This window comes from Poecilia reticulata, linkage group LG7 (genome assembly GCF_000633615.1).
Source record: "Poecilia reticulata strain Guanapo linkage group LG7, Guppy_female_1.0+MT, whole genome shotgun sequence".
Taxonomy (NCBI): domain Eukaryota; kingdom Metazoa; phylum Chordata; class Actinopteri; order Cyprinodontiformes; family Poeciliidae; genus Poecilia; species Poecilia reticulata.
Window position 1 is genome coordinate 21,479,967 of NC_024337.1, and position 105,636 is coordinate 21,585,602.

Here is a 105,636-nt window from a genome sequence, read left to right on the forward strand (position 1 = left end):
GTCACTCTTGAAAACCTACATGCCACTACCTATTGATGGGGAAAACAGTCATTTTCACTTTTGCATTTTGTCCCATTTTAAACTGAAGGCGGCAGTTCATTAAAACTGGTTTGCAACAAATGTCTCCGATAACCATCTGCCGAATTAGTCGGGCAGCCAGTGAGCTGGTTTGTTTGCTTCTTTGCACAATTCACTTGTTTACATGTTTTCTTTCTTCTTGCTCAGCAGAAGACCAACAGTCGGGGCTCCTCAGATGCCCTATAGAGCTTTATAAACATCTTTCAGGCATGCATGTGGGAGAAAATGCGAACACCACAATCGAGATTGTTTGGATGAGTCGTCTGCGGTTCAGCCGATATCAAAAGACACAGTTAAAGCTCAACAGATTTCAATTAAAGAATCTTTTAAGCATGAAGTGAGGAGAGGGTGAAACAGCTTTTGTATTATTTAGTGTTTCTTTTATGTGTTAAAGAGTTTCATTGATATGCAAGAAAAAAAAAATTACATACAACTCACTGGAGTCGGTATTTACAGCGCTGGCCCACATGCTTCATATCAGCTTCTGGGACAAATCCTAATGGATATTGATTCATTCTCATCCTATTAAAGCCTTCAGTGGACCACAGTTTTCTTCTCTTCTATTTATGCTACTAAATTTTCTTAAATAGGTTAAAGATCCGTGGAGTTTTCTGACCGTGAGTTTAAAATGTAATACTGGGATCTGTGACTCGCATTTCCAATCACTTTAGCCTTGTGACACATTGATCCATCATGGTGGGAAATACACTGATCATCCTCAGTTTGTTTGCTAAATGTAAGAAGTTGCTGACATTTTCAGTCCCCTCTTTTTATGAAGGTATTTGGAGGCAGAACTGAATAGATACTCACTCTGCTTGGTGACAACTAACTGTAATAATGGGCACAAAGGATTTGGCTCATCACGTTTCCCTTCAAGTTATTTTCTAGTCGTCTCATGAAATCAGGAGGAGTGATCAAATAGTCCCTTCTTTCAGTTACTGCAGAATTTTAGTTTGTCCTTTATGTTGTCTTTGGGCAAGCTCTGCACTGGTGGGAGAACTTTTTAGGAGGAAACTCCTCAATAACCCGAAGCATTTCTGCACAGTAAAGGAACCTCCAACCTCGATGATCATACAAGGAGCTTTGGACGCATATCAAATATAACTGTATATTTATAAACTCTATTTCGAACTTTACTATAATAGATTAGGTGGAATTTTATTGTCAAAGCAAAAGTACTGAGTTAAACAGGTTTTTCACAGTTTTGCCAATACAATTATTCCTTTAATCGTTGTGCATCTGATCACTTTGCCCAACAATCTCAAAACGGTGTAAATAACCTCAAACCTAAAGCTGTATAATTAGAGTGCAGAGTTAGGTAAATCAGAAAAAAAAGTAAACTGGGACTTTCAGCCAGAAGCTATTTCACCAAATCAATATCTATACATTTCTTTGAGAGCATCAACCATTCAGCCCCCCAAACACCTAAAAAGTGTAAATATGCATGAAAAAAACCCACATCCAAAATAAGCCACTTTGACAGCTGCACAGCTTAAGTGAACCCCATTTGATGTTGTGCTGCCTTCCATATCATATCGTAGTGTACAGTGTAGGGAGTGTGCTCACCTACATGAGATTGTGAAGCAGTTTTTGACACAGGCTGCTGCTGCGGGCATACAAATGAGCCTGGTGACTAACACCACAGCAGTTCAGGGGAAAGTCGCAGAAAAATGGGAGACAGACAGGATCAGTGGCCGAAGGGCATTACAGAACCTGGGTGATAAAAAGCATTCCTTCTCTTGATGTGTTTGTATATATATATATATATATATATATATATAGAGAGAGAGAGATTTATAGATAACAGTTCAATTTATCCAAACAGCGGCAATCCGCCGCAAACATCTCAAGGCACTTTAAGAAAAACAAACAGATCCAGTTTATATACAGAAATAAACAGTCAGCATAATCCAGATTAAAGATGACTTGTAATCATTACTGTGCAACCACTGACATAAGTATAAATGTAGGTTTACCTAAAACACTGCTAAACAGAATAGCCTATTTTTGGTATCATGTAGTAATAGGAACCTGAATTTTTCAGCTAACTCTGACGTCTGGATTATCACAGTTCTGTTATTAAGAAGAAACAAAGATTTGGCTGGAAAAAAAATTGTGAAGAAAAGTTAAACTGGACAAATTTGATGACAAACTCCTGACATAAAAAGTAAAATCTTTAATTAGCAAAAACAAGCACATTCTCACACAAGTACACAAGCTAATTTCAACCATGTGCCAAAAAGCTGCTCAGAGTTAAATGTATGGCATGACATCAATCAGATATAAGAAAACATAAATAGAATTTTTTGCCAATAAAAATCATAATACCAAAATATGTCACATAAAACCAAGTCACACTTTAATGAATCAGCATTTCAACAGTGCCAAAAGTTGTCGTTCTTGAAATGCTGTGGGGGAAAAAACCCCCAAAACATTTATTTTTTCCAACATGAGGCCACATCACATTTGAGTGTTTTTGTAAAGACACATTTACTGCAGATAAATTGAATGATGCTTCACATTTGCAACTGTTTCACATTAAACAAAACAAAAAAAAGAAATTAAGAAGAGCTGCATTCACTGTGGCTCAATCGTCAGTACAGCTAAATAGTAATTAAAAATGCCCAAGACAGAAATTAGACCAACTTCGTTGGTGTTCAACACATTTGGAGGGTTCTGCATCTTTCAGGACGGATTCAGTGGACGACGGTTATTAAAGCTACAACCAACAGAGGTCATTTTGTTCTCAAACAATAGCAAGTTAGCTTGTTACTCGAAAATGGATAGGGTTGTTTTCCTGAGTTATTGACCTTCACACGTGTGTCAAATATAAGCGGCACACAAGTAAACGCCAAACACAATATGCATCTTTTCAAGCTCAAACAGATGATTTGGTGTTCGAGCATTTTGCAAATACTTCAGTCATTAATGAAGAGGCGAAACACAACAAAACAGCACGGTGTGTATTACTTCTACACCATTCAATCTTCAAATACCAACACCACATCATACTTAACAGAAAACACACCAAGAAAAAGACAGAGCCTTGCAATCATTCTGCATTCATTTTAAATGATATATTCTTTTTTTTTTTTTTAAGTTTCTGTACCAACATTTGAAGGCAGATCTTCTGCAGCATCCCACAGCTTTCCTGCTGAGGGTAAGAGGCACATTCTTCATATATTAATGACCCGAGGTGTCGTGTCGCAGAGCAGAGGACGGGAGCACGGCGCCCAAATCAGGACTTGTAATCTGGAGAATAGAGCTGCGATCTGTATGTGCTGTTTGGACTAACTCTCGGCGTCATGCGGTTAAAGGAATTTGCTACGGGCGAGTCGAGACCTGAAAGAGCCAGAGAAACAAACTTAATGAAGTACACAAAACACATAGGAGAAGGCTCTGCTCGACAAAAAAATGATCAGCTGCAGATGGGTGACAGAGTCAGAGATTAGACGGCAAAGTTGGACAATTAAAATACAGACGGGTGGCATATATAACACATCAAAACATTCATTATACAGGATGATTTTTTTCTGAAGCATTTTAATGAGTATGGACTTAGAAAAACAAAACAAAACATAAAAGACCAATTCAAATGTCATGGCTTATTGGAGACTGCTGACTTGATTGTTACCCAGCAGTCACTGACACTATGCACATGAAAGGGAAGCCACTTAAGACAACTGTTGAAGAATGTGACTGATCCTAGAATGCTGCATCAAAGCATATTAATGAAAGTTTAGTGGAAGGAAAAAAGTTTGGTACAAAAATGGTGCACTAGTGTTAAGGATAACCACATCCTTGAGGGGCTCCAATAAACTGAGACCCGTTTTTCAAGAGACATCACACACTGACCTGCAACCGCAGTCACAACTACAACCTCAGAAGCCGTTCAAGGAATAAAAGAATGGGACTGTTGCTCAGTGGAACAAAGTCCTGCTTTCAGGTGGAAGAAAACATTGCTTTTCTTTCAGGAGTCTAAGTCACACAGTGTGAAGGAACATGTAGAGGAACACAATCCAATGTGACTGAGGTCCAGTGTGAAGTTTCCACAGTCAGTGATAATTTGAGGAGTAAATACAAACATGTCGATTCAGGCAAAGTAGAAAAAGAGAAGTCCCAAACAAATGTCAAGCACACATATGTGGACTTCAGTAGGCCAATGATGTTTTCTAAAAAAATCTTTTATTTGGTTTTATGCAATTTTCTATTTTTTGACAAACTTATTTTTTGCTGTTTTCATTTGCTGTAAGCCACAATCATTAATATTAATATTAAATGAGATAAACACTTCAAGTATATCAAACTGTATGCAACACATTTTTATGATATGTTTCTCCTTTTGAATCAAATAACTGAAAAAAAAAAGTCAGTCATATTATAATTTATTGAGATGATCCGGTTTGGCCATGATTAAGAAATGCTTCTTTTCCAGCAATTTAATTTCTTCTTGATCCATTCACATAAGGTTGTACTGCAAAGCTGCAGCCACTGGAAAACACTTGGACTCCATTTATTTTATAAAAACATCAACAAATATAGGTTGAGAAGGAACTACACTGCCAAAAAGATAAACAGAAAACCTGTTCTTCCACCTGACGGACAGTCAACCATAGCAACCCATCAGCCAGCAAATCAAAGTCTGTCTGAAAAATAAAGCCTCCAATTGCTAAAACACACATATGTAGAGGTGGAACATATTACATACAGGCCTGTTGAATTGTTGTGAAGTAACTATTTTATGCGTACAAGCTTTACAACTGATATAAATACATACACTGCACCTTTATCCTATTCCACAGGATGAAACGTAGCTGCATGTTTCATGTCACCTGTCAGTTTCAACTCAAGCGCCTCCAGCTCGGCTGAAACTCCTTTTGTTTGCCTTGTTGGTTCAAAGCGTTTGAACGAACAACTCAGGAGTCAATCAATTAGTAAGTGATCAGAATTAGCCAATATTTTTTCGATCGGCTCTGCCTAGTGAGAAGCAGGTCGTATAAAAAAAAGGAAAAAGAATTAGATTTGTTTTGTTTCTGTTCGTTAAATTAACCAAATGGAAAACTTCCCACTTTGCTTTCAAGCTGTAAACACATTGTGGCAGTTTTCTTTGTTAAAATTTAAAATAATGTGAGAGAAGTACTTTGAAACACAAACGAGGACATAATCCTGATATAAAAAGGAGAACCTTTGTTAGTTTGTTGACTTAAACTAATGTAAGCAGTTTAGATCGGCTGGGGCAGAGTGGTGGCACCACTAGAAAATCAGCTGCTTGACAAATTATTTCTAATCCGATAGTTAATAATTGTTTCCTGTTCTGTAGTGTAGCTGAACTTCACCACTTTACTTCTCAGAGTAAAAGAATATTTCCTTTTCACAAATCCATTAACTACCAACGTCCCTGAAAATCTCTAATATTGCCAATGAGGATGTGGAAAATCTTTAGAGTGAGTTCACATTTCTCACCAATGAATCGAGACAAATTAACTGCTGTTTCATGGTGGATTCACCTGGATCGATTTGTTTTTAGGTAACTTTGTGGGCGTTTGCTTCATATTGTGTGTGTGTGTCATACCAGTGAGGGCTGGCGGTGTTCTCTGGATGAAAGCCGGGTGATACGACTGCTCCTTTGGAGACAACAAAGAGTGCAGGACTGCCGGGGGAAAGACATCAAAATTATTTCAGTTTTTCAAACAGGGCGAGTTTACATGAAAGGTGATGTTGCAGCTTTTGTAGAGTTCTATGCTTCCAGGGCAAAATACACATTCAAGATGTGCAACATACTAGTTTGAGAATGAAAAAGAAATCATTGAATGTAAGCAGCTAAAAGGGAAAAATATTGGGTGGTTTTCATTCCCCCAGTTTTGTATTTATATATATATATTTATATAAAAACAAAAAAACAAACAAAATTAAAGGGAAAATGCTGAGAAATTTCTGCTGATGAACTCAAGTCAAGGACTGTATTGCAGAAAGTCCTTAGTTTGTTATTTTTAGTTGGATTTAATCTAAACCACACACAATGGCTTTATGATGAAAATAATGCATAATAAAACATAGCTTAAAAAATACATTAGATAAAAAAATTAATAAAACCCATCCAAATTATTTAAACAATAAACGTAGCAAAAAAAAAAACTGGTTATGTGGTGGTACATTATTAAAAAAAACATTTTCATGCTAAATGGAAAACAAAGTGAACTACAAAGTAAAATAGGTTTTAATGAAAGGTTTATATTTCAAATCGTTAGAACACTTTTCAAACAAATAAACATTTATACACCATTTGATTATTTCTACTTTTAAAAGAAAAATATAGGTTTATTTTTCCAATGAGAATGAGATTGAAATGGCTCTTTTAACAGAACTGTTAAATCAAACATATCCTCATGTTTTAATCTGCAGGTGCCAACAGGAAACTCGTATCAGTGTGTTCAACATTGAAATAACTAAAACCGCTTGAATGTAATATTTAGTGCAGGGACCTTTCTTTAAAGCTCTACTTGCCACAAACATCTGAATAGTTGGCCAGACTATGATCAACTTTCTTGGCCACACCTGACCCAGATCTTAATGACTCCTGTGCTAAAGCTCAATGAGAATATTGGGGTCATTGCGATGAAGGAAAAGAGGGATTGGCGTGAGTTATTTCCATTTTATAGAATTGCAAAGGTCACAAATAACATTACAATTTTCTGTTTTCCAAACAAAGTGCAGCTCTACAGGAAGCCATACACAAATATTCCTCGTAAAAAAAACAAACAACCTGAACTATAGATCTCTGGAGAACTTGAGTAAGTTTCTAACAAAATAATAGGATAAAAAGAGAAGGTGACCCTGAGCAGAACCTCGTGTGTATCGCTGATGTACTTCTGTTAATGCATGTGCTGCTGCCAATAAAACTGGCACATTTTGATTTTATCTTTGCCAACAGAGTATGAAAAAACCCAGCCTGATGAAGGAGCATCTTGTACTCACATTGAGACACATACGTCAACATTTACAGGCATTTCATCATTTAGAGGCAAAACAACCTGAAACATTGTGCCAAGCAGCCACATTGCCTTTCAAGATGAAGAGGAGGGATGTCTGAGTGAATCAACAGCCTGATATAGATCCAATCCTTCAGCCAACCACCTAATGAAGATCTGATTGATGGATATCCCACAGAAGGCAGGCAGCGTAGGAGGATTGTGAACACCTTTAACTTGATTTTCCCTAAAATCAACCCTTTGAAGCAGCCATTTTCTCTGACTTGCCTTTTCCCAATTAAATTTTGATTATTTTCCTCTAATATTTGATGTAGCTAAAGCTAGCATTGTAGATTAGACACTGAACACATCATCAAGTCTTATTCTGTAGAAGTCTTCGACTATAGACTAAAATACCACAAACTTTTAACCATTTGACTCCTTCAAAAGTTCCTCCACCTACAAAATCAATTATTATGGAAACAAAAACAAGTGAGGTGACCCACCAATGATGATGATAGCTGTGCCCGCCAGCAGAGCAAACAAGGTGCAGAACATCATCTGGTAGCAGTTTATGAAGCTGTGGAAGGAGTTATCCTCTATGAAGCTAGGAGGAGCCGCTGCAGAAAAGGAAGCAAAGGGAGTCAAAGCTTTGATGAAGAGTTGAGAACATCACAGTTTGTTAAAATGCTGTAGATGTGTGAAATTTCCACTTCTGCATTTATTATCACTGACAAATTGCATCAATATGTCCTTGTTTACCATAGGTCTAGTCAAAACAACTTCTTACTTAGAATAACTTATGCTTAACTTACTTAATGGGTTAAGTAAATATCTATCTATACATCCATCTTTTTTTAATGGTTGCGGAATTGTAAAAAAAACAAATAGTGAGTGAGGCTGCACCTTTTTCCGAAACCTCAACTTGGAAAAAGGGGCAGTCACACCCACACAGTAATAGCCTGCAGCACATTAAGTCAAAATTTAAGAGCCCATCAAATTTTGTATACAGCTCTGTAAGATTTAATGTCTGCTATATTTCCTGAGAGCTCACAAAAGAAAGAAAAAGGCTTGGCTTGTTACTCAGCAGATTAACATTTGTACAGAAACAATGACTGACCTTGCTTGGCAACGTTGGGATCATTAACATGAATAAAACTGACAGGGATGACCAAACTCTGGCCAGAAGAAGCGCTGCTTATGTCGACAGAAGCTGAAACTGCCGAATGCAGGTCCACGGCGTTAACAATGTACTTCGTATAACTGGGGAATCCTTGCTGGACCTCCTTCTCGTAGATGACAAGACTGGGAGAAGTGGACGTCACCTAAAGGCAACAAAATGCGTTTACTCACCTCTACCCGTTGACATAATATTGTGGTGCATATTTCCCGAACCACTCCTGACCTCAATGGTGGACAGAACGGCGGGGGGGCCGTAAACTGTGAACTCAGCGGACGGGTGCAGGTTGGAGAGCAGCAGCTCGGTCTGGTCTGAGTAAAGCCCCGGCTCGATGGGCAGCTGGGTGCTGACCTGCTGTCCGGTGAAAACATTGCCAACCAGGCCGGCCTTCACCAGCAGGTTGGTCATGGACACGCTAAGCAAACGGGTCTGTTGATTGGTCGTGGGCTGCAGGGTCATGGTGCATGAGTAGAATCCTGGAGCAAAAACAGGAACAAAGGCTCAACTAGTATTCGTACCACAAACATTTTTTTTCCCACATTTTGACATTTTACACCTTTTATTTTATTGTTATTTTATGATAGACTGATACAAAGTAGCACGTTTCTAAAGTAGAGGGAAATGAACATAGTTTTCTTTTCTTTTTTTTTAGCACGTCAACACATTTATATTCAGTCACCTTTCATTCAGCTACTGCACCCCTGCTTCGACACAGCTGGATAAAAATCACTGAATTATTTTTCAATGCCATCAAGTTTGGCGTAGGCCTGGTAACGGGCCAGCCGTCTGACTCAGCTGTGTTGGAACAACAATGGAGCTAAATGCAAGAATGAAAAGTGTTCGAGTCTGCGAAAGACTTCAGACTAAAACATATTCATGTGTCAAAAAGGCCTAGTTAAAGTCTATACCAAAATCTAATTGAGAATATTTGGCAAAACTAAGTTCACAGTTCCTCTCAATCCAGTTGGACTGTGCTGGAGCTGACTACAAAGAATAATGGTCTCTATGCAACAAAAGGTGTATAGAAACGATACCGACTCAGGGGAGAAGGGATAACGATGCTTAGCACAGTTTGCTTTATGTTTGTCTAATCGTCCATCATTTTCATTTACCTTCACAATTTTACCAAGCTTGCACATTTCAATGTTATAAAAGTCCAAGAAACGGCATACAAGTTTAAGCTTGTGACATGAAAAGATTCACTGACAAACTAAACACTGTAGTTTGTTCTAGAGTTTCTGGAGTTTTAACCTTTAACCTCAGGTTCTCAATCAAATGGTACATTTAGAAAGTCAGTAGAAAGCCATTGTATTGTACAGTGATACACACCCAATGGACCCAACAGTGATAAACAAGCAACAAGGGTGAGTCCCAAACCCCAAACACAATTACATCAGTGCTTTCAAGCAACATGGACTCTCCTCAGTTCGATACATCACTCGGACACCTTTTATGGCCTCTGTTAAATTCATTCCTTGGGCAATGCAGGTATTGATTAGGCCCTTGTAAACAGTATTTTCCCGTTCTCATAAAGTGCACAGACATTAACACTGTTAAAGTTAGATTTAAATGTACTATTTCTAGATTTTAGAACAGAACACCAGAAAAAACACAAGAAATGAATGTGAACGGAGCAGAACAGACAATTATGAGAGGTTAAAGTGACATTATGGTCTTGTGAATAGATTTTCTAATCTGCTGCAAAACTGAGTGATGAGGCTAGGTCCAAAAGTTTCTGCTGTAAAATGTTGTAAAAACCAAATGATGGGCTAAGTGGCCAAAGAAAAACAAAAGCATCACCAAAATTAGAATCAGATATTTGAACCTTCTGTAATTGTATCCAACAAAGGCTATTAACCTCAAATAAAAAAAACAAACAATGACTTCAAATGTAAAGTGTTCAAATGAGTCAGAAAATTGTATATTTGTGCAATAACTCAAAAGAGAAAAATGTGCTTAGAAGCTTCTTTAGTCATGAACCTACTTTGTGACCTGAATTCAGATGAGTCTTACCAATACTGGAGTCAAAGCTTGTGTACGTTTTGAACACATCGTTGGTAGAAAAGTCGATAGTGTCGCTGGTGAAGCTGAGAAGGCAGCTGACAGATTTCTCTGGCTCAAGCTTTGCAATAGCTGCTATCTGGGTAGGTGAACAGGTTCCTGGAGGGTAAAGCAGAATGGAAAGCTGAAACTTAACGTTTATCCAAATACATAAAAATAAAAATAAAAGATTAAACTGTTTTTTGTTTATTACTTTAGAGAAGGTGACTGTTTCTAGATTCTAGTTTGGCTGAAACATTTGAGCTTATTTGCTCTTCGCACCGTTTATTTTTATGTCGCCAAAGCTAAAACATAACTGAACACTTAGATTTACTATAAACCAAAATAGCTAAATCCAGAAACATTTTAGTAGCAAATTCATCTTGCTCGCCATTTTCTTTTACTCATTCTAAAACGGATGTCTGTTTTAAACATCTTTACCGATGAGGTTGGTTCCTCTCTCTCTGGTAGTAAGCAGAACTTTTGTCTCCTTTCCAGACCTGACAGGTGAAGGTTGAGCCATAGCGGCCGTTGTAGTAGGCGCTTCCACAATTACCTACAGAGTAACAAACACAGAAAATAAAGTCAAGCTGAAAGATTTTCAATGTTTGTGTTTGTAAGGGAGAAGCTAATTTCCCTGCTTTCCCTTTTCATACTTTTGTAGCTTTGATCACATTTCCACTTTACGCTTACACTTTTAGGTCAGGAGAGAAAAATGCAGTGCACCATGGAAAATTTTGTACTGGGCAGCTCATACTGTTTTTGAATAGCATATAATTTGTTTTTATGAAATAACTGCAATAATGATGGGAAAATAAAGGAAAAACGGGCAAATAAAGACACCAACATGACCGTGCATTGACAGTTTACTTATTTACTATAACATTGTCCTCACCCAATGTTTCAACCAGCTTTGTGTTTGATCAAGCAAAGCATGTTAAAAGACACCCACAAAGCCAAATTCATCTTTAAGTAAACAGTTTTTCCATTGTGTACACTCTGTTCAGTCTTACTCTCCACGGCTCAAAAGTGGGTTCAACCATGACAGAGACGTTGTTTTTCTGGATACTAGGAAAAAAAAAATTTACCACTTAAGCATTTTCCCCCAAAATTTCCCCCTGGAGTTGAACCAATAATATTGTGTTCTGGGTCGTGTCGTAGTTTGAGATATAAAATTTAATTTCTGTTTGGATCTCCTACCAGAACGGTTCCAGTTTCAGTCACAAAAACCTGTGTGTGAGGTTTCCAAATTTTTTATAAACCCTCAAGCACAATTTTTCTGTTTTCGATATTAATAAAGATTCAAAAATTAGGAGGGTTTTGTTTTCTCTATGGTAATTATTTTCTATTAATAACTCATTCTAATACTTTGCTATTAAGAGAAATACACTGATGCACAATGATTAAGTAGGGTATGAAATAGTTAATTCAGGGGTACAAAAACATAAATAGGTTGAAACACTATGGCAAAAAATGTGGGTACACACTGACAAACAGGCATACCATTTCCCTCTTCTTTTTTTCATGGACGTAAAACCTAGGTGTGGGTGATGTGAAAATAAAATTCTATCACACGAATTTGGGCTGTTTATTGTGGTAATAAAAATGACAATAAAAAAGTATGTATAACTTTATTTTGGTAACTGTACAGCTGTCACTGCAGTCTCAGCTCCACAAACAAAAATGCTGCTCCTGAAAAAAAGTCATTTTGAAAGAGGCTTCTTCAGGACACCAGTGACATAAAAGTGTGATTCTTATCAATAAGCAACTACCGTATTTTCCGCACTATAAGGTGCACCTAAAAACCTTCAATTTCCTCAAAAGCAGACAGTGCGCCTTATAATCCGGTGTGCCTTATATATAGACCAATATTGAGCCACAACAGGTCTAGTAACTACAGTAAGCAGCTGCCGACTTAATTTACAACCGTAGGAGAAGAAGCAGCGCGCGGTGCATGCTGGGATAGTTGTCAGAACGCTGGTTTGTTAATAAAGTTTGACTGACCTATCTACCTACCGACCTGATAATCATGTCGTCTGCAGGTGATTTAGCACCACTTTCTCCATGAACATGCTGTGCGTAAATGGAGAAGGGTGACCATCGTCCGACCACACCCCAGCCCAGTCGCGGAAGGCTCTCCTTGCCGACCGGAGTCGGACTGTTTTGTTGACATTCTTTATGTCAACAAAGTGGCTTTAGATATTCATCCGGGGTGCTTAGACTAGGGTTACCAAGGGACCAGCCCCTATATATTTAAACCCAGGGGGGCGGGGGAAGAGAGACAGAGACTGTGGCGGCAGCGTGTCGGTTGGTCTGTGTTACCCAGAAAGCAGTTATGCACAATATCGCAACACCAACACCGTGAGTGAAACAATGACTGGGGCAGCCTACTATATAAAGTACTCGGGGACACTTCTTTATTATTACACATCCACATTTGTAGAGTACGGAACAAATCGTGTCCCATATAGGTTCAATACGGGACGGGTGGCAACCCTAACTGTAGCGTCTATTCTATATGCCTTATAATGCGGTGCGTCTTATATATGAAAAAAGTTTTAAAATAGGCCATTCATTGAAGGTGCGCCTTATAATCCGGTGCGCCTTACAGTGCGGAAAATACGGTAATATAACTGCATTTGATCATATTTTTGAATACACTGATGTCGAGGTATGCTGCCAGAAAATACTGACAGCATTTTTAACTCTCATATATCATTCTTTTCAATTTGTAAATATGACAAATCATCATTCTTATGACATTTTTTTACAACGACCAATACCAGCTCAACCACCTCTTTGACAGAAATGCTATCTGCAACTGTTCAGTTGAGTTTCATGAGCTTTTTAAGAAAATCTCAACATAACATATCATCATGTCTCATTCTACTAATGTATTTGTTTGTATCTATTCGCATTTGTTTTGAATTCCTGGTTGAGTTGAATTCACAAGAAAATGAAATGAAAAGGTTGAAAACTGAGACAGCAAATTATTCTTGTCTTCACAATTACTCTTCTCCAGTATGAGTTAAGAACTAATTTTTTATGCACTGAACTTTGCTTTGGATGGATGAAGAATGAACTTTATAGGTCTTAAAACATGTGCATAAATTTTTTTTTACTATTACTGTGTGATGAAGAATGATTTATGGATCTCCAAAGGAAACTTGTAGTTGTGCAATTTGCTCAAATCTTCCTTAATGAGAGATAAACAACACACAATTTACCTCTCTGTAGGTTTTCAAAACGCCAGATATCTCGTAGAACACAGTCACTACGCCAGAGTCTCTGGCTACAGCTGCCCCGCTTTTAGCGTCCACCTGGAGAACACCATCTGCAGAGGAACTCCATGTGCCAGGAGCTCCTGAAAAGATGGCAAGAAAATAATCTGTTGCAAATATCAGGTAGTAAATGATGATTCTATACAGCATGAATTGACAAAGTATTAAGTTATGTAGCTGAAAAAAAAAAACTGGTGTAGAAAAAAGATGTGGGTAAAACTGCAAATATAACAGAAAAACAAAAGAGTATAGATATAAACTGACAGTTACTAAATGTTGTGTTGGTATATTTTGTACAAATGTTTTGGAGCAATTTATGGTACACTTACCATCTGGGTTTGTTAACTTGGCTTGGAAGCAGACCACATCACCCACAACCAGTTTATTGGCTTCATCCATATGGATAGCATGATCAACAGGAAGTGGAACGTAGTCCGCCACACCCATGTTTTCTTCATCCCACAGTGCCAGAAGTGTGAGACCTACATTGACCGTTCTCACCGTCACTGAGTGGTTAGTGGGGCCCACTCCCAGCTGGACCAGATCATCCCTGAGAGAAAGCACAGAGCCACAGTAGGTGACGGGCACAAAGTAACAAGAACACGAGTTTGTCCAGCTACTTGTTAATATTCTGTTCTAGCTATTTTTAATGTGCAAGAATGCTCTGAAAATACAAATTAAATAAAATTTCCACATCGGGATGAATCTGTAATGTGTGTGTTATAAAAATAGTTTAAGGACTATTAAACTATATATTTAATAGTCCTTAAACTATATATAACTATATATTTAAGTCAATATATATATATACACACACTGTAAAAGAAAACCTCTAACTTGACCAATAAAGCTGCTTGCTATTCTAAATTTATAGGCATGTTTATTGGCTTATTTTCTTTTTTTAACTTTAGGATGTTGATTCATTGCTCTCCACTTAAAAATACATCTTATATTTTGTCACAAAGTCTCATTTCTCAAAAAGGCAAAACTATTTAAACCTCAGATATTGAAACCTATTGGTTCATCCGAGACTCTGCAGGATTTAATCGCAGGCCAGTGTTCACAGATCCCACACCATTAGGACTTTAAAACACAGTTTCCAACTCTTGCTCTAAATTTATCTCATGGACTGGAAAACAATGTAGCACTGTAACAACGTATCAATTTATTGAGCAGGATGGTGAGGGAGTCGCCTCCCCTGAAAGAGCAGCAACTCTACTCCGTGTTCAGTGCCTCTATTAATTTAGGTTCCTTCCTCAGGAGAAAATCTGAGGTGAGGTTACTGGTCGAGTTTGGAAAATTAATGTCAACTCCTCATGGAGGCAGTTGAAACACTCTGAGGTGACAACTATTATCAGACTGAACATACAAAAGACTAAAGTGTAAGAGTATCACTAACTATTCAGAAGAAAAATAATTGAAGTGTAAATGACCAGCTGCTGTGTTAATCTGCTTTTTTCTTCAGTGTGCGGTCTAATTTAGCTCTGAAACAGTTTGAAAGATTATTTTCCCTCACTTGAATAATCAATTAGTAGATATGTAGTGCAGGGCCAGAATCGGCCAATTTTTAGCTTGATTGGAGACAGAGCAGTCAGAACTAAAAAAAAAGAAATAGAAATGTTTTTCTGATCAGTGACTGCATCATTATACTCTCTCCCAGTTCTACAACACCCTTTGGTGTGGATGCTGTGACAGAGTGAAGAAGACTTTAATTAGCCAGTTTCAGTGTTTAAAATCCAGTCAGCAGAAGCACACAAAGCGTTGAAAGCAAATTAACAGGAAACATTTTCCACAACATATGGAGACATGTCTGCAGTTCAGTGTGTAAAACAGCAAGATTACAGCAGAGAGAAAAGATTAACAGAGTTACTCTGTTTTTTTTTTCTATTTATTGTTTTTAGGGTCATCGTCACTGCATGATGCTTCCACCACCACATTTCAACATGAAGATTGTGTGTTGAGGGTAATATGCAATCTTAGTTTTCCACGGCAAATAGCACTGTACATGTAGACAGAAACATGGAGACCAGACACACTCAATGAACTTCCTTCTAAAACTCTTTCATAAAGGCCAGATTTGTAAATAAGCAGCTAATAGTTGTGCTGTCAATGGATCATCAACCTCTGCTCTCTGCAACTCCTCCTGAGCTTCCATGGACCTTCTGGATGCTTCTGTAATTAATGCTCTACTCATCTGTCATGTTAAGAATGTTCTGGAACGAACCTCTGAGGTCTTTGCACCACAGTTATACATGAAATTAAAATATACACACACACAAGTGGATAATTTATTAATTAGGGAATTTTTGAAGGCAATTCACTGCACTTAATTTCATGCAAAAGTATTTAGATATTTGTGTGAAAACTATTAAACATATTTCTCCTCACAATTCTGTCCTATTTCGCGTTAAAAAATAATAATACTTATTATTATATGAAGTTTGTGATTGCAACATGATAATATATGACAGAGACCAAGAGGTATAAGTACTCCAGCAGGCAAGCACTGCCAACTCCTCATTAAAACATTGTAGTTGGCATATAGTCAGTGTAAAAAGCTGAACTTCTTAAGGTCACAGGGCATTTAACAGTATTTTGTCCCATCCTACTTTGCAAGTGTGCAGGATTAAAGAATGGAAATCCTGTAGTATGCGTTCCCCTACACACTAAAAGTAATACTGCTCCCTCCTGTGTTCTGTACTGGTCATAGACTACTTTCATGATGCACATGAAAGTTGTGCATGTGCTTTATGGTATTAAAGGCAGGATAATGTTCATCTCAGAAAGCAGAAGAAGGAAAAGTTAACTTTGCCAACCTTTTAACTGTCAATTGGATCATTTTTCTCTGGCTTCAAGACTAATGGGATCATTTTTCAAACTCTGTCAGAATGTTTTAATTTGGGATGTCAAGATAAGAGATGACTGACCTGTTTGTAGAAAATGTAAGCTGGGAGTTTGAGCTGTGCATGGCCTCTCCAGTACTGGCATGAAAGTGGACAGTGAAGGTGAGCAGGACTCCCAGAGGAAAGGCGCTCAGGCCCTCTCTAGTGAGCGTGTTCAGCACCGGACTGGCACTGAAGCGGACGTAGGACACAGGAACCACCTGAGGAATCAAATAAAAGAGGTTGGTGTTGCAGTCAGTCGGAGCCGACAGCTGTCACTTCAAAAGCTTGGGAACAAAAAGGGAAGCCACTTAGATAAGAGGCTCATATTTCTCAGTAGCGTGAATGTTTCATTCTTGCTCAGTAGTTTTTAGCACTATTCAATAAAAGATTATCTGAAACCTTTCTGCACAGATTTAGTGTTAAAACATTTCTGCAAGTTAAAAAAAAGAAAATACAAAGCAAATATGTTTTGACCTACTTATTTAAAGAACACAATAGAGCTACCCTTACATTTTAACTGCTACAAGGTCCTTTAAAAAGTCATTGATTTAGCCAAAACAACCTTTATCCCACGCAGTTACCATCCTGAATCTCTGACACAGACGAATGCCATCACCATGAAAGGCTACTCTCAAAAGAAATATCTGAACGCCTGTAAATATCTGTCTCAGAACCTCTTGAATTAATATTTATTTTTTGCTAACTTATAAGTTGAAATATTTTACTTGATGATTAATTACCTTCATACAGTGGATAACATGTTTAACTCTGAAGGTGAGCTTGACTTTTTATGAACAGAATGACTCCATGTTGGGAGTCATTCTGTTGCAGCAACTGCAGCAACTGTTGGCATGAGATTATATTTAATCTAAAATGATAATTTTTTTTTGCATTCCTGGCCGCTTATTTACAGAATGTGGAGTGGGGAAAAAATAAAATAAAATAAGATTTTGATTATTGGCTAACGAGCACCAAGTGAACACATGATTCAACCAAGTGTGCCTCTGATTGGTTGCTCCTTCCCAGGAAGTTGTAGGCAGCTGGAGGAGCTCTTTGCATGCAAGTGGGAAAGTTTTGCCCAACCGACTCAAAGCCAAATGGGATCAAGATTCCAGATTCTACCATTTTTAGTTGGGCTGTTTGCTTTGCTAAATTCATCAAATTTTTGTGTTTATCCTGCAGGTTTGCTTTGTTTTTCTTGCAAGTCTCACTGACGACCAGCATCAGTGATGACAATAATGAATCAAAAAGTGCTTCAACAAATAACAATTTAAAGGTGAGCATCATAATGCAAGCAGATATTGTAGATTTTAATATGATTAATTTTTAATTTTTATGTCATAGTTTTTAATTGATGTATTAATGTTCTATTTTATCAAAATACCCATAACATTGATGGCTCCATGATGCAGAAAAGCTGCATCATGGAGCTTATGGTTCTCCCACAGTATAACCGTTAAGCCTCTGGCAATAAGCAATTAATCAATTAATTACAATTACAAAAGCAAAAATCCTAAAATAATTTCGTGCAACTAACTGAGCTGACCTTCACAGTGAGGATGAGTGTTTGATTGACACCAAAACTCTCCTGCGAGGTGACCAGTAGAGAGCACATCCCAGTGAGAGAACCAGATGAGAGGAGACCCTTATTGTCAACTTGAGCAACAACAAGCTGGTCAGGGCAATCCAGCATCCGGTAGGAGAGCACACCCATCCCATCCCTGTTAGACACAGGGGGGGAAAAAAACAAAAAAACAACCACATCATGTTTCTATGACGTTATGCGTTTATAAATAATGCACTAAACACACTGTGCAACAAGAACAGATAACTCACCTGTTAGTTTGGAGCTTGAGGGCAGAGTTTGGAGCCATCAGGATCTCCTCGGCTTCTATTTGAGGATGAAGCATGTGCAGCTTGTCATAGACCTTGATTAAAGAAGAGCGTTAAAACTCAAATTATTAGAGAACCTTTGATGTTTCTGCACTAGTGACATGTCATAGTTTATTACAGCCGGAAGCCAGATGCATTCAGCTTCAACTAATCTGCAGTGTTATCTCTTCAAAGATCCTTCAAACCTCTGCATTTTCAATATTCTGCTGTCATAAAGAAAGCTTTCAACATTATAAAGCAGCAGGGAGCATAGTGGCGACGAGCAGAGAGGTGCATAAAACAGGTTTAAATTATTTATAATGCTGGTGCTGAGATGAAAGATGAACAGTTCTTACATAAGATTACCCCCCGTATGTGTTGTCACCGTACCTGGATCTGGATCTCATCTCTGAGCTCCAGAACATTTCCCTCCAGCTGCTGAGCATTTGGGTCAGAAACTCTGAGAACCACCTTCAGCCCGGTCCGGCCTCTTGTTCTCCCCATCACCGTCATGCCAAAATTATGCTCTGGCTGAAGTTCAACATTAGCCTGAAGAAGACAGAGATCATCAGAAGAATGGCAAAAATAGCAGCAAATCTAATAAAAAAGACAACAGCGATGAGAATAGAGGAGCAAGACGGAGGCTATTAATGAGGAAGAGGCTGAGCTGAGCGGGACGGGGTTCTAGAAACTCCACCATAACAGAGAGTCAACATTATCTTAATTTAATCAGAAAAAAGGATCAAAGAGAAGACTGAGCCTAAAATAGATATGGTTCAACAACAGAAACAGCATGTGACAAGAACAGAACAAAGTTAACTGGCGCATTTCCTCAGCTTATAATAGGACAAAAGCTACATAATATATTTAGCAATTGGAATTTAACATTTAAATAGAATTAAACAGTTAAAGATTTAGTCATGTTGGCTAAAAGTCAATTTGCTGATTAACAGTAAAAGGTATCAAATTGGGGTCAGAAGTGGCTACAAATGTTACTAATATGGGTTTTTATTAATGGATTTTAATCTCTCTCAGGGTGCAACAATTAAACATACATTTCTGAACATGAGAATTTTCTCCAATTTAGTTCAAATTTAGACATACAGGCTCAACACAAGTCACCATTAGTATTTGGAAAATGTCCCTTAGCGAGTTGCAGAGAACCTGCAAACTGTTTGCCCCCAAACAGCTGCTGTGTACTGAACCAAACTAAAATGGCTGTACTGGATGTTTTTGGTATAAATACATGTACAATTAAGAGTCCGACTCTCAGTCCAACTCATTCCTGCATCTTCTAGTTTATCGCAGGTTTTCTTGTTTTTTAGAATCACTTATGTTGTATGTTGTTTAATCATTCAACCCTGGCAAGAAAACAGTTCAAACTAAATAATTAATGAATGTCAATGAGTGCATATTTCATATTCAGCACTAGGAACTGTTGTGTGAATAAAACAACTCAATAAATTAAGCAATATAAGAAAGAATAGAAATGTGAAGATTCAGTATGTGAACACATAGGAAGCCTCCATAATCACTGACTCTTCACCGGTCTGCATGCCAACAACTTCAGCAAATGAAAAGTCATAAATAAACAATCAAAAAATGTTGAACACTTTGAAACAACTGAAGTGCAAATAATTTATTATTTCAACTGTTTTATATTTGCCTTTTTTTAAAGACTTTATAGTTGGTGTTTCGGTATTGTTAATGTCTTCCGATAATACATAATTACCTAGTCATATTTTTAAGTTTCCTGTCAACTTTAAGCATTTTTTAACTCAAAAACACAGTACGGTGCAGAATGACTACCCTAGTGCCCTCTAATACTGAGCTTTGCAAGTTTTCTGGGGGAAATCCTGAACAATTATTTTCTTTAAACAAGATCTGAACCAGCATTTTTAGATAAAAAAAAAAATGAAATACCTCAGTGTGCCTGGAGTGGACATCCAGAATGTCTCTCTTAGTGGTAGACCAAGAAAAAGTGAGACTAGGTACAACACTGCCAAAGGAGAAGGGCGTCTGGCTATTGGTCAGCCCCATCACATATACTGGCATCTACACACACACACACACACACACACACACACACACACACACACACACACACACACACACACNACACACACACACACACACACACACACACACACACACACACACACACACACACGCACACACACACACACACACGCACACGCAAGTATATACGATATTTGAATTTTACAACAAAGAACCTCAGAAAGTTGTAAAGAGCACTTATAGAAAGAACCAAATATCAAACAAAAAAAAAATCATACCTGTGCTCCAGTCTTTATTCTTGTAACTGGTGCTCTGATTCGAATGGCCGACAGAATAACAACTTCAACCTCTACTTGATCCTACAGTCAAAGGAAAATTTGATTTAAAGCTAAAGGTAAGAAATGCATACACAGCTCAATTCACTACCATTTACCTGAGATATGACTACAAGCTTCCCAGTCTCAGCATCAACAGCTTGGACCAATCCTGTCACTGTGACATTCCCAACAGAGACTCCCCTAACGTGGCCCACAGCATTAACAGAAGCGATTTCCTCATCAGAAATGGAAAACAGGATGTTGGATTGAGGCTGAGGACCACCCTCAGATGTGATCTATCAATGGCAACGAGAGTGAAAAAAGAATGAATAGCTCATTTGGAGTAATCAGGGCCAGGCCTGTTGAAACATAAATGTTTAAAATTCCAGCTTTAGAGATGCAAAACATCCTGCAATGCAGAAGTAAGATTTTCAGCACCTAGGACGCCACATAGTAAACATTTTTTTTTAATTGGTGATGAAGTGAAAAAAAAAAAAACGCAATTAGTGACGTCAAGGTAAAGATGAGTAATTCTGAAAGATAAATGACGAGACAAACTCGCTTTACAAGATGAACCGGTGCCATATTTCCATTTTACCACACCTACCTGCATCATTGCTCCAATTAACAGAGTCATTTTCCTGGGAATAAGCTTGAAAGGCGGAAACACCTATAAAAAGAAGTGAAATGTTACTTCTTTTAACACCATTCACTGGGACAAAAATATGAACCTGCTTTCTGAAAATTATACCTCAATTTGCTGTGGTGCTGAGGCTATTTTTCTCCCGTTTTTATCCACAACAACAGCTGACAGGGTGGTCTGACCGATGGAGACTCCTTTCACCCGGAACACTGCAGTGTCACTTTCTGTCAGCTCTGCTAAAGGACTGCAGGGAGAGTTATAGAAATGTAGCCATTGCTAATTGTTTCATATAAATAACGTTTCTAATTACTTACGTCAGAGAAACTATTACAGAGGCTGCCTTGAGTTTCAATTTCATGGATTGGAAATAGCTGGCTGAGAAGGGCTTCCTGTTATCGTCCAACACTCTGACATAAGCTTTAACAAATTTTCCAATCTGCACCTGTAATCAAGATGAATTACAACCATGAGGAGGGACAAAATACTGGTGCAAAGAATCTGCATGAAGTTTAGGACAAGGTGACATGGAGACCATTAAACCATATTTAATCTCCACACATCAGTGGTTTGCTTCATGGTACTCGTGGTAATGATAATAAAGATAATGTGGTGCAGCAGGGCTTTGATGCTAAAATGGTAAAAGAGTTCAACTGACCTTGTCAACTACTCTGACATTAACCTCCAGGATGTCAGAAACATGAACTATTGTTTTGGCAGGCGCTGGAAAAGCCAGACAAAGATCGTGAACCATCACAGAAACTGTCCCTGTACGGACTGGAGAAACCTGGACAGAGACAAGAAAATAGTTTATGTAGAAGAACAATCATTCTGCAGGCAAAGGTGCAGTTACATTTCAGATTTATATGCAGGGAAGTAATAGTTAATGGCACCAGTTTTGCATTGTCCAGCTGCAGAAAACGTGCCATGAACGCAGTGCAGATGTTTCTTACCCGAGCTTCGCCTTGCGCCTCATGGAGCACCACATCCACAATCCCCTTCACGCTGGTGTTCATAAAAAAGTGCCCTGAACCTTCTTGCATAGTCAGATCCAACTACAGGACAAAACACAGTAAAACATTAAAAACATAGTTCTATAATATCGAAAGTTTTTATGCTTTTCAGTCACACAGATTAACCTGTAAGTGACACAAGAGAGGATTCCTGCACACACTCACATTTTACAGAACCTTTTACTGACCATGAGATGTCCCACACACCTGTATAAGAATACTAATTTTCTATGTCTTAATATTTTGGACTTAGTTTTTACTTAAAAACTACATTTACTTTGTTGTAATTAGAATATAATGACACAAGACTGTGAGACAAAACTTTAATTGCAATGACATTTTGGGCTCTGCTGGAGGGTCATTCCTGTTAAAAAGCAAAATGTTCCCCTCTACTATCGTCACATGCTTGCTATGATCTAATTAGCAGGGGTTTGCTGCAGACATAAAATGTAATCTGTCCTGTGTTATACATAGAATCTTGCTGTACTGAGTGTAATTGAATCTAATCCATCTATGATTGAATTGAACAGATATGAATTTGATTCTGTGCATTTCTGTACAGCTGGAATTAAAATGAACCAGTTTTTCTAATAATGTGCCTCGAGATGACATTTATTTACTACTGCTAAGTAAAATATCTGTATTCAATTGAGCATGCCACACTGTTAACCTTAATGTATTTGATATTAGCAGCACTTTGTGGGTATAGTGGATGCAAAGAAAACAATGTTTGAATCACTGAAACATAATTATACCTACAGTGACTAAGATTTTCTGATGAATCCAGATTGATTTCCTAAATAGCTATAGGCTAATGACTTCATTCTGAACACAGCAGTCACTGTTGAAATGAGAACAACCTAAAGTTTTAAATCAATGTAATGAGTGGCCCAGATACATCCCTAACTTACAAGTGAACATGTCATTCAATCCAGTGCGACTGTCTGTGTTCGGCGCAGAAAAAGCACAGATAGCAGAAGAATGCAATGCAAATAAACAGCAGTGATAATTTTGCTCTTACCCGCACATCTGGGTGGTTATAAATAGTCACTCTCTCAGGAAAAACCTTCACATCTTCAACCAACAGAAGCTCCAGTGTGGCAGAGACAGGTGTCAAAGGCTCATACTGTCCAGGAAAGCAAAGCGTATTCAACCTGTTAGAATCTGACTTTCATTCAAAAAAGCAAGTTGTTTGCATATTGTTAATGCATTTACAGTGATGGAAAGAATAAACACACTGATTTCGTAGTAGACTTTAGAATATTGCTGCTCTGTTACTGAATGACTAACCAAACCTTCAGCAGTCTGAAGGTCAAGTCCTGTCACGCCTTTGAAGTAAGTGGGCTTCTCCCAATTAACTCCCATTCAGAATAATGCATGTACTGTTATATTAGGATTAAGTGTGATGAATTCAGTTTTCCGCAGAGAGAGGATGGTGTATGTTACATTTGCAGTGACATCACTTTTATTTTGCTTCTTTTAGCCATCACATTTAAGGATCAACCGACTATTTTGAAATGAAATATCAATGCTGAGTGCCGTCATCCAGCCAGGTAATTGCTACAATTAATCAAAGTAGGTCATGCCATCAGTTCCAATTTCAGTTTCAAGCAACCAGACTATGTCTGGACATAATGGTGTGGGTTTATGTGATATTATTTGGGTCATTCCTATAAAAGATTAGTTACAATTCTGCTAATTCTGTAGCAGTGGTCCATATGTGCTGTATTCCTGGTGTGCAAGTGCTGTAGCACTCTACCAAAAAATCAGATTTATCTGGTGATTTAATTGGGCATTGCCTGTTCATTGTCTTCCTACGCAATTGCACTTGATTTTCATCTTCCTTCAGTGCTCTGTCTGGGCTTTCTTCCATTGAACACAATTTCTCTGGCTGAATCTCAACTGGGGCAATCGGCAAAGAGAAGTTGTGAACAATGTCATCAATTTTCTGAGCACTTATAGAATTGATGGTTGCTTACAGCACAGGCAATTTCCAGTAAGCTTCATAGAGAGTCAAAAACAGAAGTTGATTATGGTTCTGAATGGTTCAAAGAGCAAAGCAGCAACTGTAAGTGAGATTAAGTTACCGTATTTTCCGCACTCTAAGGCGCACCTAAAGACCTTTAATTTCCTCAAAAGCAGACAGCGCGCCTTATAATCCGGTGCACCTTATATATGGACCAATATTGAGCCACAACAGGTCTAGCAACTACGGTAAGCAGCCGCCGACTTCATTTTCCCCTGCAGAAGAAGAAGTGCGCGGTGCATGCTGGGATAGCAGTCAGAACGCTGATTTGTTAATAAAGTTTGATAATACATTTAAAGCCGGGTGGAGGGGCAGGGGAAGAGAGACAGAAACTGTGGCGGCAGCGTGTCGGTTGGTCACTGTTACCCAGAAAGCAGTTGGGCACAATATCGCAACACCAACACCGTGAGTAAAACAATGACTGGGGCAGACTACTATATAAAGTACTCGGGGACCACATCTTTACAAATGAGGATGTGTAATAAAAGAGTACGGAACAAATTGGCAACCCAAACTGAAGCGTCTATTCTATGTGCCTTATAATCCGGTGCACTTTATAGTGCGGAAAATACGGTATGTTTCATTCAAAATTACACTCATAGCAACTTGTTACTCAAATTTTTTATTGTTGTAATCTCATGAAGAGGTTGTTGTATAGAACATGGAAGTAGGTTTTTCTTACAGGACTGGGAACCTTGGCAACTTGTAGATGTGGAACCTGGTATCCAACAGCTGTCACAGTAATGGCAGCAATTCCTGTCTGTTGATGGACAAGAACTGTCTGACGTCCTAACCAGAAAAAAATGAACCAGATTAAAAGCCATCACTCAAATTTCCTTTACAAATGGACTTGACGCATAGAAGGTATTTTTAGACCTGGACAATAATACACCACTTAATAAAAAAGAAAATGTTACCATGTAGTTTCATTTGTTTTTTGCTGTCTTCAAAAAGTTGAAGGTCCATGGGCATAGTGGGCTCAATACTAGCCAGAGACCCCTTTGATGACTCCCACAAAATGTCTAAAGAGCTAAAGTTGTCAAATTTCCTTCCTTGTTGATCAAAAGCTGCCAAGTCCAACACCGGGTTCCGATAATTTGAAACAGGCACCTGACAAATGAGCGCAAAAAAAAAAAAAAAACACCCAAAAAAATTAGAACAAATTTTACTAATTTAGTTTTGAAAATACAACATAAATCATTAGCAGTTTAACTGTGTGTTCCAATAATCTACTGTTCCATCTAAATAACCTGTAAAAAAAAAAAAAAAACTACTGATAAAAAGTTAGCATGCTAAACCAATTTTAAACCTCACGCACCACTTGTTTATTCTGCTGCATCAGAGGGCAGGCTAAGTCCAGCTGTGGACTGGTATAAACTGGAACCAGTGTGAGCCGTGATGGAGGTGCACAAACAAACTTGACCACTGCCGGCTCCACAGCTGGAAATGGATTGGTCACAGTGGCCTTGTTCCCCACCGTGATCTCCAAAACCTAAAGAATGAGAGGGTGACAGCTGAAGTGACAAAGATAATACAGCTAAAGAACAAAAAAGAATTGTCTGATTTTGTTTAAAAAGAAATTTAGGCTGTTTTAGTGCCAGAAAGTAGAGAATCTGGGACTACAATGATTTCCATCACCCTTACCTGTTCTCCCAGCACCCTGCAGGTTGCTCTAAGCCAGTGACGATTGCAGTTCTGACAGGAAGGACTCATCAGATCGAGGCTCACGCTGCTCTCATCCTCAGCTCGTGAAGAACAGAAGAACTTTGAGGGCTCTAAAACCCAAGGACGTGGTCCTCCCTCAAACAACATGTCTTTGGAGGATCCAAGCGTGACTACAGCCACAGACACAGGGTCAACCGCCTGAAAGATCACAAGATTTAATCAGTAAGTTCTGAAATTAAAAGAAGAAGAAAAAAAAAAAAAGGCCTTAAAATGAAGTTAGATTATCTGGGTGAGCGGATGAACAAACTTTCAAGATAACAGTGAAAATTCAAGAAATAGATCTTTAACTTTACAAAAACACAACCTAAAGAAAGTGTTTAATGTATGGCAGATCATTTTATTGTAACAAGGAACTTTGATGTAAAACTGAAAACTTGAAAAACATGGCCCTGCTCATCACAAGAAGAAAATGAGTCAATCTTTAGCTGCCAGGGCAAAAATAAATGAAGCAACACAACACTGCAAAGAAATCTGAAATATTTGAATAATAACACACCATTAACAAAAAGCAACACTGAGAGATTCAAACATGTTGATGGTTAAAACTTTAGTGATTTACACCTGTAAACCAAAGATAATTATACAGATATTGTGAAACAATTTATTCCCACTTCCTCAAGCAATACTTAGCTCTTTAAAATGTTAAATTATACCGCAACAATTCATTATTTTTGCTTTAATGGAGTCTACATTTCACTAGATAATTTTACAAATTTGGAAAGAATAAAATCTGAAAGGATTCAGGAACTTGTTTATTTTTAGACATGAAAGAACATTTTTAATTTGTTTATGAAGACAATATGTGGAACTAAAATAAATCGAGAGAAAACAGCTCAGCCCATTTCTAGACTTTTGCTTTTTCTACTGAGAAATTCTAAATAAATAAAATAAAGACAAAAAAGCAAAACAAAACAAAACTGTTAAGATAATTTTCCAGCCTGAGGAAATATCAGACTGGCATATTACAGATTTTAATCAATCTGTAACATGCACAGATTGATTAAAATGCCATGGTCAAAGTTCATAATTAGCAAATTCCTGAAAGGATAAGATTGAAAGACTCACTCTGAGAGGGAGGTAGGCAGCAACAGTGATCTTGGCACTGAGATGCACATTGCCATGAGTGTAGCTGACAGTAAGCACCGTGTAGCCAGGAGTCAGGGCCTTGGCTTGCACTCCACTGCAGTGCTTCTGGCCAGGAGCCAGCCTCCCTGAGGAAGAACCAAACGCAGAGGGACAAGCCAAAGGATGAGATAATTTAAAATGACAACTTTAAATAGGAAAAAGACAATTGCTCTTCTGTAGTTGTCTCTCATCTTAAACGCGACAGAAATATCTGCAGCTCACTTTGCTGCTGGCAGCTTCAAGGAATGTTGTTATACAACTTTAAAAAACTAGATGGCTCCCACTTAAAATATGACACACTTGGGGTGGATTATTTATAGAATTAAAATAGTAGCGAGAAAGCTCTAGTATATTGTCATTTTGTGGAAAATCCAAGAGTTTGCATTGCAAACATTTTACTATGAACATTTAATGACTTCATTCAGTTCAGGCAGAAATAAAATAAGGCAGCATAAATCACAATTGACTGGTTACAGAGGGAAAGAAAAAAAAAAGAAAATCAGACAATGCAATCAGTGCATCTTAACTTGGCACATTGCCTAGATTTACAAAATGTGCAAAAGAATGAAGAATCAAAAGTAAAGACACCCAATCATGCAAGATAAAATAGTATCTTTGCCTCAACACTGATTCTATTTGCCCTAACAGGCTCTTTACAATGTGCTTCTCTTACTTTTTGGACTTCACATGAAGATCTGGCACAAACTCCTCAGTTATTGTCCGACCTAGTCAAATCACCAAGACTCACCGTCTAACAGTTCAAACACTCCCTGGTTCTCCTCCTCGACCAGCAGATCAAAGTGGGAGCAGTCGCTCAACATGACTCGCTCCATCTCCAACTCCTCCAGCAACCCAAAGATCCGGAGGGGCAGTTCCAGATCTTGGCCCAGGCGGGCTTCTACTGGACACGGAGCAAAGTCCATGGCAACAGGCTCAACAACATATACCTGAGCAGGGAGAATGATAGAGGAAGATTAATAACAGTACATGTTTAATTGTAACTTCTACGTTTCACTTTTCCATTTTGTCAAGTTACGATGGCAACATCTGAGTATTTGTGTGATGGAGCAAAGTAAAGAGCAATAGTGAAGTGGAGCGGCTTTTTGGCTGGATCGTTTTCAAAAATGTTTTACAAGTTTGATATGAATTTGTAGTCAGCCCTCCTGAGTCGACACATTCACCAGCTTTGTTTCTGCAAGCTTTGCAACAAAGTTACTACATGACCAACAGATAAAAAAGTTATAAAAATCAAAATATTAGCCAACCTTTGTGCCACAATAATTTTGACGTGAGTGTAATTTTCAACCAACCTTCATCTGTCCGAAGTGAAGTGGGTTACGTAGATCATGAGCATAAATTACAGTGACACCAATGTCACTGACTGTGGTCATCACTCCTTTCACAGTCACTGTGGCCACATCTGTGTTTGATGAAGTCCAGCTGAAATTTCCACTTCCACCAGTTGCCTGGAGTGAGCATCAGAGAATACCTCATCAGATGCAAACACACCACATTTCCTAATTTGATCTCACTCTCAGTCATGGTGCTAGTATGCCAAGAACAAAATAACTTAGAGTTCCCTTTTAAGTTTGAATAACTGGGCTTAATATTGTACCCTTTATTAGATTCAAAGCCCTCTGAGCAGCATGGCTGAAAGAGAATAATTACCTTTATTGTGTACTGATATGCTCCAACTTTTGGTTGCCATGGAAACGTCAGGATACTGGGAGTGAGGACTATAGGGTTATAAATTTCCACATCCTGTTCATTGTGCACCGGGTTGACGAGTGCATGGACTTTTCCATTCTGAAGCAGAACAGGGGACACAGGAAATGATCAGATTCAATAACACGAGGAGGAAGAACGGTGAGGAAGGTTAAAAACAAGGATGCGACGGTTCAAAAGAACTCACTTCATCTTCAACAGCTGTTAGGGTAGCATCAATAAGAGTAAGACCGTCTTTGAGAGGTCTGATATGATGATATGATCCGTTCACAGAAGACTCCAGGACCTCAAAATACTCTTTAGGGAAAACGGTGCTTATACGAACATTCTGCAACATCAAAACAAATTGTTCGACTTGTAAAACTGCTATAGTTCTTTGTTTTGTTTTTTGGTCAGACATGGAATCTCACCGATCCGCACTTACGTCAGAGAGGTAAATTTTGTTCCCAGACTTATCAAACACTTCAATAAGAATGTTGTACACTCTGCCTGTTTCAAGAACCCAGCTTTCTCCTGGATTAATTTTAAAACCTAAATACAGAGGTAAAAAAAAAAGGTCAGCTAAAACTTTAAACAAGGAAATTAAAATATGTGTTAAAGCAGAAAGACGAACCGAGGTAGGCTGGCTCAACAACGTAGAGCGTGCTGTTGGGGAGGCGAGACACTCCTTGCATTCGAAGGCCTTTATGGAAGCCATTAAAGAAAACATCCTCAGGTAGACATGAATGAGAGCTTCGGCTATGAAATGTATAATTATAATTGAATGATAGAAAATTAGAGATGCATCGATCACACTATTCCTGGCCAATATCAATCATATTCGCTTTAAGATCCAATCTCTTGCAATTGATTGGTGCATCTTGATAAAAAATTGCCCATTAAACCACTGCTACAACTTCAGCTGCTGGTGCATTTCATCAAAAGGATACTCTTGTGATCCAACACCACATTGATGTGTCCCATTTGAACTCCTGTAACTTTGGAGGTACTCTGATCAAGGGAGGCCACGCTGACAGCTGGGTCTCCATTGGGATCAACCACACTGTTCCTAAGGTGTAGTTCATACTGATCACAAGGCATTGTGAGCTCTGGAGAAACACACACAAACAGACCAAAATAGTGGATTTCAAGCAGCATGACATCAGTCTTCACTTCAAAGTCTTTCAGCTTCAATTTCACTTGAACAACAAATCCATTTGTAGGTGGATATAACACCAGAAACTGTACGGCGTCATGAGTTTAAAGATAAAACCATGAGGTGAATATTCACACCTGTGATAGTGCCTTGTCTGATCTTGAGGACTCTGTATCTGATGGAAGTTCCTGCCATTAAGTAGACATCGTGTGCAGGGCTCAGCAGGATGTTCTCTAAAATCAGCAGTCTCACTTCAGCAGCACCCACATCCTGTGGCATGGATACCATGGTGACAGAACAACAAAGCTTTAGCTTCCCGCGTCAATAAACTAAATGAAACGGTTACAAGTTTCAAAAGTGTTCGAAAGAAGAAGAAAAAAATCTAATGCAAATCAAATCACATGTGACAAAATTGTTCGCTATAAAATGGAGAAATAACCCAATTTCACATTTAAAAGCTTTGTCAGCTTAACTAAAACGACAGCTACAAATGGTCTGAAAAGGCTGAAGAGCTTCTTTGGTCTTCACTATAGCATTGCACAAGACTCTGCAATTGCATTGCATTTTGCTATTTTTAAGAGTACATTTTAGTCCATCACAGAGGGACGAAGTAACAGAACTAAGAAACAGAATAAATCGATCAGGTTTCTCCTGGCTGACAGCCATCTCCAGTTTTATTTGAGGTCTGACCTGCCAATTTTTATCTACTCAAATCTCTTATTTTTTCTACAGATAACACAACAAAAGTTCTCCAGCTTCTCTTACATGTACAAAGCATATATTTTAAGCATGTTTCAAAGCATATGTCAGTTTACATATATATTAACTAAACACTAAAAAGAGAATCGTAGAACAAGCTGTTAGTTGAGTCGGTTAAAGACGACATGTTGGGAGTTCATGATTTTGATGCATGAATGCACCAATCAAAGAAAACCTGGCAAATTACAATCTTTGATTGGTGCATGTCTAGTGAGAAACCCCATATGTTATTAGCAAGAGAGACAATTTCTCTGCAAAGTTATGAATAAAGCTTTTACCTTATACAGAGACTCTTGTATTTTGGCCTTTAACTTAGCATGTCCTGTTTTCAGTCCCGACACCAGAATGATGTCGCCTTGTTTGCCCACTCGCTCCATTTCAGATATGTATCCAGGAGGAGTGTATGTGGACTCTGAGAATTTAAGCACCCTGAAGGTAGCAAAGACAAAAAGCAATAAGCAACAAAGCCTCAACAGAGTAATTGCAATGCAACAGGTAATAACAGAAACAGCATAATCATTCTAAAAATTGCTTTTGGGAACATTTGGTGGTCTGTATAGCAGATTTTTAGAGGAGATGAGAAAAGAATTAACAAAAGAGAGATTACCGTAATGAATTGTAGGAGTCTGTGAATCCATTCACATCTACGTCTTTCACTAAGGTCCAGTCAAACACCAAACCGGCAAGGGTAGAGAAGGTATTTCCTACAAAAAGGAAAGGAAAAAAAAAAACTTTATACTGCAACCTAATAAAAAAATAAGAGGCATGCAAAAGCTGATCAGGAACTGAGAATATTTACAAATAAAAGTTTTCAACCGCACTGCCAGGCCAGAGGTGCCTTCACCTTAGTTGATAATAAATTAAAAACCGTTTTGTCCGAAACAAAACCGGAGGGATTTAATTAAACAACGCATTGCAATCATTTGCAATCTGCTCTGTTTGAAGAGTCTGAAATGGACTCTTACACCAAAGCAAACAGAGCACCACATCCTGCAGCCACCATCAGCAAGTATCAGGCTGCAGCCACAGTTCATTAAACGAAGTGTGGCTGTCCTAAATGGAACAAGTCATACAGAACAAACAGCTACTTCACTGTGGCAGCCTTTATGAGAAGAAAGAGCTGCCTGCAGCCAGCCCCCTCTGAAGAGATCTCAAAGCAACGAATGAACAGCGTGATGACAGGTCCTTATTATTGGAGAGCTGAGTTATTACAACATCTATTTTTTTGGGTCACACCTGCTCCAGGCAGGGTATTTACTTATTTAGAACCCCATTAGTCTTTAATTAGACAGCTGATCTACTGCAATAAGTCAGTGTGCCACCTTCTGAATCCAGTGCATGAATTTTGAGCGCCAGTGGAGAGTCTTCAAGATGCAGCTCTCTGGTGGTGGAGACAATCTGGATCTCACTGATGATGTCAACAATGGCGTCGCAGCGGAGCACCTGTCCAGAGACTGCCAATGGATGAGTAAGAAAAAGGGTTATAATAAAGGAATGACAAATATTTGCAAATGACTAACAAGAAGTTATCGCTCTGGGGCTTCCTTTAGGTGTTGGCAGGACTCTGGGTGCTTATCACTGTATTCAAATGTTGTGGCCATTTGAAACAGCTATAGGGGTTTCATGGGAGATAAAATATAGGGGTTTCATGGGAGATAAAATGTGTAAATATGATACAGATGGGTAATTGTATCCCACATTCAGACTTAGTTACTTTGATTTGTTTTATAGACTTGCTCACAGGGTGTGTGGCAGCAGATGGTATTACAGCAGCACAAGAGGAACAATAAAAAACAGGGGGAAAAAAATCTAATTCCTATTTAGTTGACTGAGTTCAACCTCTTTAATGCAAAAGACCGGGTACCATGGACAATTAGATGCTGAATAAACATTTCAATTACAACTACATGTGACTTTCTGATAAACTACAACGAGAGAAAAATTTGCTTGAACTACAAAACAGCTGCAGAGTTACTGGAAAAAATGTCCTTTAGGGTGAGGATATTTTCTCAAAATGCAGCTATTGTCAATTATTTTCGTAATTGTAATTGTCAACACAATTTTCAACATTTATTTTAACAACTTGGCAGTGTTAATGCCACCCAAAAGGGATCTAAACCTTGCTTTCTTTCATACATTGTGATTTAAAATGGCATTGTTGTACTTACCAACATCTTCAGCAAAAATGATGCTGGTCAGTCTGGTGGGCTGGGTGGACAGAGCCTGCAGGACAGCCTTCCGAGAGCAGCCTCTGTCAGCATCCTCTTCCACAGGCTGGATGCTTGCAACCTCAGGTCTAGTGGAAGACCTGGACAACAAACGCCACAAAAATACTGACTATACAGGTATCTGGATGTCACACTATTTCAATTTATAGCAACCATATGATGATCTGTATCCCTGGTGTCTGTTTAGAATGAGTAGTCTAAAACTAATCAACTAACAGCATGCACTTCATCAAATTTAGGAAAATTCAAACAAAAGTTAGGGACATGCTTTGATGCATGAATGAGGATAATATTGTAATCCCTTTGAATCTTTCAAAACTACTGATTTTCTTAAATACACAGTAGCTCATTTTCTAATGAGCTACTCCATAAGTTACTTACTTGATTAACAGGAAATTAAAAATTAGCGCATCTGCACATTTTAGGGACTGAATTTAAAGAAGTTTTGACCTTTAAAGAACTTCATGGTTAAAATCTAAGGCATGCATGAATTACATGACATGGGGAGTTATTTAATAGTCATTAATCATTAATAATTTAATAATTATGTCTGATTTTGCAAGACATAATTGCAAGACCCTTTGATTTTAATTCCCATTTCCTACATGGTTTTGATGTAAACATCTCAACGTGTTAACATATTTTAAATGACTTACTATTCCTATGAATTTATCTCGTCTGTCAGCCTTTACAACCAAGCTCCAAAGTTGAAGGGTATCACAGTTAAATACAAGGTGTTTGGTTTGCAGTTAAACTACTCTATAGTTAAACAAATAGTAACAGAAATGTCTGACATAAAGAACTGTAGTATAAAAAAAAAAATTATTAAATACATAATGAAATACCTGCTTATGATTTTAACATGTCGAATGAATTCAAAGTTTCTGCTCATTTCTACATTTAATTGTTCAATTATATACATATTTAGAAATATGTGTATAATTTTACTTACTAAAAGTACACATTACAATTGTGTTTTGAACTATCACACACATTTATTTGACAAATTATTTACGTGCTGAATTATGGCACTTCTGGTCCTCAGTACAAGGAATGAATGAATGAATTTTATATGAATAACAAAATTTAAGACATAAATAAATACAATTTTTTGACCTACACCTATGATAAAAAATCTAGATTTTAAAAAAAAAATATTTTATGACTTTTATAGTTCCTCCTAAAAACTTCTGAAGTAACCAAGAAAACGTCATCTGTCCATTTTTAGTTTAAATGCCATCAACAACCATTACTATTATAACATTTTATTTAGACAAGAGAAAATAGCTACGTAAAAAAAAAACAAAAACACAAGTCACATTTGACCCCCAGTGAAAACTGACAGAAGGGGACTTAATTCTGGGAAAAAAGATGCAATATTACCATGTTAAAACAATTTTTTTGATATTCAGTACAGCTGGACTCTTACAGCAAACCACTGTACTGTATATGTGGGTCCGTGTGACTTCTCTTGCTAGGTAATACAACACCTCCATGCCCCACAAAGCGGGCCCCCGTCAAGCCCTCAGTTTCACTCACCATTTGTAGCAGCCTTCAGTCGTTTCCAGTGTGAAGTTAATTTTTGTACTTCTCGCAAGTGGTAGCAAAACTTTGGGAATATTTAATTTCGACGAACCGTAGACCCGCGTGACGGTTATAAAAAATAACACAAAAAATTTTGCCAGACTCATTTCCGACTCCGGCGATTTATTATGAGCCAAGGGACGGGTCGAATGAATGGGATATTTACGAGCTTAACTTTCTTTGTCTCATCAAGTTTAGTATTTTAAACGTTAGGGTTGATATCGGAGCAGTATAACAGACGTTTCTGTGAGTTAGCATAGCCAGCAGTTTAGCTAATGCTAAACTGAACTAAACTCAAACGCACGCCGTCTTCCTGTCCTGTTTCACTTTGACACTTTAGTTACCACACATGATGATTATACAGATAACAGTGGCAAACTCCTCTGGCGCTGTTATTTGGCTCCGTCGTTGTCTTTATACTCGAAAATAAGTCAGAAATCAAGCGACTACAATTTGAAAATCGCTACAGCAGAATTACACAACCGGATAACAAACAACGGCGTAAAATCTGCGTGTTTTGTACAATACCCGCCATTAGCAATAATTGGACTTCCAGTGAGCATGCCGGGAGAGATGTGACGTCACTACATGAGCGGGTGGGTACGATATTTCTTAAAGGTACAGTCAGAAAAAGATTCGTTTTAGAAACAGAGAAAAAGGCACATTTGTGTATTGTGGTATGTATACACTTACACACACTCTCTCACACACACAAACACCTACAATTGTTTTGGTGCTGTTGTTGTGGGTAACCAAAAGCTAAACTGACGTGAAAATGAGCATTTCACGGTTATCTTCATAGTAGGGCTCCAGTGGTATAACAGGTGGTCGTGGCCCTGGGAGCTTCTGATTCAAATACCTTTCTTTCGCAGTAATAAATGGGGTTTGCGTCAGGAGGGCATCTGGCATTAAACATCTACCAAGTGTGTGTGCACGCAGCTGTGGGGATGGGGAGACAGCTGCTATGGCAACTCCGTGGAGGGAGGAGACCAATAACAACAACATAGTAATAAAATTGCTTTGGCTGAGAATTGACAATTATCATCTGATGGTTTTAATGTTCTTCAAGTTAAGAAGCCATATTTTTTGTTGAAATCCGAAGCATCTGCAGAAAAAGGGCTTCTACTACGTGCATTATTTATCCACAGTTATGGTGTGCGTAATGTTTACCAAGCTCAGACATAATAAACAGCAGAGCTAATTATTTTAACTTTAAATGGTTATCCTTCAGCAGCCATAATATTTTAGGATTCATTTTAAAATTCTTATGTTTGTTTTTAAATCACTGCATAATCTTGGTCCGGCTTACCTCTCTGAGCTTCTTCACCCCTACGTACCCCATCGGTCTGCCAGGTCCGCAGATCAGCTGCTCTTGGAGGTACCAAGATCCAGAAGGAAGCTCAGAGGGGACAGGGCTTTCTCAGTCATGGGTCCTAAGTTATGGAACGACTTGTCTTTGCAGGTCAGAGAGGCCCCTTCGCTGACCACTTTTAAAGCTCTTCTTAAAACCCATCTATTTTACTTGGTTTTCAACTCCAACGGGATCTAGTTTTAAATTGTATGTTTGTTTGTTTTTAAACTGTAAGTTTTTATTTTTTTATTGTTATGTTGTGTTTTAATGTACAGCACTTTGTATCAGCCGTGGTTGTTTTAAAGTGCTTTATAAATAAAGTTGGTATGGTGTGGTATAAAGTTGAGCATCTAGAAATAACAGATAATTTTAATTGTTTGAGCTGCATAAGAGACAGTGAGGCAAAAATGTTTGGGAACCATGTGTATCCAATATGACAGCAATAAAAGGAGGCCTTTTTAATGGATACATACTTTTCATGACCCCGGATATTTGAACTTTCCATTCTTGTTATTCTGCTTCATGCAGCAAGACAAACTAGTTTACACAAAAATCAATCTTAAGCTTAATAAGCTTTTTTGTTCAAGTTGAAACTGTAAAGGCACCATCCATCCCCCCAATATCCTGCAGGGATAAGCAAATGTAGACAGTGAACGGACAGAAGCTGAATTAAACTGAAATAATTTAGAGCAAATTGAACTGATTAGAATAGGACTGGATTCTTTTAACATCAATTAAATCAAATTTATCTAAATTTGATTCTGCTTTTAAATAGTAAATGCAACTCCAAGTGAATCATTATTTTCTAACAACAAAGTCTGAACCGATTATCGTTGTGTAGAACATCTTGTGTACTTATGTAAATAAGAAAACCCATACTCTTGTCTTAATTGTGCTGTTAGTTAAAATGTATTTATTTTTGTCCTGCCATCAGTTCACCAAAGATACTAAAAAAGTAAGGTGTATTCTTGTATTGCTACATTTATGGTGTTCATATATCTACATTTGCATTAAATAAACAATATATATTAATAACAAATATGGCAATAAACCCACATTTGTTCAATAATTATAAAAATATCCAGTACTTTTATTTTTTTTCAGGTGCTATTCCCATACTACTTCATCTCGTTTTCATTATTTTTGTTTTTAATAGCAGTATTAACGGGGCTCTATTATGTATTTTCATAGTGTATAGTTTCAAGTAACTATGTTACCTTCAGTTATAAAAATGCTATATCAAACATAGCTCAAATAAATTTGACCTGTTGTTTCAGTACAATAGAAGATGTTAAATATTCAGTCATTCAATTCATTTTCTGCAGCTAATATATCCTCACCTTGGGTCACATTTCAGCAGCCTCACTGAGGTAGAATACACCATGGGCAGGTTGCCAGTTCATTACATAACCCGCAAAAATAAATGTACCTCTAAATCAGGCTTAAGAACTGAGCAGGATAGATGTCAAGATCATCTGGGAGCCACTTGTTTCTCCATTTATCTTCTTGATTCATTCTCACCTGACAGTTCTGATCTCTGGCCGTCAGTGAAGCACATGTAACAAGCAGCTTTTCACCCATAGGTGTCACTCACAGCCACCTATATCACATACAATCTGCAGCAGGAGGAAGGTCACGTTCACGTCACCAGTTCCATTCAAATAAAATAGGATTTGAAAAAAGAACATTGGCTTCCAACAAGAAAGACTGCATAAAACAAGTTTAATGTAGAGCAGAATAAAGAGAAAGATGTGGAACAATCCAAAATCATTTTCCCCCTCAGTCTGCCCTGAGAGCCTCCTCTGGCATTACAATTGGTTCTAACAGAAAACATGAATTTTTGACACAGTTCTAATTAAATTGGCAGCATTATTTCTTATCTATCCTCTTATCTGCTTTGAAGTTTCACAGCAGTGCTCCTCTTGGACTCAGCCTCCTTTACACACAAAGACAGTTGATTAGCAACTTGTTCTGAAGTGCTTTTCCATAATGCTGTTTTATGCCAAAGGTGACATATTGTTTGAGTCAGAGCATGTTAACAATAAAAGCCCATCACCGATTGGTGTTCCGTTCCAATTGGCTGACTTAAATACCAGTCATGTAGACACACCTACAGCAATCTAAGTGTGATGTAGTTGATGCTCTCTTCACACATCGGAAATATCTTTTCAAGCAGTTTTAGGAATTGGATGTGTCACAACAATGATTGTAGGTACTGAAACCAGAGAAGAAAATCCTGCTTTCATTTATTTTCACTGCAAGCTTCAGCTCTGCATTAATTTTCACCTTTGTACCCTTTCCACAAGCAGCTAACATGCAATTTAAGCAAGAAGTGGATGATGTAATGTCTGTTAACATGAAAAACAATGTCTCAATGTTTGACTCTAAAGCTGGGACATTAAGGTTCAGTTCTAGAAAATGCAAGACGAAACATGTTCCAAGAAAAATGAGTGTGAAGATCTTGAGATTTTGGATAGATTTCTGTGGAATTCCTGCCAGGAGTGACCAATTTAAAAGAGGAAGTTCTCAAATGATTGAGTAATATTTTCTTAGAATTATCAGTTCTTTCAGATTTAGGGGAGGAAAGTGACTCATTGTTGAATATTTCTAAAGTATTATTTGTCAGTGGTTGACCTTTTAGTTTCACTTTGCTCTTTAGTGTTATAGTTTCAACCAACCTGAAGCTGTTAGACATTTTTGGGGGCTTTCTCTAATGCTCCAGGCAACCATATGTGGCACAAATATTTTTTCCGCATCCTGAGTCACTGCATCTGCTTTGGTATCCTGTCTTGTGTCTCTTCATCTGGCATACATCAGCATTCACATTCTTCCTGCAGGACAGTTTTTCTGGCCACCATATTCTCCCCGTCCCAGACAAGTGCAGACGGCCACTGCTCTTACTTCACCATTTACACAATGGCAATGTGTTCAGCTGCGACTCTGCTTTCAGCAGTAATGTAATAATCTTAAGAAGGGTCACTAATTCAAATAGTTTGGAAAGTACCCAGCTTAAACATTCTCTGGGTGTGAGGCACAGGAAAGAACTGCTGTAAGTAGGCATAATAAGAGGTGCTACTATCCCGTGAAATCAGCATTTGCCTGTGGGAGCTATTATGTGTGTTCTAAGAAATATGAAAGAGGGCATGAAAGTGAGACTAGCTCAAATTATTACGTTTGTGCAATTCTTTGATAAGATATCCAAAGGGCCCCAACCTCTCCATTTCCTCTACTGGGTGAGATTTTTATGAAAAAGACTGAAAGGAGAGGATCTCCTTATGAAAGTTTCTCCCAACAAGCAAAACCATTTTTTCCCCCTTATGAATGAAAATGGTGCACAAAAGGCAGAGTGAAAAAGGTCAAGTTGTGCAAGGCTTGCTTATCAAACTGCGGTGAAAAAGTATGCCCTCCTTATAGATTGTTTTTTGACAATGTGTCAGATCATTAAACTAATTTAGCTAAGGAATGAGTACATGCATTCTGCAGGTTTCTTTCTTTTGCCAAACCTAACTTCAGTTTCACTTTCCACAAATCAAGAGATAACTGCGATTAAGTAGGTAAAGTCATTTTACCATCAACAGAATGACAGAGCCATTTTTCACACTTGGAGACGATATCGTAAAAATAGTGAATGGCCTGCATTTATAACGCGCTTTATCAAGTCAGAAAACTCCCATCAACCTGAACACACCATCTTCATCGAGAGACACCGTGGTGGTAGCATCATGCTGTGGCAATGCTTTTCTTTGTGAAGAAAGTTGGAGAGTTGATAGGAAGGGAGAGCTAGGAATGGTTTAGGTCAAAGGTTATTACTGTATTACACTGACTCAACCAATGTTCAGGCCTAAAGCACACCTTAACATACTTTGTTGAATATTTATCTCAGTAATGGAGCAGACCTTTGTAAATAATAGTCAAGGCAGTGTCGGGTGGCCCTTTCCAGCACAGTTTTCCATTCACCAAACCCCTGAAAAGTCTTTATGAGGTGCAGGTGGGGAGTCGCTTTCACCACGTTACATTTGGGTCTTAATTTCCCTTGGTGCAGCCTCCCATGGTGCTTTGGTATTCTGTCTCTCTTGGTTTCCTTTAAAAACTTCCTCCCTCTCTTCAGCTCCCTTGTGTTATATGGACCCACAGCAGAGCAACGAAGGGAAAATACTTCTCCTTTTAGAAGGTTTACAACATTTACTGGCAATCAGCCACATGTGAGGTTTGTTCCTTGAAAACCCTGATGAAAAAGGTCATCTGGCTGATGGTGTTTGTAAGTACTTATTACAGGGATTCTGGTACAAATCTTAAACTTTATCTTTATGATTAGATTAAGGACGTTTCCTGGCGCTGTGCAGGCCTGGATGAGTCAGTCTTGTCTTACAGTGGAGCACATCACACATTACTCCGGTGAAAAACACAATCCAATCCACCTGTTTAAACAAAGAAAGAGGAGCAGAACTTTGTATTACACAGTGGACAGATAACATAAATGGCTGCTGAATTAGAAGACCCACATAAACAATGATGTCACATTCACTTTTATTGAAACCTTGCTGAACAATATAACATCATCTAAGGAGCTGCTGAAATGGACAGACTTAACTTTGTTTCAAGAAAAAATAATAAACATAGATTATTACATTTTGCATTTAATGAAACACACACATTAAGTGTAATTAGAAGATAGGGGAGAAGTCAGTGGGTTTTAGCTGTTATAATTGGAGCAAGGCTCTATTCAAATGTGCATGAATGAGAAATTACAACAGTTTGAGGTGCAATTAGCTCTGCCACATCAGTGTGTGTCAATGTGGATTATCTCACACACTGAGAGTCCTTACAGCACTGGGTGCTTTTAGTCCCAGAAGTGTCATTAGGGTCAATGAGTGTGGGGTGGAGAAGAAGACTCACCATTTGGTCCCTGCCTCCAACCACAAGGACAGCCTCACGTGTTCTGAATGGTGATTTATTTTCATGTAGATACTGATGACAGAGTGGAATTTAGATTGGAAACATGCTGTTGTTGAAAAGGCACACGGGGTAATTAATTTCTGAAGCGATCATTGCCAAGACATTCCAGGGTGTTTCAACAGATTAATAATGGCAGGTGGTCATGCAAAACGTAGGTTATGCAATCAATGTCAGGCATGCAGTATGAACACTTTTTAAAGTCACTCCAGAAATAAATTATCCATCTATCTGTCTATTTATGAATGAATGGATATTTGTGTAAATTGGCTTCATACCGGACATAGTGAACAGACAGTATCATGAGCATATTCCTTGCTAGTGCACGGAACATAGCAGACAGATGAGGGATAAAATTGTGGAGCTGTTGCACTGGACACAGCAGTTGAAGAAAACCAATAATAGGGGCTTTGACTCATCTCCGTCATTGATCATCCAAGGGAGACCCCCAAGACAAAGAGGCCACTGGCCCCATATGTTACTCTTTGAGGCTTCCTGATTATTCTGCTCAGCCAGGGAAGAAGAGCTTTGTCATCATATGTTCTCACAAGTGGCTCAATGACCCTTTAAGATCAAGTCAGAAGAAAGATCACAGACAGCAGGCTTCACTTATCATGAGTAGCTTTATGGCATCTGGAGACAAAACCAGAGTCTTAAACTGATTGGGCAGCTTTTACGGGCAATGAAAACCTGCCCTTAAAGCTCTATCATAGTCATTTCACTAATTGTTGTCGTGTTTTTTATATCTCTGTAAAAAAATACTGATACTAGCTGCAATGCTAACAACAGGGGAGGCCACTTCTGAACTGACTGTGAACTCTGAGAGGTTACAATCAGTCTGCACTGGATAATATCTCCCTATGGTTCCATCAAACTGAGCATCTCTTCTCAATGTCCACAGTGAATTCAGCATCCATAAACAGAATAAATGCTTCATTGTTTTTATATATATATATATATATATATTTAAATTAAAAAAACCGTTTTCTTTATAAAGCTAAATTGCTCTTTCAATTTCATAATTTTTCCACATATGATCCCAGAAAAAGACCGCCTAAATTCTTTATAGGCTATTCAATATGCAATGAAACGGCTATAAATTGATTTGATCGTTGAATTCGCGCTATCTTCTCACAGATAAGGTAACAATAAACCTGCGAATCAAACTGAGGAGACGTTCCCCATTTTTCACTGTCACACCTTCATGGAATCATTTGTTGCGTCTCGGAAAAACTTCTGAGCCTACAAAGAGAGGCAGAGGAAAAAAAAAAAAAAAACAAGTTAAGAATGTTTCTCTAAATTGTCCTTCGCCCCGCCCTCCGCGAGAGGAGAGGCGCTCCCAGCCTCCGGAGTCAGATTTGGGACATAAACTTTACGCACAGGTTTAACTCAGAAGCACCACTGCACCGAAAAATCAGAGAGACGAGGTAAGCAGCGAATATAACAACTATGAATGTCAAAGAGCATCATACAGTCCGTATTTTGATGTCCATATAACGAGGGGCTAGAGTTGCTTGGTTTTAACGGGTGCGCTAGTTCATGGATAATGAGAGCGCCGGAGCAGTCTGAGTGAATTGATGTCATCTGGTCTTCATATATTGAAACCACCTCCAAGCTTGGAAACTGAAATTAACCGCAGTGTGTTTCACGTACAAAGGAGAGAAAAAGTTCCCTTTTCATAATCTGTCACATATATGAGCATGGACCTTTTTGCGTGTACTGTATGGATTGCGCTGAAACAGTGTTTTGTGTTGACGTATGTCACAGGATAAAGGTCATTTTTGCAGCCTGTTTGAATTTCTTTCTTGAACATCAGCAACCCAAAATGTTTTTTTTTTCTCTTTTGGTTCTAGCACAAAAAGACACTTTTAGATTCTCTGTGTGAGTTAAATGCTGAAACTCTGTTAGATTTCCTCATGTGTCCTTTTGCTCTGGCATGTTTTCTGTCACTCATTTAGAACACTGCAGCCACACGGTTAGCGGTTGGACTTTGTTTTTAAAGCTGAGGTCAGTACTGTTGGAATAGAGGCTTAGAGCAGGAGGATCTGGTAAAATGATTTTGTACCTTCTGCACAAAGACGTCATTGATTCTTTAATTTAAATGAATGCTGCAGTGCATTTTATACAGTTGTGTGGCAAAAATATCTAAGAATAGAAGTGATAATGCACTTTAATTGAATGACTTTCAAATATATTTATGGCATATTTAAATTTGAAGTCATTTGAAAAATTGCTTTTTGATTTAATACTAACTGACGTACAAGAACTGTGCTTCACAACAAAATAGCAAAAGTTAATGTTGCTTTTATTTTTCTGCTTATGTTAAAACTGATCAACTGCCTTTATAGCCACTGTACAGTTACAGAAATTAATTTAATCTAGAGATTTGGTCAGATGTGCTTCCCCAGTTGCATTTTATTGAACCACTGGTAAAGTTGTGCAAAAAGCCAAAAAGTGGAAGATGATTTCTATTACAGTAAAATAAACTCCCTCTGAAATTATCATATTTCTGTATTTCATATTAAGAACAAAATTGCTGGTGCAATGTTAATAGCTCCTATAGTAACTCCTATAAAAGTAACTAGAGCATTTCTCACATAAAAAAATGATAGAGCTCACCTATAGGAAACAGCAGCAGAGAATAGCTTTTTGGAGTCATCAAGTATCTAAGAACAATTAAATGAGCTCTAAATGCCAACTCTTAGATTTTCAGGAATGTAAGGCAAAACTCTTTTATGTCCTATGATTACAAAAGAAAACTTGTGGAGTTTGCTGGACACTGCTGTGATGTTAACTCATAGTTTGAGCAACAACTCCTTCAGCTGGGTCTTTAGTGAATGTGTGAAAAAGTACATAATCATCTCTGTTAAGTAAGGTGTAGGAGCTGTAGAGCTGTGGGTCTGTCTATTTTTTCTGTAGGCTTTAATACACTTTTGAAATGCAATTTCAAGAAAAAAACAATTTACTTTGGCAGAAAAACTGAAAAAAGAGTCAGCAGTGGGTCTTTCGTAAATATAATAATCCAAAACATATGGACTAACGTACATAGAATCAGTTCACCACACTCAAAATAACTTTCTTCTATGCCCATGTCAGTCCTCTGACTTAAATCCTTACCACCTGTTTGATGAGTTGTAGAGAAGAAAGCTTTTGAAAGGATCCGTTACCCTGGAAGAGAAATTGTGCAAAGAGGGATGGGCAGCAATCCATCTTTTTGTAAGATTTAACCTTACAAAATGTTATAGGAGAAGAAGAAGGGTAAACACAGACGTGCCAAGATTTAGTTTTAAACAAATGTTTTCTTATTGTTGGATTTTCCTACATGTCCAATCCATTCAGCAGCATACAACTGCTGAAATCGAAGGCTAGATTTTCTGGATTTCGGAGCAAAATATACATTTACTTGAACACTTCCAGTTTATTATAAAGAAAATCTGTTAACATAACTTTTTACACATTGTTTCCAAAGGTGTCAATAACAATTGTCAATACAGCTGTTTACTGTTAATTGAAAACAACATTCTCAATATATTTGTCAGAAGCTATTACATTTCAGTTTTTAACACAGCTGTATGAAGCCGGGTTATTTATTCCCATTACAAAATATAACATACTTTATTTTTATGAAGCAGAGTATGATGGAGAGGTTTTGTCATTTATCATCCATTTGTCATTCTTGTTGGTAAGGTAAGGTAATTTTATTTATATAGCACATTTTCAGCAGCAATGCAATTCAAAGTGCTTGTTGGGTCATTACTGTACTTTTTCCTTGGGTAAACTATACCACCAGCCAAATTTCCATGAGCCGTTAAATATAAAACACAGCCTTCCTCCCCGGGGTGTCAAAACAGTAGGGATGGAAAGTGTGCATTTGGCTGCTGATCAAATCAAAGCAGACAGATTTTTTTACGTTGAATTAATACCAGCATTACCAACAGTTCCTGTACAATAATGGGGCATAAATTTGTATCCAGCCATTTTATTAATGATATTTGTGCAGTTATGAAATCATTTATCACTGTTTGTTTTTGACAGGCTTCAAGACGCAACAATCTTTTCCATCCAAGGAAAAGTCTGCCTTGAAAAGACATTTGCAGACATTTTTGTCATTTTTAAGCAAAATGCAAACAAGGTCATATATTTTTTTGTTGATAATGTCTGCGGACGTCGCTTTAAGCCAGAAAGACTGCACAGGCGTGACCTGTCCTGTCCTGCAGAACTGCATCGAATCAGTTTTAGAGGATGGTGCCTGTTGTCCCAAATGTACACAAAGAGGTTGCACCTGCGAGGGGTACCAGTACTACGACTGTGAGCAAAAAGGCTTCAAAGACGGGAAGATACCGGAAGGGGAATCCTATTTTGTGGATTTTGGAAGCACCAAATGCTCGTGTCCCCAGGGAGGAGGGAACATAAGCTGCCTTTACATTGTGTGCCCTGAAATTTCCCCCAACTGCATTGATGTTTTACAACCTGCAGATGGGTGTCCAGTATGTGGGCGTGTCGGTTGTGCCCATGGCAACAAGAAGTATGAGGCAGGACACTCCTTTGAGTTAGACAAGTGCCAGGTTTGCCACTGTCCATATGAAGGGGGCATGTTAACATGCTCCCCAATCCCAGGCTGTGACCTCCATGGTGTTAATAACCCCATGTGGGCAACAACTACTGAAAATAACAGCCACCTGAGAGACATTAGCGGAGGTCATGACACTCGATCAACAAGCTTATTTTCCAAGGTTGGGTTGGCAAACGCTCTCCCACTTTATAAGGAGGACCCACCCAGTTTTGGCTCAGAAGACTATGACTACATACTGGCAGAACCGACGTCTTCCACTATTCGAAATCTGGCCAAGTCGCAGGATGCTGCTACAGTTCCTTCAACTCACCCAGAGTCAAGCTCTGCAACCTTCACGTCTCATGATGTCAGAGGAAATGACCTGGCTGAAAAACCTCGAAGCCCAGTGAGGAGCAGTGAGAAAGACCCGATGCGAGTCTTGGATTCAACCACTACAGGAGCTCAAAGCAATTCATTACCATCGACAACAAGTACGGCCACTCAGGTAGTTTCCATGGACAACCAGAGGTCAAAACAGGAAACTGAAGAAAGACCCATGAGACATAACACACACAGAAATAAAGGAGTTAGAGAATTTGGTGAACAGAAACCCAGTCGTCGAGGCCACACTAGACATCATGATGAAACCAATTCTGCCAGCCGCGCTGGCAGAATAGATGCTTTGATGCTTTTGCCTAAAGAGGCAAAAGCATCAATGGAGCACAAGTCCCAGCTTGGCAAACAAGAACACGGTTTCTACCCCACAGTCCAGTTTAGTCCCACCAGCAAAGCTCCAGTTAGGATGAGAGAAGAGCCTCAAAGACAATCTCACACCCTCGACAACTACCGCTCACAGGATGTGGAGGAAGACACAGAAGGTAACTCCGACCCGTTATATTCATTCTAGTAAATATGCATTAGTACTGCTTTAAATATATATATATATATATATATATATATATATATCTATATATAGATATATAAATAGTATTTATAGAAAACCTTTCATTTACATGATTCCATTAATAAAATAATGAAGACTGAGATTGCAGTGCATTGATAGACATGAAGCAGTGCTGTACTTAATTTAAACTGATTTTTATAGCAATACTATGTTGGTATTGATCTATTGTCCTCTCAAAGGATAATATTTAGAACATCTTGAAACGGAAAAGGCTTGTAAATAGCAAGTAATAGTAATATAATATTTTTATATTACCGGTATGTTGTTGTTTTTCTTTTCAAAGAAACTGGTGGGGGTGTTATTTCCTGTACATTTCTTCACTGATAGAGTTATTATGCTTAAGTTGTTCTTGAGACTGTTATGATTATTATGAAAACTGATGATAAAATAAGTGCAAGGGTGTGCAAAAGATGAGGGATACCTTTTTGAAAAAATATAAAATAACAATATAGCATAGAAAAGTATGTTGTGTGCATGTGTGTATATTTATTTAACATATCAAAATTCAACTTCAAACATTTTTTTTAGAAACATCATGCTCCTCTGCAGCATGAAGGAGAATATGCTGAGAATCACACTTTACATTGAACTCAGCTCTCTGTCAGTTTACTGGTCTGGATGTTTAGGTGTTTCATTAAAGCAATATCTGTTAGGAAAAACACCAGAATTGGTTTTAGTGCTGCAGCTCATCAATTGAAAAGGCTATGAGGTAATTTCCCAAAACCTTAAAAGATGATCGAAAATATTACTATTGAAAAGAATTAAAGAAGTTTGCTAATCGTCCAAGTTGTGTGATGAACTTGGCCATGGAAATGGTGAAACTTGTCCAAAATGCATTTTGGCACGCGCAGCAGAGTACCAGCTGACAGATACAGTCATAGAGGTCTGGTGAGTTGGGCTGGATCTGCTTCCACAGAATCTGAGTAGCTTGTAGTCACACAGTCAGCCAAATGTGTGCCAACTGTCTTGACAGGTGAATGTTGGCCAAAAGATTAATGCAAGAGGAATACATTCCTTGAAAAATAAAAGGAAAAGCTCAACAGGCTTTCTAAGAAAAGATCGAGGTGTTGCACCGGCCCAATTAAAGTAAAAACCTCAGCCAATACTAGAACGAATTGCCACAAACCTTAATGAACTGATGTTGCACTCTGAAGAAGGGTGGTGAAAAATGTCTCGTTAAAAAGAAGATGTGTTAGACTAGTCCAGTTTTACAAAAGCAGGTAATTTAAAGTGACTGGTGCTAAAAAAATGTGTCTCTAAAGATGTTTAATCGTAGAGTGCTTTTATAGTATCTTAGAAACGTATTCATACCTTTTAAGCAGTTTACACCTTTTGTCTTGTTACATTGACAAAGGTTAAKTGGGGTTATATGTTAGAGGATCCCAAGTAGCACAAAAGGACGAAAAGGCCACATGCTTCTAAATTTTGTTACAGTTCGAAATCTGAAAAAGAGTGCCTGAGTGATTCTGATACTGCAAAACGTATCTTGAGTAACTTTGATTTTAGAAGCCATCTAATTTGTGGAGTCCTGCTACAAATCCAAAATACATAGTACACATTTTTCAAAATGTGAATCTATAAAATGTGATGTGCATTTTATATTAAAGTACAAAAGGAACTTCTTTCAGATTTTTTTTGCCACTTTTCCATAAATGCTAGATTTTTGGAGTGCATGACTAACATTTTCATGTCAGCTGATTCTTCTGCCTGAGCCATAGATTTGTGCAGTTCTTTTAAAGTTCCCATGATCCTTTTGGTTATTTTTTGACTAATGCTCCACTTGCCTTTTCTTAATATTTGACATTTTTAATAGCCTGGCCATTGCCTTCCTACGCAATTCTGCTTGATTCTCATCTCCTTTCTGTGCTCCTTCAGGGATTTCTCCCATTGAACTCGATTTCTATGGTGAAATTTCAACCGGGCCAATCAGTGAGCAGAAGGAAAAGATGTGAACGTTGACATATATGTTTGGCATGGCTTTGGAATTGTAGTCTGCCTGTATGTGATTGTAGTTTAGCAATGGCAGCAGAAGAAGTGGAAGAAGTCATGCAGTCCATGCTGGTCACGTTTCCAAATATTGAATCAACATTAACAGCCATCTCATTCAGCTCGTAACCTCTCTCTTCATGGTGGGGAATGGTTGTTAACAGCGCAGCCAACTTCCGGTAAGCTTCTTAGCATTCAATGGTACAATACGTTTGTCATGGCCAAATGTTAGCAACTGGGTAAAATGTAGAACCTTGACAGAGTCCATTCCTGCAGTAAACAATCTGTCCCAATAGCCAAGGGTCCAGAACCTTAGTAAGAAGCAAAGCGTGGAACAAGAGATTAGTTTTTACCAGAGTAAAGTTGTAATGTGACTAAATGTAAAAACACTTAAAGGGGCAAGAATGATTGTATCAAACTCTGTATCTGTTGTAGCTGTAACTTTGTGTGATGGTGTCAAATAATGACATCATGTATAATACTTGTTACATTTACCACATTTTATGGTATAACAATGTTATGTGTGTCTTCACCTTGACAGTAAGTACACAGTAAAAATACTCTACAGAGCTATAATTTATATTGAGACTTGTCAAGATAGTTATGTGTTTTCAACACCTTTCACCTATATGTATGCATCGTATGCAGAGGACATTTTTAAAGGTAACTAAAAGCTTTCCATTGCACAGAAAGTCATGTGAGCCCATAAAGTATAGATTTATTAATATTTTTTTAATTTCTGTTATACAGTTGTCATCAAAGGTTTCCCACACTGTCCTTAAATCCTTTTGGATTAACTTAACTTAACTTAACTTAACTTAACTTAACTTAACTTCTTTTCATATAAAGAAATTATAGTTTCACGGAGAGTTTGACCTAAATTTCAAGGTAGTTTTTATTTTTATTCCTTTTCCAGATTTGAAATGTGCTGGTCAGCAGTTAACACATAGGCTTCACTGCACTGCAGTGAAGTCAGATTTTCAGTATGGTGACATGTCAAAACACAAACGGGAAAATCCCCACTGATAAAGGCCTTGGGTAATGCATGTTATCATTGCTATTAGCACAGGATGCCAAAGTTATTTGGACAGGAAAAGAGAAAGTACAAATAACAAGCGCATGGCATTTTATTCCAAACAGGAGTGGGTTTCTTTTCCCGTGGGGCACAGTGCAAGTTAGAATCATAATTTTGTTTAGTCTATAACTAAAACTCATGCGCTGCTTCGCAGTCTGTGTACAAAAAGGTTGATGAGATTATTTAGGAGTTCTAATGCTAAACTCATCTGGGTTAGGATTTCTTTGTGGTGGGGGTTTTACCTGAGAGCGGCATAATTCCCATGTGATGAATGAGACCACTGTTATCGGTTGATTGCCAGGCTCTACTCCCTGTTCCCTATCGAGTCTGTGATTGCCCGTCTCCCATGAGACCTCTGCTTTCCTAATCTTCTTAGTAATAATAACCTCATCTGAAGCACACATCCACCCATTTCCAGACATTAGGGAACACAACCTATTATGCTGATCTCAACTTAGAATTGTTTCAGACTTGGGGGGGGGGGGGATAAAATGCATCAGTAACATATTAAAGATCGTCTAGGTCGAGTTGAAACAAACTGAGGAGGCGCTTGTTTTGATCAGAAAAACTGTCACGACATGCTGCATGCGGGAGCGAGTCGATGTATAATTTTCTTTATGATGAAAGAGTGGGGTGAATTCCAGAACCGGCTGTGGAAGAGGTCGTTTTGACTGCTTTCAGATTTGGTTTGAAGATGATGGCTGGTTTATCTGGGGTGCCTTCCAGGTCATTTGCAGTAATTTTAGAAGTGTCTCTCGTCCTCAACGTGGTTCTTTTCCCAATGCACATGTTCCTGGTGTTTTTAAATTAAAGCACACACACTGCTCCATGTGAAGAAAATTGGCCATAAAAGACAGCCGCATGAAATGAGAGCCCAGTCTGCATCTTGAGCTTATCTGCATTTATACATATGGGAAATAGGTATGACTTAAACTTTTTATCACAATATTTTGTGGTACTAATATGATAATAATTAAAGGGATGAAAAGAAATATATATTTTTTTACTTCTTTTTTACATTTACTGTATGGCTTTGACTACCCCACAAACACTGATGATGCTATTGAAAAACATAACTATTTTTAATATGCATCTGACTGTAGGACACCAGTTGCTTGCATAAATCAAACTTAGGAAATTTATCACAATACGATAAACGTCCACTTCTAATAAAAAATACTTTCATTTTGCTAGATGTTTGAGGACATGCAATCTGAGCATCCAGTTTTCTTGACCACAGTTACAGCAGCCAAACTCTTTCACATAAAGTTGTTTAATTCACCCTAATCTGATGCAATAATTTCTTAAGTGAAAAATAGCTTTTTGAAGTTGAAAGCTTCTCGTTTAGGACAGACGTGTTTATTTATATACTGGTCTACTCTAAAATCAAGAGTTGGATGGATTTCCTTTGGCAATAATCGAGCAGGTTTCCTGTATTCTGGCTTACAAACAGCTGTTGAAATATAAATGGCGTAATAAAACAGCGAGAACCAGTGTTCAATTTACGAGAGTGGAAAATGCTTTTGATGGAGGCATGCAGAGGAAGCAGATGTTACAACGCTAAATATTGATCTTGGTTTGGGTGTGTCCTGGAAATGTGCAGCATCCTTTGGAAACTAGAGCAAGCGGTTCAGAAAAAAATTCACATAAAATGAATGATAAGCCTTGACAAGTGAGTATTTTGATGCTGTGGGTTTGAAGGAAAAATAGATTTTAGAGCCATAAGTCGTTGTTTCCATGACAAAATAATATTTTTGAGTCACTGAATCGGTCTCTTTGTAACAACACTGACTTAAAGCTGGGCACTCTGCAAAGGTGTAAACAGAAAAATATATTTTTAATGAGTTAAACTGATGTGTGACCACTTTTAGCAACACAGAAAAAGAATGAAATAATCACTTTTGTTCCTTTGCAAAAAGTGTCCACTGAGCAACAGTCCAGTTCTTCTTCTCTTTAATTCAGATAAAATGCTAGTAGCCCATTTAGGATTTATCCGTTTAGCGAGTTTGAGATGGGACTGTTTCCTCAGTCCACTCCTTGTGAAGTGGAATGGATTTTGCTTGATAATCGTCTCAAGGTTGCGGTTCTCCCTGTTGCTGTTTTCCTTCCACTCAACTGTCTATGAATATGCTTGGATACAGCACTCTGCGAACATCCATCTTATTTCACAATGACCGTTTCCCGTCCGGATGACTGTCTTCTGGACATCAGGACATGCATAAGCTCAGGCAACCATCGCAGGTGTTTTGAGTTAATTAGCTGAGTAGGGTGTGACACAATGAGTTTCCAATATTTCACTTTTTCAGAATTTTTGTATTTATTTATTTTTTACTATCTGTGATCATCATCAAAAATAACAAGACATAAAAGCTTGAAATATTTCACTTTGTCTTATGATTCCATATGTAAAAAATTCCCTTTGTGAAACAAGTGACGAAATACTTAACTTTTTAAGAATATAATTTTTTTTTAGATATACCTTTGATATATTCTGAATGGACATGCTTTCAGTTGTTTATTTTTGATTGTTCAACTGTTTCGATGCGAATGATCTCACCAGTTTGGGACTGACATGAAAAAAGCAAAGCATCTGGTGTTCTTGACAGTCTAATGAAGAGCTAATGAAAGGCTACAGAACAGATAAAAGACATGTTAAAGCATACTGTAACTCGGATCGCTTTTGTTGAACCACAATAAATCAGTGTTTAATTGTTGCACAGCTGGATTCAGGTATAATTATAAGTGCTGTCAAGGAGAAAGAGCAGCTGAAAGATTTGTCATAGTGCGCTTGAAAAAGTTTTTCTTTCACAGTTGCTGTTCTGTGGAAGCATAATCCTTCGAAAACATCTGACATATAGTGGAACCTCATGCTCCATTCAGTGTGAACACCTGGGAAAAATGTGTGCTGTGTTCGCCGATTCCGTCAGGAGAAAATGAAAAGGAAGCAGAAGAATGATGGCAAATGATTATGTTTGCTGTCTTTTAATAAATGTACTTCCACACAGGTTCAAAGGGACTTGTTTAACTGCGCCGCTTCCTCAGACGCTGTAGTTGTGTATCAAAGAGCCGCGGTGGCCCACCAGGTTTACATTTTCTCCTTTCTAAGTCTTTCAATTAAGCACATTGCACCAGTCACTTGCACTGGTCTGTGGAATTGCTTTGGTCTGATTTTGTTGCTTTTCAAAGAGACAATTTCAGTCAAAGGAAGTAGATGAGAAAAAAAAACACTAAACTGATGCTTGAGTCAGTCCAACTGTATCCTTAGTTGTTGACACACATTGTCTTAAAGAATTTCTTGCAGCTGTTGCATAAGCAAATCTTTAATTTGAATACATAAAATCAGTGAAGTTCTAACCTTTAGAAATAAACACTATATATATATAGTTATGTAGTAATCCTGGATCTTCTCTTATACTCACCTTAGTTTACCCTAAAAGTTGTTCTGTGCTTTTTACAACTTTTAAAATGAACTTCTAGGAGATGTAACAGAATGCATAAAATAAATCCAACAACCTAAAACGTCTGAACAAAAACTAGCTCAGCATAAAAGTAATTTAACTTTCAGTTCAGGATTTCACACATAACTTAAAAAGTGAAGAAGCACACTTTAGGGTCTCTAAGGCCAAAAGAACAACACACAAGAAGAAAAACCCATCCTGACTGAAAATGATACTTCTTATTTATAAAAACACCAAAAGTACAATGCCTAATCTCCCTGGGTAAATTGGCAAGGGGTGTGACACTGGATGACTGAAACTTTTCTGCAGTCAACTTCTTCGATTTTTTTCTTCTTTGATTTTACTGGTGGTTGTCGAACAGTTTATTACCACCACCTTAATACCAGTGGCGGTCCACTGAGAAGGAGTTGAGGATTTCAGCTGTGCATCAAGGTGCCCCAGCACACCTGCAAGCAAACAGAACAGAAGAAAAAAGCTCTTCAGAGACAGTTTCTAGAAATCAGTGGACGTAACGGTGCTCTAGGCTGTATTTTTTAATCGTTACCCTTTTAAAAGACATAATAACTTCCCATTATGAAGATTTTTTTTCAATTCTTTTTTACATTCCCAAAGGGGAAAAAAGCCCTCATCATTATGGATCCGCTCTCACATTTCCAATTGTTTTAAACTTTGTAATTACGCTATGTAGACGCAATCCGGTTCAAGGAAGTAGTTCTATTTTTTAGGCATTACCTGACTTAAAAAGGTCGCCACACATTTTCCGTGTTCTCTCTCTCATTTTGGAGAGTGCTTAAGAGAAATGGGGCCGTGTGACACATCCCATTTGTGCTTCAGGGAAACAGGAATTGATAGATTACTTAAGCAGTAAAGTATGGAAGATTAATTTATTTAAGGCTTTTTACAGATCTTTCACAGTCAGTATATACTACCCTGTGACCTGTGCCCTTGTTTGAAACTTGTTTTGCAACAGACCATCAGAACAGCCTATGAGTCCAATTAAAGCCTTAAGAGAGTCAGAGAGCTGCCTTTTTTCCCTTTTTCTTTTAGTTTTGCAGCACAATTCCCAATAGCACAGTTGGTTGGGCTATTCATTGGCTCATTCTCAACTCCAGAGAAATTACCTTCAACACCAGCAGACTGCCTTGAATTTAAGGTTTGTGTTCTCTCCTTTCACTGGGATTTGAAGAGAAACATTTCATCTGAAATGAAATGCTGTTTGGTAAATAATTTATTGCCACCATGTGAACAAATCCAACAGACATACCTTTTTTTTGTGGATGTGAGTGACAATGGTTGTGTGTCACATAGTCGCACAGAGACTAAATCCTTAAATCCCCCGGTATCAAATGAAAACATATTTGTGGATTTTACCCGAGAAGTTGAATGATAAAGGTTTTGATCTGTGTATTGCTTTGAAATAATGTGCAGAAGAAAAAAAAATGCACGCTACACTTGGAGTTCTCTTTGTTCAGTCTTCCAAATAAGAACATCTCTACGTAACAATATTAGATGTGGTCGCATTGATAATATCACTAATCACATTTTGCAGCTTCTCACGCACTAAGAGTTCAGATGGTAAACTTTAACTCTTAACTTCACAGTGTAAACAAATTTTTCTCCCCTAATTGGATATACTAGAATAGAATAAATCTTTTTGTCCACCAGAGTGGAAAATTGCCTTTTGCTCAGCAACATACGGGACAAACTGACAAGAATTTTAAAAGGGACCATGCACACTGATCACTGGGAGCACTGAAAGACTTAAATGAAGCTGTTTGTGTTTCATTTACAGTGTCTGTCAAAGAGCTGGTGAAGACCTGCTGTGAGACCGGGGAGAAATGGGCTTCGGCTAATGGCCACTGCAGCAACATGAAGCCACCCACGGATGATAGGCGCACCATTTGTCGGTGAGCTCATTATGTAACGTAGAAGCACTGAACCTGGAAACAAGGTGATATAATGGGAAAAAATTGTGCCTTACAGAAGTATTGCATTACTATACCAATCGTTTCGAATTTAGTTTTGCTTTTATTATTTCGCTGGCTTTCAAGCTTCTCATAATTAAACTTCTGGAAACTCAAAGCCACAACTCATTCAGCTCGTGAGGACAGTTTCTGCCCCCAGATGGCCACGGTTGCAGTCTAGCAACGGCCGCAGTCGTTTTTCATGTGCACCCTCTCTCTGTCAGGACCGCCCAACAACAGTGCTGTCTCGGCTCTCTGAAAGAACGCCAGTGCTTGGCGGGAATCGAGGCAGCCAGAGCAGGAAGCTTCTGTAGAGAGGACGCCAGCAGTAAATGTGGGACGGATTCCTACAAGGCAAGTATCCAGGAGCAGGTACCAGGGTAAAAGTCTCAACAAATCCCATAATAACTGACTTCCCTAAAGTAATAAAGCATGTAATTATTACCTCTGTGTGAGTAGTATGTTCAATGTAATTATCAACATTCCCGAACCCACTCGTCTAACTTTTCTCGATGTACCTCATCGCCTCATATTATTCAGCTTATCGAGGCCATATTTATTAAGCCGTTTGTCAAAAACTACAAATTACCCTGAAATGATTTCTGGTAATGCAGAATTATAAATTAGGATTTCATATCAGAATATGTTCTCTGCATCATAAAATACAATCCTTGAATGGACATACTTTTATTAAGCGACATGAACAAGCACTAATAAAGCATTTATAACTCCTTTACAAGTGGAAGTGAATGTATCAAAACTTAAGCTCAGTTTTTTTACTACTTTGTAAAGAAAATAAATGTCAAGTCCTTCAGATCATGAACAGAACATGCCTATAAATAAATAACGTTCCTAGAAATGAGAAATCAGGCAACACTACAGCTTTGAAAGTATTCTAACCAATAATATCAAACCTTTTCAGTAATGAGTCAAAAAAGCTTGAAAAGATGCCAACTTTTCTGGACTTGTTTCACAGCAAAGTTTTTGACAAGATCTCTGAAGTCCAGTGCCAGAGTCAAATGATTCAGGTTTTCCCTGTTCCAGATCTGCGTCCATTTTTAACTATTTTAAGCTTAGAAGATGATCACTCACCACTTGTCTTTTGGACAGGGAATGTCAAATGAAGCCTGAATGAAATGTCCACATTTGGAAAGATGTACTGTACTTACCATGAATACATTGGACAATCGCTTCCCCAAACTCCAGCTCCATGTCAGCTGAATATTTAAAGTGGAGATGGCTTTGTTTCTTAGCTCTAGTACTGTGACATTAGAGAAGATCTCAGGAAGCCAAATGTGTTCCTGAGATCATCATGTGCAGCGTACCTGTGATCAGTTTCTTTCAACAACCACCAAAATAAAAAATAAAAAAAAACACTGGTAAAGAATTTTTGTTGAGCTGATAATTCAAAATCTCAGGTGGTCCTTTTTCCAAAAATGCTTTTGTATGTTTTTGGTCTTTGAGTGATAACTCTGTAAACTTGTGAAACTGTTGGAGACAGCCACTTGGCTTGAGACTCAAACTTATCAGGCTGATCTCTCAGTCCCACAAGGATCCCACCAAATCCATAGCTTTACCCAGGTCCAGTTCGATAGCCTTGCAAGGCAACACTTCCTTTTTCAAAGCGCTAGAGAATGCAACGCCACAACGTTCACATGAAGGCTGTTTCAAGCCTGCCCATTTTTTATTTTTTATTTATTTTTTTTGTTATGTGATCTTGCTTCATTTCTGGTTGCTGCATTTTGATTAGTGTCATTTACAACATCCTCTAACAATTTTTGAATGTTTACGTAGCTATGTGTGACATCTGCATGTGGAGGCCATCTTGTGTTGCAAAGAGGCTCCAGAGTTTCACTGTGCTTGTTTTCAATCGGCTGCAGTTCATCTGTCACCACCTTCCACCTTGGTGTCGAGTTGAAACAGAAGTTAAATAGGTTACACACACAAACTGGAAAGAAAAAAAATCAGCTGTCTCAAAACATCAGTTAACATTGACTCCAACCAAGTTCACGGTGTGTGCAGCAAACATGTTTAGGAGGCTGATTTTGTTTATGCATTCTTTATACTCCAGGCATGTTGGCAGCATTATCATACCATTGCCCCCTGTGCAGTTTGCAGTGTCAATCATAATCTCTTCCAAACCTTGAGTACAGACGTAAAACTTACTTTGTATGACTTTCAATTAGCAGAAACTTCACAAAGTGATCCTGAGAGTGTCTTCTAGGATAAACAGAAGCTGATCAACATGTACCACATCTGGCAGTGACTTGGAAGTGTTTTGACATTTTTACTTCACTTGAATATGAGTCTTCTAAATAAACTCCTCACATATTTTGGAAGATATATATGAAGGTGTTCCTGCATTTCCATAAAGAATCAAACTACTGACTAACTCCAGAATTTACCCACGTGATTCCAGTTATCAGTCCTGCCAAAAACATCATTACAGGGGTATGTAGAAGCCAGTCTTCTCTTTGCCAGAAATTTGATGATAGACACAATATTCTTCTCAACAGTTTATTGTCTGTGTATGTTTCATAAATAATGAAATTGTGGAGAAGGGGCAATTTACTGCTTTTTTTGACGTGTAGAAAAACCTAAATCCACATTTTTCCCGCATTGGAATCACAAACTTCCAGCACTTCATTGGAACATTTTGTGATAAACAAATCATGCAGACTACATGCAGAAACACTCCGGTCCTGTTTGCTGCACGGCAACTGCAAAGCACCGCACCTTCATTTCAATTTTTGGTTGAATTGGATGCAAAATGGCAACTACATATTGGGGGAAGATACGTAATCAAGAAAATATAGAGAAATTATCCCCAGGTAAATGTCACGTTATGCATATTGCCTTGTTAGCTGGGGGGGAGGGGCATCTTCAAAAAGAACTGAGCAATTAACAACCGTTAAAATGAACACATCAGGAAACACTTTGCCACAGCAGGAGGAAAGAAGATTCCTAATGAAGCCAAATGATGGAGAGGTGTGGTTAACACAGAGGAGCTGGGTCAAATGAATGCTGCAACAGCTAGAAAGTAAATTTAGAGACGCGGACAGATTGAAATCAGTTATTATCAACACAAAGCTTTGGGACCCAATATGTTTTCATACTTCTAAAAACAGGATCTGTCAGTAACTCACCATGTCCAGGAAATTTAAGTCTCAATAATGAAATATTGCTGTTCAGTTCAGTTTTGTTGTCATTAACATCCCAAGGGGAAATAGGTTTTAGGGTATTAGATGTTTTCTGATTCAAAAAGAAAAATGGAGAATCCAAATGCAGAATGCTTTTGGATTCTGCAGTCAGATTTATCTGTAGGCAGGCGGGCAGTTTCACAGAATTTATAATAAGGAGTTTAATAAAACCAGGGCCCCTGAAATAAAATATTAACAGAGCAATATTTATAAATATCAATTGTGAGGTGTAAAGGCAAAACCCTGGAATACACTTAGACGGTTCAAAACGTATTTAGGGGGAAACAGGAAATTCATGATGAAAAGCTACAGTCACAATAAACACGGTTTGGCAAACGATGACAGAAAGCTGGTCCCTTTGTGGGCGGCCACTTGCTGCCCAGAATTTAATGATCGCCATGATAAACATCTCATTAAAAATGTGGCGCTTGGATGCAACATTTTATAAACATGACTGCGTGTGTTTGTGGCCTGTTCAGAAGTTTGACCAGCCAGTCACAGAAGTCCAAAAAAGAGATCCAGCCTGTCTATTGTGTCATTAAAGGAAGGTTTTCTAATTTAGCATACAATATGGACCACAAGTCTTAATGCATTAGCTGAAATATATCTGATTTATTTGTGTAAATAACTTAAAAAAAAACAACAACCTCTTAACACTGCATGATTAAAGCCTGGTCTGTGTGAACTTCAGGAGTGCTGCAGCTGCTGCTTTCTCGGGCTGCAGTTCCACAGAGCTGGTCATCGCTGTGAAGCTCACCAGTACCTGGGTCTCCACTGCCGGCACGTCTTTCTAAACTGTTGCAAGCAGGCTGAGGGGACACAAACTGTCAGAGACAGGCCTGCTCTGGACCCAACTCTACCCCCAGTAAAAGGTAACGCAAGCTAACAAACGTGGTGATGCAAAGTCTTAACTGCAGCCTAAAGTATGGTGTCCTGCTTATTGGGAAGAATAATGAATTAACCTTAAAATGGTTGTTAAAATGAATCACTGTAGCGCAGTCCTTTCACCCCGCTGCACCTAATAGCCTCACTCACCCTGTGTGCTGTAATTCTTAGAGATGCACTGTCTCCCAGGCTGCTGGGCCTTGTATATGGTGCTTTTCCAGTAACCTGCTGCATTTTGTTGGAAGTTGTACAGCTGTAAATTGAGTTGGCTTAAGCAAGCTGAAAATTTTGGCTCATCTCATATTCAAAGTGAAACATTTTCTGCCTTGTGGTCAAGGGCGATAAGGAATATTTCACTGAGAGGATAGGTTGGATTTATTATTCATGCCAAAAGTTTTGCTCACCCAGCAGCAAGTTGATTTATGAAGGAATCAGAAACAGAGCAACAGGTTTTTAGAGCAAACTGCTCTCATCATTGCTGTGGAGCTGCCACTGGATGTGAATTGTTTTGAATTTGTTTGCTCTATTCTGTAAAAAATAAAAAATGGAGTAAAATATTAAAAACAAAAACTATCTCTCTGTGTTTGTAATATATTTACTGGTTCATTATAATTATGTTTTTGGACAATTAGATGGAAGGAAAACATGCATTTGAAAAGTCTCCCCACAGCCTTGACACTCGGGTGATGCGTGTGGCTTGCAGAGACTCAACTACAGAGATAAACTAGTGTTTTTTTAATGAAAGTAGGAACTTTGAACAGAAGCAGTAACGTTCAACAGTAATAAATACAGGGAACTGAATAAAATATGGTAAGTAAACACAAAACACCTGCAGGTTTAGGACAGCCTGTCATGGTCTGCCTCCATCAAAGTCCTGAACCAAAGACAGTATCTGAAGCATCTTGCCTTGGATAGAAAGGAATAGACTCAGACTGGGTTTTGCATTTTATTGTGAAATAAAGATAATAAAGTCTGGAGGAAGACTTTGTCTTACAGAATCCGAGCTGCTTGAGGTCCAGTGTGAAGAGTCTATAGTCAGTGATGATCTGTGGAGCCATGTCATCATGCTGCTGTTGGTTCACTATGTTTGCTCAAACCCAAAGTCAGAAGAGCTGTTTAAAAGAAAATCTTAAAAATACCTTTGCTGATGAGCTTTATGGAGATGCTGATCCCACACTACCAAAAGCCCCATTATCTGCTTTAATTACCATGCTGTCATTTTGCTTCGATGGCCAGCAAACTTGTCTGACCTGAACCCCAAAGAGAATCTATAAAGAGCAGATAAAGCAGACAAGAGGCAACACAGCCAAAAATGCAGAAGAGCTGAAGGCTACTATTCAAGCAACCTGGGCTCCTTAACACCTGATCACCACTATACATCACCGTATTAATAAAGGGATTTATGCAAAACAAACTCCGAGTATTAAGAGCTACTACTGAACGGTGCATTGAGATACTTGCCAGGAGGCCATCATTTTTAGAATTAAAAACATAAATCCTTCTTTTCATTTTTTTATTTTCTCAGAAGCTGAATCTTAGGTTTTCATTAGCTGTAAGTCATGATCATCAATATGAATCGAAATAAACACTTCAAATGCATAGCTCTGTATAATGAAGCTGTATGCCACATATATATTTCTTTTTGAATTGAAATAATGAATTAAAATGCCCTTTCAACAATATGCTCTAAATTGCCGAGGCGCACCTGTATGTTCTGAAAGGCCACTCAAACATTCAATTATCCTTGTGCTCCAGTCTCAGACAGCCTGTATCCTAAAGAGGCCTTCTCCATCGGCGAGGAGCGGGATGGTGAGAATGCCGTTGAGGGACCCGTCGAGGACAGGGATGAGTGCCTGAATTATGGGAGCAACATCTGTAACCAGAGATGCGTCAACACGCCCGGCTCTTTCCGCTGCGAGTGCTACCCCGGCTACGTGCTGCAGGAGGACGCTTCCACTTGCGCGCGAGGTGAAAGACCACAAGTCGTGGTTTGTCTCTGACATTTTCCAGTGGCGCAAACACACAAAGCGGGAGCAGCCTTCTGTGTCATTTACTCTTTAAAGTGAGATTTACGGCCCGGCTCGTATGCATGTCAGAAAGACCCCATCTGTCATTGTGTTTTATTTTTCTGACCTATTTGGTTTCCTTCCTTTCTGCAGGGCCTAATAACAATTATTCTATTTTTATACTTCCATCCTGTTCCTGGATCTTACTCACATCTTTTTTCTGCTGTCAGAAGGCATGTCAACACTGTTTAATTTTTTTTTCTTCTTCACATTTTTGTTCTCACTTCTTTGCTGAGGCCAAAAAAGAAAAAAAAACTGACGTGTCTGCTCGGATGAACAGTTAAGAGGTATTTTCTGCTACTTTGCAACAGAGCAGACTTTAATCAGCAACACAAGCCTGTCTCAACAGGATACTAATGCCGGAGCTCTCAGCAAATTACAGTGAGGTATGGAGCTTACTAATAAACCCAAATGTTTGTCTGAAGCCAGTGTTTATTCCTGTTTCACCTCCAGTGGTGTGACAACTTCCATCCGTAGCCACTTTTCTCACATTATTGGATTTAAATGCAATTATTTGACAAGTCTGTAACTAAGACCGCAGTACAGGACACAGGGTTGGGATTAGTGATTGCAATTACGTTTATTTCTCTTCTTCTGTCTTTGCTCATGTTTGTGCAGAGAGGATGGATGAGGAGAACAGACTGAAGGAGTTTCATCAGGCAGCAGTGGAAACCACCTCCCCACTTCCACCTCCCACCCAGCCGTCTGTCCCACTCAACCCCTGTGAAGGTTAGACATTTGGCTTAATTACAGAAGGAGCGGCTCACAATGAGCAATTTTGTTATTTTGAAACTAAATAAATACTTTCAGCCGAGGAGCCTGCACAGATTTCCGTGAAATGATTCTTTCCATGAAGTGTAAAAAAACACAAATCAAATACAGTGACTTGGAAAAGTGTATAGAACTTTATTGCATTTTGTCTTAATGCAGTCACGTGTGTGTTATTGGGATTTTATGATAAACCAGCACAAAGTAATGCAAACAAGGGTACATGGTTTCTTTTTTAAGTTGATTTTCAAATAAGGTTCTAAAAAGTGCTTTGTGAATTTTTATTCAGTTCCTTCTTTGCATTTTAACTTTTATAAACAATCTTTTTTTTAAAGCATATGTGTTAAAACTCATTATGTTGTGAAAGCATAACACGAGAAAGATAATCTTAGGAACATTTGAGCCCCTCTTCTTCTTTGCTTAAGAATAAGATGCTGCCACCTTCATGGTTCACAATGGGAATGGTCAGGGAGAGATGCAGTGTTAGCTCTTTTGCCACACATCTGTTCTTTGCATGTCAGTAAAAAATCTCCTCCTAAATGGCTTGTGGCGCATTGCAAACTGAATTTTTATTACTTTGTTACACCATGGAGGTATAGTGTCTATTAAACGATTCTGAACTCTGGATCGCTACAGCACTTCCAGTTATCTCTCAGCTACTAGTCTCATCTTGGTGGGTTGGCTTAGTTGTGCTAAACTATTTTTAATTGACAGATTGTGGATTGAACAATATTTTGTTTGAGATGTTTTATAATCTTAGACTGGGCTATGTTATAAAACAGAACTCTATTTCTGACATGCCAGACATTTTCCTTGATTCTGTGCATTCACCAATGGTCCTTTGAAAACCTACAGTCACAGCTGGACTCCATTTAGTAGCACAGGTTACTTTTGAAGACAGTTAGTTGTTACTTTAGTGAGGGGTCATACCAGACTTTCACATTGTGCACACTTGGTTTTGATCATCCACACAAAATCTCAATGAAATATGCTGACGTTTGTGGTTGTACTGTGGCAAATGGTAAAAAGCTCAAGGGAAATACTACTTTTTTAGATACTTGCCCTTATTTAGGCTCTATGACATCATGGTCATAGGTCAGTTCCAGTGTGGACCAAGCGTTGGAATGTCAAAACATGTTATTATTAGTTAGCTTGTTAAGCTAGTATACCTTGATGTTGCTTTTGCAGCCTAAGAGTGAACTGGTGAAGCTTTCTAGGCTCCTGCAAAGGCTCTTGTGTGTTCTATTGTTTCAAAATTGCTGTGTAAGCTAATGACAAAATATTTCAATATTTTTAAGGAAACAGCATCTGTGAGCAACGGTGCACCCCAGTGGGAGGAAGGCCACAGTGCTCCTGTTCCTTAGGCTTCTCCCTCAGAGCAGATGGACGTTCATGTGACGGTAATGAGCAGAAATGTCATAACAATGCAGAAAGTATTTCCATTTGGAAATCTGTGGTGACAGAAGTGAACAATAGACTGAAAATTACCCCATACCGCGGTCTTCAGAGGAATTTTGTTTCCAGTTGGGGAAGCTTTCCTGCAGAGACTGTCTGACCCTGATTTGTCTCTTTCACTCATCAGTGCCTTAAGATTTGCAGAGGAGATACAGCTCTAATCCCCCGTGGGAGAAGTTTTCATCTTGTTCCTGAACTGTCTATAATTGATGGATTATTCCAACTTTCCAGGCATCATCAAAGTCTATCTCAACGACAGCACACTATATATAGCCACTATATTCCACCAAAAATGGCGGCGAACAGAGACTGATCCGATGATCTCCTGATCAATGAACTGGTGTAACTGAATCTGGGTTGTTGGCTGCTTCACTCGAACACACCTCAAACATACTCACTATTTTTTTTCGGTCAAAATCATTCACTTTATTGTCCTTAGTCCACTTTATAAATAATTGGTTATGCTGACAGTCATCGTCCCTTTGGACAGTTCCATTGGTGTCCAAGTCTTTTTGGTTGATGTCTTGAGGATGTTCTTTCAACACAGTGGAACCTCTTAGGCAGCAGTGGGCTTGAGGTGTTACTGTAAAATACATTCACATGTGTGCATCCAATTAACTAAAAATTTTAATTCCTCTGGACAGAGGAAATCAAAACCTTAGGAAAACATGCAAACATATGTCGGAGAGCTAATGCTGTGTGTCGACCTGAGCGAAACATCTATCAAGTAATTGTGGAAGCAAACCTGTCCTTGACAGGAGCAGAAGTTCACCCTGGAGCCAGACAACAACCCTACACATACAGCCAGAGCTTTTTTTTAGAGACTGCTTTAGATCGGACCATATCAATTTTTTCAGAATAAATATAAAATCATCCATCCAGTCATCCATGCTCTGTGATACAACCATTATTCTCCTCTTCGAATAATGATGGAAAGAAATCAAACATCTCCTGAACACTGAAGTGTCTGTCCAAGCTGCCTCTTAGGGAAAACTTATGTGATTTAAGCCATAACCACGGTTCTGTCTGCTGCTTCACATCAGCTGGCTGCTGAAAGTGGCACAGAGCGTGGCTCCGAGTGGTGACGAATTTCTTATTGCATGAATGTTATTCTCAGTTTCTTTGTCTTCTATCTCTCTGCTGAAGGAGGCTCTGACTTGTCTCTTTAATCTGTTTCTAACTGCCGACTGTCACATTCAGAACACGCAGTTGTTGACATTTATTGTACATCTTCTTGTCTGCTTTCTCTAAATCTTTTTTACTTGTCCTTGCGTTCTACGCGCCTGTCATTGTCTGTATCCTGAAGCGTCTTGATTCTTTCCTGCAGACGTGGATGAGTGTTTGTCTGCACATGGCTGCCAGCTTAACGAGCGCTGCGTGAACACAAGGGGGAGTTATGTCTGTCAGAGACTGATCACCTGCCCGCCTGGATACCAAATCAGCAACGACGTTTGCGAAGGTACTCTTCACTTTATCAGCACTGAGCTGCATCGGTGGGCTCACTTCCACCCACTGTGACCATTTTACCAAGGGAGGGATTTTGTATAGTTGGATGTTCACAATGTCAGGAAAGTGCATTGTTCAAGAATAATGTGCTGTACCTCCCCTAGGAGTTTGGCATTGCACATTAAACAAAAAAACCCTCCTCAAATATACAAATGATTTAACTTAAAATGTCAGCCCACACAAGAAAGCATAACGATGACCTTTTCTTTTTTACCGCCTCAATTGTTATTGTTTGCTATTAACTCTTAAAAGGCTTGCCTGTGTGGTCGTTGTGGGCAGCACCCATCATTGAGATTGTATTAGAAATCCTCCCAATACGTCTCATTATTTCCATGCTCCATAAATTGGGACCTTTCAGAAGTCTCATTCCCAAAGCTGCAGCGGTGCTCATGAGAAAAGGGTCTTCATGATGAGGGAGTTCCAGATGGACTATGAGGGCTATTTTCCGCCGTACAAGGGGTTCAATGGTTCAGGCTCATGGATGCAGCTAATCCTCACTGCTAATGGAGGTTGATTCTTATAACAAGTCCTCTGTGGTTATTTGTTATCCAGCCAGATGTTCTACTCAAACTACTCAAAGGATTTTGTTGCGGGTGCTATTGAAGCATAAGGTCTTAAAGCTCCTTTTATGTACCAGCACAAAGTCAAGCCCAGCCTCTGCTTTAAATGGAAGAGTTCAAGTATCTTTATTTCTTGTTTATGAGTAATAAATAAGACACAGTGGGAAAAATACAGAAGAAGTGGGAACAACTCAGCACAAAAGCTTTAGCTTTAATGGACCATCCATGTTCTGGTTTTCACCTGTGATCTTGAGATATATTGTAGATCACGCCAAAAATAGATGCATCTGATCTGGATGGTTTCCGGGCTTCTTACTTTAAATATTTAGAATCACATTCAGTGTAGCGGACCTTCAACTCCCCAGAGGATTTATAAAGCCTCTATGGGAGAAGGTAAATTTTGTGTATTTACCCTTAAATGTTGCCACATTCTTCAGAAAAAAAATATTTTTGGGTTGAGCCACAGACTTGAGTATGTAGGTTGAGTCCATAAAACAATGTGTCAGCAACTCTGCTTAGTGGACTTCAAATCCAAATATGGATCAGCTTGGCAGAACGAGATGTTAAGTATTAGCAGGGTAGATGTGGCACCTTTTTAAATTTTAAGGGAAACCAACACGCTTTCCTGCAGTATGAGATTTATTGTCAGTAAGTATTGTTACAACAAAGAAACAATTGACTGAATGCAAATTTCCTTATTATATATGTGATGTGTAATAAGGAAATTTCAAATTCTTAATCTTCTACATATTTATGAACATTTTTGAACATTCCAGCAATAAGTAAAAGGATTAGAACAGAGATAAATTTATTCAAATATTACAATCCTGTGTTTCTTTATTTTACTCAGTTGGAACATTCTCTGTAAGGGAGGTTGCTGTTCTTCTCTTACTCATTTTTAACTTGTGTTTTTTTTTTTTGTTTGTTTTTTTCTTTCTTAGAATCATGTTTGTGTCAACAGAAAAGTGCACAGTCCCACTCTCCTGCTCCTAAAAACCAACCTTATCTGTGAAGGCCTGTCTGTTGCAGGCTTGCAGCTAATGGGCTTCTTTTCAGCTGCTACATTGGCAAAAACCTGCAAACCTGCTAAAATCCAAAGCAAAATCATAGTAACCTTTTTGTCCTCAAAGATTTAAATGTTTCATTTCACACATTGACAGCAGATGGACAAGATTGATTTAGAAAACATAAATCTTTCAGGATACAGCTGGTGGATTATTCTGGAGGAGAGTTTTGCATTTATCAACGACATACTGTTAGGATTGAATGATGCGTAGGTCCACTGTTGTTTTTGCTTATAGGCAGTATTCATCAAATAATAATAATAGAAAAAAAAATTGGTGTATTTTAATTGGATTTAGACTGACTTGCAAAGAAGATGCTTCCAAGATGGTAAACATGCAGTTTACTACTGAACTACAGTGCCATCCAGTGGAAATGTGCTGCATTACACCCACTTAACTTATTTACAGTAAGTGATTTTCTCTGTCCTCGTTTTTGTTTGTCGCTGTTTGTTCCCAGACATTGATGAGTGCATGATGGGAAATCACAACTGTGGAGACGGGCTTGTGTGCTTGAACACAGCTGGTTCATTCAGGTGCAACCCCAAACCTGTCTGTCCTGCAGGATATAAACAGGATGTACTGCTCAACTGCATAGGTAAGACAGATTTTGTTTTACACTTAATTAATTGGTCACTGATTATATGAAAAAGTTAATAAAACGGGGGAAAGATCATGTTTTTTTTTTTAGAAATATATGGCTTTACGAAAGCTTTCGTAAATAAATGTCTCTCTAGTTTGAAAAAAAAATGCAGACAGATCAAAGACAAGTAAAAAACAAAGCAAAAAAAATGTTTGCATTGTGTTGAAATTTGATGACATGCAACATTATGATATCCCTTATCTTATTTGCAAACCGATGAGTGAATCAGCCAAGAAATGTTCCCACACATGACTCACTGTCTACGAAGATGCACGGTTGTACGCCATGCAGATGAATCAATTTCGGTGCAGTGGCAGAGGGGTTAAATGCCACACAGACAGGAGATCAGAGACGTAGCTGTGAGGGGTTGCAGAGGGGGTGGATAAAAGCCAATCCTCCGTCCTCCTCCAGTACAAACTGATGCTGTGGAATTAGCCCCCAGGGGCAGGAACTTGGGCATGTCAAGGCAGCAGACGCCTCTATAAAAGGACTGCAGCAGAAATGCTCTGAGAAATGACAAACTGGAGAAAGTGCAACAACAAAGCTGTCCAAGAGAATGTGACTGTGTGATGTGTTTGCTTTGATATCACAGCACGGTGTGGCTAAAGCAGTGCCCCCTGGTCTCTCGTGCCTTGTCTGTGTGACTACAGGGTTCTCCTCCCATCTTTTGCTTTTCTCCCCTTTCATCTCTTTCCCTCTCTGTATCTCCATACCAGATATCGATGAGTGTACTACTCTGACCCAGCCGTGCAGTTCAGGATTTACCTGCGTCAACACAGCGGGGTCATATATTTGCAACAGGAAGATAACATGTAGCCGCGGTTATCATGCAAGCCCTGAAGGATCCAGATGTGTTGGTAAGATTTGCAGTCATTTGCACAGGATGCACGAATCATCAGTTTTGATATACAGATCCAAAGTCAATTTGAGCAGAGCAGATTTGTCTCGCAGGAATACATGCAGAGCGCTTAACTGAAATAGTCACACATTGGAAAAAGACTGAAGATGATCGTCATTTCTAGGATATTTAAACTGGAAATCTTAAAATGTTACCATATTCGGCACCTGGGTACTGGAAGTTTGACATCTTTATGAGTTCTTTTTTATTTTTTTATTTCTCCTAGATGTGAATGAATGTGAGAGTGGCCTGCATCGATGTGCAGAGGGACAGTTGTGCCACAATATGGCTGGCTCATATCGTTGTGAGTGCCGGACGGGGTACCAGTATGATTCGTTCAGGAGGATGTGCGTAGGTATGCTGAACATTATATGTGCTTCATCAAAAGGAACAAAAACTCAATGTTAGATTCGATGATAGATTTAGATGACGGCATTGCAGATTATGTGAGCAACTCTAACCTAAGTGTGATCAATCATTTCTTTTTAAGTTTTTGCTAATGTTGAAATGAAAATAAAATTCATACTTTTTCACGGTCTTATTATGACACATGAAGGTTTCAGGTTTCAAATGAGTTTTAAAGGCCAAAGTTACTGCATTTCAGGTCTAGACCAGCATCAGCAGGCACCGTCAATGCTTCTTCAGGATTTTTTCTGGATTCTACTTATTCTGTTTTTCCTTCTTTTTTTTTTTGTCTTCAGTTCTTTGTAATTTTTTTCACTCTTGCCCTTTATATCTAGAGGACCATTTTAATTCTCTGCCTGCTCTGGACCTGCTGTTTATTATTGTGGCTCTGAAGCAGCCCAGTCTTCTGCCTCTTGAATAAGCGAGTGGATTACAGATCACATCTCTTTACTATGCTGCTGCTGATCCTCTCCCAGCACGAGTTTCGCTGTGTTGTGATTCTCATAATAATACACTCCACTAAAGTGTTTAGACTATCAGCAGACAGATGAGTAGCACACATACACACTTTTGTGCAGGACGCCAAGAATGCACATTCTGTCTTTAACACATGCACCTGCACATATGGGTGCCAACATGCATGAAGCGCCCTTTTCCAAGGTATGGTGATGATGATGACTATGATGATGATGATGGTCCTTCCTCCCCTCAGATATAAACGAGTGTTGGCGCTACCCTGGCCGTCTGTGTGCTCAGACCTGTGAGAACACCCCGGGCTCCTATGAATGCTCGTGCACCTCTGGTTTCCGCTTATCTGCTGATGGCAAGAGCTGTGAAGGTGTGTTTTTGTTAATGTCAGTCGGCCTGGGCGTTTTGTGCATGTTGCTGCATGCTTTTTTTTTTTTTTTTTTAGTAGATTTGTGTGTGAAAATATGCATGTCTGGACAGTGAGCTCGTGTACGTTCACAAACAGCGCGGCTTAGAGGGTAAAGCTGGTTCTGGAAGTTTGATTAGTTGGATTAGTGTCACTATATGCCATGCCTCGAAGCCAAAACACAGCCAAAAGTATAATTGTCTTAATGACAACATCTTGTTTATACGTGATGATTAAAACATTGAAGTTTCTTTGATCAAGTGAAATTGTGACACTAATGAGTTCTAACCTCCAATCTGCAGATGTGAACGAGTGTTTGACTAGCCAGTGCAGTCAGGAGTGTGCCAACATCTACGGCTCCTACCAATGCTACTGCAGAAAGGGTTACTACCTCAGGGAGGACAGACACACCTGCGAAGGTGGGCACTTCAAACCACAGATTCATGCCAGACTTATGAGAGATTCATACCGTAATTTAATTAATCTTCCTTGTCATTCAGACATTGATGAATGTTCCCAGAGCATTGGCCACCTTTGTGCCTACAGGTGTGTGAATACTCCAGGCGATTACCAGTGCGCTTGTCCTGAATATGGCTACGCCATGTCCCCAAATGGACGCTCTTGCAGAGGTAAGTGACTTAATCCCTCCTCCCAACACCAAACTGGAATATATTTACTGTGTTGCAGCTACTTCCGCACCGGTCTGCCTCACTGAGTTCTTCTCTGAAATTAATTTAGAAAATGCACAGCACCCATTTACCTTTTAACAGAGTATGGTGTGAAGGTTCTGCTCAGATATAAATAATTGGTAGTCTTACAGTGGTACAATAATTACACACTCTATAAAATTTTATTGGCCTAAAAATCTTGTCTTGCTAATTTGATTTATTTTTTTTTTCCAGCTGGGTAACCTTTTTTGTTTTTTGTTTTTGCTTTGATTTATCCTCCAGTAGTGAAAACTTGGCAAATAAGCCAATTATTTTGTTCTTTCACTGCTTGGTTTAGATATTGATGAATGCGCCACAGGGACTCATAACTGCTCTCTGGGTGAGAAGTGCTACAACATCCAAGGAGGGTACCGCTGCCTTTCGCTTAACTGTCCACCAAACTACCGCAAAGTGTCTGACACGTAAGTTGTAGCAACAATTTAAAGTCTCGGTTCGCAATTGTGATTGAGAAAATGTTGGACAGTGATATTTTTAAAAAATCAATGACATTAGATGACATTCATTGCATGATGTGTATAGAAAGATCACATTTGTTGTTCCTGTATTGCAGGATATTTTTTTACTTTTTTGTTTATGTTTTTGTTCATCGGGGTTAATGGGAGGTGTAGAGATAATGCCACCATTAAAGTGATCAAAATGTAAACTGGCACCCTCAGCATAGCTAAGACAATTCTTGGCTAAAGATTAAACATTTCCCCCGCCCACAAAACTGAGGGTGAAATTACAGGAAAATTATTTTACTGTACATTTTGGTTTGTTGTGCAAGAGGCAATGGTGGGCATGTGCCAAGTGACTCTGTATGTTTGTTTTAAATTTTTTGTGTGTACCACAAAAAATATATTTAAAAAAATCTATTGGAGAAAGGATTCTTTAAATTTCTACTTTGGTTTTAAAAAAAACTGCTTATGCAGCAGACAATCAGTTTTACTTGATGTCTGTGTCAGTTTGGGCAGCACCTTAACCACATTCCAGTTGCAAGACATTGAAGCCAATGTGATTTGCAAATTTCTTTTCTCAATGACCTGACTGACAATTATTTTTTATTTTATGTATTTTTTTTATGTATTATGTATTTTTCTGCATTGAAACAAAGAAACATGTTTACTAATAGAGGTTAGTAAACATGTTAGCAAACATGTTAGTAAACATGTTAGTAACCTGTTTACTAACATGTTTATTAACGTGTTTGCTAACATGTTTACTAACCACTGTTAGTAAACATGTTAATAAACATGTTAGTAACCTGTTTACTAACATGTTTATTAACATGTTTGCTAATACGTTTACTAACCTCTGTTAGTAAACATGTTAATAAACATGCTAGTAAACAGTTAGTAAACAGATTTACTAACATGTTTACTAACCTGGTTACTAGCGTGCTGCCTTTGGTGCAGGTAAACTGCACCGAAGGCACCAGTCTACCTTGACTTGCCAAATGTGAGTGATAATGTTAAGAATGTTGAAAGCTTATAACTTCGTAATATTCAACACTAATTAAACTGTTTGACCCAGTAAGTGTTAAATATATAATATAATATAATAACTTTACTTGTTTTTAATATTAGTAATATCATCTTTTATAGTTATTAGCTTTCCTTAAATATTAACATCTCCTCCTGAGCCTCAAAATTGAGATCTCAGAATGCTACTGTAGGTAACATTCTGACTACTTGTAGCTACTCTACACTTTCCCACAGTTAAAAAAAAAACCTAAACAAAGAATAAGTTATAAACATTTTTAATTGTACAACTGAGCAACAGCACCTTCCATGTAAATTTTTTCCTTCCTTCCTTTGACGCTTGTAGGCGCTGTGAGCGGATCAGCTGTCCCAACTACCTACAGTGTCAGAACTCTCCTCAGAGAATCACCTACTACTACCTCAGCTTCCAGTCCAACATCGTCATCCCCGCTCAGATCTTCCGCATCGGTCCGGCTCCCGCCTACTCTGGAGACAACGTTATTGTGACTATCACGGAGGGGAATGAGGAAAGCTACTTCAGCACCAGGAAACTGAATGCCTACACCGGTGCTGTGTTCCTACAGCGACAGGTGCAGAGCCCAAGGGATTTTCTGATCACAGTAGAGATGAAACTTTGGAGGCAGGGGAAATTTGCCACCTTCCAAGCCAGGCTTTACATCTTCATCACGCCAAATTTACTCTAATGATTTCTTGTGGTGAGGCCATTATGGAATACAGTTAATACAGTTAACTATGTCCTTTCCAATCAATATTTAACAAGGCCGTTCTCTGTTGTGATGAGTTTGAACTGTCTGAGCAAAACGTTGCTAGAAAAGTAGAATTTTACAAAGATTACATCCTGTCGTTTTTGTCATTAAGACTGCAATAAATCATACAGTTTTGATTTGTTTTTGTTATATTACATTTCATATTTTCAAATTGTGTTTTCTGCATAACTCAATGCCTGTAAGATTAAAACCTAATAATCTAATTTTTATGTTATTTCAGCTCAGTCTAACATTTTGTCTTACTTTGTAACGTGCACTGCTGCCTGTGTGTTGTGTTTAAGAACTTAATTTAATGATACCATATTTGTATGGAAAAATATTTATCCTTTTAATTAAATATTTTGCAAGTAGATGTATCATATTCGAATTCTGAGGTTAGGAAATTATTTCAGTAAAGTATTGAAAAGGAAGTCTTGAGAGTCGGAATGTACTGTCAAACTGATTTTTTTATGTTATCTATCTCTATTTTATGTTATCTATTATGTTCTATAAAAAATAAAGCTGTATCCTTTCTACAGACCTTTCACAGAAATTGTCTAATATGCTGCATTATACATACCAAAAACATATATGTTGCCATATTAACATATTACACACCTCTCTGGAAACCCATAGATAATAAATGATGGATTATGAAAGAAATGTTTGTAAGTCCAATTATTTTTTTCGGCTTCTGAATGAAGGCTTAAGAACTTAACACAAGATAAAAAGTGTTGCACTTCCACCTGCAGGAGTAAAAAAGTATTGCATTTTACCCTGTGTAATTTAGACTTAAATTTAAAAAAAGTATTAACAGAAGCAAATAATGATCTCCAAACTAAACATACTTTTTAGTGCTGCTGTAATTACCAGAAAGGTTATTTATATCAATCTGTGTCACGTATCAGTTTTCTGTCCACCTCAATGAATTATAGTTTCTTTCACAATCCTTCCTCTTCACATGACTCATGATAATAGCTTCCCTTCAGTGACTGAGATGTTACTCCTGGTATGCACGGTTCATGACAGGGCCCCGCACACTGACTGATGTCTCTTTCCTCTAATTTGTTTTATCTGCTCTTCAAGAAAAGGTAGCACTACCTTTTAGGAGACGGAGAACTAAGGAGCCCTGAAAGAGGAGCTAAACACATATCTGTCAAAGATTTAAGGGCCACTGACAGGAAATTTCATCTTACACAAAAGGGAAGTGAATGTGCAGTAGCAAATTGGAAAATGTCCGCAAAGTCGCTAAAATTAGCTTTCACGATGCTGCAAAGTGGCATCCAATATGGCTGGTGCTTCCTTTGCAACATATCAAATGACAGAAGCTAATATTATTACAACTATAAATAATGCATTATTTTCTCATCAAATAAATCTCTTTCTTCAAAACCATGGAGCAGAGAGGGAAGAGCTGATTTGAGGAAAGTTAATGCAGAATACATTTTCATCAGAGTGAAATCACACTCCAGCACCTTTCTTCATGATGCTCCAGTTGGACTGCTCTGAAGCAAAATTATTAGTGGTGGAAGCAAAAATGTGATTAGTTTGCAGTTTTAGACATTGTACTCATTAAATCAAGAAATATGACCTATGCACGGCGTTTTGATGCGGCTCTACCATTAACCTTTCTTCCTCGGCTCCCTGTGTTAGCAGTGAGCTTCAGATTTGTCTCCAAGGGACATTTTGTCAATGTGTCGTTTGTGTTGGTCAGTTACCTCTTCGTCTGAAGATCCGATCTGAGCACATTAAATGGCTGGTGAAAATACTACTAATTTTATGGAAAGACTTTTTAAATATTAACTTAATCAGCAGACTGACAGCAAATTTGCCTCAGGGATTTCCCTTTAAACCAGTACTGGGATGCAGAAAACCAAAGACGTACCTTAAACAAAAAATGTCAGCCAGGTCAGCCGACATGATTTCATTGATCTCTTTGGTAAAAACAGCATCTCCAAACTGATACCAAGTGCTTGGTGGGTTGAGTTAAGGACAGCAGGCAGATCACTGGATCCTCTCCTCGTTCATGGTAGTAGGCTCTATGACATTTTGGAGGATATACATGTCACTTTTAAGAAGCATTGTTACAACAAAAAGAAATTAACCAAACTCAAATATACCTAGATTGTGTGCTATGTTTCTATAGAAATCTAGCTTAAAACCTAAAGAAAGTGAGTCAACACTGAGGGGAGTTTCTGGGGTTCTGGTTCTGGTCTGTTTTTGCTTTTAATATTTTTAATCCTGTATTTGCCTTCACCAGTGCCAAGTTGCTTTTACGTCTCTCTATCTTACTGTGAAGTTAGGTTAAGTCATTGGTCTCACGTCATTGCTGTTAATTAATTTTCCAGTTTAGTTTTTTCTCTGAACTGTCTTCCTTGTTGTCTTTACTTCCTTGTTCGTTTTTCTTCTTTCGCTCTAGTTAAACCTGTTCCTGAGTTTCTATGTTCTCGGTTGAGTACTTTTAGTCATGCAGATGTTTGCCTATGCTTCATTTCTAGATGATTTTTTTGTGATTTTCCTGTTCGTATTCATCTTTTACCATCTACCTTGGTCACATTTTTGTAGATTTCTGCTTCTCATAGCTGAACCTCATCAGGTAATCACCCACCTGGTTCCTATTCTGTAATCACCCCACCCTGTATAAAACTGCCTGGACCTTTAAGCTCTTTGTTAGATTCTGTTTTTTTTTTTTTTGTTTGTTTGTTTGTTTTTAGATTAGTTGTACATCCAGGTGCCACATTGCTGGAGTTCATAATGAACTTCCTTATTCATGAGTCGATATGTTCGTCCAGTAGAAATGTGCAGGATTACTGCTTTCAGATAAGAAAAATACAAATTCAGAAAATTATTTAAACAGTGATTTAACACAAGTCAACACAAGCACTTTTTTTTTTAATTAGGCTTTATATTTTTTTAAGACCATGGTTTCCAGCATTGTGGCTCTTTATAAGATAGTAAAAGACAACATAAGCCTATTTATATCACTTATTTAAACAATCCAAATCAGAAGTTTAACATAATCAGGGTTGTAATATAAACCTTCACACTTTTGCAAAATGACAATATAGGACTGTTTTTAACTTCTACTTATGAAATAGATCTAGGGGGAAAAGTGCATTCTTACAATATTGATGAAATGTCAGAGAAAATGTGAAAAGTTTTTTCTATTACTAGGATGATAATCGCGGTTTTGCACAAAATGTGCGCCCTCATTAAAGGGGGGAAACCAAGGGCTCTCTAGTGATGTGGTTTAACTGTACAGTTTGGGCGGAGGTTGTCGCAAAGGGAGGGGTGAGGATGATGAGCTGGGGGGGGGAGGAGGAGGAGGATGAGGAAGGGGAAGGTGGTGTCACAGACAAGCTTGTCTTTGATAGCTCAGGTGGTCATCACCTGAGGGGGAAAAAAGCATTAATGGGCATTCTCTACAGCAGACAAGCACAGGCTAGCGCTCCCCTTCTCTGGCTGCCATAAACAGGGGGGAAGTATGCATCATTAGATAAAGGTGAGGCTAACGACCTGCAGTCAAACCCACCTCATACAGTGCATGTACCGCTCCCAGAACATCTCACTGCCTCTGACTGGATCCACCTGCAGTGGATCCACAACCACTGCTGAGTTCTTGATGTTTTTTGAGGAGTGAGTGACTTTCTTAGAAAAAATAAAAATGCTATTAAATTAATTTAAAAAACCATAGATAAGTATACAAAATGAGAAAGCTGTGTGGACAGAAAAAAATAATGAGATTTTAAAAAATAATAAAAAATAAAGGTTAAACCTTTTGCAGCCAGGTGTTATTGTGCTTGTCTCTGTGATAATTTGGAAGTTATAAGAGCAGAAGTAAAAAAAAAAAAAAAAAAAAAGACAGAGGAGCTGCAGAAGGAGCAACAAACATAGAGGAATTTGCCTAAGAGGAAAATGAGGGAAGGTATGCAAGGTTGCCTGTCACTCTGAGGCGCCCGATAGCTTAACCTATCATCTTATCAGAGTGTCATCTCTTCACAGTTATTGAGATATTCCATAATTGATTTCATATTCTACGTCTGACTTCAGAACTGTCTGAAGAAAAATAAACTCATTTATTCTGGAGCGGACGTCTCTAATGAAAACTCTCTCCTCCAGTTCTCACTGGGTGGGACGATTTACTGGAGTCCTAATCACAGGTCGGTAACCCTGGCAGCAGGCCTCCTGACCAACACCAGAGGAGTTGGAGATGATGATGCTCTGCGCTGGTAGCTGCCTTCCTGACAGCATGTCAGATGATGAAAGATGTTATGCAAAACATCTTTGGTATGTGTGACTTCTGAGACTGCTATCTGTGTTTTCTGCTCCCTAAAATTAGGATTACACCCGCAGGTCTACATGGCAGGTAATTACTAATTTGTAATGAATGGGTCAATACATGCTGATTATATGTCACCAATCACTTTGATGGTTTTGGTTAAATCTGTGCATCTTTTCAAAGTATAGCTTGAAGCAGAGATGCTTTAAGCTATACCTGAGACATTAGGTGCTTGACCTCACCCAGAAATATCTTGATTACCAAAAGACTGCTGCATAACTTACTCGATCTAAAACTGAAAGGTTCTGAGCCAAAGTTATAAGGCTGTTATATTCACATGCTGTTTTTTTTCCCAGCGTGAAATAAACAAAAAACATTGCACAGATTTTGTAGTTTATGACATTTTAATTGTTTGAAACTTTATTAAAGCATTTAGAAAAGCCTTTAAAAACAGAGTCCAAGATTTTTCAAGTGGACACCCACTGTTGAAGATATTCAACCCCTTTTTGTTTCCCTTGCCTGCATTTCTGAATGAATACAAAATTGTAATTGTATCTAATGCATTAGTTCTAACTTAACAGATATGTTTGGATTTCAACCTTCTTTGGCTTGGATAAGTAAGTTACTGCCATCTATTCTAATTCTTACTCCATTTATACAATTTATAAAGTATAGCAGCTTAGAACAAAAAAAAAATTAAAAATAAAAAAATAGAATTTTGGGTCACCTATTTTTAGTTTGTATGATTTGATGCAATCTGGTGCAATTTAAATTTGTTCAGTGATGCTATGAACTTTGCATTTAAAATTTTAATATGATCAATAAAAAGCAATGAATGTATTAACCAGAAAACTGTCAGGATTTTGAGTTTGTTTTGGTTTTTATTCGTTCTTTCTGTTAACTCTGCATTGTTTCTATTTTTACTTCGGTTCTTTCTTAATGATTCTAGTTATGTTTATTTCTTGTGTCTAGTCCTTTTCTTAGTTACTCTAGTTTTTATTTTGTTTCTAATGTCTAGTTATTTTTGTTAGATTCATTTCCCCATCCTCTCCCTCACCCCCTGTCTCTCTTTCTCTCTCTCTCTCTCTCTCCTCTGCCTGCATGCTTTCTGCTCTCTCTCCACACCTGCAACCAGTTAGTTCATCAGCCCATCTCCAAGGAGGAATGGCAGAGGATCCCCAAATCCAGGTGTGAAAAACTTATTGCATGATTCCCAAGAAACGTCATGGCTTTACCAGCTCAAAAATGTTTACATTTCTGTTTTTGTGTGTTTTGCTTTGTTTTTCTGTCAAGATGGGATACTGAGAGTACATGCATGATAAACGACACAATTTTGGCAAATGGCTGCAAATTTAAAGGGATCTGAGTACTTTCTGTCCCCATATATATGGCTGCAATGAAACAAACATACACCTAGATTTCTATATCGTATATAGAAAAACATTCAAATGTTTTTATATAAACAAGATAGAGCTATTTCTCTCAAATATTTTTCACAAATCAGTCTAAAAATATACACCATTTCATGTGACCCTAATTGATGTTAAATTGAAATCTTTTTAAACTTGATTAAAACCCATTTTTATCAATATGATATATAACAGATTTATCTGTTAAAAGCCAAAGGGGGGCTTTTCTTATAGTAATAACTGTGTTTTCAGCAATACAACAGGTTCTCTCTCTCCAGACAGTTCAATAAAAAACTTTGATTATATTTTAACAAATCATCTTGAGTTATGTAGTCATAAAATATCTTAGTGTAACTTGACATACAGTACCTAAACAGCCAAATGTATAAATAATAATGATTTATAAATAAATGTATAAATACTAAGAGGCAAATGGCCATCTGTTACCTGGAAACTCCACATCATTTGCATCTGCTTCATTCAGTCCCCCTTGTGTTGCTCCCCGATTTAAGTGGTGAAATTTCACAATATTGAGCAAATGAATTTGCAAGATGCAACAGGTACGGTGCTGCTTTCAAGGCTGTCTGCATACCAATGTGACCACAGTCTAACTATTACTCTCTTTATCTCTGCTCCCTCCGGCAGCGGAGCAGAAAACCTTGTGTTCTCTTTCCAAAAAGACACGTCTCCGAAACTTCTGCGGGACATGTACATTTGTTTGTGTTTATGCCCAAAGCAAAGTATTTTACGGTCAGTCTTTCATTTATAAAAGAAAAATTCATTAAGTGCGGGAACAAATTACATTAGGCCAATTCTTGAAAACACGTATTTGTTGTTATTTGCTAAAGACAACATTCATCCGAGCGCTGGGAGTGTTTTGTTATAAAAAGATTGATGCCTGTGTGCTTATGGGCTGTAAATCGTGCAATACGGGGCTGTGAGCAGTTTTATACTGACTGACAGCTGCTCAATATTCTTATTCATAAACACAAGCAGCAATCAGCATAAATCATGTCACTCACAGCTCTTTATACGCTTCAAGAAACCTTTTTTCAACGACAGCTTGATTTGTTGTTATTTCTGTCTAATTGTTGAACTTGTCACTGATGCGCACGCTTATGACTCACAAAAAAGCACGCCCAGATAATGGCCCTGTTGCGGAGGGAAATTTCCCCAGCTCTTCACAATATCTTGAACCAAACCAAAGGAATGGTGTAGATATATCTGCACCCTCAGGAGGCCTTCCAGAGGGGCCCACGTTTCACTCAGGGATAAAAAGAAACCTCACCTGTCATATCTGTAGCTGACTGAAAAAAAAGTTGTGGAAATTTTCAGATTATTTGTGTGTGTGGCTCATAAATAATGTTGATAAAATACAACCTTTGCGTTTCCTGAAATGCTTACAGAACCTCAAGAAATACACTTACTACTGCAACCTTTTTTTGGTTTATTTTTAGATTAATATGACAACTATGTGTGCAGTGTGCTAATAATATTTTGCTGTGTTTTTGTTCATTCAAAACTGCTTACATTTGATCATCAACATTGACATCTTTTTAAAAATGATTTCTAGATTTGCGTGACCTCTTCTTTTTAGTGTAAAATTAACTCCCACTGGTGGGCAGCACTGACTAAAAAAGAGAGTTGTGCTAGCCCTAAAACTCTAATCATAAACGTTAGCTCTATTAACACGTTATGCCAAAATAGCTATTGGAAGCTAGCGCTACACCACCAAATTCTACTACTGATACCCACCATGTATCAATGACACACGATATGTTAAGACAAAGTATGTCACTCTCAACAGGGTCAAAGTTGTTATTGCACACCTCCTTCAGAAAGTGATTGTTTAAAACAGACCTGTCACTCATGGTTTCATTTACAGTTGTACAGTATTGCTAACTCTGCTGCTAATTATTCCTCATTGACCACTGTGATCAGAAAGCACACCATCAGGACATCATTCTAGGTAAAAAAAATAAAAGTGATTTGCCACGTTGCATCACGGAAGGAGAGGAAGCAGGGCTGCTGCATCAGCAGTTTTAACTCCCTGCTAAATAGGAGTACACATAAACATCTTACTACTTGAAACCTTTTTAACAGTTGACAACCAAAATTTATTCCACTGAAAGTTTTTGGATGATTTGCGTTCATCCAAATCGATTGCACGTTAGAATTCATTTGGAAAAATATATTTAGGGAAAGCTAAAAGTTGTCAAAGTTTGTAACAACTCTAAAGTGCTAAATGCAATTTAGCTCTGCTGTTAGCGCATCAGCACATTAGTGGGAAGTGTGAGATCTTGTTGCTTTGCAGGTATCTGGTGAGAAAGTGTTGATTTCCTTCATTCTACAATATCTATTATCTCAATCAATCTCATAAGGATGAAAAAAGAGAAGCAATTTAATGGAGGAATTCCTTTTGGTTCTAAAACAAATAATAAAAAAAAACCACTAGAAAGAAAGGTCAATTAGAAAGGTCCTTTACTTGGTCTGAAATCAGTCATATAATCGATCTGGATTGCTGCTAGAACGACTTCAGCTCTCTTGCCTCTTCATTTGGCAGACGAAGAAGTCTCTGGACAAACAGAAGATGTTCTGGCCAAAAGTCCCCAAGAAGCTCGAAGACTGTGGCTTCTGTTTATGTTACTTTTTTAAAATAAATGTATACAGTGTAAATTTGTCCTAGAGCAAGACAGAACTTGACAACACAATGCTATTACAACAAAATGCAATGCAGAGATTTGACTATATGATCGAAAGAATACCAAGAACATATTCATATTAGCAATGCAAAAGTAAAATATAAATACATAAATAAATAATAATAATGAATCACTACAGCAATATAAAACAAATTTTAATATTAACATTTGGTTTTAGCAACTTTTAGACTGTTACAAATTGCTGCTTTTTTATTTTAGCTCATTTATTGCAGCAGGAACAAAACTGTTTTCGTTTCTGCTGTTTCTGTGAGGTTTCTAGCACTTATAGGGGCTGGAAACATCGACCTGGTGAGAAGAACCTGAAACTCCATGGCATGGGAGTCATTTTACAAAACAGACTCGACAAACTGTTGTACCTGCTTGATTTACAGAGATGTCTGATGCAGATAAGGCTCACCAATGAGCCAACTGGACTATTTCACTGTTTGGTTCAGGTTTTTTTTTTTTTATTTTGGTTAAGTTTTTTTGCTTTGGAGCTGCTTTGAAATTAGGACAAGAAACAGTTGCTCTCTTTCAGGGTTTATACATTTATATAAATTTTTGAAGTGAACTTAAAAAAAAAACTGTTTTTCTAAAGGAGCAAAGTCTTTTATATGGCTCATCTCCAGTTTTAACCCGACAGAGTTTACTTTGAAAGAATTTTGTGATAAATATGTGAAAGAGGTTAAATTTGAGGTTATATGTTCACAACATAAGGTATGGTAAAAGGTAAGTTTTTTTAAAGTTTTTTTTTTTATTAAATAATATATCTTGAAGTAACAGAGTTGCCACCAACATACTGGCTGTTTCTGGGGCCAAACAACTTTATCATTTCCCCATCTGAGTAGAACATGATATTCCAAACAGAAAAACCTTTACCTCTGTGAACTGGGTCAAATTCTCCTTCTGGAAAGCCAACATTTTTTCCATGACTCCCATGTGGGATGAAATTGTGCAACCATGTTGTAAGTGTTGATTTTGAGCAGCTGCAAACTTACCTGCAGGTTTTGTGATTAATCTTGAAATACAATTTAACCATGTTTGTTTTAATGTGACAAAATTTAAAAAGTTTTTGCAAGGCACTCTGCTCCTCCGGGATTACATTATTTGTGTGATGGTTAATCCTCTACTACTTGGCACACCACATTAACGTGCAGGTGTGCTGTTTCACAGTGCTGGTAAATCAGTATCCTCGTGACTTATTTGACCGTAACCTATATAAATAGCCCAATTTCCACATCGCACATGCAGAAAGCTGGTAAACAAGTTTATCATGAGAACCTTTTTAACGTTCCTCTTCATCTTGTTGCTCTGTAATCTGCACAGGGCACAAGAACACAGCAGTAACAGCGTTATTAGTGGAGAGGATGAGGCTGAGACTCAGATGTCCAGATCAGAGAAAAATAAGGAAGAGCTGGAGCTTCAGCTGGACATCTGGGAGGAGCTGAGAAACCTGCGAGATTTGGTATTGGTACAAGCAGTAGAGCTGAGGCTTCTGTCAGCAAAACTGGCAGAAAGTGACAATCGGATGAAGGTCCTGCAGGAGGAGATTACAGGTATAGAGAGACCAGGTTTAAACTTACTAACGCACATATACACCTGTGTTTAAACGTCCTTTCATGTTACAGTGATGAAGGACAGGCTCACTGCAGCAGAGACTCTGGTTGAAGAAATGCAGATGGTGGGAGAAGGTATCTGCTGAACCTTGGTTGAAGGATCTTTAATGTAAAATCTGTGAATTGTGAATATTTACAATTGCATTTTTTTATCACTTCAGCTGAATCTGCTGAGCTTTCAATGACTCAACAAAAACTCAACATCGTGCAGGACAGGCTATTGGTGAACGTAGCTCATGTGGAAGAGCTGCAGGAGAAACAGGAAGGTAAAGTTTGACACTAAATATTTGTTCTTAGTTATGCTTTTGTTTCATAATAGTAATATAATTGTTTTTGTCAACACAGTATTTTTGTTAGTACACACATTAAAACGTGAATTCAAAAAGTATTTTTCAGTTATGCTCATAAAATGGCAATATAGCAAAAATCTGAGGTGTTTGGTTTTCAGATTAGATTTAAACTTTTAGAAAGATTATTGCGCTTATTTACTATTGCTACAACTTTTGAAACATTAATTATATTATAACTAACTGATATTTTCACAAACTTTGTTACAGCAAGTAAAGTGGCTTTTTCCACTTCTCTACTGGAAACTGGTGAAGGAAACACATTTTACGATGACTATACCACCATGGTGTTCAGGAATGTGATTACTAACATTGGAAACCACTATAACCCAATCACAGGTAAACCTTCTAGATTTTTCTTTTACTTTAAGAAAAAGTGACTTGTTTCTTCTCTTAAGTTTCAAAACACTTCTTGATCTTTTTTCAGGTTTCTTTACTGCACCAGTAAGAGGAGTCTATTACTTCAGATTTACCGCTCATATTGCACACACTATTGAGAGGAGCATGACAATAAGAATAGTGAAGAATAATGATCTCATAGTTTTATCAGGGGAACGAGCCACAACAACCACAGATCCTGAGGACAATGTGTCCAATGGAGTTGTGTTGGAGTTGGAGGTTGGAGATCTTGTTGCTTTGCAATTAAGTGGAAATGCCTGGGATGACCAGTATCACAGAACAACCTTTGGTGGATTTCTTCTCTTTGCCTTGTAGATGTTAATGTTTTTTGTATTTTATAAACTTCTGCTTTTTTATTGTGACACAGCAACACCAAGTACACTTGTAAATGCTTGTTGGTGCGGACAAAAAAAAATATTAAAGATAAATTTTTTAAATATTTCTACATATATAATATATCAAATACTCTGTTTGACTTTTTCATGACTCCTTTGACCTAATAAAGGTACCTTTAACCTGTTTTATGTTATTCTTCATACAGATAACTTTCAATTTAATTTACTTTTTGGGTAGTTTGAGCGAGGTATGTTTGAAATGTATTATCATAATTAAGCAAACATTTCATGTCACAAGCTCCCATAAATAGTTCCTTTCACAATGTCCACAATAGGACCCCCACTGCCCCCCTCCCTAGAGGGGTCAAAACCTTTCTCTCTTCCTATAAAAGAGAGAAAAGACACAAAACATGATGTCATCATGAGGCTGATGTCCTGTCAAAATGAATTTTTTGAGTTTTTGTAGCTGGATCAAACTGATTATTTTAAGAGCCTCACACAAAACAATAACACAAGGCTTTCATCTTCTGGAAATGCTTTCCTTAGTTGAGAACTGAAAACAACTGAGTTGGCATAATCAGATTTTAAGTGTGTTGTATTATTCCTTTTAAATACAAAAGCTTTTCTCTCTGGTTTTAAGAAAGAAAAAAAAAACAATATTTCTGTTTATAATGAAATAATTCCTATTAATGTTATTTTTTGCCAGAGGGACAGACAGCCACTTGAAAACAAACACTGAAGATTTAATGAAAAAATAAAATAAAACTTACAGGTCTTGAAAAAGAGCAAAGAACAAAGAGGATGAACAGGACATGGAACAGAACAAAAGAATCTAGCAAAGAAAAATAAAAAATCAGGACCTTAAACACTAAAGCAGGAGTGTAAGCTGACAAAGAATCAGATTAATTAATCATTGGAAAAGTGGTGCAGCTGTGACAGGGAGAAAGCTGGGAAAATTAGGGAGGAAACTACTGTACGTTTGAGAATAGAAGTGTGGGCCTCTAATGGTTTTCTGGTTGCACAGCATTTTTTAAAGACTATTAGAGTAAAGTGTACTGGACACAAGCACACTCTACACTTTGAGTTTTATTAGTAAAACCATTTGACTATGTTCTATATGAGCTACTTTTTATTCATTAGTCATACTAAACCAAAATGGATGACAATAATATTTGTTGTTGTCTAACAAAAAATTGTTCAAAACTGTTTGTACAAAACGTTTGTACAAACAGTTTTGCGTGGCACTACACACAGTGGGAGAAGGTATTATCTGTTTCCTGGGTCACCATCCTTACTCCTCTACAGCTTGACATATCACTCCAAACTGCAGGTGAGTATTTTCACACAGTTGGTAGATAACAATTCACATTTGGCTTTGATGTCACCAATAAAAACTCCACACTAGGTTCACATTGAACACAGCACAAGCAGGAAGAGGGCAAACGACCCACTGATCCTCTACAGTTTACCATGAGAGTTTCTTTAATTTTTTTCTTCATCTTGTTGCTCTGTAATTTGTACAAGGCACAGGAACACAGCAGTAGCTGTGGCAAGGATGCGTCTGAGACTCGGATGTCCAAATCAGATGAAAATAAAGAAGAGTTGGAGCCTTGGCAGGACATTTGGGAGGAGCTGAGAAACCTGCGAGATTTGGTGGTAGTGCAAGCAGTAGAGCTGAGGCTTCTGTCAGCAAAACTGGCAGAAAGTGACAATCGGATGAAGATCCTGCAGGAGGAGATTACAGGTATAGAGAGACCAGGTCTAAACTTACTAAAACACACATATGCCTGTGTTTAAACGTCCTTTCATGTTACAGTGATTAAGGACAGGCTCACTGCAGCAGAGACTCTGGTTGAAGAAATGCAGATGGTGGGAGAAGGTATCTGCTGAAGATATTTGTTTTTTATGTGGGAATTGTGAACATTTACAATTAGATTTTTTTATCACTTCAGCTCAATCTGCAGAATTTACAATGACTCAGCAAAACCTCAGCATTGTACAGGAAAGGCTATTAGTGAACGTAGCTCATGCGGAAGAGAAGCAGGAGAAACAGGAAGGTAAAGTTTTAGAGCTTTATACTTGTGTCCTTGGTTTCGTGTATTTCTTTCACGAATAGTACAATTGTCTTTGCTTTCCAAATACAGTAAGATATTTTTTTTTGTATTTCTAAATTAAACATTCACACATTAATAATAAGATTTTTTCCAGCTTCAATCAAAATATGATGATGTGGCAGAATCTGTGGCATGTGGTTTTCTTTTAGAAAGACTGTTACTCTTATTTATGACCATGCTCTTGACATATTAATTAAATGAAAACTAACTGTGTAATTTTTTCACAAACTCTGTAACAGCGAGCAAAGTGGCTTTTTCCACGTCTCTACTGGTAACAGGTGAAGGTAACATTTTACAACAAAATGACCACCCTGGTCTTCAGAAATGTGATTACTAACATTGGAAACCATTATAACCCAATCACAGGTAAATATTTTAGACTTTTCTTTTACTTTACGAAAAGTGACTTGTTTCTTCTCTTGATGAAGTTTCAAATACTTTTTGATCCTTTTTCAGGTTTCTTTACTGCACTGGTAAGAGGATTATATTACTTCAGGTTCACCAGCCATGTGGCACACAGTGAACGTGGGATGTCTGAGGTATGTTTGAAATACTCTTATCATAAGAAGACAAACATTTCATCATCCACATGAGGAAAATATTTTTTTTTTCTAAGGTGGTCAAAACTTTGATCTCTTTCTGACAACAAACATGCTGGGATAATGAGAGAGATTCTATCAAAAATACCTTTTTTGAGTCTTTATGGTTTTATCCTACTGGTTGTCCTCTTGTTTAACACACATGGATTATTTCCCCCTAGTGGATTGTAGTGGAAACTTTGAAATGGAACACGATTGTTCGGCAGTACCCAAAATTTGACTTTGTGAGGTGCAAACTGTCACTGGACAAACCAATAGACAAAGGACCACCCATCAAACGTCAACTGGATACTTCGAAAGATTTTCTACACTTTTTTAGAATTGTAGTCTGCCTGTATTTTTAGCAATCGCAGTAGAGGAAGTGAACGAAACTGTTCAGTCCAAGTTGATAACGCTTCCAAATATTCTACTTGCAGTGGAGGATGGTTGTTTATAGTGCAGGCATTTTCTGGTAAGCTTCATAGTGTCAAATTGAGACATTACATACATCATGGACAAACATTAGCAAATAGGCAAAATTCTGTACCAAGCACATAACGTAGGACCAGAGGCTGATTTTTACCGAGTCAGCACAGCATATGAAAACGTCTTTTTACAAAGAATTGCATTGTGCTGGTGAGGTGATTATTTTGACTTTTGTTGCAAGCAAGTAATAACAGAACCAACTTGGGCAAAATTGTCAGGCATCAGAGCAATGAATGATCCATGCCTGACAAAAAAGAATGAAGGTATCAAAATAGAACTGAAGTGGTCAGTGTTCACAACTTCAAGGTAAGAACAAGCAGATAAGTGAATGGTTCTACGGAGCCCGCGAGACGACATGGAGGTTTTTTTTCTTTTGCAGAACCTCTCAAAAGTATTGCTTTTCCTCACAAAACTTTTGTGTTGCAAATAAGTTTTGCATTTTCTCTCAATAATGTACTGATCAGTTCATGCTGCATAACTGAATAGTGTAAACCTTTCTTACGGTGGCCATTTTACTTTCTGCTATTATATGAGGTTTTTTGTGAGATTTTTCCATGCATTTTAATATCTCTTGAAATATCTGAAGTTTTATATCTTTTTCCTTAGGATAGAAATGCACCTATTACATAAACAAAAAGAAAGATAAAATACATCCAAACTATTGGGTCTATGCCCACAGTCAATGTCGAGACCTTCATCCAATTAAAATGCTGTGCATGAATCTGTGTCTGCAAGCCTCAATGCATTGAGCGGTGGATCTAAATTCCTAGCCATATATATATACATGGATGTTGCCTCTTCAGATGTTGTGCAGAACTTTTCTCATGACATTGGCGACTTGAGATGAACGCTTTTTTTTTCACTATATTTGATCAGCGTGGCTGTAAATCTGAATCCTCTGCAGCGGTAACTTCCATTTGCCAAACAAACAACAAAATACAGTTTTGATCACATTACATTGTGTAAAAGAGGTAAAATACTCAACAAATTCCAGAGATAAAAGTGGGAGAAAATGACATCTCATGAATGCGATCATTGTTTCCTTTCCTTTGGTGTTTCACATCATAAACCTCCGGGAATGCAGCTGCATCAGCGTTTGAGCTTTGACTAAATCCATTCAGACTCTTTGTTGTGCAGTCACTCAGATCGCACAAGTGCATGCAAACGTACACACACTTACACGCACACACTTGGAGAGCACCACACCTCTGTTATCAGCCATCTCGTATATGGCTGATAACCATGATCAACACAGAGGTAAGTCTCTTTTCACAGCCAGCGTCTGTGGGGAATTCAGTCCCTGCTCTGCTGCTCGCCGAACAGATTATCTCTCACAATCAATCTGCAAACTATAACATGGTACAATTTCTTACACCTTCCCTACAAGTCGTCGTGACACGAGAATAACACTCCAACTCCAACCCTGTGGGACACCTTCCGCCTTCTAAAAGTAAAATATAGGCCAGAATCAAGCAAGCGGGCTCAAAGGAATCATTCAGGTGTGTTTATGGAAAGAGCCCGGAGTGCATTGGAGACAAAGTGTCTCCTTTGAATCTGATGAGGTGTTTAGCTCAGACCTGAAGCTACGGTACAGCAGAGGAGCACAGTCTGATCAAACAGCTGCCAATATGAAAAGGACTGCCATATCCTCTAGGCACCTGGGGCTGTGTGAAGAACACAGCCTCTCTGGTTTCCCTCTCACAGGCACCTCTTTGGTTGGAAACATTTTTTCATAATTGCATTTAATTCTATGTTAGGTGTCCCCACAGTGCCACTATTAAGGTTAAGGCTAAGCCGAAGGAGCTTTTCTAGCTTTTTCATCTGAGCTTCTTCCTCGTTTAAAACTTAGTATCATTCCCACAGTTCTGACAACACACACACACACACAAAAGAAACACAAGATATTAAGTTGAAAAATTCCCATGCGCACAGTATTTTAATTAATTGTGCGTGCCATCTCGGGAAATTCCTTTGTTTAGGCGCAATTTAGAAATTGATGAATGCAATGGATCTTGGCTAAAAGTCTTTAATGAGGGAGGGATTTCCCCATTTGAAAAGCTTAGTCATTGTTTCATTAAGATAGTCTTTCATTTGGATTTTTTTTTTTTTTGCACGTCTCTCTGGGGAAGCTTAAGGTGTGAAGGCTCATTAGACTTGTGATTGTGCCGGGAAGGCTGCGTGCCTTTTCTGTCTCACTTACGGCTTTTGCATGAGGATCTGCTGAACTGTGAATGTTTTGGTCAGGGCTGAATTCATGAGAAAGGGCTTTAGAGAGAATCACTTACAGCGTTTGTGGGACATCGTCTTGGTAGGTCAGGATTTCGCTGGATACACAGGGAGGAAAAACACAGAAAAACTGTCAAAACAGTGAAATATAGTAGAAAAAAAAAACGGTGAAAGTTTACAGTCTACATTCGTGTCTATACTTGTATGTATGTGTTCATACACACAGAAACACATAACAAGGGAATGACAGCGCCTTCTCTGACTTTGAAATTAAAGGACAGATTCATTATAGGCTTAAAAAGTCAGTTCTGGGAAGAAGAATACGCCTCTCGAGAGATTAGTATTGGATCTGAATAAAGAATAACTAATTACGGGGTGATTTAAGACAATGACAATAAAGCCATTGTGAAGTTCAGTGGGGGAGAAAGTATCCGACATGTCAGACAGCATTTTCTCAGTAAATGTATCTCTAATGGAACTACTGAAAGGCAATTTACACAAAATGCCATTAACAACTCAAATAATTCACACTTAACAATAAATTAAATAAAGAGATGAGGACATAAATAAGTTTGGTGTAACAAAGGGAATTTGCAATGTACCGAGAACATGCAGAAAAGAAGTGACCAGCTGCAGTCTGTCAATATTTGGTAAGCCATCTTGTTCCCTATCAATGCACCTTATTGTCAGCTGGTTTAGTCCTATTTAACATCCTATAAACAGGTTTCTCATGACAATGGTATAACAAACCATTCTTTTACCAGAAAATCCCTTGAGATAAAATCCTTTTGAAGGAGACCTGATCGGAAGTCACTGATAAATAAAAGGAAACATCTCTCAAGACCTTCACAAAATTGTATTTGCAAAGTGTACTGATGGTTTCAGACATATTTCTAAACTTCTAAATGTTTCAGCGAGAATCCACTGAGTTCCAGTCCAGAAGTGCAAAGAACATCCTATTATCCTAAACAAGCCACAACCAGGTGCTTGAAAGTAATAAAGAACGTCAGTCTTTAGCAAATATTACAATGCATTTTCCCTTCATTGCATAAAATATATACATTATTTGTATTTTTGGTTCATGTGGGTTGTTACTGACATTCGTTAGAACTATGCTTACTTATTTCCACAGGACAAATTTAATTTTAGCTCCTCTTGGCTTCGTCATTCTATATCAGCATTTGCATTTATGACGCCTCAAACTAAAAATTCACTGTCATGAAAGACTCAGGAGTTATACCAGACAATGTTTTGTGTTACAGTTGTAAACATATTGAAGCCCCCTGTAGGTGCTATCAGTCTTCTTTCCTTCTCTGCAAAAACAACAAAAAAAAATGTTTGGTGCAGGCAACAGGGCCCAAGGCAAGCAAAGACCAAACGTGCATTCCTTTCAGCCAGATTTTAAAAGAGAAGTCTCATCTGTTTTATGTATTTTGGTCAATCACAGATGAGCAGGAGACAACATTAAATCAAAACCATGCCTTGAAAATGTTAAGTGACCAGTTGTGAATTTTACTGCACTTCTTTCGAAGCTTGTTCAGCAAAAATGAGAGAGAGCATGTGTGCAACAAAATGCATCATCAGTGTGCCTTTTGCTTTGTAACCCAAGCTTTCTGGTACATAAAAGTTGCGAGCAAGAAAAACCCAAAGACCTTTGCATTCGTGCATGCATGCAGAATCATGCACAAGCACAGGTATGCAAAGAGAGGGCAGCCTGAGCCAACAATTCGGTGCAAATGAAGCCCTACGCTTTGGCCAGACTCTACAGATGCATATCTGCTCAGAGTCATGAAAACACCTGATTGTACTCACATTCAAATAACTCAGCAGGAGAAATCAAAACTCAAGGTGTGTCCTCAGTCACTATTGTCAATTTATTTCACCTAAATAAATATTTCAGTTTATAGCCCAAAATTTAGGGTCAAATTAAGGTTTTGTTTGTGAGAGGAACTGATTTCATCTCTTTACATGATACGGTGTTGAAAGTGTGCTTGAGTTTTAGTTAAAAGAGGAGTTAAAAAGGAAATGCAATATGGCTAATGTGTGTCTGTGATGTTGTCAGAGTGAATTGAATTGCAATGCAATGAGAATTCGACCCTCTGGTCTAGACCTGCACTCCTGTGTTCACCTCCATGAAAAAAAATGCAGCAGTGGTTAAAATAGGCTTACAAATGAGACCAAACTTGCAATAAGACTTGATGACACCTGGGAACGTGCAATTTGATTTTTGAATGTAACTATTACTTGATTTACACCGCATTAAATTACATTACATTGGATTTTAAATGAAGTTATATTAATTATATATAACAACAGGCTGTTTTGCAGCAACCTGCTGAATTGCATTTAAAGATCTGCAGTTGAAAGGTGGGGAAAATTTGGCATAATTACTTCCAGAATCATTTCTAGACTTTACTAAACAGTCAGGGTGTTGAGTAAAGAAAATGTCTTTGCTCCGATGGTTGGTGTTTGTACCACTGATGAAATTATATTTAAAGATTGCTAGGTTGAGGTCATTATCTTGAATAAAAAGAGGAAGTTAGTTTTATATTGAGCTACAAGTCCTTTTTTATGATGCACTTTCCATCTGAAAAAGAATGAAAAACAATCTGATTTACTTTGGCTATGTGCTTATCTACCTTGATGATATTTGTTTGGTGAAACATGCAGTTCTGGGTGGCCTCAAAATGGCTCTTGAAAGTCACATCCCGGCTGTGCAACCATGACTATCTACTGCATGACAGTGTCAGTCAGCCTTTGTACTACCAGAAACGGAAAACATTTGTTTATTATGTTACGATGCTGCATGTCTAACTTCTCAGTTCAAGTAAAACCTTTGTCAGTGCTGTAGGTTTATTTGAGAGAAATATCCTTCTTAGCCACAAAAAAAAAAAAAGAATAGCTTTTTAGGTGAAAATACCTGGGTGCATGAATAAAAGAAATAAAAAAAAAGCACATTCCTCTTGTGGAGGCATTTTAATGTGCCCTCTTTACTTTTTCAAGGCAGTCCATCCAAGCAGTTTGAAGCTTCCTCTTTACAGCAGAATTTTACCTTCGGGGCGGTGTTTTCAGTATATTTATTAAACTCTGCCTCATTGACTTTAATATGGGCTTCCTGAATTAGTTATCTTCAAACTTGTTTCCACAGGAACTGATGACACAAAATTATTTCAAAGATGCACGATGAAAATTCAGATCTTTGTGGTCATGCTGCTGTTTATTCTTGAAGACTTTAATCAAAACTTCAAAGTCAGTTAGATGTGGCAATCATGGAAAAAAAAAGACTTACAGATAAAAAATAAAAAATCAAGACAGCTGTGTTTGCAGATAATTGGTTCGAGACTACTGAGAAAAACAAAAACATTTTGTACGGTACTCTTTCCCCTTAAAACCACAACAAAAAAGAAATAAAAATGAAAGTAAATTGATCATTTCTGGTAGAAAATAGCACAATAGTCACAATATGACTATACAAATTAATTAGATGAAAAGGAGGAGAGAGTCTGATTAATACACCTCTCAGCAGAGAGTTAATTAAATAATATGCATATGTCACTCATGGTTAATAAAGGTTTAGAACTCTGCTCAGTGCCTTGTGGTGCCCCACAAGTAATCTTCAGTAAATCTCAGACGACATTATTTATTTGTACATTCTGATATTCTAATGCTGCTAAGACCACAAATTTTGCTTGCGATAGTTAACAACAATTTGTTTTAAAGCCTCCTCCCACAGTCCAAAAATATGACTGTTAGGTTAATTGGCCTTTCCAAATTGCCCCTAGGTGTGAGTGTGTGTGTGTGCATGGTTGTTTGTTTGTCCTGTGTGTCTTTGTGTTGCCCTGCGACAGACTGGCGACCTGTCCAGGGTGTACCCCGCCTCTCGCCCGGCACGCCAGCTGGAGATGGGCACCAGCAACCCTCCCGACCCCACTAAGGGACAAGGGTGCAGGAAAATGGATGGATGGATGGATGGATGTTTTAAAGCCCACATGGATCAGCAGTTACCTTAATAACAGATACCAGTTCGAACAAATAAAAAGAAAACATAACTCTGATTTGCTGATTGATGGTGGGGTACCACCAGGTCCTGTGTTGGGTCTTAATAACTTTGATTTTATACACACATGTAAAATAGACATTAGGTCATGTACCGTGGAAGTATGTGCATACTTATACAAAGACATGTATATACACATGTCTATATATGTTTGTATATATTCAGTATACGAACTTTGCATCCTTCAGGGGAAAACTTAATTATAAAAAGATTCATAAAGGTTGATGCTCAAACTGACAGGAAATCCCTCCATATTTGTCCTTCAAGGCATTCTTACAGGTTGATCAAATATTTAGCATTTTTCTGGGTTCAACCAAAGAAAAAGAAGAGGATGCACACATCAGCCTGCAAGGCATGACCATTTTGTTGAGTTAATTTAAGCTCTGCATCAAGGATATATGTGATGCAATCCTCAGTGTGTTCTTCCACCCCAGGCTGCTTTGCTAACATTCATGATAGTATGAATATATCTGTGTATTAGTGTATTTTCTTATGACTGTAACAGTGGTAGAAAAACATAGATAGTTACGGCAACAACTTCAAAATATATATTTGCACACAGGTCGTTTTGTAGAGTCCGTAAGCTGAACACCAGCTGTTGTTTCACAACTGGAATTCCTCCTGTACATGAACTCATCAATGTTTGCTGCTTGGAGTTCTCAGTGAGCAGCAGAGCAGTGAGCCCAGGAGCAGCTGGTGATTGGGATCTGCCGCAGATGGAGCTCCTTAACAGGGATATCCAAATGACCAATCCCAGAAATCTTTTTTAAAGGGGTCAGCTTCAAGCTTTGAATCTTTTGTGACCTTTTTAAAACTGTTTCTTAAATGGAAAATTGATAAACAAGAACTTTGTTGGATTCACTGGTAATTAAATTTCCCTTCTGGAAATAGAGACGCAGCACAATAAGTGTAATAAAATCCTTTCCTCTGAACCATAAAGATGACGGTCACTCTGGATAGGTCGCCACTCCCTAATATGGCAACAAAGAGACACAATTTAAGGACAATTTAGGGAGCCAAATTAACCTAACAGTTATGTTCTGGACTGTGGGAAGAAGCCGGAGTGCCTGTAGAGAAACCACACATGCACACATTTGTACAGAAAGACCCCAGGCCAGAGATCAAACCCAGGACAGTTTTGCTGCAAGAAAACAACCACCACTTTTCTGCAGCCCACTTTTTACAAAGAGACTAAAGACATTTTCATACCTTTTCTTATGCTGCCACATCATAGCCACAGACTTCATTGCATTTTGGGAGGATTTTTCTGGACCAGAAGTAGCAAAGCGTTGTGAAGTGGAAGGAAAATGTGACATGGGTGTTATTTGTTTAACACCTAAAAAATAATGAACTTAATCTAGTTTAATTACCTCTTTCTCCCTTAAAATAAATCCACTGCAACTAACTGCCTTCAGGTAATGTTTAATTACAAAGCATAGTCAAACTGTGTATAATTTCATCCCAGAATAAATTAAGTTGTTCTGTTGTCATTGTCAGCACTGTTCAATCCTTTATTTGATAATTTATATCGCCCTAAGGCACAACTGCAAACCTGCTAAGGGATGGGCATTTATCTAAACTGAAATACCAAGCAAGAAGACCGAGATCCGCACCTCCGATGTTGGCAGGATGGGTATTAATCATCCACAAATCTGTCCTGTGTGGAATAGTGGCAAGATTAAAGCTTCTTCTGAAAAAAAGCCAAAGGAAGCCAAAAGTTATGGGTCACGGCAGCTTGCCAACTAACATTTAAGGGACACCACAAAGTTTTGGAAGACGGGGAGGCAATCTGTTTGGATGAAATCAAAATAGATTTTTTTTTTTGGCTAACATGTAACACACAACATAGAGGAAAACAAACACACTGAACATACCTTTCATCTAGTCTAGTCTGACTGAACTTGAACAATCTTGCAGAGATAATTTGGGCAACGATTCTAGCAGATGTTCCAGGGTGGTGGAGACCGTAAAGATGGAGATGGGAGTCCAGGGGCTGGTCTGTGGGAAACAGCGTGAAAACAATGTGCCATTTGAATTCCACTACAGTAGTATATTGTATTTTGCCTCTCTATCTCACATAAAATACTCTTGAGATTTTGGCTGCAGTGTTACAAAGTGTAAAAAAGTGCAAGGGCTATGAACACATTTGCAAACTGCAACATGTGTTTCGCACATTTTGCAATATTTGTTTTTCAAATCAAATAAGTAAAGCTGAGTAGAGTACGGTTTAATGTCTGCTGTAGCTTTTATTTAGTCATGTACTTTTACTTGGATTTATCTCACAAGCATCCTAAACAACACAACTGCTCTGGAAAAATTTAATTTGCAGATTTATATTAATATTAGGTAATAATACAAACAAAAGATGCCTCTAGAATCTCTTAAACTTAACTCAAAGCAACTCATTTGAGTGAACTTCCACCCTGAAATAATGATCATAATTGAGTTCAATATCTTGAAAACTTTTTGTGAAGTTTATCCCATTTGTGGTAGATGTTGACAGTACACTGGTGTGAATAAATTGAATGAATAAATTATTCATTGACTTACCACATTTACAATGAGTGAACTTATTTTTATCCATTATTTTACTATATTTTGTTGACTTTTGTCCCCTTTGTTTACCTAGACAAACTTTGATGCGAAAAACATAACGACCAAACTTTAAAAAAAAAAAAAAAAGTAATGTAAGAAATAAAACTGTAAGTGATTATATTTTGATTATGTTTTTATGTAGAAACGTGGTTGAATCCATTCCAGCAATAAAACATGACAGTGATTCTGGCAAAGGTCGATTCGAAGCTTAGACTTAGAAGAGATGAAAACAAATAAAATACAGCACTTTTTAGACTTTGAGTTTGGCTCAGGTTTCAGATGCAGTGGTTTAGAGGAAATATCAAGACCCTGGCCCCAGCCAGGGTCTTGATATTTCCAGGTATGGAATCAACACGATTAACAGACATTGCGTCTAATTAATTTACACATCACGGTAGCACTGATGGGGGGTGTAGTGGCTGACAGCTCTGCATCTGTTATTGTCCCAGCTTCAGGTGGATGGACTGGATGGCTGGATGGATGGATCTCTTGCCTTTTTAATATAAGCTATTTTGTTTTACTGCAACTGAGGGACCTGACAGTAGCATTACCTCAAACACCCCGCCCCCCCCCATATACACAACTACAGCCAAACCTTGAGGTTTCAATTTCTTAAATGACTTTGTGTCCTTAAAAACGCGAAGCAATCTAGCAGCAGTGACCTATTTGTGGTCCAAAAAAGAGACGGAGGTGTGGCTTCATACCTGACATCTCCTCAGCTGGCGTACGGCATTCCTCTCGAGCTAGCTTCAGCCAACAAGCAGAGGAATGCACACAGTCTGCTCTAAGTGGATTTGAGCAAAGGTAATAAATTTTCTGTGTGTGAGCAATGGGCAGAGTTTTGTATGACGACGAAGAGTTCAGGCTTGCCTTGGAAGGAACAATGTCACTGAAGTAATGAGCTGGCTTTGAGCGTTTGTTATTTCAAAAGGCATTTTTCCTCTTCGAGGTGCAATCGTCATGCAGTTGTGGACTGTGCTGTGGCATGTTGTGCTCACGGAGACGGGTGGAGAGGGATTTAGGTGTTCCCTAATATTCTGTCAGTCCGTGAAAACAACAAGACTCCAAATATAGCATAATAGGAGGTGATGCCTCTTTTAATTCTTAGTAAGCATACATTTCATAGATACAGTAGGTGATAAAAGTATTCACACTGCTTGAACCTACTAGTTCACTAGTTAAATGTTCATCATCTCCTTGGGTTAGTGGTAGGGGATGGGAAGACGGGTGGTTTTAAATGCAGGGTCATTCAGGAATAAAATCTTTGAGAGGTTGCAAATGATTTGATACTGGAATGGAGGTTCAACTTCCTGACAAAGCTCTCAATATGCAGATAACCTCCTCTAGCTTAGTTTGTAACACAATAAGGTTAATGTTTTCAGTCTTTGGATGTGCAAAGATGGGAAAAGTAAACCTAAAAGGACATGTAGCCTCAAAAGTTCAGATTTGTTTTTTTTATATACTGCAAATTATGTTGCCCAAGTTCTTAGTTTCTTTATTATTTTCTTGTATTTATGGGTGGTTTGTTTCAACCGTGTTTCTGCCTGTGTTCATGCTAATCAGCTAGCCCCTGTTGTTTTTATTTTACAGTGTTAAACATAACTGTTAGATGTTACCAGCACATCTCTCTTTTCATCCACTCCTATCTGGTTTTCCTCTGTTGTGTCTCTCCTGCTACCTCTAATGCTTATGCTGTGAACTTGTATTTTTGGGTTTTCTCTACCTACATTTGTTTCTGTTTGTAATTTTTGGACTCTTTTTTTTATTAAACTTCATCTTTTAAGATGATTCTGCCTCCTGCCTGTCCATTCCAACAATTAAACAAGACAGTAATTCTGGCAAAGGTTGATTCAAAGTTTAGTTTTAGAAGAGCTGAAAACAAATAAAATGCAACAACTTTTACACTTTTATTTGCAAAAACGTAATGTTATGTAGATGCCCCATCTCAGAGCATGACAGAATCAACAAGATGACTCATGTAAATGAGGTACTGGCATGTATTAAAACCTGATAACTTGTTTTTTTTTTTTTTTTGCTTATTAGGCAAAAATCAGCTAACACTGAGGGGAAACAACCACACTCACCAGGATTTTAAGTAGCTGTTATTAGGTTCCTCTCAGTGAGCAGAAACATCTAATCTTTCTAATAAACCAAGAACACATGAACCTACTAAACCCCCTGAGGCTATTTAAAGCAAACTTCTGTATTTTGCCTGCACCTTATGTCTGTTGACTGTTACCACTTGATTAGATGATTATACCATGAGACACACTTCATATCTGTTTGTATAATCAGACAGGTGTAAAGCAGCACATGTTCTTCTCACTATTAGACAGTCTGTTTACCTAACCCCTGAAAGTAATCAGCTTGTGTGTTTGACTGAATCGTGTGCCGTCTGCTGTGGCAAGAACCTAAAGTTGTAAGTAGCCGTGTTCTTCGGTTGTGGGAAGATTAGCTTCATGCAAACCCTCCCCTGTGTGAAACGTCCAATGTGCAAAAACAGCAAGAGGGGTTGGCAGTCAGCTCTGACAGGCTGCTCTGCTCTCCTTTTTATTGAATGCAAAAATTCAGGGAGTCCAAACATCGGCCGACAGCGTTCACCGCACACTGAGAAAGTTTTCAGAAAGCATGTTCACAAGCATACAGTCAGCTCTAGTCATCCATGCTGTGGCGATACCTCTGTCAGTGTGGCCCTCTCGTGTGAAATTACTGTCATAGTTGGCGAGATGACTCTCTTCAGGTGATAAAAGAGGTGTTGATACAGAAGCACCTGGCAGCCCTCGCTCCTCCAGACAGATTCTGCTCTCACCCAAATCTATCAAACCGCATTCAGGGCCATAGATTAGGCTAGTTAGCCGACATTGTGAATTTCAAAGCGTGTTTCTTGTGCACGGAAAAATATTAGCTTTGTTGATACAACTTAGATTAATCACAAATTCATACGAGGGGTGAGCAGCGGAGCGGGTGGGTGGAGGTGGAGGGTGTGGGTGTTCACACTATCTCCGGCTTCTCCTCCGCAGATCTCGCGTTCGGTTGGGTTTTTCCTGAATATGTTGCTCAAGGCGTGTTTTTTTGGAAGGGCTTTGATTGATTGCTGGGATTTAGGGAGGAATCTCACACAATTTAACACAAATCATGAAGGACTGCTAAAATAAACCAGGTTGAAGCTGGATGTGGGCCGCATTCGGAGCTTTCTGCAGTTTGTAACAGTGGGGCTGGCACTGTCGGTGACACTGACTGATGTGGCAACTTAGTTTTGAATGATGTTTGTGTAAAAACTTTGGAGTGTATTGTATAACAATGACATTCAGACAAAAGATTAGGATCTTCTGAGAAGAACTTTCCAACATTTACATAGGGCCTTCCACAGGTTTTTGTTCCCATTCTACATTTTAGCGCATTATAACCACAAACTTTATTGCATTTTCCTGGGATTTTATGTGACAGACCAACACAAAGTCTCGCATGGTTAAGTTCAAGCTCAACAGATTCAGATTGGTCTCAAGCATCACTTTTCAAGTGTTGCTGCAGAATTTCACTCAGATTCAGGTCTGGACTTTGACTGGGCAATTCTAGCTCATCATTTGGAAGGTAAGCTTCCACCCCAGTCTCACTTTTTTTGCAGCCTCTAACAGATTCTATTCCGAAATATTTCACTCAATCCATCTTCACATAAACTCAAACCAGCACAAGAAATGCATCTCCACAGCATGATTATACTGCCACCATGTACTCTGTCCATAATATGCTCAGAGTGCACAGTGATAGTTTTCTGGCTCTATTGTGCAGTCCTGGCCTAGGGTCTTTCTTCATTGGATTTTGGATGTTCTTCCCCTGTATGTGTAGGTTCTCTCTGGAACAGTCCAAAAACAGGCATGCTAAATTAATTGGTCTTTATGAATAGAACATAGGAGTAGGTCTGAGTGTGGATGGTCATTTCTCCTGTATGTCTTATGTTGTCCTGTGATAGACTGATGACCTGTTCAGGGTTTACCCCGCTTCATGGTCGATTACTACTGGAGATAGACACCGGCCCCCCACAGCCCTGCAGGGATAAGTGGGTCTAGATGACAGATGAATGGACTAAAGTTAACCCACATTTTCCTCGGTAGTCCATGTTTTCTTTCCTGTCATGATATCCACACCACTCTAAGACTTAGCAATTCTGTTACTGTATTGTCTAATTAGCGTAAAGAAAAGCCAAGAAGGGCCCTATACGCACAGGAGCCCTTCGCTCCGAGGGGTTCTTTGTGATGTAAGCTTAGAAAGTTATGAAAGTAATAAATGTTGGCAAATTCTTCTGAATAAATAAATCTTGCATGGGTTTTTTACACTTGCTTCATTGGTGTCCAACAGTAGTGGGGCACAATGAACAGGTGAATAGTTTACTTCCCTCAACATCAGTATTTTTTTTAGATCCAATCACAAAGTAAAATAACTTCAACTTCTGTTTGTTTGGTCCAAGACCTTTTTTCACTGGATATGTAGGAATTCAAATAAAAAGTTTAAAGACTGCTCAACTCAAGCAGAGGAAAATCAGTCAGAAATACATGTAAAAACCTTGTTGGACAAACTGTTTCCTAACATCACTGCAGCCCATGAGGGATGCAGGACTTACAAGACAGAATAACCTCCAAACAGAGGAAGTATCAAGTATTGCTCTGCTGATGAATAGAACATGTCAATAAATATTATAGTGATCGTCTTTGACAAATTTTGTAATACTCATGTAGTCCTGAAGCTATTGATCCTGCTCAGTTGGGAAGAAGAACATGTGAAATGTAATGTAGACTTCAAATGTTGCATTAAAAAAAGTCCATTGAGCCTGCACATATTGGTATTGTCACAAGACGGTTAATTGCAGCACTCTACTGCAGGAAGAAAGCAGGTTGGTGAAACTCAGATGTTTTACTTTGAAAAAGAAAAACACTAAAGTACAGGGATGAATCCAAAATAATATAGCACAAGGGAGCCAGGGTGTTTTTATACAGGATGATAACAGGAGGATCTGACTCAGAGCTGGCCAACTGAGAAATATTTATGCAGCAGAGTTGATGTCTGAACAAGAGAAGGTTGCTGGGTAGTTAGTTTAAAAAAAGAGCATAAATTTGGGTGCAGCTGTGAAGGAAATCAAATTCTTATCTAGATTCACACTCCTTCCTGGTTGGTGGCAGTAATGTATCATATTGTTGTTTGCCAAACACCACTAAAATCAAGAAAAAAGAAGGCAAAGAAGAAGATGGGAAGACGAGCAGCTAAAGTTGAGCTGCAGAACTGGGAGACAGAATCCCCAGGTAACTTGGGAAACATCCCAGAATCATGACATAGGCCTATCTGTCATGATTGTAATGAATATTAGTTTATTGTGCAACTCCTCTTGGTGAATGTGCAGATGTATCACAACGTCTCTATTTTGGCACATGAAACTGAACCTGTGTTCAGTTTCATAGTGCTAGTCACTTCTGGGTCAGAAGTTGTGTTCAGTTATGTTCAGTTTATCCCTCTGAGATGTTAAAAGCTTAAGATATTGTTTTAAAAAAACTAACCCTGTTAAAACTTCTCCGCAGCTTAATCTCCAAATCAAGATAAAAGGTGCGGAATAAGCAAACAGCATGAATACTGTTGCAAGGTACTTTGCAAAAATCTAACGAACATTAGGTCTGCATGTTCCATAACCTCTCACCTTCTTCTGCGTTTCATTGTTTCTCTGTTCCAAGCTGCGCATTCATACATGCACACCAAGACACTTATTTTGTCTTTCAAATGTGGCCAAAACCCCGGAGGAACCCAAGCTATTTTTCATGTAATTACAAAAAAACCTGTCTGACTGGCTTTCGAGAAGAGGGATAAAGTCCTTTTTAAACCAGTTACTGTTAGCAAAAAGATAACTTCACAGTTTTTTTATTTTTTCATTTTCAAGCACTGGTCCAATTTTGTCGGTGCCTCTGATGGTTCTCAGAGGTGTGCCACTGCACCGGCTGGTTGAGCAGCATAAGTGAGGTCCAAGTAATGTCTCACCTCCTAATACTCCTCGCTTATGCATCTTAATATCGCCAGGTAAAGCCATAGCACAGTCGACATAAAAATTGAACAACCCACTCCCCGAAGATCTGTTTAATCATTGTAAACATTTAAATCCTGCACGCTGAAGTTTCCAGCCTAAACGTTCATGCATGTGACAACAGCAGTGGAATGTTTTCCACTACTGAAGCACACAGATATATCATCCTATGACCCAACACTGACAACTACAGTCTGCTGCAAAGAGGGACAGTGGTAGATAGGAATTTCCCCCGGGGGGACACATCGGCACAGACTCGGTGAACTGACGCTGCTTCGGGATGTAAGAGCAAGTCTGCAGCAGCTCTGAGGTAATGTTTGTCTCTGACTCTCTTCAAGATAAACCTGTCATTATAGATCTAACAAACCTGTCACTTTTTTCTGACTCTCTTTTATTTTGTCGTTTAGAAAAAGTCCAGGAAAAGTTAGTCAAACTTAATGAGAAGTGTGTGAGCTAATGAGGCATGAGAGAATCTTTAGGTCTGATTTGATCTCATCCCTCCTTTGTTCTTCACTCTGAGTAACAGTAAATTATGTAGTTGCTTAAAAAGCTGAGCAAAATATCCCCTTAATGCCTCATGACTCATATTAAATCACTCATATTTCATCATGGGAGGCATGTTTTTTTTTTTTCCTTCAAGTGTTCATTTATGAATCCACAGCAAACGACTGACATCCAAACAATCCAAGAGCTACCAGCGTTGTCTTTTTGTTTTCCTCTTGATTTGTTTTCTGCTTAAGAACAGCATGCTTATTTAACGGTGGCAGGAAATCAGCAGTGTGTGCTCTCCGCTTTACATAGGATGGTTGCAGCTTTCTGATATGTATGCTGCATGAGTCACCTGTATATTTCAGAACCAGCTCCTCTGCACTGATTTGTGTTTTGGTTTTCCAGCCAGCAACCATAAAATATTTTAATCAGTCTTGTTATCGCACGAAAATATACTTTTGTGTCACAGAGTTTAAATATTAGAGAGAGAAAAAACATCAGCTTAGATAAAACCAGACTTTGGATTCTTTATGAGTTGAAAATTTATCACTGTTTTGACCAGTGATTCGACATTAAATTAGATTGTGTAAAAAAGCAAGTATTTACTGATAAGCCTGTGGAAATAAACTTTTGCATCGTCGTGCATTTGTGTGTTGGTACTGCGATGGACTGTCCATCTCGTCCAGGTTGCACCGTGACTTTTTCATCACAGTTTGACCTGCAAATTTGTCATTTCAAAATTAAAGCTGAAACAATTTTGCCCTTCGTTGTTCACAGTAAAACATCTTCAGAAATGAAGGATTATTTAAAAAAACACATCTATCATCATGTGCATGAAAAGCACAGTAAATTTGAATGTTTAATAACCCGTTTGGACTGTTCTTTCTTTAAGTTCTGCTGTTTAAACAACTTCAGTGAATTTTAAAGTAAGAATTTGGGGATTTAAGTTGTAATTTGTTGTGACTTTTCTCTATTTAAAACATGGACAGCATGTCAAGCTTCAAGCTCAAAGGTACCACAATAATTTTAGGTTGAAAATCTCTTGGTGAATTGCAGAAGAAACAATATAATCAAAAAGCTTAGTGTAACACAGCAAACTGTGTCTATTTTTCAACAATCAGAAACATTTGAGGCAAAGTTTAATCATTTGTAGATACTCATTCCTTTTCATTATTCCACTGACTTTGTGCAATCCATTGGTACCACTAGCAGTGATGAAGACGACCAGCATTATCCTGCCACCACCATGCTTGACCATTGGTAGAGGGTTCTTAAATTTGAAATCCTTCTCTTAATCTTTTCTTTTCTCCAGAAAACATTTGGCTTGTCCACTAATTGCATCAACCAAAACATGACTGTTCATCTAAACATACAGGCTTGACACGGTGAGCACTATAGCCAAGAGTTTAAAGATAACTCTGGAAGAGCTACATAGATAAATAGCACAGGTGAAATAACTTGTGAGAAAAAACATTACACACTCTACAAATGTGACTTTCCTTGAAGATCAGTAGGAAGAAAGTCAGTGGTTACACAGCAAACATCTAAAGGCAAGATCTCTGTTGAGGCCAAAATTGTTTTTTTTTTTTTTTGGTCAACATTTAAAATGCTTTGGGTTGAGAAATACTTATACTGCACATTGCATGGAACACATCACCTTCATAAAATAGGGTAGTGGCAGTATCATGCTGTGGAGACGCTGTTCAGACCTGATAGGAAAATGGAAAAAGCAAAGTTTCAAGAGAACCTGTTAGAGATTTCAAAACAATTTGAGATTGGGTTAGAAGTAGAACAATGACTGTAAACATTCAGTCAGCACCTCGGTGGAAGTGTTTAGATCAAACAAAATGTAATGTTAGAATGAGCAATACTTCAAAATAGTTTAAAGACACTTTCTGTCCAATTTGACATAGCTGCGATTTCATAGCTCCCCTCACCTCCAATCACCTCCCTCTAATATTTTCACATTGTGGCCTAACTTATTTTAGTTGCTGTAATTTGACAGATAAAATCTGATTTTTAAAAAAAAATAAGGTCATACATTTGTCTTTCATAGCTATTAGTTCTGAAGATTTCTTCACTCTTCTGCAAACTAACTGCAATCTGACTTCGTTGTACCACATTCAAGAGAACTGCTGCTGATAATAGAACCTGACTTCAGAAAATCCAAACTATCCCTTTAAGGTAAAGACAGGCTGCGTAAGATCTTTGGTTGGATCCACAGTGATTTAAAGGAGCATTCCGGCCTGCTTAGCCTACCTTTAAAGGCTTTAGGAATATTAAAACAGAGAAAAGTAATACGTCTCAGAAAAGAGGTTAAACAAACTTTAACTGCTACTTTGAAAAGCCGCCTTTTAAGGTGTGCAGCATTTAATCAACACATAATCTGAGCGCCCGATGTGATGCTTCTTTTTTTTTTTTTCTTTGCTTTAGGATTGGCTTGAAGCAGGTATATGGAGGGCCCTCATACCTGCTCCCCCAATCCCTTCCCCACACCACTTCCATATCACCCACACACACGCACACTAAACGTCACCTGAGCTAAGCTTACAGTAATCCTCCGACGTCCCAGGCGTTCTGACACGGGATGTTTTGAGCAATAACACCAAACTCACTACAACCCTGTAAGACTCAGAGGCGCTTAGGATATATCACAGATCATCATCCGGCGTCATATGCCTGTCAGGTGAGATATTAACCTGACCCTTCCAGGGGAAAAAAAATCTGAAGATTGCTTCTCTTCTGATTTCGCAATCCACTTGTTTCTGTATAAACCTCAGTCTTACAGGTGATAAAACACCTTTAAACAAGAACATAAACAGAACTGACACAAAACTAAAAAGAGAGCCTCAGAGGATACTGTTTATCAGACAATCAATGATCAGTCATTGCTGTCTGTGTTTCAGTTCTTTATTTCTTTCAAAGTCAGCCAGGTGAAGGTGCACAAACAAGCTGCTGGGAAGTAAACATTCAGCGTGAATTGATGGTGTCATAACTTCGACGTTCCTGACAAGTGGTTGAGTTCAGAGGGAGTTGCAGCGAATTCTCTCCGAGCATCTCGCGGCCTGTCCGGACACGCTCCCAAATGTATCATTGCAGAAAGCCATGAAACAATTTGAGCTGATGCTGCCAGTTTAAATAACTAAACAGTGTGGTCAGAGCTATTATATCATTAATCTTCTCACTCTCTCCACTCATTCTTTGCCAAGATATGGAAACACCCTCAGCTCCCACCAAAACGAGGTAAGAAGATACCTGAAAGTACTTCTTTTGATATGTATCCCACTATGCAGGTGACAAAAAAGTGTTTTGAAGCCTGTGCCACATTTTCATCCATGCTATCTCCATTGTATTGCCTTACTACTGGACTGAAATGCATATTCCAGAAAAGACTTTGAAGCTGCAGGACAATTTGCAGAAAAGCCACTGTGCACATTTGCAGTTTATTGTAAAAGTCTGAATTTTTACATGTTTTTGCATGTTAGAATCAGTCTTATCTGTACTTTATTGGGATTTTATAAACTAGACCAACACAAAGCGGTGCATAATTGCAAAGTGGAAGTGGAAGGACACGCAGTGTTCAAGAAACATGAGAACCTATTTATAAAAGCAATCAACAGGCTTAATGCGACTCTGGACGAGCTGCAGAAATCCACAGCTCAGGTTTGGAAATCGGTTGACATAATTTGATACATGACATGCTATATATCCTTTTCTGTACAACTAATGGGCAAACAAATCTATTAGGATAAAAAAAAAAGGAA

At 38.2% G+C, this 105,636-nt stretch overlaps 3 protein-coding genes across 3 annotated transcripts; 2 read left to right on the forward strand and 1 right to left on the reverse strand.

Annotated features, from left to right (window-relative positions):
• Positions 1-2,234: 2,234 nt before the first annotated feature.
• Positions 2,235-35,155, reverse strand: nup210 (nucleoporin 210). Its single transcript, XM_008414091.2, has 40 exons — positions 34,556-35,155; positions 32,957-33,096; positions 32,111-32,242; positions 31,396-31,492; positions 31,067-31,217; positions 30,167-30,299; positions 29,824-29,982; positions 29,508-29,576; positions 29,319-29,425; positions 29,082-29,222; positions 28,838-28,975; positions 28,480-28,635; positions 27,918-28,116; positions 27,110-27,255; positions 25,964-26,182; positions 25,638-25,811; positions 25,237-25,429; positions 25,002-25,108; positions 23,315-23,419; positions 22,234-22,335; positions 21,939-22,067; positions 21,598-21,725; positions 21,392-21,527; positions 21,248-21,310; positions 20,757-20,936; positions 20,602-20,682; positions 20,228-20,359; positions 18,695-18,853; positions 18,269-18,360; positions 17,979-18,153; positions 16,475-16,650; positions 13,877-14,097; positions 13,494-13,630; positions 10,708-10,822; positions 10,240-10,386; positions 8,452-8,702; positions 8,167-8,371; positions 7,553-7,666; positions 5,651-5,728; positions 2,235-3,420 (listed from the first exon to the last, which is right to left on the reverse strand). Exons 1-40 carry the CDS (start codon positions 34,705-34,707, stop codon positions 3,317-3,319), a joined length of 5,643 nt encoding a protein of 1,880 aa, XP_008412313.1. The 5' UTR covers positions 34,708-35,155; the 3' UTR covers positions 2,235-3,316.
• A 7,087-nt stretch (positions 35,156-42,242) lies between these two features.
• Positions 42,243-72,836, forward strand: LOC103467577 (fibulin-2). Its single transcript, XM_008414090.2, has 17 exons — positions 42,243-42,331; positions 44,940-46,334; positions 54,732-54,846; positions 55,128-55,257; positions 58,795-58,975; positions 60,744-60,956; positions 61,673-61,783; positions 63,121-63,222; positions 64,605-64,736; positions 66,865-67,002; positions 67,764-67,904; positions 68,172-68,300; positions 69,063-69,188; positions 69,527-69,643; positions 69,725-69,853; positions 70,230-70,353; positions 71,759-72,836. Exons 2-17 carry the CDS (start codon positions 45,026-45,028, stop codon positions 72,114-72,116), a joined length of 3,555 nt encoding a protein of 1,184 aa, XP_008412312.1. The 5' UTR covers positions 42,243-42,331; positions 44,940-45,025; the 3' UTR covers positions 72,117-72,836.
• A 3,557-nt stretch (positions 72,837-76,393) lies between these two features.
• Positions 76,394-83,363, forward strand: LOC103467576 (uncharacterized). Its single transcript, XM_008414089.1, has 7 exons — positions 76,394-76,466; positions 77,594-77,646; positions 81,896-82,125; positions 82,198-82,260; positions 82,347-82,451; positions 82,743-82,871; positions 82,960-83,363. The coding sequence occupies exons 1-7, from the start codon at positions 76,446-76,448 to the stop codon at positions 83,244-83,246; spliced, it is 888 nt and encodes a 295-aa protein (XP_008412311.1). The 5' UTR covers positions 76,394-76,445; the 3' UTR covers positions 83,247-83,363.
• The last annotated feature ends 22,273 nt before the right edge of the window (positions 83,364-105,636 follow it).

Bases quoted from the DNA above. Each gene is read 5' to 3' on its own strand.
- nup210 (XM_008414091.2), bottom strand. From the start codon at position 34,707: ATGAGTCTGGCAAAATTTTTTGTGTTATTTTTTATAACCGTCACGCGG. The intron at 23,420-25,001 runs GTAAGAAAAACC...TTTCCTGGACAG, and splicing joins TTGCCAAGGTTCCCAGTCCT to TATGAGCCTTTGACACCTGT. The intron at 7,667-8,166 runs GTCAGTCATTGT...CCTTTTCTGCAG, and splicing joins TCCCAACGTTGCCAAGCAAG to CGGCTCCTCCTAGCTTCATA.
- LOC103467577 (XM_008414090.2), top strand. From the start codon at position 45,026: ATGCAAACAAGGTCATATATTTTTTTGTTGATAATGTCTGCGGACGTC. The intron at 54,847-55,127 runs GTGAGCTCATTA...TCTCTCTGTCAG, and splicing joins GATAGGCGCACCATTTGTCG to GACCGCCCAACAACAGTGCT. The intron at 68,301-69,062 runs GTATGCTGAACA...TCCTCCCCTCAG, and splicing joins GTTCAGGAGGATGTGCGTAG to ATATAAACGAGTGTTGGCGC.
- LOC103467576 (XM_008414089.1), top strand. From the start codon at position 76,446: ATGTTATGCAAAACATCTTTG. The intron at 77,647-81,895 runs GTGTGAAAAACT...TAATCTGCACAG, and splicing joins CAGAGGATCCCCAAATCCAG to GGCACAAGAACACAGCAGTA. The intron at 82,126-82,197 runs GTATAGAGAGAC...TTCATGTTACAG, and splicing joins CCTGCAGGAGGAGATTACAG to TGATGAAGGACAGGCTCACT.